This window comes from Podarcis vaucheri (assembly GCF_965113315.1).
Source record: "Podarcis vaucheri genome assembly, chromosome: 4".
Lineage (NCBI taxonomy): Eukaryota > Metazoa > Chordata > Lepidosauria > Squamata > Lacertidae > Podarcis > Podarcis vaucheri.
The window spans coordinates 49,393,926-49,538,104 of NC_138762.1; the positions used below are offsets into that span (position 1 = coordinate 49,393,926).

The window sequence follows — 144,179 nt, forward strand, 5'->3', positions numbered from 1 at the left end:
GTATGTTAAGGATGCTGAGAGCTGTTAGGACACCACCCTCACAGCGCTACAATTGCCAGTTTTCTGTGAAGAGGTATTGATTGTTAAAGCACTCTGAGAATTGTGGCTCAGTGAAGGGACCATATAACAGTGGTCCTAAAAGAATTACATTGGCTCCCATTTCTGAGCACAATTCAAATCGTTGGTGCTAGCCTTTAAAGCCCTAAATGGCTTCGGCCCTGTATACCTGAAGGAGCGTTTCCACCCACATCATACAGCCCAGACACTAAGATCCAGCTCCGAGGGCATTCTGGTGGTTCCCTCACTGAGAGAAATGAAGCTACAGGGAACCAGGCAGGGGGCCTTCTCTATAGTTGCACCCACTATGTGGAACACCTTCCCATCAGATATCAAAGAAATAAATAATTATATGACCTTCCACAGACATCTGAAGGCAGCCCTGTTCAAGGAAGTTTGTAGTGTGTGACGTGTTGTGTTTTTACAAATTTTTTTGTTGGGAGCTGCCCAGAGTACCTGGGGCAACCCAGTCAGATGGGTGGCATATAAATATGTTGTTGTTGTTGGTACATTAGGGAATAGGGCTCTCCTCAGCACCCTTAAAAAACTACAACTCCCAGAATTCTTTGGTGGAAGCCTAACTGTTTAAGGCTGTTTAAAACTGTTTAACTGCAACAGTAGCTAAATAATATGTGGGTGGATTTGCTGGTACAATGCCTTATTAACCATTCTTACTCTGCATAGTTATATAATAGCATGCAAAAACCATTTTTATTACTCTTCAACCATATTGTACTTTATAAATAATTAAATGTGCCCTCCTTGTAACCAATCAATGGGGTTTCACAATTGTCTGCACAATTTCCAATCTCGCTAGAGGTATATCTGCAAAATCCTGCTTCCAAGGGCATGCAAGCTCTACCTATATTTAGGCGACACTTTTCAAGAAAAAGTATCCATTTATGTTTAATATGTTTACGGATGACTGCTGGACCATATGTGATTGTTTTGGAATCCCTTGTACAGGGATTACAGTAGAGCTTTTTTGAAACTTTAGCTTCACTTCCTTCAAATAAATCAACATTTCAAGGCTCTGGTCTATTCTGCTGGGAACTGGATAAACGAAAATGACAAGGTCAGTAGGTATTTTAAGCATACACATCTAATTATACGAAAAACAGTATTAATGAAGACTGAAAGCAAAATTTATAAATATATTTCCCTGGAGAATTGCACATGGAGAAACTAATCTAGAAAAATAATAAGCCAAATCACTTCATTTGATATGAACCAGGATGTGATGCTGACATAGAATCATAGGGTTCGAAGGGACCTCAAGGGTCATCTAGACCAACCTGCTGCAAAGCAGGAATCTCAGCTAGATCATGAATAAGTATTGGATGAATGATCCAAAGCACTTTCACATTTATCAGAACTTTGTTATTTTGGAGCTATTCAGTTGCTTAATGTGTGCTTTATTCATTTAGATGTGGATATTCTATTCACAGGGCTTCATTACTTCTTCCAAGGAAACAGGAACAAATCCCATGCTGGGAGTCACTATTCACTGCAGAATGTACATAGAATTAGACTCACAGTATCTTGTAGCCTGAATAGCGGCAGGCACTTGTGGCAGGGGTTTTTCCGTAGTAGCCCCACAACTATAGAACTCAGTTTCTTCTGAGATTAGGCAAGCTTAATTACTAGTGAAGGACACCTGGCTTCAGGATCTGGTGATGATTGCAGATTTAGAGATCTAAATGTGGAAGGAGGGGTTTTTAATGGGGGGGGAGGTTTACAGGTAGGAGGGGAGAGTTAACTCATCCCCCCCACAGCTGTAGCATCCTGAAATCACCCTTGTGCCACAATTTGGCCTTCTTTTCAGCCTAATTTTCCCTGCAGGCCTCAGGGGAAACCTTTTGTATCTCCAGGCACCACATTGGTGACCCATGTGCTAGGCTATTGTTATTTCCTTCCCTTTTCTCATCCCTTCATCTTTCTTTTGTTTTTCTATTCCTGCTTTGCCAGAAGCAAAGATTTCTGAACTTGTTGATCTGCTATACTGGATTGGTAGGTATGTTTTTCTCTCTTTCAGACTTAATGCTAAAACACTAAAGATGCTTTTAAACTAGATGGGCCGGAGGAAATATCAGGAGGAGGTAATGTAAGACATGGCAACCAACCAACCAACCAACCAACCAACCAACCAACCAACCAACCAGGCAGTCAATCAACTGACCATCTTGGCTGTGAGTCCTGAGGGACCTGCCCTCTGCCTTGCAGGCCTTTTCCCACCTGGCTTGGGATGGCGGGGCTTTGACTGACTCCAGCTACAAAACCTGCACCTGTTGAAGAGGCCAGAGACCATCTTGGTTGTCTCTTAGTGCAGACCCAGCTCATCAAGCCTGAACTTCCACAGCCACGGGCCACCATGAACCACCATTGGCAGGTTGGGCAGGTATGTTCTGTGCTTATGATGATATGCTATTCTCTTCTTAATTATGCTGTTTTACATTTTATATCTGACATCCTTGAGTAATGTTTTCTTTTGAAACATTTAATATATTTTTTGCTGTTAACTAGGCTGCATTAGATGTGCATTCTGTAGTTGACCTCCTTTGTAATGTTTTATTTTGAAATCTTTAAGATAATAGTTTAGTTTCCTGTTAATTATGCTGCTTTGAATGCATACTTTGTAGTTAACTTTCTTCAGTAATGCTTTATTCTGGATTGTTTCATTGGATATTTTAATGTGCTGTAAAGCCCTTTGAGATATTTTTCTTAAAAATATAAAGTGGTATAGGAATGAAATAAATCATCACCACATTGCTTTATTATAGTTCTCATTCTTTATGCATATCAACACTTGATTCCTTTTTAGTTTACTCTTAGTGCTTTGCATTGCATTGGAGTGCTTGGATTGAATTTGTTTCTGTACTTCTGGAGTCATTTGGGCTACTAATTTTTATTATCTACTGTTTCTATATTATTTATCAATAAACTATTTAAATCATTTCAGTTATAATCTTTAGTCTATGGTCTTTCTACTTTAATATCTGGGGTGCAAATTTGAATGAAACTAGACCAATTATCTCCAGCTAAGATACCAGCGTGCTTACAGAAATGGTTACACTTTACATTTGAGACATTATCACCTCACTCCACAACTCAAGATTTCTGTTTTTGGGGGTCTGGGAGGGGAACAGTTGTGGCTGGGTGCCTTTCACTTCAGTGGTTGAACCAAATCTACTCTCAGTTGTGTTACAATATATACCAATGAATTGTAACAGAAGTCTTTACCGTTCAAAATACTGAAGTCGGTATCAGCTAATCAAAAACAAACACTGCCTTTGGCTATTTTATTAAGCTTTCCTTGTAAAATGTTACTCTAGCTAGCATGAGAGCTAAAGTTTACTCCATTTATTATAACATTCGTAGTAATACTGTGCAGTCAAGTGCAAATGATCTTCCGCCTTCTCAATTAACAGAGTATTAAGACTTCCCTGAAGAGCAATAAACTCCTTTAATATGACAGGGGTACAAGTTCATTTATGCGCTTCTTCCAAGGTGCATTTCCAAATCTGTGTGAAATTCCCTAAGCTCCTTATTGATTGTCAAGGCGAATCAAAGCAGCTATGTTTGCCTCCGTTGGTGTTTAAATCATATCCCATAGGAGATAAACTAGGAGGAACTTTGTAGATACACTTCTTTAAAAATATTGTTGTTGCATCATTTCAGAAATGCTGTCTTGAGTGGCCTGTGATGTATATCTGCTTCCCTCGCCACACATTTCTTCTCCTGTTCAGTATTTTACATAGCTACCCAACCAATGTGATGTGCCAAGAACAGAGTGTGCATGCTGGATCATCATATAAACAGATCATCATATAAACGGACCACATGGTCACTTAAAACTAAAGGCTGTGCACGCTCATATTGCCCCTGCAACTATGTGCTCCAGAGAGGTGTCTGCTTAGGAGGGGAAGGGAAAGAAAATTGCTCACTTGCAGGCAGAAACGGGTTCCAATTCAAGATTTCAGTAATATGATGTGCAGTGCTCCTATTCAGGGTTTCAGCAGGAGTGTTTCCCCAGAATTCTGCATTCCATTCACCCTCTTCCAGTTTTCCATTCTTGCCCACTTCCAACACTGAGCCAGCATTCCAAGGCCACTGAGCAGACTCTGTTCTCATTGGACTGTTTTGGGTTTTTCCCTAGCCCAAAAGGGTTTTTCCCTCGATTCCTTTCTTCTTCTTTTGGTTCTTGTGCAGACCTCAAGGTTTCCCCGAGTCTGCTGATGCCTCATTCTATTGTGTGGGTGATGCTGTTTTGGCTACATAAGGATCAATATGAGAGTTGTCACAACTTGTGACAATGTGTTTTTAAGTATAGGCAATGACCATTTTGTGTGTGTTCAGTATGTGCAAAAGCCAGAAGTGACTAGAGTGCAGGAAGAGCAAAAATGGTGTGATGACAGGATCTAGCAATCCCACGAGGCTTTGCAAGTTCAATCCCAGGAGGCCTTGCACCAACCTGTGAGGCCTATGCAGAGAAAGCGGTTTCAATGGTGTTCCCAATATACACATTTCTCTTAAATGCACAGTGCCTCAGAACATAATGGGGAGTTGCCTGTATGCAAAATTTGTGGCAAACTGTATCTTTATATGCTTGTACAATTTTTTCTCAGACCTGCTTTACAAGCGAATAGCTGAACTGGAGCCATGCATCTTGACCCCACTCTGGTAATCTACTGAATATCAATGGTGGTGCATACCTTAAAGAAACAACTGCAGTGTAAATGGATACACTTTGTGTCTCTGCATTCAGAGACACACAACTTTACTCAGTTGTTTTTTTCATTTGGATAAAGCGTCCTGGTCACGAAACTATTTTGTACAGCTCTGCTTCTCAAAATTGGGGCGCCTAGAATCTAGCTCAGTCAAACCATTTTATTTCAGTGATCACTTCTCTCACATTTTGCATATGGTGGTTTTGCAGAATAACTGCAAAAGTAGTACACTGCAAAACAGAAGGAAAGCATCATCTTCTAGCCCCGTATGATGATCACAAAGACTTGACCGTATGCATAGCAATGGTCACCTGAAGAACAAATGACACCTCTGACATCTACTTTTGGTGGATATGAAGCAGCAGCAGAATGATAAGAGGTCCACTCCAAATACTTTGAAGGGGAATCATGCTTGAATTAGAGGGCAGGAGCTGAACTTGTTGCAAATGGTGGCACAATTCATTTTGCTCACACTAATACAACTGCGCTCAGAAGCACAGACTAGTAAGATGAAGGTAGATTAGCTGGTTGATCGAATAATCATAGGGCTAAAAGAACACAGGCCAAGTTCTTACTCTGGGTGGACTCCATGTGATTACATGGGATGAGTTGGACTGCTTGTGAGTTCCTGATCTAGGAGGAATGGGATGCGGTATGGATTGTATGTATAGCCTATACCTGGGACTTATGCATGTGGCTACCACAAATATGCACAGCTGTAACTGAATAGAAATCGCTGATCTTCAAGCAAACACACACCATCAGGGGAACTTTTGAGCAAGCATTGTTAGCCTACTTACTGGCTGGACAATAAATAGATTAGAACTTCAAAGTCAATGCATTTTTGTCATTTATTCAAATTTTCTGTAGGAAGTAAACACTGAAAGAATTAAAAAAAAAACCCTCACACTGCAGTATGTACAGTTTTGTGACATCACATGAATAAATCATTTCCTAATAAAAATGAGAACAGTTAAATTAGTGAAACTCCACAACGAAAAGATTGCATAAACCCCAGAATTCTTGTGTGTGGTAACGAAACCAGTATTGCACATCTAGCAATACCAGAATAGAATTGCAGTGGTTTGAAATGGAATAACAAAACGTTAATGTTTGCTGTTGGGGGTGGGGAGGTGCTCTTTACGTTTTAAAAAATGAAAAGGAAAAAAAGATTGACTTTCCCCCCAGACCCTTTCATTTGAAGCACATTCTTTCACAAAGCTAAAATACCACAGCAGAAGTCATGTCCAGAAACAGAATACAATTGTGTTTGATAAACATCTGGCTTGACTTAAGACATATTTGCCATTGCAGAGATGCACAGGGTCTCCCATGCATTTTTCATGCAGCAGGTAATTACAATATTAAATAAAACATTTTCTATACATTCTTCCAGACTTGCAACTGTATACATACATGCAAAAAATTTTAAACCTATGTGATCATATTTACATTTAATATATGGAATATACATAACAAAAAGATTAAAATGTTTTTTTCCTTTGCATTAGATAGAATACAAAATATGTATTTTTTCATTAAAGAAACCACTATTTACATCACTTTTTAAAAAATCAATTTCAACATGTATGTGTAACAAGTCTATATATTTACATATGTATACATATACATATATATATAAAATATAACTTACCAGTTCACTCAACTAAAGTGTAGCAGAGATAAACTGGCAACATTTTGTTGTCATTAATGACTGCTCTATCACATTTCACTGATGTTTTGCTGGGGGAAACTTAAATCATTTATTTCAAAAAAATGTAAATTAAGCACTTTATAATCTATTTTTAAAAAATATATAGCTTAAGAAGTAAATACATGGCTGATTTCCCTTTCAAACTGTTGTGTTCTATCTTCAGAGATGAACTGCTCTTACAGAAATGGGTTTTCAGGGTAATCCTAAACATGCTCAGAGGTTTTACTGAATTCCATCAGATTTCCTTTCAGGTAAGCATGCATAGGATTCCAAATGTGCCACCCAATCCTACCCATGTCTATTTAGATGCAAGACCCACTGTGCTCAATTGGGTTTACTTCTAAGTGAGGAAAGGATTGCTGCTTTAAGTCATTTTCTCTAGTAAAATATAGTGCCCATGTTTTTCTGAAGTTCTAATTTGTGTTTGCCTTTACAAAATGAAACGAGAGAAATGTTCCGACACAGGTCCATATTTTTCCTCTTTCATACTATGTGGGAAGACAGCACAGGTTACAACTACAAAAGTTGCAGGCCCATGAATTTAAATCTGCCTCCACTCATGTAAAATGGGGACTGGGCCTCCACTTTGAACGAAAAGGGGTATGTGGTTGAGAAACCCAGAACTCACCCCCTCCCTTTAGTTTTTCCTCTTCTTCCTCTTCCAGGTAGACTGATGGATTAAAGTCCTGCTGAAAGAAGTCTTTGGAGAACTGCAAGGGGCTAAGTGTAGGTGTACCTGCATGTTGCCATCAGTCCCCTATTTTACACACAATTGGGGCAGATCAAAGTCTCAGGTTTAAGCACATAGCTATGCATCATAATGTATAAATTGATCCTGTGTCACATATTACACTGATGTATACCTGGCAGGTGTGTGCTTTGTATTTAGAACTATGTAACATGGTTACAAGCAAAGCATGGTCTTGCCCCATCTTGTTTCCTAAACTACATTTTACTGGTTAAGGCAGGTAATTACATATCTAAAATCTTTTTGAAATAATGTGTTCTACCCCGTTATTGAGATTTGTGGTGTCAATGAAATATATTACTGAGATGAAATGTACCAACTGAACTGCTGTCAGTATAAGGTTCACTATGGGGAAAATTAATCTGCAATGTGTATTTGTCTATAAATACAGGTAAGCTGAGCTCTTAAAATATTTGTGCAAATAACTCCCAAGAGGAATATGTAAACTGTTAACTATCAGAATTGTCATCTCTAGCATCTGTGATGAAAAGCCCACCATCCACTAGAGTTTCTGCCTAATTTAGAATATAGAAATGCAGTGTCTATGATTATACCAAGATAGTATAAGACAAAGGCAACTTATGGCCCACCAGATGTTGTCCCAATAGCATGGCGAACAGACAGGGGCGACAGGATCTGTAGCCCAATAACTCCTGGAGGGCCACAGGTTGTCGATCCCTGATATAAGGTAACAGTTGTTTGTCATGAAATTAAAGTACACCTGAAGGCGCCATTGGCAACAGGAATAGAATGACTAAATGGCGGGATACAACAGAGCTTCAGCCAATTTTTTCATGCCAATTTGCATTGGAATTTTCCTATAAAGACAAATTTGTATTTCCTCCAGGGCTATGAATCTACTTGGTCTGTCATTCACTCTCTTTCTCACACTCAATTTTTAAATATTATTATTAATTATATTATGTTAATAATAATAATAAAGCTGTGATACTTTGTAGACTAACAGCTGGAACAAATATTTCTAATACATTTCTCTACCAGGGCAAAGAGAAAAGGTGTTCAGCGACAAAATAAAGAAGTTTGAATTATATAACTTTAGAACTGATGCTGAGCTTATGATGGAAGGTAAAACAAGATCTGGTTGAAAATATTTATCTTCTTGTATGTAAAAGCTTTATCCAGTCAGCAATAATATATATGCTTTCACCATAATTAAAATCACTCATTGAGTTGAGATGTGCTGAACTTGTCTGATTTTTTTCCCCCAGGACATTGATAAAAAAAAATCCCCTCAAAATCAATGGAAGACTTCCAACACATTTGAACTGTGCTGCAATAAACTTTTTAGCTCAGAATAGTGTAATTTTTAAAAACATATAGTAAATTATACAGAAAAGTGAAGTAATCAAAACCCAACTTAACAAACAGTGCAATTCTATACATGCCACTTAGAAGTAGGTACCACAGAAATCAATGGGACTTATTCCCATGTGTGTATAAGGGTTTTTTGGGGGCAGGGGATTGGGCCCATTAGCCAAATTAGGCTTTGCAGCCATACCCACTCATCAACATGGCTCATGGGTGGGGGAATCCTGTTCTACAACCCTAGTGTATAGGATCACAGCTTAACTGATCTTCTGAGTTAGACTGCTACATGTTTAAAAGCACTGCAGTAGACACAGGTTTTACTGAAACTAAAATTCAGTACAAACTCAAAATATCCTACTTAGGTAAATTTTGTCCAAGAAGTTGGAGAGTGATAAACACAACTTTTAAAAACTGCCATTCCATTCTTTCAATTTACAATACTTCATCTCCCTTAATTCTGATTTATTAAATATTAATTAATTTACCACAAATGATCTTTTCACTGACCACTAATATCAATACATATGCCACCTTCTTACCAAAAAGCCCTTTAAACATGTCAGCATTTTCAGTACTTCAGTAGTGCTCATACCGTAAAGCAAGACTGAGCTGATGGGAAAATATACCAATGCGATGCGTTACCTATTCTTTTTTCTCTCTTAAACAAAACGCAAAATTGATTCTGGAAAATCCAAAGTTCACCAATGTGTTCCTTGACCAAGCATAAATGGGGAGAAAATGAAAGTGGGTGAGGGACTTATATTTTGCTACCAGGATTTTGCAAATCTAGCTTTATAAACTCATAGCCCAGGGTTTATATTTATTTCAGCTGAGTGTCTAGGGAAGGCATTCTCCAAATGCATTTCTATACATTTCTCCAGTTAACACTGAGGATGATTACTAATATGCTAGAGTAGACTAATGCCTTGGTCTTGGTGTTCCATTTACAAAAAAGAGGGTTCTTCACATTTCATACATGTATGAAAACACAAAATTATACTGCCCCAGTGCTTAAGAGTTTCAAAAAGGAAAATCTATCATGCGACAGGATGAAATGCTGCAAAACACTCTGCCAGCAGTGTCAGCTTTATGCATTGCATGTGTAATACTAGTAGTTCCAAATAAGTACCTTTTTATAATACATAACCCAGAATAATTGCTGCTACCTCTGTATTTTCCCCCTACACTGGCTCAGATATTTGTAAATAATTCCACCCATGTGGTTCAGCTTCCTGCCATGTTTTTAACTGGGACCTGCTGGTGAAGGGAATGGAATAAATCCTGAGGCGCCACTTTTGTCTATAACCAGGCCTTTAGCTATCTCTGGCCTTTTAGAATTGGGATGTCTTTTAATGTATCTACGTGGGGATTTTTGTTTGCAAGTTGCTTTGGGTTGCCCTAGGCATGATAAAGCGACTGACCAAATTCAAGAAATAATAATACAAAGTAATAATAATATTTTTTTAAAATAAGAATAAATCATATACATGACATCTAAGGTCCACAGGAAGATCATCTGCCATCATTTGTATGATTTGGAAACATATCAGGAAGCTGAACCACATGGTTTTAAACCTTTGCACAAACACCAGCAGTCAGTTTTCTTATGAATTTTGATGTAACTAACAACTTGTGATGATAGGTGCCTGGTGACAAATTTCCTGTAAAGCAAAAATAAAAATAAAAAATTGCTACATGTATTTTAAATATCAGCAGAAAAATTCATCAAACAAAACCATGTTTCAGTTATACCATGCTTTTCTCAAATCATGCTAGATTTATACAACACTTTTTTTAAAAAAAAAAGCAAAGATTTAAACCGGACTGTAAACACTTCTAATATGATTATAGTTTACTCTGGTTCTTTTTTAATTGTTAATACTTTGTCTAAGAGTCCGTATACATTTCCATTCACATTGTGTTGAAGGGACACTTTATTACTTGAATGACTACTGTAAGTATTTCTTACATTATGAAATGGCATTTTACATTCTGCAACAGGCGATAACTCTTTCTTAAATGTGACAACAGATGAATGTTCTGTAAATGACGTATCACTCCAAACATCTTTGCCATGTGCTTCCTGAATATTAATGGAATTCCCACCTTTCTGTAACATGTAATATAATATAGGATTAGTTTTGGTCAGTCTTGGGGAATCTCGCTCATGTTCATTTTTGTCCGTATCTGTGATGACCCATTTTATAGGCCCCCTTTCTCTAGGTACATGGCAAACACTAAACTGGTCACATTCAGGTTTTGATGAAACTGTGCCTCCCAAATGTTCAGTGAAGGGAGAACTGGCAGGACTCCTCATTGCAACTGAATACTGAAATGTTCGGTGATCCAAACAATTGGTTTGCTGTCCAGGATTCCCCATTAGCGTATGTACTGAAGGGACACTGAATTCAGTTTTGCTGTTATTTGTGAGGTTATTTTTTGTTCCTTTCTTTTTGCCATCAGTTACTGCTGAATTATTCCTATGCTGAGGCACGTCTTTTTCACAATTTTCCGACAGAAGCAGTTGTTTCAACACGTTAAATCCTTTGCTTTCTCTAGACCAACTCCTATTCTCACTTTCATTATTTGAACCGTGACCTGAAGGGTATTTTAATTCAACATCAGTTCTGCTAAATTTCAATTCTTTCTGGTTGAGTCCAGGACCATACAAGGCATCTGCAGAAGACTTATGATTGTTTGCAGCATCAGATATGTTACCTTTGTTACCTTTTAGCAATTTCAAATGACCTTCTGAAGGTTCAGGATGCAGCTTCCTCTTCTTTGGGACTGTGCTGGGGCTTTTTGATTCCACAAAAGTCTGTTCTGCATTTCTGTGGCTCCTGTCCAGTTCATCTGCAGAATAGCTATCTTGACTCTGCCTCAGCAATCGACTTAGTAGGCCATTCTTTGAAAAAGAAAAGCCTTGAGGTGAGAGAGGGTTGGGTTTAAATTCCTCTGATGCTGGAGAAGTAGCTGAATGTCTCTCTAATGAATGAGCTATTCCATGATATTTCTTGCTAACACTTTCCCTTACTTGCTGTGCATTTGGATTCTGAAGGGCATTTGATTCCTCAGAAGGTTCAGCTTTTATTTTTACAGTCAATATTTGTTCATTCAAAGCCTTTTCTGTCGGGTCTTGTAAACTCTCTTCTTTTGAATGCATCCTCTCCTTTGTTTCAGTCATACCTTTGTTGGAGGTTCCCAGAAGCAGTTGGAGGACAGTGCGTCTTTCAAGTAGATTCTGGATTTCTGAACTAGGAAATCTTTGTTCAGCTGGTAGAGGCTGACTACTGACAATTTTGTTTTCTTCAAGTGCACCTGATGCATTAGTAATCAGGGAGCTATTTAATCCATCTATCAATCCAACTGGTTTCTCTGGGTTTAGAGTCATCATTTGTTTGCCTGTCTGCCTTTGCTCATCTATTGACATGGAAGACTGCATCCCACATTGAGCCAAGTTTTGCAAAAGTTTGCTTGCACTAAAAGATGGATTTGTTTGTACAGTTTCATTTCGGCTCTGTTTAGTTCCTTGAATTTCTTTGTGTACTGTAAGATCTATCAAGTGTTTAGAAGCTGGATTAATTAGTCTTTCAGGCTGTATGATGCAAGTGTATGGTGGTGAATTATGTTTGACCAATAAAGGAGAATGGTGTGAAAGGTTGATGGGGGAATCCGCTTGTGTAGAATTTAGCAGAGGAGGAGTGTTTATTGGAGTAATTTGATTTGTACTAGAGCAATCTGTCATAGGAGTTCTGTTACCCATTGCTAAATTAAATTTTGTCACATCAGCTGAAACTAATGCACTCTCAGTTTCTGTGATTTTCTCAACATTGTCTTCATTTTTATGGCCAAGTAATAACTGAAGCAAAGTTACTTTCTGATGTGGATTGAGTTTTGCATTTTTAGAGGGACTTTTCTCTTCTACATTTTCTAGACAAGGAACTTTTGAATCCCAGTTGTGAAGTATGGATTGGGTTAAGTTGTCTAGAGAAGCTGGCTGCGCAGTATCTGGTTTATTTGTTTTCTGTTTGAAAGATAAGTCTATAGGAAGACAATTAGAATGAGAACTTTCATCATCACTGCTGTCATCTTCTGTAAAACTTGGATTGTTGTCAGAATACTCATCAACTGTAGTTGGTGTACTACTCTCCTCAAAAATACTGGACCTTTCATTCTGTTCATATCCTTTAGTCTGCTTAGTAGCACTGTGATTTTTAAGGAGATGTAAAAGTAAACTACTGTTGGTAGGTGGTTTCAAATGATTTTTTTCCATTGTTGTTTTGTAGCCTATGCTTTTAGGAGATGAATGAATTACCCCCATAGGACTCTGAAAATGTGTCATATTGCTTTTGTTGGTTATTGATTTGGTTGAAGATCTTACCTGACCATTAGGATGGCTTTCAATTCCTTTTGACAGTTTGAAATGGCCAACATCTTTCGGAGCACTTTCTTTTAATCTTGCCATAGCAGCAAGTCTCTCACTTGCAATTTGACTTGCATTTTGTGCTTTTATAGCATGTTCTCTGGAGTACTGCTGCAAGTGTGCTTCACTTGAAAGAAGCAAGGCTAGCTGACTACAAGCCACACTGGGTTTAGGAGATGTAGCAGGACTAGATCTTTTTTCCACCATGCTTGCAACAGCTTGTAATCTTGCAGCACATGACAGCGACTCACTCATCACCTTGGAACCACTTTGTCCAGTATGCGAAGATTCTATAAACCGATCTTTAACCAGATTAGCTGTTAGCTCAGGCAGACCAGTCTCCAGCTTTTCATCTTTTGCTTTTCTTTTCTTCAGGAGAGTCTTCAAGTGACTGGATGCAACACCATAGCACCTTAAGTCTTTCTCAACTTGCAGAGAATCGTGGCTAAGGGAATACCCTTGCTCCTTGAGGCTCTGCCTAATCTGTTGTGACAAAGCAACGCTCTGCAGCCTAGAGCTGAATGACTGAAGCAAAGAGGCCAGTAATGTGCTATCCTGTTTGCCTTTAGGCACATTTTCAACCATGCCAGCTAACAAAGCTTCTTTTTTCCCATTTAAATCCACAATAGAATCAGACAAGCGTCTTCTCTTTGCTGCATTCCAGTCTTCAGAAGACTGCAATAGCCTTGCCTTTTTGTGATGCAGCATGCCAGAACCTTGATATGTATGTGTGTTAGCAACTGAACCATCTCTCTGACAGCTGGGAGATGTATTTCCAGAAACCCTGAAGTTCTGATCTTCTGCACCAGGCCCAACAGGCTTTTTGTCAACCGCAGAACCCGAACCTCCTGCTGCTTGATGCATTAGTAATCCCTCTAGGTAAGTTAGAACAACGGAATCCTGGTGCATCTCAGAGACAAGCTCTTCTCCATGAGTCATGTTCAATACAAGTATCCACAAAGGCTCCCTTTTTATTCACTTTAAGGACTAACTTGTTATTGGTGAACTGAGACTCAGATTAATAAGCAAGTCTACTGTTGCCTACAAAATGTGATGCAGAACAGGTGCAGTAGTCCTTGATTGATTCTCTCATTAAGTTTTTGTGGAAAACTAAAAGTTCCATTTTTATGCATCTCTGCTGCGGTATGCACATGCATTTATGAAGATGATCCAGATTGACTTATTTAAAACATGGTTCCAGAGGAAACATATTCATATTCTTCTAGTAGATTTCTGCAGCTGAGGATTTCTTTTTTCAGTCTTTTCTCATCATATTGTACATGCTTAATTCCTATGAAGAAAAAAAGAAAAAAAATCAGCAAAAGTATTTTGAAGGTACCGAAATTGTATTCAAGCAAAAACAGAAGCGCATTACACAGCTCTGTAGTCTTTTGCTCAGCTAATTTTTCCTGAACAAACCAGCACCTTGTACTTTTGTTTCCCTATAAAGTGTTGCGTGAAAGCCCCTCCTCACACAAATGATAGATTACAGCAGGCATAGGCAAACTCGGCCCTCCTGATATTCTGAGACTACAGTTCCCATCATCCCTGACCATTTGTCCCGTTAGCTATGGATGATGGGAGTTGTAGCTCCAAAACATCTGGAGGGCCAAGTTTGCCTATGGCTGGATTACAGTTACTAGGATGTCCCAATACAGGCACTGAAAAGAATGGGGGAGGGCACCATGGGCTGCACAGAGTCAGGGACAAACTGAAGCACCATGGCTGTCCTATCCCCTGCCCCAACTTGAAGCCATGGAACGGTGGCAGAAAAAGGAAAGCAAGCACTTGATGTTGGTGTCTGCCTTCCTTAACAAATACGTAATTCAGATAGAGTTTACTGTGATACTGGTTATCATCATCATCTCAGAAAGAGGGACACCCCTCTCTCTTTGGCATTCACTACTATACATTGTATTGTGTGTCACCATTTGGAAATGATCATGAAAGAGAAGAAAACTGAGGCTTTTATGGAGCCAGCAAACTGCTAAATGTACCCTATCTTCCAGAATAACAGGCTAAAGATATATCGGCCTGGATAGAACAGCAAAGGATTTGGGCCACAGTCTAGAAAGGCTACTTTCCATCTATGACTATGTGCAGATTTTAATAACTTTTTTTTGTACAGCCAATCAATTGGCTAGATTTATCTGGAAAGGTGGGCTGCCTCTCCAGCCAAGTGAGTGGGCACATAAAAAAACCCAAAACTGACTGCTAACTTCCTCTGGACTTTTATGTGCAAATAAAGTTTGTTAAAAAGGGAAATGGTAAGCATTAAAAAATTCAAGATAAATATTTATTTCCTAACTTAAAAATGATGTAATATCTTTTCCATTTTTTATAAAGTTTAAAACAAGACTATTAACAAATCTCAGTCATAAGAGCCAGTGCCTAATGAATGAAGCATTAATCTAAAGAGCATGAGAATCAGCTAAAAATCAAAGAAAATAAACATCAAAATTAGTGTCAGTTATACAGTTATACCTGTGGCTGTGAATTATTTTAACCACGTTTAATAATAATAATAATAATAATAATAATAATAATAATAATAATAATAAAATTATTTATAATTTTAACACTGTTGTACAGTGAACTGAAACCAGCTGGTGAAGGGTGGGTGTTAATAATAAATAATATACAAACTCTGATAACAAAAAATACCGCCTCAAGGTAACTAAACTCTGGATACAATAGATATGAATGAAATATTTATGAAAAAATTAGAATCCAGCTATTTGAGTATAAACAAATGTGTAGCAATGTATCATCAAATTGCAGCCTTTGATCTTTGACTCTTTGCATTATCTGCCACTTTTATGTCAACTTCTAGTTACTCTGTTTAAGGCTCTCCTATCTTCATCTGCCCCAATTCTCCTTCTCAGGGCCTAATTTGATTTCTGCCTTCTGTAGTCCCCACCATAGTCAACACCAGCTGCTCCCTCTGCCTCAAACAGATGGTGGGTCAGTCCAGATGTGATACCAAAGCATGATTTGTTACAGGAACAAGCCCTGTGTTCATGTGCTGCTTTCCCCTCACATTTAGTAAGAACAGAATAAGGCTTAAAAATATGTTGTTTAGCTTTCAGAAATGAGATGGCTAGTTCCAAGTCCTAGTTTTAAAAAATTAGTAACAAAAACTCATTAAACCGACTTTTGTAGCGTTACTAGATTTTAATATGGAGAAATGTCATTGTTCTACAAAATAAATTTGTCACTGAATATAAGTGAACTTATGTGTCACTGAATCCGAAAGTGATTCATGTGTTATGAACTGAGGCTGGTATGTGTGCGTAACTGTTCACACAAATGATTTGCTTGCATGATGCGTATTCATAAGAGGTGACTCATGAAAGACATGGTGGGAACTTCCATGAGCAGCGAAAATGAGTATGTCAGCTTTTTAAAAGTTACACTTCAAATACAAGGAGTTGTATCTTTCCTCTCCCCAAATCTGCTCCAGGGAGTCCTCCAATGCATTGGAGCAGACTTTGAGGGTGCACAGGGGGCTGTAGGGGAAAAGAGAGCAAAAAGATCTGCTAGGCAAGTAAAGGTATGATGTGTGAGCGGAACAGCTTCTGCACATAGTCAAGCTGTTTCAAAACGAAGGAAATTATAAGGACATGTTTCTACAGAATTCTTTTATGAGTTAAGAGTTCTACTAAACAGTGAAAACCTTACCAATATTATACTAAATCCACTACAAAAATTGCCATACGAGTTAGTGATTTGTATGTGCGGTCTACTATTTTACATTTGCTAACATATCAAAAAGGGGGCGGGGATCAGTGATGGAGATCTGAATTCAGGACATCAAGAATTCACGGTAGTCTTGCAGCAGTTTCTCTGACCTCGTGTGGAGGATTTTTCATTATGTTTTGATAATACATAAAAGAGATATAAATAAAACTTGTAAGATTGTGATGTTTATGACATTAGAACAGCATAATTACCAGTCAATAACTAATATTTGGAAATTTGAAAGTGCTGAGATGATATGCTCCTAGAATATACAACTGTGGTAACACTACTGTCCTTGGAACAGTAAATAACTTCCACAGTATTTTCACACACCCCTTTGCCACCACAATATAGGTATCCTTGATGCATATCTGGTTCTCGATCAAGTGATCCTGAGATCTCATCCTCTGGGTTAGAACAGGGGACTGAACCTAAGGCAGATAAACCCTTCTGCCCTCTTTTTCAATTGGGAGACGACTAGGTTGCATAAGCACTATTTTTCTCACGTATCTCTGGATTGGGGGCAGTAATGCAGTACAGGAAGAAAAAGGTTATTTTGCTTAAACATTCACTCCAAGGACACACACTCTTAAGTAATTTATCAAATTTATGTTGATAAAATGTCAGCCATTTTGAGCAAAAGACATGATAGATAATCAGAAAGTTGTGGCCATAGCTCTTAGTAGAATGTTTTATATATGTCTTCATGAATGCTACGGAAAGAAAGTAATTGCAAAATAGCAAGAAAGGGCTATTTATCTTTGCTACTTGTTCTATTAATGATAGTTTTTGAAATGAATCTTACTACCTAAGTTTTGGAAATCAATACTGACACATCTGCAAATATCAGGTTTCCCATTCAAATCATTCTCCTAAGAATAAATATTGTACTCAGTATGAGAACTTCACAACCAATTAATTTGCAGCTTACATGACTAATAATAGTCTTATTAATTGGGGGGGGGTGCAGGCTCCCTATAATCCTAACTTTAGTAGAAGGCAGATTTTAGCCAATATTTGGAGTATGGAAGGAAGATGCTAGGCCAGTGAAAAATACAGGCTGAACCAGTAAATCCTGTTGGTTGCTAGTGATGCTATTAAGAGACCCAAGTACTGGGCCATTAAGAACAACTGACCGTGCAGATGCTGTCCTCCCTGCCAACGAAGTGGACAGCAACAGAAGAACTGAGAGAGGGAGGTTTCCAGTGGTAACAGGGGGTATGATGTCACCACAGGAAAAAAGATATCCTTTTAAAAAAGGTTTTGCAGCAGGTGTTTTGGGGAAGAAGAATGAAAGGCACTGGTTGGAGGAGGCTGCACGCAGAGCCTGGTCCCCTTCTGCTTTGGACCCAAACATGCCAAAGCTATGAGAGAAGCAACGAGAGACCCTCTTGCAGTGTGTTGTTCTGCACTTCCTCCACCAAAACTCAGGTTATAAATGTGTGTGCAAAGTAAACCACATTTCATAAAGACAGGGCAGTTTCTGCTGCACCTCATTCCCAAGGAACACAAATCCTTGTTAGGGGCCCAAGACCCCTGGAATCTTGTTACCGCTCAGCAGAGATTGGGGTGGCCTGTAACACTAGGAATAAAATGGGAAATTGTTTTTAACCATATTTCCTTCCATAACATGCTTAAATCAGACGTAGCTTAGGACTGCACATTCTAGCCAAAACCAACATTCAAAACAGGGTATGTGGATTTAGGCTAATTTAACTTGCCGTAACAACTGCTTTCTGCTGTTCAAGGCTGTTATGGTTCCCACATTTTGCACTTCAATGGAAGCAACTGGTGGGGGCGAGAATAGTAGCCAAGTGTTAAGTGTCACAGGGAATGATGTGAGGAACACATTACAGAGAGTTTATATGTGTACATATGAGGGAGAAAAACACTGTGTGAATTATTGAGAAATTAGCAGCCTGCTCTTCATATTAGGAAAATGTGACTATAAGATTAAGATTATGATTTAACGTTAGTATCAGTATAACATTCGAATTTCAACTTTAAGTCATCTCTATTCTTAATTATTTAATTATAATTGCATTATAATGTGTTGCATATGAGGCCTTCTTAGAAGTGGATCCCTTGCCTATGGAATCGGAGGCCTGCCTGGCGCTGACATTAACATCTTTTCAGCAACAGACAAAGCTTTTTCTGTTTTTCTAGGTATTTGGTTGTTAACATCTTTTGTGTTTGGGGGGACATTTTAGCTGGTTTGAAAAGTGAAGCTTTACTAAAACATACATAATTCATGACACCATAGAAATCTGTTTTGAAATATTGATGGAAAACATCTAGTTATTAAAATGGACCACTTTAAATTATATATGAATCAAAATTAATAATTTTTTAGAATTAGGAAATGTATTTTGACATTATTGTGTTTCAGTACATTCCAAAGTCTCAGTCGATGCTTGAACAAAGTTAATTACATGATCATTTAACTTCAGTACTAAATTATTAATAGAAGAGTAAAAATGTAGATAAGAATGCATAAATAAATGTATCAAACTCAGTTATAAAAATGAATTTGAGAGCTGGAGAAGACTTGATCACAAAGTATATGCGTGCACACACACACACACACACATTATTGACAAATAATGCACATTTTGCAAAATATTCTAAATCACTATAAATAATTGTACTTTTCTTAAAAATATTTTATGATTACTGGAAAAAGAACAAAATAACTGTTTTGAACTTTTAAATCCTATTGAACAATTATTAAAGTTGCAGTAAAATCCTATGGTTTGTTTACTGCTAAAATAGATTTGACATATGCATGGTACAAGTTCAAGGTCACTGATCAGGAAATAAGATTACAAATAGGACTGATGTAACAGTTGGCTTGTGATCAAAGCTTCAGGGATTTTAATACACTTACCAGAAAATACACTGCATTTCCTTATATAGTGTAGTTTTTAAGGTATTATAAACAAATCCATGTATTTATTTTCTGTAGCACAGCATTCAAAACACAACATCAAACCCAGAGAAAACTAGTCTATGTTAATGAAAGAAGTGTTATTTTCTGTCACAAGCTATTGTCTGAATAAAGTAGGTAATCTATTGATTCCTTCCAACCTACAGTTCTATTGTTAATCCAAAGCAGGCTGTGCATAAGTGCAAAGCAGTTTTGCGTGACCACAGGATGCTGCATGCCTATTATGACACAGCTCAGTGTTGAATAGGTTCCCCACCACCTTTTAAAACAAAGATCTTTGACATGGTTCCCTGGTGCCCATGAAGCCTCTGAGTTTTTGCACCAACTACCCTTAAGTCTTCCATTGGGTTCAGTCTGGGTTCCCTCCCTGTAAGGCCCAACCATTCCCTATAGGTCACCCATTGTCTATCCGTATTAACTCTCTTAATTGCAATTGCTTCAGTGGGGGGATAGACATAAAGGTGCTTTTCTTTCCAGCAAGTTTTTATATTTATCCCAAACTCTATACAAATCCTTCCTAACAATCTGTTTTGTAAAACCCTTATAAACTTTAGCTTTCCCATACCAAAGACATGCATGCCAGCCAATTTTTATATCATGGCCTTCCAAATATAAAATGTCTGCATTTTCAATTCAATCCATTCCTTTAGCCAACACAAGGAAGCTGCCTCGTTGAAAGTCTGGCAGGGCAAAGCCTCCTCTTTTATATCTGTCCAATTTTTATGTTTCATTTGTGGCTTTCCCCCCTGCCAGATAAATTTAGAAATATATTTTCCCCTTCTTTGAGGCTACTTAATTTACTTAAAAATGGGATAGATTGGAATAAGAACAGCAACTTAAGTAGAATTCCAGCCATCAAAATGAATGTATAACGTAACAGGGAAAGTTTCATCCTTCCCCAAATCTCCAACTCCTTAATTTCTTTCCAAAATTTTATATTTTGAAGTAAGTTGAGATTCCTCACTGTCAGCCAAGTCCTCACAATTATTTTTACTGCAGTACTGAAGATTACTAACCACCCCAACACACAAACAAACTCCAGGTTCTAGCTCACGAAGAGAAAATAAAGTTGGCATGGAATTCAGGTCCGTGTTGGGTGGAGGAACAAATTTTGATAATCTTTCCTGATCTCTCCTAAATTCAGCATGAAAGTGGTGAGACTTGTCAGTGAGTAAGAAATGTAGTCTCTTGATGTATTGGGAACAATAACTGAATCAAAGGCAGTACAGTGGTGCCCCGCAAGACGAACGCCTCGGAAGACGAAAAACTCGCTAAACGAAGGAGTTTTTCGTTTTCTTAGCCGCTTCACAAGACACATTTCCCTATGGGCTTGCTTCGCAAAACGAAGCTTGCCCCGCAAGCTCCGGGGATAGCGGGGAAGCGCAGCGCGTCTTCCCTGCTGCCCCTTCCCTTGCTTTAAAACAGGTCCGGGGACAGAGGGGAAGGCGCGCAGCGCTTCCCCTCTGTCCCCGGACGGTCTCCATAGGAACGCATTGATTGATTTTCAATGCATTCCTATGGGAAACCGTGCTTCGCAAGACGAAAAACTCGCAAGAAGAAAAAACTTGGGGAACGAATTAATTTTGTCTTGCGAGGCACCACTGTATTTGCCATCCACCACCTCATAATAGCCTTTCAACAAGGTTGATGGGAGGAGAGCAAAACACTGTCTCTTAATCTGCAGGGCATGTTCTGTAAATATCAAGTGGCAGTGTTTCCTACCCCACCTTTTTTTTCTGTTACCAGTGCTTCTCTCAGCTACTGACTCCAAGAAGAGAGGAACTGGCTGCCAAAGAAAGAATGATCTCTGCAGTTCCTGAACGCATACTTAGGCTGTTCTTGAAGTCAGCAAGAGGGAAGGAGTGGCACTACCTATACAGAAAATACTGAAGATAGCGGTGCTAGTGGAACTTGCTAGACATAGTGGAAAAAGCCACCACTTAGCACCACTGTTTTTTCCAACTACACTGGGATAGGTATCATTTATTTTAAAATATTTATAGGCCACTTTTTCTGAGTTAAACTATCAAGAAAGCTTAATGTAATAACAATTTAAAATTACAGCTTCCACAATAAAACGATGGAATAAGAAACACAAATGCAACTTCTACAAATCGCCCATAACATCAATAAAACAGCAATACTAAAATTCTAACGCTCCTACAATATAAAACACAATTCCAGCCAAGCCATTAGCTAAAAGAAGCACCTTAAAAATATCCATAATTGCATTGCCCTCATCAAGACAGGTGGCTGCATTTTGAGCCAGCTCAAACAATAGCAGCACACAGGAACAAAACAAACAAATACGCTTAAAGCTTTTGCAATTAAGGTTTCCCCCCAGGAAATATTTATTTTCCCCTCCTTGAAAAGCACTACTATTGACCAGAAAATTGAGCCACCACTTTATGCAGTCCTCCTTCGTAAGTATGATATGGCAAGATGTAAATACTATAAATACTCCCAATTTGCCATGAATTCATGATCTTTTAACTGTATTGCTACGTGAAAAACTGACAGAGCACAGGATTAATCATTAGGAGAAAAGAAAAATATGCCATTTGTCAGCAGGGAAAAATGAGCAGGGCTGGAGTGGCAGCAACACATTTCCAGAGATGGTGCTGCACTGCCCAGGATATGTAAAACAGTGATGAAGTCACGGGAGCTCCAGGTGGCACTACTGCCAACTTAGAGCTCCCCCAACCTTACCCCACTGCCACTCCATGCTCCATCATTTGCCGCTGCCGCTATTTACCCTATGCAATCTAAGTAGCAGTAAAAGACATACTTAAATGGGCCAAAAAAACCAATCTCCAAGTCACCAGTCAAGACATACAAATTTGAATTTGATACGTTGTTAAATCAGCAGCGTTACCTAGTTTGGGTTCCCACCTACATGTATTTTTAAATGACAAAAAGCATACACAAGTTGTGTGCATAAATTGCACTTAACTGTGTGCATGTAACTACAGAAATTTAAGTAATAATCAATCCTGAGAACACCTTCAATTTCCAGTGGTTGAATTAGATTTGGAGATCCATGACAAATGAAAAAAACAAAAACATCACTGCTGATGACCAGAGAGCTTTTGAATCATGCCAGTTGTAATACATAGGATTCTACTTCTGCTGCAGAGCTAACAAAGGGACTTCATAGGAGAATAGCATGCAGCTCTCCTTATGGACACAGCAGTAGTGAGATGTTACAGTTGTGGGGTGACGGCAGGCAATATCAACATACTTTGCTGATGCCTTGGCATGAGCTGCTGACTTAAGGGAAGCTTATCGAAAATAAAAAAAACAAGTTTGTGGCGTCTGGATTACCTGATTTTGTTTGCAGAGTTCATTTGATGATCCTCCTTTTGTTTCTTATTTCTGGACTTGGTTCAGATGGCTTAGCATGGACAATCTACCACTTTTCAGTTTATGTCTTTTTCCTTCTTGGAGGCTACTGATGTGTTCGTGCACTGTTTTAGTAGATGTACATATGCCCTCAAATACCTCAGTAATCTGTAAGAGAAGAAATAAAAAAAGATGTTGTAAATTATGCAGTTTAGAATTTTAAGCATATGCAGTGGTACCTCGTGTTACAGACGCTTCAGGTTACAGACTCCGCTAACCCAGAAATAGTACCTCAGGTTAACAACTTTGCTTCAGGATGAGAACAGAAATCGGGCTCTGGCAGCGGGAGGCCCCATTAGCTAAAGTGGTACCTCAGGTTAAGAACAGTTTCAGGTTAAGAACGGAGCTCCAGAACTAATTAAGTTCTTAACCAGAGGTACCACTGTAATCCTATTAAGCAATGATATACTGATACCAACTTCACTCTCACCCTGAACCTCAGAGGAATAGGACTGGTGCTCCAAGACAAATCATGGATTAATGGAATATAAATTGTAAGCTAACACAAAATGAGAGAAGATATAACTTTGATACTGCTTATATAATGTGGAAGTTAAGGCATGAGCACGTTCTGCTTTTTGGTGCATCATTGAATTTGTAAAGAGTAATAACCCTTGTTTTAAATGGATGGTTTTTTTAAATCTTAGAATGTTTCTTTATTTGGTATTTTCTTTCATTGCACGTCTATTTCCCGCCAGCAGAGGACCACTAGCTGGATATAGATAGGTGAGACTGTGAAGTATCTGCAGTCCAAAAAGAATGGACTGTAGGGCTCAGGGAATAGGGTATAGCATGCAGTGCAAGTCTAAATACAGAGTGTGCCTCCAAATATTGTGGGATTCCAAAATAAACCTAGGTTCACCAGCAGGGCTTTGGTAGGCAGCCAATAATCTGGAGTGTTGCTCTAGCAGTGGTCTGGAGTCCACCATGACCTGAAATAATCTCTACCTCCCCAAAGGAGCTCTGTTTCTGAGATGTATGCTCCAGCAGGGCTTTGGTATCTTTTGTAGCCTCTTGTACTGGTGTACTGGTAATGCCTGGCAATTGTTTTCTTTCTCTACTTTTTATTCCTGCAAAGCTGACATGAATCAAAACCTTATCTTAAAAATTCCTTAATTTGTTGCTGCTTGAACAGACAATCAAGGTATTAGTGGAATCTTTTAAGTTTTGCTTGGCATGCAAGTTAGGATAAACCACATTCTTACACTAATTACATATATATTGATGTGCTCTTCTTTAAAAGCTATTGCATAAAGTTACAAGGAAATTTCTTCATTATTCCATGTTACGTGGGAGGTATTGCAGAGGTACACAGAAGGTTTCAATTGGCACTTTCTGTATCAAGGTATCTTCAGCTGGAATGTTTATTGGAACATTGAATGGAATGTGTGCAGTTTGAGATTACTTGAACTTACAGACATACAACACTGGCAAAATAGAAATATTAAACCAGCAAAGAGCACTGGACACAGAAACAATTCTCATTAAGAATATATTTTCATTTTCTTAAAGTAATCTACGACCAGTTGAATATACAGAATTGGCATATATGTGGTAATATTCATGGAGTAGACCCTCTGAAATAAATGGACTTAATTACACTGATTTCCCAGGGTCTACTCTGAGAATGATAAGTCAATCACCCCAAATATTTCCAGAATTTTTAAAAGCAGTTATTTTTTAAAACGAAAGGAGCCAACCCTGCTCATGGCTGGCATGCTGTCTCTATTCCCCAAATGCTATATACTAATTAGCACTAATTGACAACCTGGTTTGCTTTCAGGAAAGCCAGGTCAAAGATTAAATAGGGATGGAGAAGAACTATTATGCGAGCCATAGTTTATAAATGTGACAAAGATCAATCCCCGAGACAAAAACGTGAGAAGTCTATAGTTCCTAACCACTATCTGGAAGAATAGTTCATTAATGATGTAAAATATTGTGCTTTCCCATCTAAATTCAAAACAGAATTTAAAAAGAATCAACCTACACCTTGTCTAAATAATTTAGAGAAAGATATAAATTACAGTAAAAGTAGTTGAAGTTGTAGGAAATCCTTCATTTTTACCCTATTGGAGGACATCCCTTTAAATTTAGTAAGAAGGAGAACTTTACCCAGTGCTAAATCAAGTGTCTGTAACTTTATCTGAGAGACCACTTCCCCCTATATTTAGGCTTTGAAATGATCCATCTCCTAAAAGAATCAAGGTCAGAATACTCAGTACTCAGCTTAAGCAGTCCAACGAAGATAAATGTTCTCTATTTTACTGTGCTTCCTTCAATGTCATCATGACTATACACTTTGTAACCCAGGTCCATTACCAGAGGATTATCTTATCTTTCTATTTCTGAAACATCAGCCTGTTTTCACTGGTTTAAACTTTGTTCTTTAACAAGAGACAGGTGCTTAAGGTTTATTTTTGGTGAATTCTAAGGTAATATTCAACCAACTTTTGGTCAGAGTAGACTCACTGAAATTAATGAACATGGCTAGGTTAGGCCCATTAATTTGAACAGGAACAGGTCTACTTCAGAAGGGCAGGGTATAAATAATAAAATTGTGTGAACTCTGCAAACACTCTGGACCTTTGTCTCTCAAGTGAAAATTGACTTGATTATCGAAGTCTGGAGTCTGAATATAACAATGGAAAAAGCTGGGGCCAAAACATCATATTTCTTTTGTAGTTTACATACAATTTAACCTTAAGGTTGTATCCAGTGGTGTCCCTTGCACTGAAAACTGGGCTCTGTAACCTGAACAAGAAGAGACGAGATGTTTATTCTCCCTTCCTCCTGGAGACAACCTACTATGCTGTTCTGAAGAGTCCATCAACGCTTGTTGTAGTAGACTTTGGAAGTATACAGGGGGCTGAATCCAGAGAAGATTCGAGATCTTAAAGAGTGAATCAGCTAATATTACTTTTTGACCACTCTGCTGATGGAAGCCTCATCTGAATCTAAGGCCTTTCCATCATTGTAAGAGATATCAATGAATGAAACCCTTGTTTATTTTTTATTTTTGTTCCACATTTTAACCAAAGGAAGGTTACCACCATAAGATATTAAACAGATTTAAAACACATCAAATACTGCAATACTAATGTCACAACAAGAACAAAGTACTATAAATTAGTAGTATAAATAATGGAATTCCTTCAGCAACTTTTCCAGCTCCACAACTAAGGGCTAAAAATGTGTTATGTAGCAAATCCAGTATCAGATTTCCTGATGTTCTTTCTTCTAACTTTTAAAGCAGCTGTGGGGGCTCCAATTTTCACTCAATCAGTGGCACTAAGGAAGGGGGGCATAACCTTCACCTCCATATTTTTCTCTCTAAATTACTACCCCCAAATCTGTTATTAAACCAGTAGTGGGGAAAAATACATGTATCTGTACTGTGCCTACATTTTCTCCACTGGTGAGCTAATAGCAGCTTCAGGAAGAGAGAGTTGATTTTGATAAGGAAAATCATGTGGGAGTTGGGAAGGGGGGGGGGAAATCATTCCTTTCCTTTTATGAACAAAATTAGAGCCCCTGTGATTGCTTTCAAATGGGGAATGGGAGAAATCACAAATTTGCTGTGTTACATCTGTTTCAGCCCTAAGACCTAGAGCAAACTGTGATGTTTTTAATATGGTCAAAGGTGAGAGAGAACCTTGGCTTGTATAAACCATGGGCTAGGCTAGCGGTCAGCAAACTATTTCAGCAGGGGGTCGGTCCACTGTCCCTCAGAACTTGTGAGGGGCCGGACTATTTTTTTTGGGGGGGGGGGAATGAATGAATTCCTATGCCCCACAAATAACCCAGAGATGCATTTTAAATAAAAGCACACATTCTACTCATGTAAAAACACCAGGCAGGCCCCACAAATAAGCCAGAGATGCATTCTAAATAAAAGGACACATTCTACTCATATAAAAACACACTGATTCTCAGACCGTCTGCAGGCCAGATTTAGAAGACGATTGGGCCAGAATCCAGCCCCTGCGCCTTAGTTTGCCTACCCATGGGCTAGGCTCTAATGCAACCCTTTACCATTGTCTAGACTAGACTGCTTAACATTGCTTTTCCAGAAGCTCAAAAACATCCACAGAATCAGTACAATAACAATTAACAAAACAGGCCAGTAACAAAACAAATCTATCCAGAGTTTATCAATATAGAAGTTTCATTCCCCCTCTGAAATTCTAACTTGCATGTAAACTTCAATATTTCCTCAGGCAACTGCTTTCTTCCTAGCTGTTGATATCTATACTCAATAAAAGGATACAGCAGTTAGTAATGTTAACAGGAGAGGCATCAACTGATGATAGGCTACCAGGTATTAGTCCCAGGTCATGAAAGCCTTTAAAAGTTAACTCCAGCATCTTGAATTGAACCTGAAACAGTGACTAGTGTAACTGGTACAGGTACACAGCAGCATTCCGGACCAGTTGAAACTTCAAGGTTCTCAAGACCAGTCTCATGTAGAATGTACTTTAACAGTGAAGCTTAGCACTTGAGTGTGGATCACTGTAGTGACAGGTAATCTATCCATAAGAGGTGGCAGCCTATGAACCAAGTACATATGGAAAAAAGTGACTCTGAGCAATAGCACTAACATTCTTTAAAGCTCCTCCAAGCTGCTTATCTGTTCAGTTCAGGATACCATCCTATTACAAGCAAGCAAATACTCTCTATGCTAGGAATTTCTCTAACTAATATTATCTCCATCTTTGTCAACCAGTCAATGTCTGTATTGGGTTTGAAATTGTTTTTAATTGTTTTTATACATGCAATTTTTAATATTTTTTTTACTGTATTGCAAAATTGCTTTGAGATGCTTCATAGGAAGCTATTTATAAATGAGATAAATAAATAGTTCAAAATATTCACACTAATCATGTTAATGGGACTCTCATTCTGTTCTAGCTTAATTTCTGACTTGCCAGGAAAGCACAAATGCTACCCATTCCTTAAGTCGTCCTAATCATGAAAAATGATGCAAGAGATACTTAGATTCAAATTTCCATTTTTTAAAAATATTTTTTTTAAATAAATGACTAGTATTGTTTCCAAGCCATCTGTTGTTGCCCTGTTGCCATAAGTGGAAATTTTGATCACATTACAAACTTGGTCCTTTTAAATAAATCTACAGTTGTTTAATGTGTATATCTCCAGCACCAAATCTGCTATTAGAGGGCATGATTCCAGTTTCCATGATCTTGCCCCTAACCTCAAAAGCAGTTGTACAGTTTAAAAATTCTCCTAAACTATCATAGTTCCACCAGTGGCATCTGTGTGTGGCCAAGACTGCTTTTATCAGCTAATTCACAGACTATTAAGAACATAACACAAGAACATTAGAAGTACAGTGGTGCCCCGCAAGACGAATGCCTCGCAAGACGAAAAACTCGCTAGACGAAAGGGTTTTGCGGTTTTTGAGCTGCTTTGCAAGACGAATTTCCCTATGGACTTGCTTCGCAAGACGAAAACGTCTTGCAAGTTTGTTTCCTTTTTCTTAACACCGTTAATACAGTTGCAACTTGACTTCGAGGAGCAACTCATAGAACGCGGTGTGGTAGCCTTTTTTGAGGTTTCGCAAGACGAATTTCCCTATGGGCTTGCTTCGCAAGACGAAAACGTCTTGCAAGTTTGTTTCCTTTTTCTTAACACCGTTAATACAGTTGCAACTTGACTTCGAGGAGCAACTCATAGAACGCGGTGTGGTAGCCTTTTTGAGGTTTTTGGGTGATTTTTGAAGCTTTTCCAAAACTTTTCCGACACCGTGCTTCTGCAAGACGAAAAATTCGCTAGACAAAAAAACTCGCGGAACAAATTAATTTCATCTTGCGAGGCACCACTGTACAAACTACCACGGAAGGTGCTGGACTTTGGACGCCCATCTGTCCTGGATGCTTCAGTTGAGACTCCTGCATTGCAGGGAGTTGTACTAAATGACCCTCAGGGTCCCTCCCAGTTTTACAGTTCTATGATTCTATGAAGAGCTTGCTGGATCAGGCCAATGGCTCATCTAACCCAGCATCCTGTTCTCACAGTGGCCAACCAGATGTCTGTGGGAAACTGAACCCAAGCACATAAACACTCTCTTCTACTGAATACAATTGTCTGCCTTCTTATACATATTAGATCTACCCTTACACAGCTGTGGTGGATCTCTGGCCTATAAGGCATTTAATAAACCTCCCGTGCAATACTTAGTCCTATTCACACAGTAAAGGAAAATTTAGGGAGGGTAAAGTGTGCAGAGAATACACATGCCAGTCCTGTTAACACGAACCTTTAATCACATGCAAAACATTATGACAATCATATATAATTTCATAGTATCGTAAGTTGTAGAGGTGGAGGGTACCACAAGGATCATCTAGTTCAACCCCCTGCAGTGCAGGAATCACAACTCATTTGTATTATACAGATATCTCGAAGTGACTTGCAAAATATCAAAATATACAGAATGGAATATTTAAAACAAAACACAATATTAAAGTAAACAGCATGTGGACCTAGTGGTGGGAGGAAAAAATCCTTAAATAAGAGACACGGGGGAATGATTAATGGACTTCAATGTCTGTACACTAATGCGCAAAGCATGGGAAATAAACAAGATGAGCTTGAGCTCTTGGTACAGCAAACTAAATATGACATAATAGGCATCACTGAAACCTGGTGGGATAAGTCCCACGATTGGAATGTAAAAATGGGGGGATACAATCTATTTCAGAGAAACAGACCAGACAAGAAAGGAGGAGGAGTGGCGTTATATGTCAGGGATGTGTATACCTGTGAAGAGATCCAAGATTTAGAACCTCAAAGCCAAAGTGAGAGCATTTGGGTCAAAATTAAGGGAGAGAAGAATAACAGAGACCTCATTGTGGGAGTTTACTATAGATCCCCAAGCCAAACGGAGGACATAGATGATGCCTTCCTGGAACAGATGGCCAAGCATGCAAAAGGAAGGGAGATAGTAGTAATGGGGGACTTCAATTACCCGGATATTTGTTGGACGTCAAACTCAGCCAAGAGCATAAGGTCAAACAGATTCCTCACTGGCCTTGCAGACAACTTCATTGTCCAGAAAGTGGGAGAAGCAACAAGAGGAACAGCCATTTTAGATCTGGTCCTAACCAATGTTGATGACCTGGTTAGTGGGGTAGATGTGGAAGGATCATTAGGCGCGAGTGATCATGCTCTTCTGAAGTTTACTATACAGCGGAAAGAAGCAGCCAAGCATACTAGGGCTCAATTTCTTGACTTTAAGAAAGCCGACTTCATAAAACTTAGGGAAGTGCTGGGTGAGATCCCATGGACAGCAATACTAAAAGGAAAGGGAGTTCATGATGGCTGGGAGTTTGTTAAGAGGGAGATAGTAAAAGCACAACGTCAGGCAATACCAATGAGACGGAAACATGGAAGGTGCCTAAAGACGCCAGGGTGGCTATCTAAAGAACTTTTAACTGAATTAAGATTAAAAAAGGATGTGTACAAAAAATGGAAAAGGGGGGAAACCACCAAAGAGGAATTCAAACAAATAGCCAGCACGTGTAGACACAAAGTCAGAAAAGCTAAAGCACAGAATGAACTCAGGCTTGCTAGAGAGGTTAAAAGCAACAGAAAAGGCTTTTATGGGTATGTTCGTAGCAAAAGGAAGAACAAAGAAACAGTGGGGTCACTCAGAGGAGAAGATGGTGAAATGCAAACAGGGGACACAGAAAGGGCTGAACTCCTCAATGCCTTCTTTGCCTCAGTCTTCTCCAATAAAGAAAACAATGCCCGACCTGAAGAATTTGGAGCAAATGATTCAGCAAAGGAAACACAGCCCAGAATAACTAAGGAGATAGTACAAGAATATTTGGCTAGTTTAGATGTATTCAAGTCTCCAGGGCCAGATGAACTGCATCCAAGAGTATTAAAAGAACTGGCAGATTTGATCTCAGAACCACTGGCAGTCATCTTTGAGAATTCCTGGAGAACAGGCGAAGTCCCGGCAGACTGGAGGAGGGCAAATGTTGTCCCTATTTTCAAAAAGGGGAAAAGAGAGGACCCAAATAATTACCGCCCAGTCAGTCTGACATCAATAGCAGGGAAGATTCTGGAGCAGATCATTAAGCAAACAGTCTGTGAGCACCTAGAAAGGAATGCTGTGATCACCAATAGTCAGCATGGATTTCTGAAAAATAAGACATGTCAGACTAACCTGATCTCGTTTTTTGACAGAATTACAAGCCTGGTAGATGAAGGGAACGCAGTGGATGTAGCCTACCTTGATTTCAGCAAGGCATTTGACAAGGTGCCTCATGATATTCTTGTAAAGAAGCTGGTAAAATGCGGTCTTGACTATGCTACCACTCAGTGGATTTGTAACTGGCTGACTGACCGAACCCAAAGGGTGTTCATCAATGGTTCCTCTTCATCCTGGAGAAGAGTGACTAGTGGGGTGCCACAGGGTTCTGTCTTGGGCCCGGTCTTATTCAACATCTTTATCAACGACTTGGATGATGGACTCAAGGGCATCCTGATCAAATTTGCAGATGACACCAAACTGGGAGGGGTGGCTAACACCCCAGAGGACAGGATCACACTTCAAAACGACCTTGACAGATTAGAGAACTGGGCAAAAACAAACAAGATGAATTTTAACAGGGAGAAATGTAAAGTATTGCACTTGGGCAAAAAAAATGAGAGGCACAAATACAAGATGGGGGACACCTGGCTTGAGAGCAGTACATGTGAAAAGGATCTCGGAGTCTTGGTTGACCACAAACTTGACATGAGCCAACAGTGTGACGCGGCAGCTAAAAAAGCCAATGCAATTCTGGGCTGCATCAATAGGAGTATAGCATCTAGATCAAGGGAAGTAATAGTGCCACTGTATTCTGCTCTGGTCAGACCACACCTGGAGTACTGTGTCCAGTTCTGGGCACCACAATTCAAGAAGGACACTGACAAACTGGAACGTGTCCAAAGGAGGGCAACCAAAATGGTCAAAGGCCTGGAAACAATGCCTTATGAGGAACGGCTAAGGGAGCTGGGCATGTTTAGCCTGGAGAAGAGGAGGTTAAGGGGTGATATGATAGCCATGTTCAAATATATAAAAGGATGTCACATAGAGGAGGGAGAAAGGTTGTTTTCTGCTGCTCCAGAGAAGCGGACACGGAGCAATGGATCCAAACTACAAGAAAGAAGATTCCACCTAAACATTAGGAAGAACTTCCTGACAGTAAGGGCTGTTCGACAGTGGAATTTGCTGCCAAGGAGTGTGGTGGAGTCTCCTACTTTGGAGGTCTTTAAGCAGAGGCTTGACAACCATATGTCAGGAGTGCTTTGATGGTGTTTCCTGCTTGGCAGGGGGTTGGACTCGATGTCCCTTGTGGTCTCTTCCAACTCTATGATTCTATGATTCTATGATAAAACAGTTCCTCTATCCCCTTCCAAAACAACAACACATCAGTCTGACCACTAAAGAACAATCTCCCCCAAAACAAACAAAAATACCACAAACTGCTGCAAATAAAACTAAGATACCTGGGAGAATGCAGACATCTTTGTCTGGTGCCCAAAACATGTCACAGTTGGTGTCCAATGAACCTCCCTGAGGAGGGCATTCCATAAAAAGGGGGCCACTAGTGAAAAGGCACGTCCTCCTGTTGCCACCATACAAACTGCTGCCAGAGGGGCACACAGAGAGGTTGCCACCAATGTTGAGCTTAGGGTCCAGGCAGGCTACTATGGAGAAAGCATTCCATAAGGCATCATATCCCTAGACATGTAAAACTTTATTGTCCAAGACTCAGAAATCAATTGGCAGTTGTATCAGAAATGGTTTGGTATATTCAGACCATGTGGTCCTTGTTTATAAACTAAATTCTAACCTAACCTAAATTAAGAACTGTAAAGGAAGTCACATGCATAACTCACTACAGTATTCCTGCCACATGTTTAGCACGACATAGACAACTGAGGCCAGTTCATCTGCATCCAGATAGAGCCACAGCTGGTCAACCAACCAAAACTGGTAGAAGGCATATCTGTAATATGGAGGCCACTTGTGTTCCAATGTCAAAGATGAATCAAAGCTTCACGAGTGCCACCCCATATAGAACAGGCTGCACACTACTTATCTGAACCAAGGCACTTACTGTCTCTATCTTGTCTGGATTGAGCTTCAATTTATTGGGCTCATCCAGCCCATTACCACAGCTAGACACTGGTTCAGAACATAATCTGCACTCCCAGTTTTGACAACTGCTCCAGAAGCATGCCACAGACAATATCAAAAGCTGCTGAGAGATCAAGGAGAATCAACACAGTTTCATTCCCACTGGTTCTATCCAAGGCTGTCTCAGGGCCATAACCAGGTCTGTATAAAATGGATCCCAAAAATGCTTGGGTCTCTTTTGTGACTGCCCACCCAAGAATCTTGCCCAGGAAGAGGTCAATATTTATTCAGTTCTTCTGGGTTCATGGGATGCTCTTTTTTTAGGAGTGGCTCATTTAGGAGGCCCACACACCCCTATGCCTACTTCGGTTAGGTTCATCATCTCCCTGGCCCAATCCTACCAGATTTAATAAGCCATAAGGAGCAAGGAGCAATTACAGTTTAAATGCAATTCTATGTGTGTCCTCAAGAGAGATGTGTTTTTCAAGAACCTAGAGTTCTGCCACAGTAATAGACACATTGACTTGCGTACTAATTACAAGGACAAAACAATATTATACTGTAGATGCAGTACAAAGCTTTAAATTTTATTACAAAATAAATAAATACTTTGTATATGCAGGCATTTATTTTTACAAAGGCTTGATAAATCCTACTCTTTATGAACCAACAGCTTAGCTTGATAAGTTCTATAGAATGAAAAATATCCAGACTAAGGTACGGAAAGTTAGTCTGTACACTTGAGGACAGACAAGGGGTGTTAGGGATCTGACAGATTGCAGTAGAGATCCAAGACAGGTCAAAAGTAGAGCTTGCAGCATAAGCATGTGCATACAGCCATGACCCCTACACACACACACACCAGATTTTTTGAGTACCTTAATAGGGCTCTTTATTTTATTATATATTTTTTAAAAAAGTTGTGTATATGTGTTAAGAGTGCAATGAAGCACTTATCCAAAATTAACTACAAAAAAACTGCATACTGATGGAAGAATACTAATTTGAAAAATTCCTGGAGGCTACAAGATCCATTGGAAGGTGTGTTTGATGGGTGAAAAGCAAAATAAATGGAAGGAACTAGGAAGTGGAAAGTATTTGGAAGTAAAATTAAGAGGTAAACTTCCTGCTGCATTCTTAAGATTGTATAACATTATGTACTACCAACCCACAGTAAATGGCCTCTTCCAAATCACTGTTTTTGGATATGCTTCCTAATAGAAAGAAATTAATGCCCCAAATCGTATTTTAAAATTATGACAAGAAGAAATACAGATATAAATATATCTTACTGACACAAGATTATCTCTAATCAAAATGTTCAAAATCTGTGATACTCCCAGTATTCCTATGGTCTGATAGAAATTAAGGTATGTTCCACAAATAAATAATGATTCCCTATAAAATATTATAGGAGGTTGTCAGGGGATGATTAGCTGCTTGTGCTTAAAATTGTGCCCCCTCAGAGTTTGTGCGGCTCCACAAACCTCTGTGTGTGACAGAGCTCCTCAGACATGTCTGCTCTAGTCACTAGTAGAGTCTGACAGTGGCTGCCTGCGGAAGCGTTTCCAGCAAAGAAGCTCCTTAACGGAAATGCGTCTCCTGGACTCACGACGTGGCAGCTTCCGGCGAAGTATGGGTCTCCCTACAGTTGCTTCTGACACCTCCCCGCTATTTTCGCTGGACGTGTCTCTCACCCCTTTCTCTCCCCTGCTGTTTCCTGCCTGAGCTGCTGCGTCTCTCTCAGCATTACTGAGATCCTCCTCCAGAGACCCCTCGCTCCCCCTGCTGGTCCCTGCTTTGGCTGCTGACTCTCTCCCAGTCTCTGGGAGCCCTACCAACTCCCTTTCCTCTGATGTCAGTTCCCTGACATCCACCTCCCCTCCAGGGCCCCCTTCCCCCCCGCCCCTACTCTCTCCTCTGGGCGGTGAGGAGCTGAAACCCCGAAAAGAATCCTCTTCATCTTCAGACGTCTCGAACATTTCCCTCCATCGGTCTTCGTTCCGGCTCGCTGAATCCTCCTCCGCCTCGGAATCAGAGAACCCCTCCAACTCTTCTTCTTCGTCGGTGGTGGCGAAGTATTCCCTCCGGAACCTCGCCACTGGCTGAGGTTTACGAGGGAATCTCTGATGAAAAGTTTCTATCAAAACCTCGTCATCTACATCCTCTGCCATGACCCAGGTGTTTTCCGACTCCGGCTCCCCTTCCCACATTACCAAATACTCTACTTGATCTCCCTTCCACCTGGAATCGAGAATCTCCGCTACATGGTAGCTGTGTTCTTTTTCCTCCATAGCTGGTCCCCTATTGACCCTCCCTTCTCTGTCCCCTTTATACGGTGACAGCAACGACCTGTGGAACACTGGGTGCAGCTTCATGTGGTTCGGTAACCGGAGTCTGAAAGCCACTGGGTTGACCTGCTGCGTGACTTCAAATGGGCCCAGCCTTTTGGGTCTTAACTTCTTACAACCCCCTTTGAATGGTAACCCTTGGGTGGACAGCCACACCTGGTCCCCCACCCTAATGCTTTCCCCTTCCCTTCTGGTTTTGTCTGCCTGCCTCTTATATTCCTCCTTCGCCCTGTTTAAATTAAGTTGGAGCTGGCGATGGATCGCTTCCATTTCTTCAACGAACTGTTCTGCAGCTGGAACGCTCCAGTTCTCCCCTTCCCCCCCTGGGAAGGCTCGGGGATAACACCCGTGATTAGCCAAAAAGGGGCTCATCCCCGTGGACACGTTCTCTGCATTGTTGTAGGCAAATTCTGCCAACGCCAGCTTCTCCACCCAATCATTCTCTCTGTCATTCACATAACACCTCAAATATTGCTGGAGGACACCATTAGCTCTTTCCGCCTGCCCGTTGGTTTCTGGATGACGGGCAGTTGAGAAATTCACCTCTACATGCAATAAGCTCATGAGCTTCCTCCAGAACCTGGAAGTAAATTGTTTCCCTCGGTCAGAAACCACCCTCAAGGGGGCGCCATGCAGCCTAAACACATTTTCCACAAACAATTTAGCGGTTTCTTCCGCTGTGACCGCATGTGAGCAGGCTATAAAGTGGGCCATCTTGGTTAACAGGTCTACCACAACCATGATGGCTGTTTTCCCTCTGGACCTTGGCAGATCAGTCATGAAATCTATTGCCACTGCCTCCCATGGCCTTTCCGGCGTGGGTAGTGGTTCTAATAAACCTGCCGGTGCCCGCCTCTCCCCCTTGGCTCGTTGGCATTGGTCACACCCTCTCACATACTCCCGCACATCTTCCCTGACCTTGGGCCACCAGAATTCCCTGGTAACCAGCCACATGGTTTTGTGTTGCCCAAAATGCCCTGCTGTGGGGCTATCGTGCAGTTGCTTGAGTACCTTTTCCCTCAATTCCCCTTCAGGTATATATAACGCTCCCTTGTAGTACAACGCCCCGTTTCTCTCCTCAAAACCCCCGGGTTTGTCTCCCTCCCTCCTGAGACCCCTGAGTTTGTCCTGGGCGTATTCATCCTGCACCGTTCCCTCTACCAGTTCCCTTTGCCCCACCAATGCCGCCCCACACACCCAGCGGTCCTCGGGAATGACATGAGTCTCTTCGGGTGCACCCTCCCCCTCCAAATATTCAGGTTTGCGTGAGAGAGCGTCCGCCCTAACGTTCTCTGGGCCTGGCACGTAACAAATCTCAAAGTTAAATTTGGAGAACTCCTGGGCCCATCTCAACTGCCGTTGGTTGAGCACTCGCGCAGTTCTCCAATACTCTAGATTCTTATGGTCCGTGCACACTTGCACCTTATGTTGTGCACCAATTAGCAGGTGCCTCCATCTCCGGAAAGCCTCATGAATCGCAAGAAGTTCCCGGTCGTACACCGTGTAGTTCCTCTCGGATTTGTTCAGCTTTCGCGAAAAGAAGGCACACGGTCACCACTCTGACTCCTCCTTCCCCGGCTGCAGAAGAAGCACCGCCCCTATGGCTCTGTCAGAAGCGTCTGTTTCGACCCTCAGCTTTTTTTGTAAATCCACATGCAGAAGTTGTTCATCAGAGGCGAAGGCCCTTTTCAGTTCCTCAAACGCTCGCTCCGCCTCCCCCGTCCAAACAAACTTCTTTTTACTGCTGAGACAGTCCGTGATGGGCGCCGTCAGGTGGGTGAAGTTTCGGATGAACTTACGATAAAAGTTTCCAAACCCTAGGAACCTCTGCACATCCTTCTTGGTTTTGGGTGTTTTCCATTCCAGCACTGCTTGAACCTTGCCGGGGTCCATGGCCAACCCCTTGTCTGACAAGCGGTACCCCAGGAATTCCACCTCCTTGGTATGAAACTGACACTTCTCCAGTTTCACCCACAGCCTGTTGGCTTGCAGCCTGCGCAACACTTCTCTGACGTCTCTCACATGTTGCTCCTCATTCTCCGAATACACCAACACGTCATCTAAGAAGGCCACGCAATTCTTGTAGAGCAAAGGCCCCAGTACGTGGTTCATGAAGGCTTGAAAACACGCGGAGCCTGTTTGTAATCCAAAAGGCATAACGAGGTATTCAAATGCCCCCAAAGGGGTGAACATGGTGGTCTTCCATTCATCCCCTTTCCTTATACGTATCAGGTTGTACGCCCCCCTTAGGTCCAGCTTTGTAAAAATCTTTCCTTTCCGCACCCTGGTCAAAATATCATCAATCCTGGGCATAGGAAAAGCCGCCGGCTCTGTCACTGCATTTAACTGCCGGAAATCACATACAAGTCTCGGCTTGTCCGTGTGCTTTTTATCCACAAAAAACACTGGGCTACCCCCCGCTGCCTTGGACTCTCTGATGAAGCCTCTCTTCAGGTTCTTGTCAATGAACTCTCGCAACTGCTGCATTTCCCTGTCTGACATGGCATACAACTTGCCTACAGGAAGCTGTGCTCCAGGGAGTAAATTGATCTGGCAATCAAAGGGCCTATGCGGGGGTAGTTGGTCAGCTTCCTTCTCGCTGAACACGTCGCTGAGATCAGCATACTGTGGTGGCACCTTCCCCTTCTCCATTACTCCAGTCCCTGCCAGGGTGGCTTGGGCCCCTGCTGACCCCTTTTCCCCCCTGCAGTGTTCTAAGCAATGTGCTGAACCGAAGGAAACCACTCTTTGATGCCAGCCCACCAGCGGATCATGTAGGGCTAGCCAGCTCATTCCCAAAATAATGGGAGTGCCTCCCAAGGTGGCCACATTAAACGCTATCAGTTCTGTGTGCCTTGCCACCCTCATTATCATTGGGACGGTCTGCAAGCTGACTCCTCCTCCCAACAGTTCCCTGCCATCGATCGTGGTCACCTGCAGGGGGTTGCTTAAAGGGATAGTCTGTATCTGGTGTTCAGCAGCAAACTCCTTGCTCATAAAATTGCAGGAGCTGCCTGAGTCCAACAGCGCCTTTATTTTTAGGGGGTGTCCATTTTGCAGCTCTAGCGACACTTCAATCACTAGAGCAGGTCGAGGAGCTTCTGGCACGGGCACTTTCACTGCTCTTTGGCCTGGCTGCAGTGCCCTGACGGTGGCAACCAGGCGTTGGCTTTTACCTGCTCTGTTTCTCCCTGCTCTCCCCCCTCAACAGCTCCCACCATCCCTTGCCATTCCTTCCTCTGGGGGCAGACTCTGGCAAAGTGGCCTGGCTGTTGGCAGAGATAGCATTTCCGGGCTCCTTTTCCCTCCTTCTTAGCCCCCTCACTGGGCTTTGAAACTGCGCGCGCGCGGGCTGTTCCGATTTCCATCGGCTCTGCCGGCGGGAAAGCTGGCTCCGGAATGTCTGGAATGCGGAACTCCTTCCAACGTTCCCCTCTCCCTTCCCGCCTCTCCAAGGCTCTTGCCTCCTGGCGCGCTCCAATGGTCAGCGCAGATTTGGTCAGCTGATCCATAGACACCGCCCTGGGGCTCCGGGACAGCTCGTCTTTCACAGCCGAAGAAAGACCTTCTTCAAATAGCATCTGAATGGGTGCCGCCGATAAATCCCACCCCAATCTGTGAATCAGCATGGTAAATTCAGTCCAGTACTCACGGACAGATCTGCTTCCCTGCTTGCAAGCCATTAGCTGTCTGCGCACCACCCCTTCCTCAATATCGCTGGAAAACATGATATCCATTGCACGAAAGAACTTCATAGTGTCCTTTAGGATATCGTTGTGCGTTGCCATCAGGGGTCGAACCCAGTCTCGCGCCCCCTTCTCAAGATGCCCAATTACGAAAGCAACTCGCGATTCCTCATCAGGGAACTCATCAAACTGCACATTAAGGGCATATTGCATCTCTGTCCTAAAGGCATGGTAATCCTTGGGGTCCCCCCCAAACTTCTGCACCAATCCTGGTACCTTTCTGGGGAACTGAGTGGTTCTCCCCTTTTTGTCTGCATCCTGAGCCCTTCTCTCCTCGAGCCTCGCCGTCTGCAGCGCAAGTTGGACCTCCAGAGCTTGATACCTTTCTTCCAAGCTTGGACCAGCTCCAACCCCTGCCTCTCCGGTTCCGGCTGGGTTGCTCATGATGCTTTCTCCTGCACAGGCAGCGTACAGAGACTGTCAGACTGCTGTCAGGGGATGATTAGCTGCTTGTGCTTAAAATTGTGCCCCCTCAGAGTTTGTGCGGCTCCACAAACCTCTGTGTGTGACAGAGCTCCTCAGACATGTCTGCTCTAGTCACTAGTAGAGTCTGACAGTGGCTGCCTGCGGAAGCGTTTCCAGCAAAGAAGCTCCTTAACGGAAATGCGTCTCCTGGACTCACGACGTGGCAGCTTCCGGCGAAGTATGGGTCTCCCTACAGTTGCTTCTGACACCTCCCCGCTATTTTCGCTGGACGTGTCTCTCACCCCTTTCTCTCCCCTGCTGTTTCCTGCCTGAGCTGCTGCGTCTCTCTCAGCATTACTGAGATCCTCCTCCAGAGACCCCTCGCTCCCCCTGCTGGTCCCTGCTTTGGCTGCTGACTCTCTCCCAGTCTCTGGGAGCCCTACCAACTCCCTTTCCTCTGATGTCAGTTCCCTGACAGAGGTAGTTGCCAACAACTGAAACACAAGTCAGAATATTCTTAGAGTTTTGAAGTGGATTTAATGACTTTTGCTCCTTTTGCTTTTTTCCCTAGCAGATTAAATTGTATTTAAAAGAAAGTTAAGCTCAGTCCAGTACAATTTTATTTGTATGTTTGGGCAATAAATAAATCCCCAAAAAACACAAACACCCAATAATTGGTTCAAAACAATGCAACACTTATAATGTCCAACAAAAAGTTATTCATTCATTTACTTATATTTATATGGGTACTGGGTAGCTCACAGAAAATTAAAATAATGAAATACAATATTAAAAATGCAATTTGAAACAGTAAAAGTAGCATAAATGTTCATTCTTTCTGGCAGATAATAAATATTGGCATGGTAACGATCTTCTAACTTACAAGTTTTGCTGCATTTACCTGGAAGTCCTATACACACTTATTTGAAAGCAAATCCCATTAAACTCAGCAAGGTTTTCTTCCAAGTGAACATGGATAGAACCATGCTGTTGGTTTTATTTTTGATAGCTTTGTCATTTTTCAAGTAACTACTCATTTATTTCTATTGCATGTATTGCTTTCAGTTGACAACTTGTGCACCACAGAAACAGAGATTTAAACAACAAATTTCATTACTTTGAAGTTGAGCATAATTTATTTGTTATTTATGTATAAGAAAACACATTATAATGGCTTGTCCACACTTCTGATACTTACATTGTTAATGGGTTTTTATAGTGAGTAATTTTTAGCTATTCACACGATTACAAATCAAATCTGATTCTAAACTCAAATATGCCCTTATTACAATAATCTGTACATCTATAAAACATTAGCTTGAATGCAGAAGGCCATATGGTACATCATAACAGATCTTTGCCTATAGCTGTCAGTAATCAATACTTCATTTTCATACATTGTATTCAAGCTAAACCTCTTAATATCCATGTCAGTTTTGCCATTTACTCCTAATATCTTAAATGTTCCTGAAAATCTTTAGAGATGGGATTGCATTTCCTTGTGAATCTTGGGTTCTCTATCAGATTGAAATGCATTACACAAGCTTGCCACCTGTCTCTCATCTTAACTGCCTGTGATTTTCTGTATTATCAGGTTTGAAATAATTTAAATGTTTTAACGGAGCCAAAAGCAAATATCCAAATAATTACAAACACAACTTCAGCAATGTCAACAATGGAGTACTCTACAGAGATCACTATGAAACAGTCTGAATCTTTATTAATAGAGTGCTGTGCACTTCCTGTCACACAGATAACTGAGATCAGCACAGGACTTAGGGGAAAAAAAATACAAATGTATTAACTGATGAGATTTATAGCTGACTCGTTGGAGGAATGGGCACTACAGCATTTTCTTTATAGAATTACAGGAAATTATGGCAAATTAAAGTTAAAACAAATTTTAATTTTCATCATCTACATTTTATATCTACCTAGAGAGAGCATATTTTAATAGGGAAAAACTCTTTAGCATATTAAAGCATGCAACATCTACCATTTGTGAGCATCTTTCCCTTAATTTCATTCTCTGAGCAGCACAGTGTGCAGTAGCAGTGCAGTGAAATGTTAACTTGATAACAAAACCATGTCCACAACCAAATATTTCTCCTATTCCTCTGCTTGTTCAGAACTTACAAAATTACTTGGCATTCCATCCATCTCTGCATGTTGCAAAACACTGACATACGTTTTTGTTAGCATTCCATTTATGTTACTCCTGGAATATACAGGGGAAAACGTGCCTCATTACAACTGGCTACATAGTTTACTGTAGTGAACAAAGATACACCCTCTCATACTTTTCCATTCCTTTATTTCATTCCTTTACCATATAGCCATGTGCCAAAGAAAGAGCTTAATGCTAAACATTCCTGGAGTGTGACAATAGGTAATACAATAAAACAGATTACAACCATACCTTTCTTTCACAGCAGTGGTGCCAAGCACAGGTACACTGTAGCAATCAATTTGTTCTGCAGACAGTAAGGCTTTCATAGAATACTAATGCAAAATCTCTTTTCTTTCTCCTTCGACTTTACTCCCCAATGCCTGGGTCCCAACCAATACCAGGAGGAGGGCGGAATGTCTTCTGCTGAGATAACCACAACTACTAATCAAGTATACGTGTACAAGGGCACAGGATTAAGCCTCCACCAAGCTTGACTCAGCCACTGAGAGTAGCTAAACACATGCACAGCAAGGTCAGAAAACACACACCTACTTGAGTGAACTAATTCATCATACTTTACTATTGATGGCTTTTTACCTCAGGGAATTAAAATTACTTCCTAGCGAGATATGAGGATTTGGGCACAGGAGCAGCCAACACTAATTCTCTTTTCACCAAAATGACAGGTGGCGAAGTGTGTTTTCTGTGCAGAATGGTTGACAGTTTTGAACCTAAAAAGTATTAGCAATTCCAGAAAAGCATAAATTAAATGAAAGTATGCTCCTAACGTTAGAACTGACGTTAACAGATTTCAGAAGAAATTTTTTTGAAGGAAGCAAAAACAGAACAAAACATGCCAACTGTCAATTGCCAATTGTTATAAATATTATCAATATTTAATATTGTTTAAAATTAGAAATGTCAAACGTTCTGTCATTCAGCCTGGTGTTTATCAGCATGGAACAAAGTTTAAAACACTTGTAAAATCATCACCTTTACAAGCATGTTTACTGTAAATAATTAGAAGCTGGGTTTTGCTTTTTTGTTTTTCTTTTGGCCTGCCAAAGTTGGGATAGTGTGCTTTGATTCTTCACAACAGTTGATATCACTTGAATATTTACACATTATGTAGATTCACCAAATCACTTATATGTAGCCTCTTTTCTGTTATCCATAAAGTTATAATAAACCACTAGATATGTATAATGCTGGCTATACATTTGTAAACTGGAATTTAACATGTTAAAATATTCAGCAGCAACTGGATACCTGGAATTTGTCAAAAGCTCTTATCAGAAACTGTAGTATTTCCTAGGCAGTAAGATTGAGAATCTGACTCATTATCAACAGAGCTTTATTACATGTGTGATCTGCATGCAGAAAAAAAGGGGGGGAAACCCTCATATCATTTGGCATTTCATCTCCTGTAAACTGGCAAAATACTTTTGAAGTATCAGTGCTTTCGGTGACAAAGGCAGGAACAAAATCAATACTGATCAGTTTGTCCTTGACATAATGACCGTGTCATCAGGCTATTGTCATGTGATATCATGTCATTTCCCCCACCTGGCTCACGACCTTGTCCTTTAAATGACCCAAAGCTTCCCTGAAGTAGCAGGAGGCCCCTCCCCGCTGTCTCAGCAAGGTCGAATGGGTCAGCATGTCCTCATCTATAATCCACCACCATTTGTCAGCAGGGAGGCTGGAGGAGGCAGGCTCGCTACAAGGGGAGAATGCCCAATTAGGCAGCTGTCACACAAAGCATAGGCTGCAAAATTATCCCCTGTCAAAAGATAGAGCAGCTGCGGGTGCCAATTACAGCAACCTTTCAACCCTTTAGGTACTGGAAACTACACAGAAGTAAATGAAGTACAATTAGTGGTAACAAATCGATGAATTAGGACAGTAAATTATAAATTATTAGCAGGTGAGCCTAGGTCTCACATACTATTAAGGGCATTCTACACCTCAGGCAAGGGCAAGAAGGTACAGATTTCACACTGCCTATCTGTTATCATTTTATACATTTTCTTGCTCTGAAACTCCATCATTTTCTTCAAATGTGCCTGCTGCTAGAAAAGAAGCAGAAAGTGGGGAGGGGAGGGAGGATAAAAGAGCTTGGACTATCAAATACTTAGTTTCAAATCACATACAGAGGTCCTATTCACCAAAACGCAAATTATCTATTACTGCATTGTACCACAAAAACAAACTATGATACACGTCAAAAAATGTTCAGTGTACTATGGCTTGGGATCCAAGGAACTTTGGGTTTTGCTTCTGGAACAGAAGTCCTCAAGTCCTCTCTTGTGTGGATTCTAACTGCCATCAAGTCCACCTTCTCAGGGGAGGACTGTGTGTCAGGAGCTGTCCTGTGCTCCTGACTTAAACATCATCACCTGCTCCTGGACAGACTGCTTCCAGGGAGGCAGTGCTCTTTATCAATCAAGGGCAAGGCATTCACAACCTATATAACTGTGTTATAAGAACTTGTTTGCTTGAGCTTGCTTTTTCCTCCTCCCTCCCATTCTTTTTCCCCTCGTGTGTCATGTCCTTTTAGATTGTGAGCCTGAGTGCAGGCACCATTTTAGTACAGGTTTTTGGAAGCTGCTGAGAACCTTTCTTTCTTTCTTTCTTTCTTTCTTTCTTTCTTTCTTTCTTTCTTTCTTTCTTTCTTGCCAAGGGGCAGGGGAGAAGTGTATTTAAGAAAGAAATAATGAACCCCTTGAAAAATTAAAGGAACTTTTAATAGCAGTTAGCAGTAAGGCATGAGGCCTGCTTTTCAAAGAATAAAGTCAACAATCCGTTGGTGTACCAAAACCTTTGAAAGCTCATCATTTCCACCAACCTATTAAAATCTCTTCAGTTAACTAGCACTTGTTAGTTGCCTTTTAAATTGGAGAGTGTACTGTTAACTCCGTTTTGTTTCGTATTCCAAGTATAGAAAAGCCTGCAGGCCCTCAGTCACGACTGGGGTAAAAAATATTCTTGTGAATGAATAAAAAGCAACTAAAACCTTAGGAACATCTTTAAGCCTACAGTTAAACAATTATACAGATAAATAAAAGTAGGTACCCAATCACCTCTACCAGCAGTAAACTATTTTAGTGGTTTGCTAGGCAAAAGCACTGCTGGGAGCTGCATGGCAATGCAGATGTGAGAGGATTTCTCATTCTTACCTTTAGGTACCAGGAGGAGGTGGTAGTGATGCAGAATACTACAACCAACATCATGGAAGTGTCCGGTTGCAGAGTGGATAGTTGTCCCTGCTGGTGTCAGCAATCTTGCCTTGCCCACACCAAACAAATCACAAATCACTCTATAATTGTGCATTTACACAGCGCTGGGTGTGGCATTACTCACAGCAAGAACTCCCCTCTCTCCAATATTGCCATGCATGGTGATTTCAACTAGTGAGCCATCTCACTAGCTGCCATGCCACAACCGTCATCTCCTACAATAGTATACATCTTCATTTAACAAGCTGCTTTCATAGTCTTCCTTACAACTCAATTCTCTTCTAATATTCACTTCTATGAGAGCCTCTCTGCCTTAAAGTCTCTAGTATATCACTCTAAATAAAGCACTACAATATGCAACCCAAGCATGAAATCTAACCGTTACAACTCTGACAACATTTCCCTATTAATTTTAAATCAGTCATAAAGTGTTATGCTAACCCATCCAGTGATACCCATTTCCAAGAAAATGAATATATATAGTTTCCTAGCCAAATGTATTTTAAAAGGAAGAAGATGTGGTGGTAAGGAAGAAATAAATCAAAAGAAAAGAAAAATAATGCAATATGGTATAATAGATAAAACGGTTGAGAATTGTATACTGGGCCTGTAATGGACCATCATACACATTCAGCTTTATTACACTTTCTGTAACACTTTGTTTCTTCTTACCCATCTGCCATGGATGTTGTGCACTTAAAAGTTAAGAGATGCAAACTACAGTTCTCTTCCTCGTTAAGCACCTTCTATCCCCTACCTTGATTTCTATATGACTCTTCCATTGTGATTTTCTCAGTACACAAAATATTGACTGAAATTTCTTCAAGCAACAATCTTCTCATATATGAAATGGCTGGACTTTGAACAGCAATAAAGTAAATCACAACTATCTCATAAGCAGCACAGTATTTTCCTTGTTCTATAGGATTCTAATAACCGTCCCTTGGAAAATTCTTTTGAATTTTCACAGTTCAGATGTAATGGGCCATGACAACTGGAGACTTTGCTGTAAATATGAGCAACATATCCAATATGGTTCTAAACACAGCTACTCAAGGTTTGACACGTCTTTGGAAGAACCGTATGTAAACTTAGAATGAAGGGGTTAACGTCTTTAGAATTCTTTCCCCATCATACTTCGGGAACTATCTCTTTAAATAATTTAAATCCTCTCCATCAACTACAAAGCTGTTTTGAAGCCATTTAGCTTTGTTCTTTACATGTGTTCTAATTAAGAAATGACCTTGACATCACACACACCAGAAATCCTGGATTATTTCCTACAGCAAAATCTAGGAAGGGAAAAAAAGGAAAGAAATAAAAGGGAGGGAGGGAATCGCACCCTGTATCTCTTTTAGTAAGGAACCGAGGAAGTTGTTGGTTGGCTGAATGCTGAAGCAGTTTCACTGCATCATTCCCCCCCCCCTGTTGTTGTTGTAGAATGTCACAGGGCGGGTTAGTGTGACCTTGAGCTGCATCAGCGGCACAGCAAGGGTCGAGATGCCTGCAGGCGCCCTTGTACTGGATTTGCAAGACAAAAACCTTCAAACTGGCTGAAGGACATCTTAAATCTCTTCAAAGGTTTTCTGAACTAATCTAGGCTGCTCTTAGCCGGATCTGTGCCAGGCTGAGAGGCAAAATTAAAAACAAGGTCTTTGACAGGATGTTGTCTCCTTTTAACCCTTCTCATGCAGAAGGCAGCATGTCTTGGGGATTCCAAAAATACAGTTTAATAAGCAATAGAGAAGCACACATTTGACATACAAAAGCAGCATTCTTTCATAAAAGATTATATAAGCAACCTTTTAACAAAAGGCTGGCTCTTCTATTAATACTGAATATGCAGCAGCTTCATTGCACAGCATTTAGTTTCCTCTTTCTTAAAACACAAATTGTGTCATTATTCCTCTGGGTTTCTTTCCATGGAATGCTACAATGGCAGACTTAGGTTATTGGTCAGAGGAACTGACAGTTCAGCATATTCCTTGTAAATTTGTTAGTCAGTTTGCCTGAAATGCCATGACTCTGTTGAACATTTGAGATATCAGAATGAAACTTGCTGTACAAGTCCAGGTCATGAAGTCTGAACACTAGCTCCATTTTCAAGGAGGATTGGGGGGGGGGGCACGATGACATCGACAAAGCAATTCACAGGTTGACAAAGCGTTGCTAGGCTTCATAGGTAATAATTCCTCTTTCTTTCTAATATCTAGTGAGTCTTGCCTTCTTGATTCCAGAAGAAAAACAGATATCTCCCATTGACACTTGCTGTCCAGTTAACAGTTTTACAGCAGAAGAGCAGAGAGTGAGGGTGTGTGTGTGTGTGTGTCTGTGTGTGTTTAGCATACGCTCCCATCCAACTCAACCCAACACAAGACACAGCTTGGATCACAATGCACAGCTTGAAGAAAAGCAGACTCTTTCTCCCAGCGCTCCTAATGCCTTTGCAAATATATTATTCCTATGGTAGTGTATATTACTTTCTCTATTGCCAGAATTAAAAGACATGGTTACCACTGGTGCCCTGTAACCATATTTAGGGATCCCTGCTGACATCTCCCTGAACAATTGCAATAATGCAATATATATATATATATATATATGCAGGTTTTGGTGTCTTCGGGTGTCTTCCCGTGTAAGAGTCAGGGTGTCTGTGCGACGTTTCGACGAGGTCTCACTCGTCATCTTCAGGCTGGTGCCTTCGGCTTCTTGTTACTGGAACAGAGCAGAATCTGGTGTTTGAGTTCCTATAAATACTGTTGAGGGGTGTGGTGTATAGCCTCCAACGTTCTGGGCAGAGAGGAAGTTCCTAGATTAGTGTGCCTTTTCTTCTTTTGTTCCTTAATTACTTGAGGGATATCTTGAGTGATTTCATGAGTGATATTCTGAATACCACTGGGTGGGTCATTAAGTGTAGATTAGTTGCTAAAGCTTTCGTGTCTTGACCTCTTGAGCTTGTGAAGAGTTTTTCTGAGAAGATGGCTGTGCTGCATTTAGTTGTGCTCTGGCTTGGCTTCGTGTATAGGGGCGAGCTGTGGTTTTGTGCCTTGTGCCAGCCAGATCTGTGTAGGGATTGCAGGGGGGTGCAGCATCCGGAGGTGCCACTATAGTTTGGCTACTGGATGGAGTCTGTAATATGTCTGTGGAGAGGGTCTGGGTTTGGGTCTGGTGTGGTTGATTGGTGACGGCGTTCTGTGTGCCTCTGGTTCTGGTGTCGGTTTTTGTGGGGAGGGCTAATTTCCAGATGTCTGGCAGGCGGGACGTGTCGTCACGCTTGTTCATGTTGTGAGGGTGTTTCTCTATCTCGATGGCTTCCATGATTATTCTCTTGTGGTGATGTTCCATGTTAAAGAGCAATTTGGAATCTGCAAAATTAATTTCGTGTCCTGTTTCTTTCATGTGTTGGAAAAGAGAGGAAGTTTTTTCTTCTTTTTTGACGGCATTCTTGTGTTCTGCGATACGTGCATTTATTCGTCTGTTTGTTTGTCCAATGTACGTGGCTGGGCAGACTTTGCAGGGTATTTCATAGACCCCTTGGTTTTCCAGCTGGATTTTGTCTTTTGGGTTTCTGAGGATATTGGCTATTTTTTGGTTGGTGCAGAAGGCTGTTTTGATATTGTGTTTATGGAGGATTTTGCTGATTTTGTCTGTAGTGCCCTTGATATAAGGAAGGAGGGCCATGCCATTGTTTTCTTCTGTGTCTTGGTTTTTGGGGGGTGTTTCTTTTTGGATTAGCTTCGTAACCCTGTTTTTCTGGTATCCATTGGCGATTAACACATTTGAGAGATTCTGTAACTCAGTTGTCAAGTGGTCTTTGTCAGCCAGGCGTTTGGTTCTGGAGATGAGAGTCTTGGCTACGGAGTTTATTTGTGCAGGGTGGTGGTGTGATTGTGCATGTAAGTAGCGGTTGGTGTGTGTTTTTTTCCGGTAGATAGTGTGTCCTAGGGAGCCATCAGGTTTTTTGTAGATTAGGACGTCAAGAAAGGGCAGTTGGTTGTTGTCTTCTATTTCCATAGTGAATTGTATTTTGGGGTGTAGGCTGTTGAGATGTGTGAGGAAGCTATCTAGTTTTTCTTTCCCGTGTGGCCAAATTACAAAGGTGTCGTCAACATATCTGAGCCAAAGTTTGGGTTTGTGTTCTGACTTGTCTAAAGCATTGGTTTCAAAGTGTTCCATGTACAAATTTGCGATGACCGGTGAGAGGGGTGATCCCATAGGTGCTCCTTCTATCTGTTTGTATCTTTGTCCATTGTGGATGAAGTACGTGTTGGTTAGGCAGTGGTTGGTCAGGTCCAGGATGTATTTGGGGGGGTTGTATTTGTTTTGAATGGCTGTCAAGGCTTCATTAATGGGCACTTGAGTGAAGAGAGATACAACATCGAAGCTCACAAGTAGGTCATCGGGATGTAGGTATTGCTTCTTTATTGTTTCAATGAACTGGAAGGAGTTAGTAACGTGTGAAGCAATGGATTCTGCATAGGGCTGAAGTTGCTTAGCGAGAAATTTAGCGAGATTTTGTAGAGGTGAGCCTATGGAGCTGACTATTGGTCTGAGTGGTGTTCCTTCTTTGTGTATCTTGGGGAGACCGTAGAGTTTGGGGCATCTGGAAGATTTTTCTCTGGGGATGATTCTTAGCTGGATTTCTTCACTGATAGGAGAGGCTTTTATTTTGGATTTGCTGCACCCCCCTGCAATCCCTACACAGATCTGGCTGGCACAAGGCACAAAACCACAGCTCGCCCCTATACACGAAGCCAAGCCAGAGCACAACTAAATGCAGCACAGCCATCTTCTCAGAAAAACTCTTCACAAGCTCAAGAGGTCAAGACACAAAAGCTTTAGCAACTAATCTACACTTAATGACCCACCCAGTGATATTCAGAATATCACTCATGAAATCACTCAAGATATCCCTCAAGTAATTAAGGAACAAAAGAAGAAAAGGCACACTAATCTAGGAACTTCCTCTCTGCCCAGAACGTTGGAGGCTATACACCACACCCCTCAACAGTATTTATAGGAACTCAAACACCAGATTCTGCTCTGTTCCAGTAACAAGAAGCCGAAAGCACCAGCCTGAAGATGACGAGTGAGACCTCGTCGAAACGTCGCACAGACACCCCGACTCTTACACGGGAAGACACCCGAAGACACCAAAACCTGCATTCCTGTACCCGTGAAAATCTACGAAAGCATATATATATATATATATATGCAGGTTTTGTCAGCTAAGAATCATCCCCAGAGAAAAATCATCCAGATGCCCCAAACTCTACGGTCTCCCCAAGATACACAAAGAAGGAACACCACTCAGACCGATAGTCAGCTCCATAGGCTCACCTCTACAAAATCTCGCTAAATTTCTCGCTAAGCAACTTCAGCCCTATGCAGAATCCATCGCTTCACACGTTACTAACTCCTTCCGGTTCATAGAAACAATAAAGAAACAATACCTACATCCCGATGACCTACTTGTGAGCTTCGATGTTGTATCTCTCTTCACTCAAGTGCCCATTAATGAAGCCTTGACAGCCATTCAAAACAAATACAACCCCCCCAAATACATCCTGGACCTGACCAACCACTGCCTAACCAACACGTACTTCATCCACAATGGACAAAGATACAAACAGATAGAAGGAGCACCCATGGGATCACCCCTCTCACCGGTCATCGCAAATTTGTACATGGAACACTTTGAAACCAATGCTTTAGACAAGTCAGAACACAAACCCAAACTTTGGCTCAGATATGTTGACGACACCTTTGTAATTTGGCCACACGGGAAAGAAAAACTAGATAGCTTCCTCACACATCTCAACAGCCTACACCCCAAAATACAATTCACTATGGAAATAGAAGACAACAACCAACTGCCCTTTCTTGACGTCCTAATCTACAAAAAACCTGATGGCTCCCTAGGACACACTATCTACCGGAAAAAAACACACACCAACCGCTACTTACATGCACAATCACACCACCACCCTGCACAAATAAACTCCGTAGCCAAGACTCTCATCTCCAGAACCAAACGCCTGGCTGACAAAGACCACTTGACAACTGAGTTACAGAATCTCTCAAATGTGTTAATCGCCAATGGATACCAGAAAAACAGGGTTACGAAGCTAATCCAAAAAGAAACACCCCCCAAAAACCAAGACACAGAAGAAAACAATGGCATGGCCCTCCTTCCTTATATCAAGGGCACTACAGACAAAATCAGCAAAATCCTCCATAAACACAATATCAAAACAGCCTTCTGCACCAACCAAAAAATAGCCAATATCCTCAGAAACCCAAAAGACAAAATCCAGCTGGAAAACCAAGGGGTCTATGAAATACCCTGCAAAGTCTGCCCAGCCACGTACATTGGACAAACAAACAGACGAATAAATGCACGTATCGCAGAACACAAGAATGCCGTCAAAAAAGAAGAAAAAACTTCCTCTCTTTTCCAACACATGAAAGAAACAGGACACGAAATTAATTTTGCAGATTCCAAATTGCTCTTTAACATGGAACATCACCACAAGAGAATAATCATGGAAGCCATCGAGATAGAGAAACACCCTCACAACATGAACAAGCGTGACAACACGTCCCGCCTGCCAGACATCTGGAAATTAGCCCTCCCCACAAAAACCGACACCAGAACCAGAGGCACACAGAACGCCGTCACCAATCAACCACACCAGACCCAAACCCAGACCCTCTCCACAGACATATTACAGACTCCATCCAGTAACCAAACTATAGTGGCACCTCCGGATGCTGCACCCCCCTGCAATCCCTACACAGATCTGGCTCAAAATCAGCAAAATCCTCCATAAACACAATATCAAAACAGCCTTCTGCACCAACCAAAAAATAGCCAATATCCTCAGAAACCCAAAAGACAAAATCCAGCTGGAAAACCAAGGGGTCTATGAAATACCCTGCAAAGTCTGCCCAGCCATGTACATTGGACAAACAAACAGACGAATAAATGCACGTATCGCAGAACACAAGAATGCCGTCAAAAAAGAAGAAAAAACTTCCTCTCTTTTCCAACACATGAAAGAAACAGGACACGAAATTAATTTTGCAGATTCCAAATTGCTCTTTAACATGGAACATCACCACAAGAGAATAATCATGGAAGCCATCGAGATAGAGAAACACCCTCACAACATGAACAAGCGTGACGACACGTCCCGCCTGCCAGACATCTGGAAATTAGCCCTCCCCACAAAAACCGACACCAGAACCAGAGGCACACAGAACGCCGTCACCAATCAACCACACCAGACCCAAACCCAGACCCTCTCCACAGACATATTACAGACTCCATCCAGTAACCAAACTATAGTGGCACCTCCGGATGCTGCACCCCCCTGCAATCCCTACACAGATCTGGCTGGCACAAGGCACAAAACCATAGCTCGCCCCTATACACGAAGCCAAGCCAGAGCACAACTAATTGCAGCACAGCCATCTTCTCAGAAAAACTCTTCACAAGCTCAAGAGGTCAAGACACGAGAGCTTTAGCAACTAATCTACACTTAATGACCCACCCAGTGATATTCAGAATATCACTCATGAAATCACCCAAGATATCCCTCAAGTAATTAAGGAACAAAAGAAGAAAAGGCACACTAATCTAGGAACTTCCTCTCTGCCCAGAACGTTGGAGGCTATACACCACACCCCTCAACAGTATTTATAGGAACTCAAACACCAGACTCTGCTCTGTTCCAGTAACAAGAAGCCGAAAGCACCAGCCTGAAGATGACGAGTGAGACCTCGTCGAAACGTCGCACAGACACCCCGACTCTTACACGGGAAGACACCCGAAGACACCAAAACCTGCATTCCTGTACCCGTGAAAATCTACGAAAGCATATATATATATATATATATATATATATATATATATATATATCTGTATGAAGGCTCAGAACAATGCTCTGTGTCACAGAGAAACATGATAACGTGATACCCATTTTTAAGGGGTGCTTGTGCAATGTCTCACTTGAAGATCCAGCTATCAGAATAAAGGTGAACATATTCAGGACATACTGACATATTTAATGCACACCCACTTCCCTTTTCAAGAGTGCTAGGAGTGACTGAGACATTTACAACACTGTGCTTTATTAGAATAGGCCTGATCCTACACATCTTAAAGAAAAGTGCACAGGACCCCTTGTCTAATGGGATTAGGCCTTATGTGAGCATGTAGGGCAATCAGAACTTCATCATGAAAAATATGTGACAGCTATCGAAGGAGATGGGGATATGTATGAAACACAAAGGCATATAATATGGTTTATTTTGTATGCTTTGTGAGGAGTAGACAAAGAGAACCCACTGCTAAGTACAGTTTATCACTTCCATCAGAGACCCTACTGATTTAGGTGTATTAGGAACAAAGTCTGATTCAAAACTACAAGCGGACATGCCATACTCCTATGCCTAAAGAACAGAAATGAACTGGCTTCTTGAAACAAATAAGCAATATTCCCAAGAGAAGCATCACATATATCCTTAAGATTGTTTCAGTGGTGGTGTGCTGGCTCACAATAAGCCAGACAGCTTATTCTGGGCCAGCACACAATGGGCAGAAAACAGCATTACAGAAGTTTCACGTCACAATGGACAATGAAATCATAACAAGGCCTTTTTAAAGCTCAAAACTACACTTTGCCCACTAAGGTCCAGAGACACCTCAGTACTCAGGAGTAGCAAGATACCTTTATCTCTTGTTATAAGGAGCTGCTGCATCACAGTGCTGGTGTCTACATCTCCCCATTTTTGTTTAGTGTTAGTTATATTTAAAAGCCTAGATTATAACTTGATTGACTCTTGGCATCAGTTCTTGTTCTTGTCATACCTCTGAAGGGGGAACAAGGGGCTGATCCAGACTTCTGCTTGTCCTGCACCTAGAAAGCATGGGTCCAAGTGGTTTTCCACTTGTGCTGTGTGCTTCCTGGGCACAGATATGAGCAATTTGCCTTTGCCCTGCTGCTTTCCCCTGGAAAACCCACTCTTTAAGAGGTAAATAGGAACAATCAGCCGATTGCCATTTGCTCTGATTCAGTGCTAAACATGGGTTTTCCCCAGGCGAAAAGGGTGGGACAGATGGAAGTATGAATGAGCCAAGACGAGGAAGCTGTAAAGGTATAGGCTGGGAGGGGGCCTCTAGGTGGTGTTGTAAGGAAAAGTTTAGTTTCTTGGACCATGGTCTCCGCACTTCACAGTGGTTGGCAGGAATGTGATTGCTAAGGGTCTCATGAACCTTATCAGGAGTACTTTAAACTAAATACTGAGGGGAGGGAGGCAATATTACAGATGGCAGTGGAACACCTGGTACCAGGGATAATAGCTTCTTTGATACATAGGAAATTGAGCGGGTGCTACAAAAACCTGCTAAAGGACAGGAAACTACAAGGAAGCACCTGGAGAGAATGACTTGAGGTCTAAGTTGTCTCTATACAAATGCACAGAGTATGAGAAACAAGCAAGATGAAGTTGAGCTCTTAATACATGATAGCCTAATAGGCATTACTGAAACCTAGTAGAATGAGACTCATGACTAGAAAGTATAAATTGAGGCGGATAACCTGTTCAAAATGAATAGACCAAACAGGAAGGGAGAAGGGTACACTTATGAAGAGATCTATGACCTGGACCATGGAAGACAGATTGAGAGTATATAGGTAAAAATTGTAGGGGAGAGGAAAAACTGTGACCTTACTGTGAGTGTCTGCTCTAGACCTCTAAGCTAGACTGAAGACTTGGGTGATACCTTCCTATAGCCAATTACTAAACATTCAAAAAGGAAAGATATAGTAGCCATGGGAAACGTCAACTACCCCAATATTTGTTGGAAATGTAAGGTACAACCTCCTCAATTCCCTCACTGACAATTTCGTTTCCCAGAAGGTAGAATCAGCAGCAAGGGGATCATCTATCTTAGACCTGGTCCTCAACAACAGGGAGGAACTGGTCAATGAAATGAAATGAAAGAACCTTGGAAGTGATCATATCCTCTTGGATTTCATGATACAGAGGAAAAGGAAAGCTGAGTGTAGCCGGACAAGCACTCTGAACTTTAAGAAGGCTGATTTCAAAAAGCTTAAGGAACTATTGAGGCCAAGATGCATGGCAGTGTCTTATGGGTGAAATAATGAAGGCACAAAAACAGGCAATTCCAACAAGAAAAAAAAGTGGGAGGCATATAAAGAAACAAGTTTGGTTGCATGTTGCTTATAGATGAGCTGAGATATGAAGAAGGGCATCCGGAGGGTAGGACCCAAATCACCTGATTCAAGTTACAAGAAAGGAGATTCCGACTAAACATCAGGAATACCATTCTGATGGTAAAAGTTGTTTGACAATGGAACAGACTCCCTTGAAAGATGGTGGACTCTCCTTATTTGGAGGTTTTTAAGCAGAGATTGGATGGCCATCCACCATGGATGCTTTAGTTGAGATTCCTGCATTGCAGGAGGTTGGACTAGATGACCCTCGGTGTCACTTCCAACTCATCTGACCATATTTAAAAAAATTCAGTGCAACGCTTTTTCACACCCATCTGCAGGCTCACCAAATCTTTCACAGAAAGACTTCCATAATGATGCTGCAGGGTCCCTGTCTTCCTCTGCAATGATCTAAAATTAGGTTGCAAACCTACCTAGGAGTACACTCCACAGAACATGAGACTTTCTTCTTAGTAGACATTTATATATGATTACACTGCTAGGCTATTACTATACATGGGTTGATAAGGTAATCATTTGCAGTTTAGAAAAAAAAGTTTATTGCTTTTAAACGCTGATATAACAATTGTATATGAATACTTCTATTCTGTGACGCGGGTGGCGCTGTGGGTAAAACCTCAGCGCCTAGGACTTGCCGATCGCATGGTCGGTGGTTCAAATCCCCGCGGCGGGGTGCGCTCCCATTGCTCGGTCCCAGCGCCTGCCAACCTAGCAGTTTGAAAGCACCCCCGGGTGCAAGTAGATAAATAGGGACCACTTACTAGCGGAAAGGTAAACGGCGTTTCCGTGTGCTGCTCTGGCTCACCAGAGCAGCTTCGTTACACTGGCCACGTGACCCGGAAGTTTCTGCGGACAGCGCTGGCTCCCGGCCTCTAGAGTGAGATGAGCGCACAACCCTAGAGTCTGTCAAGACTGGCCGGCCCGTACGGGCAGGAGTACCTTTACCTTACTTCTATTCTAACATACTTTTACTATTGAAATGAGATTAGTTTGTTATGCGTATGAATATCTCCAGTTAAAGATTCTGTGATATAAGGAATCAGCAAAAACTCCTTAGAACCTCTCTTATAAAGGACACACACACATTTCTAAACATTTCAGATCAGTTTATCTGTTCTTTTTTATTTACTGGATTATTTTCATCCCCTTTTAATTTCTGCAAAAAAATCACAAGGTGGGGTCCCCAGTTGTCTTGTCAGTGTTTGAAACTTAAAATGATAATAAAAATAATATATGATCCCTTAATTGCCTTGTTGCCATTACATTTACTGTACAACCTTAGCACATAGCTTCTACCTACACAACAAACACAAAATAAAGGCTTGCTGGGATAGACAGAATAGCCTGGCAGGTTACTGTACCAAGTGTATATTGGGATACAGCCAGTAAAAGAGGTCACAGCTGAAATGCCACTGCACTGCACTGCAGCAATCCTTGGTTGTCAAATCAACCCTTTGAGCATACATTAAACCACTTACAAGACTGATTGAACTGAATGAAAGCATGATCAGGTCTGTAAGTAATGCAGGGATCAGAAACAGCAAGAAGCCATCCTTACATACATTCCTAACTGTGTTACACAATGAGAGCACTATGATTCTGAATTAGTGTAGCAGTATGGATGACAGAGGGATGCAGGTGGCGCTGTGGGCTAAACCACTGAGCCTAGGGCTTGCTGATCAGAAGGTCAGCGGTTCAATTCCCTGCAACAGGGTGAGCTTCCATTGCTTGGTTCTTGCTCCTGCCAACCTAGCAGTTCGAAAGCACGTCAAAGTGCAAGTAGATAAATAGGTACCGCTCCGGTGGGAAGGTAAACGGCGTTTCCGTGCGCTGCTCTGGTTCGCCAGAAGCGGCTTAGTCATGCTGGCCTCATGACATGGAAGCTGTCTGCGGACAAATGCCGGCTCCCTTGGCCAATAAAGTGAGATGAGTGCCGCAACCCCAGAGTCCGCAACTGGACCTAATGGTCAAGGGTCCCTTTACCTTTGCGGATGACAGATATTCCCATTTTGTCAAGATTGCTTAGACTATTCTCTGTAAACAACAATAATAAAAATGGAATCCTCAATTTTAAAATATTTGTGTGTTAAGTTTAAATGAATAGCTTGTCAGAAAATACTACCAAGTTGAGCACCCTAACTCCCTCCAGGAGTTGTGAAGGTGCACCCATCTTTGTCTTTGTTGTGGGGATGGTCCTGTGGGAATGTAATAGGGTAAGGCCACAGTTCTAGACCTGTACCTAGTTTAGAAAGGAAAGGGTGTAATAAAAGGAGGTTCCAAGAAATAAATGTATATGTAACACAACCATTGTAGCATTTTCATTTTTGGAGCCTCAAGAATATAAACTGAAACTGCAATTAGTCAGATGTTGAATCCAAAATATTCCAAGAAGTATCACATTTGAAATCAATGAACATTTGTGCCAGTAAAAAGTGGTCTGTGAATTGCTAGTTTGTCTGTCTGTCTGTCTGTCTGTCTGTCTACCTACCTACCTACCGGAAAAGCCACTTACTATAGCTTTTGATTAATATGAAAGTAAGTAAAGACAGCTAGATAAAGTTCATCCAGGATACATTTGTGTATAAGCAGATTCAAGCTACTATAAACAAGAAAACATAAAGGTGACTTTGAATAGGTTTCGCAAAATTATACACAGGCATTGCCTGAAATCACAAGTAAATAGTTAAATCAAGCAGAACCGTGGCATGCAATGGCAATAAAAACCACAAATAAGGTACCAGAGAAAGTGAATGAAGGAGAAAGTTTAAATGAGATCAAGACAGGTGCTTAGATTAGTTTCTAAGTTAAAAGTGGACTCATAAGCTCTAAACAGGCTTTCTTTCTTCATAGCCATACCTTCATGAACAATGCATCAGGAAAGGAGAGGAATTAAACTGAAATGAAGCCAATAAGATTTCTGAAGAAAGATATAGGAACTTATATGAAAACTAGATTTTAGTAACTGAATCTAAAAAAAAATAGAAAAATTTAAAAATTGTCCAGTAGCACCTTAGAGACCAACAAAGTTTCTTTTGGGTATAAGTTTTTGTGTGTATGCACACTTCTTCAGATACACTGAAACAGAAGTCACCAGACCCTTATATATAGTAGAAGTGTGGGGTGGGGTTTTCCCAGAAGGGTAGTAGGAGAAAGCTTTTTCCTGTAGGACTAATTGCAGTCGTTAACAGTCATCAACAGATTTACCATACCCATTGAATCACCCATCTCCTACTACCCTTCTGAGAAAAACCCCACCCCACCCTCCCACTACACATAAGGGTCTGGTGAAGAAGTGTGCATGTGCATGGAAGCTTATACCCAGAACAAACGTACCGTATTTTTCACTCTATAAGACGCACTTTTTCCCCTCCAAAATTGAGGGGAAATGTGTGTGCGTCCTGTGGAGCGAATGCAGGCTCCTTGGCTTCAGCGATAGCAACGCTAAGCCTCCAAACCGCAGAGGGAGAGCTCCCTCCGCACTCCGGAGGCTACCCGTTGCTTTCGCTGAAGCCTGGAGAGCAGAGGGGTCGGTGCACACCGACCCCTCTCGCTCTCCAGGCTTCAGGGATAGCCGCGCGCAGCCCCTCCGGCAGGGAGAGGCTGCACGTGGCTATGGCTTCTTTAGCCCCGCTCAGCTTCTCCCGGGAGGAAGAGGTTGCGTGGGGCTAAAGAGGAAGCCAAAGCAGCCAGCGGGATCCATCCCGCTGGCTGCCTTGGCTTGTGCCATAGCCGTGCGCAACCCCTCCGGCAGGGAGAGGTTGCACGCATCCTGTACGCTGCTTTTTGGGGTTGGGTGGGAAATAAGATTATTTTTCTTGATTCCCCCCCCCCTAAAAACTGAGTGCGCCCTATGGCCCGGTGCACCCTATGGAGCGAAAAATACGGTAGTTGGTCTCTAAGGTGCTACTGGACATTTTTTTAAAATTATGCTATTTATTTCGACTGCATCAGACCAACACGGCTACCTACCTGAATCTTGAATCTAAAAGTGATTCCCCCCATTATTAATTTTTTTAAAATATATCTTGCCTTTCCTCCCAAAGAAGCCTAGGGAGCCATAAGAATGACTCCCCCACCATCCTATCATAAAAGCTGTAGGTCAATTCTGCAGTCTGCATTTCCAATATACTTAGCTTGTCACTCTGCTTCTGAGAACAGAGTAATCTTTGGAACACAGCCATTCTGTACTATAAAAGCATGTAGCCTGGAATCCCTGCTTGACAACCGTTCCCTATCTTTTTTAGTGCTGAGAGGAAGTGCTGCATTCCAGACAGTACATAGCTAACAGTTCTGGCTACAAACTCCCACAAGTACACCATTCCAGAAGCGCACTAGTTTTGATGTTCAAAAAGTGGTCAAAAGCTCTACAAGGATTTGGTTCCCCAATCAAGACAAACTGTTTAGTACCTGTTGCCAAAAGGATATGACTAAATGTCAGGCAAACAAAGTCTTTTAGAAATGGGTCTCCATTGGGGGGGGCACCCATTTTCTGGCACCTCCATTTTGTGGCCCTCTAGGCTCCTGCCCTCCATCATGACTAGGGAATAAGGCATGTCCCTTCTAAAACACAGTGTTCCTAATTAAATCCTGTTTAGCAAAAAGAGAAATGCACCAGCAATAACCATTGTTCTTGGCTCCCAGAAGGTGTCTACCATCTTCCCCAGACTTCCCAGAATTTCCAAACTGACCACTTGTAGTTAAAGCTATGGTTTTCCCAGTAGTGATGTATGGAAGTGAGAGCTGGACCATAAAGAAGGCTGATTGCCGAAGAATTGATGCTTTTGAATTATGGTGCTGGAGGAGACTCTTGAGAGTCCCATGGACTGCAAGAAGATCAAACCTATCCATTCTTAAGGAAATCAGCCCTAAGTGCTCACTGGAAGGACAGATCCTGAAGCAGAGGCTCCAATACTTTGGCCACCTCATGAGAAGAGAAGACTCCCTGGAAAAGACCCTGATGTTGGGAAAGATTGAGGGCACAAGGAGAAGGGGATGACAGAGGATGAGATGGTTGGACAGTGTTCTCAAAGCTACCAACATGAGTTTGACCAAGCTGCAGGAGGCAGTGGACAGAAGTGCCTGGTGTGCTCTGGTCCATGGGGTCACGAAGAGTCGGACACGACTAAACGACTAAACAACAACAACCACTTGTAAACCAAAACCCACTTGGATCCGATACTCTTTTATAAATGACTGTTGTGAGGCTGCATTTTACCCTCTTAAGCCCATCAGCATCTGATACCAGAGGATGCCAGCACCAAAGGCTGAGAGTAATTTTTGCAATGTTAATTTGGATTAAGTGTAGCATTAGGTAGACCAATATTCTGATATAGTGTTTAGTTTTGATTCTGAGCTCTATACCTGCTGCTTCTCTCCCTTCTTTTTTACATATACTTCTTTTGAATATACTGCTTAATTACGCTTCTGGGCTGTACTGGTTTCTGCACACTCTCAAGGGCTGGTGGCTTAGGCTGCTGGGACTACACTACTGTCTTCCATCCAAGCTCCACTAGGCACTCTGCTCAAACTTCTAATAGTTCTGCTAGCTGACTGGGGAGGGGGCCTTGCAGGGGTACTATGATGGCCATGACAGCAACTGGATTCCTCCACCAAGGCAACCGGAGGAGCCTGTGAGCCTCATCCAGCTGCCTAGAGCAATGGAGAAATGGTCTGGGGAGCACATGGGCAGGCTCCTAACCATTCCAAGCCAGAGGCGCCATTTTTGTACCCGTCTAGGCTCTTGGCAGGGCCAGCCTAACCAACTCCAAGGCATGCCCTTGGCTGCCAGTAAAGCAGCTTCAAACTAAAAGGATGTGTTCCCTAGGGCTAATCTAAGTCACTAAACAAGCAGTGTATTCTATGCTAACTGTTCCACATGTTAAAAACTAATTAACAAAAAAGAAGCAGATGATTTTCATGCGACACCAGGGCAGATTCTAAGAAACAAACCAGAATGAAAGAAAGTTTAAACAGACAGGGAACTGCAAAATTCTTGTAACTAGGACCCAACCATTTATTTTGCTATTTCAGGCTGGTTTTGAACTAATGTTTCCCAAGCAGCTCCATGACAAGCTACTTCTGTTACAGAGAAGAGTTTCAAAAGGTCATCTAACTTCATGTGCATCTCACCGCATACTGAGAGAAATAGTTATTTGATTCTGCAGTCTGAGAATTCCTCTATGAGAATAATTACTACAATATTATTCCTGTGATCTAATGAATTGATTTAGTTCAAATTAGTTTTTTGTTGTTTATGTATTAACAAAAAATCAAATACACTAAGGCTGCACTCCTTTGCCATTTACATGCTCCTGAGCCCACTGGGAGTTATTTAACAGTAAATATGTGTAGGATTGTGATGTACGCTTTAAAACAGGGGTCACCAATGCTTGTAAGCCAATGAGCACATTTGGAATTTTGAGAAAGTGCCATGGGAACCACTCACTATATGGCTGCCATGGGGTTATGGCGTTATGGGGCTGTAAATAAATTTAAACATCTGGATGTAATGATAAACTATGGTTAATCCAAAATAGAAGAATATGCTTCCAACATTCTCATAGTCACACTTGAGAAGGATTGGGGGAGAAGGGAATGCAAGGCCATTCTGTTGGTAATCACGCTGAAGCTTGCCCTTGTAATGTTAAACCATGGGTTACCAATATATTGAGCTGTATGGATATACAGTCATACCTCGGTATGAATATGCTTCAGGTTAAGCATTTTCGGGTTGTGCTCCGCAGCGACCCGGAAGTAATAGAACGCATTACTTCTGGGTTTCGCCGCTCGCGCATGCACAGACGCTCAAAATTACGCCATGCGCATGCGCGGAAGTGGCAAAATGCGACCCGCGCATGCGCAGTAGTGTGTTACGTTCGCTTCAGGGTGCGAACAGGGCTCCGGAACAGATCCTGTTTGCATCCAGAGGTACTACTGTATATTTATAAGATTTGGAATGCGTAAAATATTTTTTAATCCTTTGAAAGCACAATAAAAAATAAGTCCTACTTAACACAATGGAATTTACTCCTAGGTAAGTGTGGATAGGATTGTGGCCATGCTGTGGTTGTTGAAACAAGCCAAATCTATGGTTTGATCAAACTAATAACTGCAGCTCTTCCACACAATTCTATACTATAATTTAACATTACATCCAAACTGGATCATTCGCATTGAACTTTTTGCTCTATTCCACTTCTTTTTCTAGTACAGGCATTTTACATGTGTTCAATTTGGACATGACTGCATATATGTGCAGCGCTGGGAAATAATTAAATAAATCAACTTTTACCGCAACAAGGGCAAAAACAGCCCAAAGAGAGTGGGAAAACTGCAAAAATGGTACCAAAAGAACGGAGAAATGGCTAGAAATTCCAGGAGCCATTGCAACTGTGATCCCACAAGCCTTTGCCTGACCTTTGAGGCCTGTGGAGAGTTGGGAGTTTAAGAAAGGAGGTTTGGAGGGACATATTGTGGTGGAGTTTGGTGGATTTTTGTAATTATATTACATAATGTCATTGGTGTCCTAAAAAGGCTCGCACATAAATTACTGTTGATTTCCCAAATAAAGTATATGAAAACTATTCCCCATTTAAGTGAACAGAATAACTAGAAACAGAAAGCATTGACCCCTTTAAAATGAATTGAATTATCACATTTGTTGTTTACAGCTGGATTTACTCCTGCAATTTACAGACAAGCGAGCTACATGGTGTGCAGTTTGCCTGGAAAAATGATGCAGAACACCTACTATTGATATAACTTCCAACAGTTGGAAACTATTGGGAAGTCTGAATATTTGGTACCTACAGTGACACAAAGCAAACATGTCATTTTAAAAAGAGAGACAGATACTACATCAATTATTAAGTATTGAAAATATTAAATTTTATAGCAGTATTCAAGAAAGAAAGGAATTTTCTCAAGCATATTAAATATTTCACCTTAATTTTTCAGAAATCAGTTTCATTATTACAAAAAGCTATGTGATGGTAAAAGGATCGTTTTAAAGTGGCTCATTACAGTTGCTGCCAGAGTGGCTGGGGAAACCAGATGGGTGTGGTATAAATAATAATAAAATCATCAACAACATCATCATCTGCACCTCCAAAGGAAAGCTATTCAATAGGTGGAGCTCTGCTGCAGAGGTCCTTTCACATAACACCACTCCCTGAACTTCTCCTAGCAGTGGACCACACATGAAGCCTCTCCTGCAGATCTTAAGGTGTGGTCAGGATGGTATGGAAGGAAGAGTTCCTTCAAATATTAGTGACCCAAGTCCTTTAGGGTTTTTTCCTCACCAGACAATCCATGGAAATGAACTTGTTGCAAGCCCCCTAACCAACAGATCCCCTTGCCTATCTATAGCAAATTCCAGTTTGAGTTTGTTGTCCTGCCACATGCATTTGTATTTTAATGAACTAAGACAACCCCATGGCTGTCATGGAGGCTATGAAGTTCTGAGATGGATCTATAGTTATAGCCTTGATGTGGATACTGGAGTCTAGTTAGTTAGTTAGTTAGTTAGTTAGTTAGTGAATTTGTATACCACCCTTCATTCGAAGATCACAGAGCAGTTCACAACATAAAAGTACAAAATGAAACACAAAATACATAATAAAGCATAAACAAAAGCAAAATAAACCAATAATCCCCTTCCCACAGAAACATTTTAAAGGCCATAGAATGTTAATCAGCCAAATGCCCAGGTGAGCCTCCCTGGGGAAAGCATTCCACAAACAGGGAGTCACCATGACCGCCATGTGTGGACTCTTCAAGACAAACTCTGCCGGGTAAGCTGTCAGGCAGTGGGGCAGGCAGGACATCAGCAGCATCCCTATTATGTCTCTTGGATCCAAAATCTTCAAAACCAGTATCAGAGCTAATGGCCTCCTTACCAGAGTGATATAAATTTTATAGACAGCAGTGACATACACACCCTACCCTCTCAAACTGTGCTGGTGATACTGTACTATCTAACCAGGAAAGCGAAGTCAGGAATGCGATTTACACATGAGCATGACACTTGAACAGTTGAAGCAATAGCAAGTGTGAGACAACAACGCTGGGACACCTTTTGCTGTTTCAAATAATGTGATCATGTCAGTCTGTTTTCAGGGAAAGTGGAGATCAAGTGTAAGTATGTGTGTGTGTATCGTTTCCACAGGTCAATTTCATATTGATTGTAGTAAAATATCAGTTGGTGATCTGATATCTAATTCCCAATAGCTTTCCAGCAATAGGTGCTCTCAGTGATTTAAACAGCATTTCTACAGGCACAAAACCTATGATACTTTTACAAATTTGCGACTATTTCTCAACATATCTTAGACGACAGACTCACAGAGTTGGAAGGGACCACAAGGGTCATCCAGTCCAACCCCCTCCAATGCAGGAACCTTTTGCCCAACCCACGGGGGGCTCCAACCCATGATCCTGAGATTACGAGTCTCATGCTCTACCAACTGAGCTATTAACTCCATATGTAATTCCACCACAACCCCTTTTAATTCAGTGAAGGTTATTACTCTATTATCAGAAAAATAAAGAAAAGATGACACAATCTTAGTATATGTCAACATGTATACTCTGAGTTCAGGTCCAGAGAAAGAAACACACAATATTGCATGTCAGTGCTATGGTGCATAGGGAAATCACTTGCAGTGGCACAGTATGTGCATGGCATTTCCATTTATTTTGTAGCCTCTGCCCAGATTACTATCTAGGCAAAGTCTCCTTCCCAACTAAGAAATTTTAGGGAGGCAATCTTAATTACAATCTGCTGGAAAAATTATTTCTTGTATGTCTCTTTATTATTCATAAAAAAGCCATGCGCGTCATGCTTGTGAACATTGTTGTCTGTTCACATAGCTTACTGAATGCACATAAATTGTGGGGGCTGAGTCTGCCGTCATAATTCTACATTCTTTTTATGTACAGTATACACACTTAGGTTGCATTAACTGCCATTCTGAATACCATTAAGTAGGGAATGGAACAAATGAAGTAATTTACCATAGGGATGGCTGAAGTGGTGCCCCCCCCAGATGTTGCTGGACTCCAGCTCCCATCAGCCCCAGCCAACATGGCCCAAGTCCAGGGATGGGTGTTCTCTAGATTTGCTGGACTACAACATGTTGGCTACTCCAGGCCTGTCACGTATACTGTTGCTAGTTTGCAACTACAGCAATACACACACAAAAGAATCTTGTTTTATGTATTGCTGTAGTTGCAAAGTAACGCTTCAGCAGAAAAAATAATGCAAGTTCTTTTAAGCTACACACTGAAAATTAGACAGCCTTTCAAACAGCTTGTCAAAGAGTTTGGAACTGCTGTTTCAAGGCAGATTAAACAAGTCCCTGTAAAGAATTTTAGCTGACGTCCAAGTCATTTTAATGCATTACTTTAAAAATTGCTGATTACTCTACTTTTGTCACTGCTTACTTATATGGCAATGTAAACATGCCATCTTATGAAGTATATCTGTGCCTTTTGAGGGAATGCATTAAGAATTTAAACACATTGCTAAAATAAATATTCTTAAAGACTACACTTAAAGTAGTTTCATAGTATTTTAAAATTAAACGCCAAACATTTATGGTGTTTTTTTCAAAGTCTGAAGTTTTGAAGTTTAAACCAGCCATGTATTAACTGGCATACTGTGACAGATATAACTATGCATGTGAAGACTGCACATCTCACTTGACCTCTTATGTCCTGAACTATTAGGGTCTTCAAAACATCCAATTTATCAATCACAACTGAACTGCAGAATTTCAACACCCTCCATCTCTGTGCAGCGAATTACCATACTGGTCCTGCTTTAACGCTAATAATTTCCAGTTCAGTAACTCTTCTGAATTGTTTCTGGTCCGGTCGTTTATATCTAACTGGTACAAAGCATATCTATTTCTTCATTGTAGTTTTCTGCAAATGTTAAGTTTAATTGCAGGGGTGAACAGAAAGACTTGAGTTTCTTGCAAGATCCTAGGATACAGAGAGGTTGAAGTAAAAACAAAGAAATCTTTAAAATCAAACAGATTAATGTAGCACAAGCTTTTGTAAGCTGGAGTCCACTTTATTAGATGCATCTTATTTCTATTAGTTTTCAAAGTGACATACAGTCGTACCTCGGGTTATGAACTTAATTCATTCCGGAGGTCCGTTCTTAGCCCTAAACCGTTCTTAAAACAAAACAAAACAAAAACCCCGAAACCGTTCTTATCCTCAGGTGCGCTTTCGCTAATGGGGCCTGCCACCACCACCGCCGCGCAATTTCCATTCTCATCCTGGGGCAAAGTTTGCAACCTTAGGTACTACTTCCGGGTTAGGTACCACTGTGCAATTTTTTGCAAGATGCCATTATTCTATGAGCTTTGCTTTCTTCATAGTTTTGTGTGGTGGAAAACTTGTAAATGGTGGAGGGAATATGATAACTTTTTTGATGTGTCTGTTATAGGGAGATTTACTGAAAACAAGTGTTACTGATGAATTCAGCTGTTTTGTCATGCCTTTTTGTCATAAACCATTCTTGAGTATGGATAAGATACAAATAAAGTGACTTGCCTTTATCTACCAGTGCAATTTTCAAATCTTGCTACAAATTTTTGTTGTGAAGTCACTTTTGAAGTTTTCAGGTCAATCCTGCTTACTCAGAAGATATATGTACCCATATATCTAAAAAAACAAGCCTGCCTTCTTCCCTATAGACCCTCCCTGGTACAGAGATAAGCAGAGGGGAACCTCTTAGTACTTCCTTTGCTCTCTGTTTAATAGGGCTTTTTCCTAGATCAGTATATAAGGTTGCTATTTCTGCTGAATTATTTTCTACAGAAATTAAACTATACAAATTTTATTTCTCTCCTCTTATTCCATCTCTTTTTCCAGCTAATGAATGGAAATCCTTGAAACCCTATCATTTACATAAAAATACTTGAACTAGTTGAGCCTCACAGAGTATGCCATAACATTCCAAGATTACTGTCACAGCATGTTTTAGTGGTCAGGGAAGTGGTCATACAAGGGCTGAGCTGGAATTATAAAGCACTGGAGACATAAGATGCTTAAGAGACAAGGAGTAGCGCACTGGACTACCAACACTTCCTGCCCTGAATCTATCACTTTCCTGTATCCTAAACGATGACTGAATGGTATTTATGTAACAACATTAAACACATTTAAAGCTTCCTAGATTCTCTAACTAAGGTTAACTAATCAACTACCTTCAAACCCTGAGAATAATGTTGGTTAAACTATAACTTAATTCATTTATTCATAATACTGTGCTACTTTTCAATCTCTTGGTTTTCAGAATGACATACAATAGATCAAAACAATAAATTTATTAACAAAACACAAACAAGCACGAGCCACTACAACATATGCGAAAATTAGGGACTAACACACTTTAAAAGTTTGACAGAATAAAAACCAACAAACTTTCAACTGTTTGCCCAGAAGTGTTAAGAGGGCAGGTCGGGAAGATTTCCCATAGAAGGGCATTCTACAACAAGCAATCAGCTGTTAAGGCATTGTAACTTCTACAGTAGTATATACGACTTCAACCACTGGGTTGGGATCCACAGGTAGAATGCGAGGCCACATCAGGTAAGTCGTAGCTAAGCTGTTGCTACCATGTTGCATTCCAGCTAATCCTGACCAGCCCAAAGGAGTACTACATGCAGTGTTCTAGTCTAAGACACATTCCTCTGAATATATACTTGTTTTATACATGTGGCAGGAGAAAGGGATGAACCTTTTTCAATAAGATACATAGTTCTGGTGAATCACATGTGCCATGTTCCCATAGCTATGCCTGTAGTGTGGGTTATCTATATGGACACTACTCACTTTCTAGTCTATTTCTATGGATTTCTAGAGGTCTCCCGGAATGGAAGTATGCTGGGAACTAGAATGCAGAAGGGTCAGCTGTGTTGCGGTAGTTTGGTTGCCTAGCGGTTGCCATCATGTGGCATCCCACATCTTGCTTTCAGAGAAGGCTCAATTTGTGCTGCTTCTCTTTGGTTATCTCAGAGCCTCCCCTTGCAGAGATGAGAGAGAGAAAAATGATGTCAAGAATCTGGTGGCTGCAGGAGATGAGAGTTGGAAGGAGCAGGGGTGCCACATTAACCTGACCCTGCTCCTGGCAAGTGAAATAGGACTCGGTCAGGGAGAAAGTTCAGGAGGATGGAGATTGATTCATGGTCTCATTCTCCAGTTGCAAAATTCATAATGCTTCAAGTGTCCCTGCTTCCATTTCCCCCTCTCTGCTTTACATACACCCACCTCCCATTTTAGGACCTCTCTTCAGGCGGCATGCCCACTTCATCAAGCCAAACAATGGCACTTTTCAGCTTGTGTTCTGGTGAGCTACAAGGGGGAAAAGCTGTGCTGAATGAACTCTATGTGTGGCAGAGTAGATTTGGGGGACATGGAGAAGGGTGGAGAAGGAATTGTAGCGGTTTGTGTTCCGAACATGTACAGAGTAGCCAGGAATATCTTCTGGGTAGTCAACAATAGCAGCTGAAAGAAAGTAGAACGTGACAGAAATAAAAGATTGAACATATGAAAAGAGAAGATAGAAGTCGGGGGAGAGAAAAAGACAGCTGGTGACAGAGGATTGTGAAAGAGGATGGAGTGGCAACAGATAAAGGAGTAAGAATATTCAAGAAAGAAGGCAGAAGGGAAGCGGAGAGAAGGTGAGAAGAGAAAACAAAGGTAAGGCAGGTGATATGGGAACAAACAGTGTCATAAAAAGGTGCTGCCAGAAATAAAAGTGGCAAAAGTAAGAGGAGATGCAGAAAACTGAACCTTCTTGGGTGCTTTTTTTGGTAGGAAAATGCAAACATAATGCTAATGATGACTTGCCCTTTTGCTCAACAACAAAGACAGCCTTCAACGAAGAATAAGAAACCCGGAAAGCAAAAACAGGACACAACTGGTAAAAGGGTCCAAAAGCTTCACCAATAATAGACGAGCATTATTAAAATTGTCACTTAATTATACATACGTGTTCAGAAACAGGAGCCGTTACTCCCATTACTTCAAGTATTAGTTGTAAAGGTATTGAACCTACCACCTTGTAAATTCCAAGACAGATAAATTTTACACAGAATCTAAAAACACCATTTGTTCCTACTTATTATCCTTGGACCTCTAGCCCTGCTATTAGGTGAAGAAAACCTTGTCTTCACCTAATGTTTGATTAATAATCTGTAGTTATTAGCATGGTTTTGTTGTCTTGACTTCTATTTTAGCAAGAGAAGTTGTGTCAAATGAATATAATTAGTGTATCTTCATTGCCCCTGGCCTCTGCTTTTCTTAGCCTTGTTTCACTTTCTTCTGCTTGTCTTGTCTAATTTATATAAATGGTCAGTTCCTAACGTAGGCCCCTGTCTAGGGTCAATATACTAAAACAGGTGGCAAATCAACAAAGTTGACAATGGACACTCACATACATATATGTTACTATAAAGCTACTTAGCATAGATATGCAATTATGCAAAACAAAACCTCAGTAAGATGTTCTCCTTACCAACTGCAATCATCTTGCATTCAAAAAAGTCATAAATATGGGACAACTTAAGAAAAACTATTTGCTGACCCCAGGGAAAAGAATACAATAAAACAACTGAGAATAGTAAATGTTTTCTCTTTATCAGCAAAGTATGGGGGTGGTTTCCCCCCTTCTTTTCTTCCTTTTGCAAAGTCAGCTTTTTCATCACATTTGTAGTTTCAGTTATGGCAGAAGGTGTCTGTGTGGCCTAATTCCTCTTAATAAGAATGCATATGGTAATTTGATAGCAGATTTAAGTACAGAGTCTATCAGGATTACTGAAGAAAATAGCCACATGCTCGAATCTCATCCCTGGAATAGTATGATAGCACTCTAAGAATTGAAAAATTAATCCATCTACAATGAATAGAAGGAAAAGGTAATCAGTGGCTCAACATACTAGTCCCATCAACTGCAATACACACCCCTTCTCATTCCCTGATTATAGTCTTCTACCACTTTGTAAATTCATACAAGAGCAGTTGTGCTGTCTGACACAGTGGCATTTATAAATTAGGATGGCAATCCTGTGTATATAATTATGTTTATGTAATTGCCAAAGATTTCACTGTGTCTTCCCCTTCATAACTACAGTTGCATTTGCATGTCATGTCATGAGAAGCCAAACCATGGCTTAGAGTAAATGTGCTGGCTTCCAAGGAAGAGATGATAGCTGCCTTTTAGGTCAGCCTAGCCCAGCTTGGCTTAGCATGTTGTTCAAATGCAGGTTTGTGATAAAGGTATATCTTCTTATTAGGGTTACAGCTCACAAACCCAGGTTTGGACAACACACTAAGCCAAACCTTGGTTTATCTGCTATCCTGTGCTATCCTAAAAATCCCAGCGAGGGGGAAAGCAGGCGAAAGCTTGATTCAGGGTGTGGACAGGAACCATCCTGAGTTAGTCCTTGTTCTCTAACCATGCTTGGAATCAGAGGCCTTGAATCCTCCTGCTGCTGCGAGACAAAGATCAGGTTCTGATTTTTCCCTTCCATGTCCCTTACTAAAAGATCTGATGGGAAGTAAGAAACAGACCGCTGGTAAATCATTCCCTGGTTAGAAACCAGGGTTCCTGTCCCTCAACTGTTACCTGGAGGCAGCCATTCCATCAGAAGCATATGCTTTATCAAAAGATCACCTGTATCAGGCACCTCCTACCCCTGATCTATGCCAGTTGGTCATTATCAGAACAACTGTGCAAGAATTGGTACCTGAATCTGACTGATTAGACTGTGACCCTGCAGGAAGGGACTGTCTTATTTTTATTGACTGCATGTAAACTACTATGGAAACCTTTCTGGTTGTAGAGCAGGGTAAAAAATGCTCTTAATTAATTAAAAAAGTTCATCTTTGGTAGCCAACATATTCAGACAGTTATGATGTGCCATACAAGTTTGCCTAGGAACTATGACAGAAAAAGGGGGAAAACTTCTTATATACTGCATCAAAAGGCATTCATTTAGTGGATAAAGAGTTAAAAATTGTATCTTGGGTTCTTGTTGTTTTAGCATGAAAATAGACTCAGTGGTCTAAAAGAATGTTAAAGAATACAAATACATTCTTTAATAAATAAAAAAAGTCATAGCACTGAGGTGAAAAAAATGTATTATGTGCACTACCAAACATTTCTGTCTAAATAAAAGCATTACCAAACCATTTTAGGCAGTAAAATTTAACTGTAGCTGACCTTATGTATTAAGTAAACAAACCTTTCTAGCCAGTGTGCTTCCCTCTGAACTCTGCAAGATAATAAGCAATACCTTAATTACATTCATTTACATGACTTTGAAATTGTTCCAGACTGAAGTCAATGCCTACAAGGTCATAGCTTATGGAGAAGTAAGGGAGACACAGAAAGATAATTAGGGGCAATTTATACAATACAGCTGTGGAAGTGTCTTCTTCAAAATTATTATGAACAAATAAAAAAAGGTCTACATTTTTCATCTTAGATAGAAAATAAACATGTTAATAGCAAAATTATATAATAGATTTTCCTTTCTTGAAATGAGAAGTGCTAGAAATTAGAATTTTTAATACCCAACGACCAATGCAGCAGTCTGAATATTTTATGCGAATATGATAATAGTGCAGGCTAGAAGGCATGCTTTAAAAACAAGGTTACTGGACGTCAGATCTGCTGAACACACAGTGCACAATCAAGTTCATTAGTATATTAGTTTAGTATACTGAGTAAGAAAAGTGTGCTAAATCCTAAAGCTAAGCAGACCACTTCAGACAAATTCAGGACCAGTTTGAGTCAAGGTGGGATTCCTCCAAATTGCTTAAGAGATTTGGAGATTCAGGTTTTTTAAAAAATGCTGCAGACAGTAGGTCTTCAAAATTTCTAACATTTCCCCCCAAGCTTGCCATATAAGATAAACTCCAAAATGGGGAAAGAGTTATTTTGTGGACACCATGTCTAATTGTGGGAATAACTGTACCAGAGCATTCTGTCACAGTGCTTTGAGACAGGGATGTTGAAGTAAGGGATCACCTTGTTCTTTATCTGATCAATGCACATTCCTGAGAAAAACCACAATATTCATGTGATTCAGCTCTTTAGTTCTGTTGATACGTATGAATTCCTCAGCAGAACATTAACAAGCTACTACTCTGTACTGTAACGTACGGTACTTAAGGGATATCTGCTACAAAATATCATAACCTACTGCATCTGCTAACGGGCAACTCGTTAGACTATCATGTAAGCGTCTCTTAAAGTATTTATCTTCAAGCATTAGCTATAAAACCAAATAAATTTCCCTCCAGATTGTCAAAGAAGGCTGAAGCAGGTTCACACTGATATGCCCAATTCAAATTTCATGGCCAAATCATGGCTTGCATGTTGGGAAGATAGTGCAGGTTTGTACGCTTCTTCCTTCATTCTCAGCTACCTCTTCCACTTTCCAGTTCACAGCATCTCTAATATTTGCTGCTGCACTAACGCCATTGGAAACACTAAGTATGGAATAAAGTTTACTCAACACCATGCAACTCCACTAGGTTACAATTATCCCAGAAATGCTTTCTTCCTTGCACCTACTCACGTGATGCATGAAACGCTTCTGCTATCCGCCTTCTATCACTTATCTTCCCCGTCCCATTCTATCACTTATCTTCCCCGTCCCATTTTTAAAGGAAGTATTGCTTGCTGTTTCTGCACACAAATATGGATTTGATGTATAAAGCAGAGTTGCTGTGCTATCAGTTGTCGGAAGCAGCAAATATTGAAATTAAGGCTGTCATATTCATCAATTAATTGGGTGAATTAATTGATTAAAATTATTGAACTCTGTTAATTGGGCATTGCCCTTATGTCATTCTTCTGGAGTTTCTGGTTTTCTGTCCAACCACAATTAACATCTTTTAAAAAATAAATAAATAAATAAATGCCAAACTCTTGTAATCTGTTACATGAAATGAATTCAGCTTCAGTTCTAAATTAGATAAATAAAATTTATAGCAGAAAAATCAACATTCCCAGAATTCCTATTCCTCATTCCATCAAATTCCATAAGTATTTTCAAGCAATTTGCCTGGAATATGCACCACTTGTAGTTCCAGTAATCTCTGAGTTCTGTAAAGCATCCTATTGCCTCCATGCCTTTTGTACCATTTTACAATCATTATTTTCCCGTAAAACTGTGTAAAGTCTTAGGCATAAAAACACTACAGCCAGCCTTTCTTTTTTTAAATATGTGGGACAGTCCTCAGAACGTTTGAAATATGGGTATCAGGTGGCCTTTACTGCACCAAAATACCTAATTCTGCATAAGCCACCTCACTATTTACTAGTTCTTTCACATCCAATATGGTCACACAGGTCCTTTCATTAATGACTCTTTTAACTATACTTGGATCTTGTTTTACTGATTGGTATCCAGTAAAATTCAACACCACAGACCAATTACTGTATCAACAATGTCATCATTGTTCCCATGTAGAAGTATACAGTACAGTGGTACCTCGCAAGACGAATGCCTCACAAGACAAAAAACTCGCTAGACGAAAGGTTTTTCCGTTTGCGATTTGCCTCGCAAGACGAATTTCCCTATGGGCTTGCTTCGCAAGACGAAAACGTCTTGCGACTTTGTTAAACCGTTAAAACCGTGCTTCGCAAGACGAAAAATTCGCTAGACGGCAAAACTTGCGGAACGAATTAATTTCGTCTTGCGAGGCACCACTGTATGTAGATAGTCCTGCTTTCAATTAGGCATTTCAGCTTTTCCCTTTCAGTTCAATATGGTTTTAATTCTTCTTTGCTTAATAATTCCCTTATATATGTTTATCATTATATTTTATTAATTTCCATTTATAAAAATAAATAATATGAAAATAAAAACAGCAATCAAAAGTAATCCATTCCAGTATTTTCAATTAATCAAAAATGTGATTCATGTTATTGGCTTCTCTTTAGTACACCATAGTTTTCCAGAATGTTCAAATAAGACACAGTATAGTTACTGCTACCTGCAAATCAGTTAAAAATTTATAAATCTGAACACTACCAAGGCATCTAGAAAGGTAGCCAAGTTACCACAGTTTCATCACTTTGGTTGCACTTTCAAAAGTTGTGTGTGGGAGTTAATTCCATCAGTGTTACAATGGTTGAAAAGGTGTTTGTGATAAAACTCTCACTACTTTCCCCACTGTTCTCTGACAGGGCTCCTGCAGTTTGAAAAGCTGATTTACCTCCCTCTTCCTAATCTAGGCTTCTAATTAGCCACTCATCTGGCTCCCCTTTAGCAAATAAAAATTACCTCAAGGCGGCCAGACATCCTGCTGTCACAGTGATACAGCTGTGCATGCAACCACAAGAATGCTAAACTAGGATTGTACACCAAAGCAACTGCATACTTTGTGGTATCCTCTATTGCACCTTAAATACATATACATATTTTAAGGGACAGGAACAGAAAAAGGGACAGGTGTACTGGCTCTATAGCAGAACCCTGTGTGAACAGAGAAAAATCACCATCAGTGAACACTATGGTACCTGAGAGCTGGAATTCTCTTTTCAGGAACTAAAAAAGATCAAAAAATATCTCTCTAAACTGGATAAATGTGCAAAAAAATAAATATGGCAAATTTGGTTCAATGTAAATAAACATGACGCATGCTGGGATAAAACAATACTAACTTCATATGTACACAGGTGGGGTCTGAACTGTTAGAAACTAAAGAGGAAATAAATTGAGGTCATGAAGGATAGCTCAATGAAAATGTCATCAGTGTGCAGCAGCTGTAAAAACAGCAAATTCTGTGATAGGGATCTTTAAGGAAGGGGTGAAACTAAAATTTCTAGTGTCATGGTGCCCTTATAAAAATAGATGGTTCATCTACACTTGGAATACTGTGTTCTGTTCTGGTCTTTCAATATCAAAAAGATATGTTTGAGCTAGAAAAGACACAAAAAAATGAAATATGAATAATTCGAGGACTGGGACACTTTCATTACAAGGAAACACTACAATGCCCAGGGCTCTTACAGTTTAGGGGCAAATACAACTAATACCAAAATTCAGAGTCATGCAGTAAAATTGATTGGCAGTAGATTTAGGGTACACACACAAAGAAGTGCCTTTTCAAATAATACATACTCCATTTATAGAATTCACTGCCATAAGATGTCACAAGATGGTCACTGGCTGAGATGGCTTGCAGATTCATTGAGCAGAGGTCTACTAATGGCTATGAGTCATGATGGAAGCTCCAGATTCATAGGTGATATGCCACTGAGTATCATTTGCCATGAAACAAGAAAGACAGAGGGCTATTGCCTTTATGTCCTGCTTATGGTTCCTAGAAGTATATCTCCTAGGTCACTCTGAATGAAGAGCAAAATGATGGACTAGATGAAGTTTTGATCTGATTCAGCATGACTATTCTCATGTGGGAGTGTCCCTCAACACCAGAGTGTTTTAAAAACTTATAAAACTCATATCAACCAGCTGATCAAATAAAAGTTACAGGCCTAGCTGAAATACATAAATATTTTTACAACATACTTTTTCCGTTTTAAAGAACTAGCATGACACTGACATCAGGAATCAATATTTACAGGACCACCTTAAAATGGATATCTGTTTATAATATCTGTTTGTTGCTATCATTGAAGCTCTGGAACAACACACAAATGCAGCCAGAGAATATTGCATAATTTGACCTTTGGTTGATTTTAATTAGGATGAACACCCTTAGCTGTGCAGAATCCTTGAACATTATAAAAAAAAAAATCACATTTATTACCCCAGTAGTGTATTAATAGTCTTGCAGTAGAAAAGATGTTATTTTCTCAAGTCTACAAGTCATATAAGTGATAAGGTATGCAGTGACTTGTTGCACTGCTTATTTTATTTTAAGCTCATAAGAATCCATCTGACACAGTAGTTAAGCAGCTGGTACACTGAGATCACAGAGTATCTTGCTCTTTGGTAGCTTTTTGTTGCACCCTCATTTCTATCAGTATCTACCTTCTGTCACTTCATAATTCCTGAGGCAAGTAGACTGTTTAGTACAGGGGTAGGCAACCCAAGGTCCGCGGACCAGATGTGGCCCAAGCGCCTTCTCAATGCGGCCCACAGAAGGTCCAGGAATCAGCGTGTTTTTACATGAGTAGAATGTGCTCTTTTATTTAAAATGCATCTCTGGGTTATTTGTGGGGCATAGGAATTCGTTCATTTCCCCCCAAAAAATATAGTCCAGCCCACCGCATGGTCTGAGGGACGGTGGACCGACCCACGGCTGAAAAAGGTTGCTGACCCCTGGTTTAGTATGATGTTACTGAAGATGGTAACATAATAAATAGGATTGAATTAAAGATAAAAGTCAGACAGCATACAACCTTTTACAAATATCCACCCACCCTTTATAAATAATAAAGATGGCACCATGAGTCATTCACTAAGCTAAAATTACCAGAAATAGTATGTGTAATTAGTTGGAAGATTTAAATCTCCACCTAGTCTATATACGGACCTGAAAAATGTGGCCCTAGATCAACCAACCCATTGGAAAATATATAAAATAGGGAAGGACTAGCAAACAGCAGTGTTAATGTATAGGGGAAAGCAGAAGGGATGAAACTTTGAGTGTGCACACAACATGTACACGTACACACACACACACACACTTCTTTCCAGGCACACTTTCATACCAGTGCACATGCCCTCATGTCCACTCACATGTATGCACACACAAAGGGACAGGAACATGACAGCATGTATAGAACAGATTCTTTGTTTGGTCTGTATACCCAGGTGAGTTCTTTTTTATTCATTCTCTGGATCCCTATCTCTCTGTGGCCTTTTGCACATAATGCTAAGTCACATAATGATAAGAGGACCCAAATAATTATTGCCCAGTCAGTCTGACATCAATACCAGGGAAGATTCTGGAGTAGATCATTAAGCAAACAGTCTGTGAGCACCTAGAAAGGAATGCTGTGATCACCAATAGTCAGCATGGATTTCTGAAAAATAAGTCATGTCAGACTAACCTGATCTGGTAGATGAAGGGAATGCAGTGGATGTAGCCTACCTTGATTTCAGCAAGGCACTCGACAAGGTGCCCCATCTTGTAAAGAAGCTGGTAAAATGCGGTCTTGACTATGCTACCACTCAGTGGATTTGTAACTGGCTGACTGACCGAACCCAAAGGGTGCTCATCAATGGTTCCTCTTCATCCTGGAGAAGAGTGACTAGTGGGGTGCCACAGGGTTCTGTCTTGGGCCCGGTCTTATTCAACATCTTTATCAACGACTTGGATGATGGACTCAAGGGCATCCTGATCAAATTTGCAGATGGCACCAAACTGGGAGGGGTGGCTAACACCCCAGAGGACAGGATCACACTTCAAAATGACCTTGACAGATTAGAGAACTGGGCCAAAACAAACAAGATGAACTTTAACAGGGAGAAATGTAAGGTATTGCACTTGGGCCAAAAAAATGAGACGCACAAATACTCTACTCTAGCCCTATCACCAGTTTCCCCATTTCTCAGCATCCCCATTCCCTTTGATATTTCTCCATACATGCCTCTGTTGCACAGTTAACCTCTTCCATCACCACCTAAGAGGAAGTGCTTTCAAGATGCTACTAGGCCTGGGCAATATATCAGTATATCAATATATCACACCAGGACTGGTATGAGGGGCAGACCGCAATGATGGCTTCACTCAGTGGTATATCGCAGGTGGAACCGCCTCCTCCTGAGTCCCTCTGCTACCAGTGCCCAGTGCACTGAAGGAAAAATAAGCTGGAGCTGGGTGCTGGAGACAGAGGGACTCAGGAGTGGGGGCAGTTTCACCAGTGAAATCACCATCACAGTCAGCCCCTCATACCGCAGCAGACGGAGAAACAAGCTGCACCAGCAAGGCACCGATACAGCTTGTTCCTCCCTCGCTTCTTTAAACTGCTTGGCTGAAAAGTGCACCACTGCCCTTTCCTCAGCCAAGCAGTTTTACAGAGCCCCCAACCTGCCACCGGCAAGTGATATACTGCCATACCACAACATTTAGCTGGTGGTATACTACGATGTCGTAAAGCACTTATCACCCACCCCACGATACTAGACGTGTAGGCAATTTGCTAAAGCACCTGTTGCAGCAGCAGAATGAAGCATCTTGAAGGCACTTCTTGAAGGCATTTCAGTTCAATGGCAATGCTTTAAGAACTGAAAAGGGGACGCAGCGATAGGCAAGTAGGTGGGCAAGCAGCATATGCACTCTAGTCTTACAAGCTCATCCTGGCAGCTCAAAGCGAGCGTTTGCATACTAACGTAGGACATTTTCCTTTGGAGGCATCCAAAGAGGGTGGGTTGTTTATGTTTTTGGAAAGCTTAGAGTGCTACCTTCACAACAAAGCATTTTAAATAGTTCAGAAAAATCAATATTCATGTGCATGCATGCAGACGCTAAGAAACTTATTTCCGTATTAAGAAAAGCCCTTAAAAATTTTCTACAAAACAGCACAAGTTCAAAATGAGAAGGCTTTCCACTAATATCTATCTTGCCACTGAGAGAACAGGATTGTGGACTAGATGGGACACTGCTCTTATGTTCTTAGAATTTTAGCAAATATACCTACAGCAGATCTGTTCTCTTTACACCACCTGCTCTGGTGGTTGAGAAGTGTGGTTCTTATTCTACCTGCATATCCACAGTTAGCCTCAGCACAAAACAGTTGACAGTTAAAGAACTACTAAGAAAGTGCAACATTCTTTAACTGACATTTACGGCACTGGCCTTGGACTTCTAATCTTTAGCAGACAGGCACACAAATCAATCCATCAGCTCATAAAGGTGTGCTTTCTTAACCTCTAAAACAGATGGGATTGGCTAGAAATGTCTAGCATGTCAAACTGTTAATCACTATTGCCCTTTCCACAAAATAACTCACTTAAGTTGAGGCATGGTTGCACTGTAACCGACATTAGTCTGTGGGAAACCCATTTAACTGTCACATACTCCTGCCACTCCTGCTCTCCCTTAATTAAGCCTAATGCCTTATAATTTGACCTTTTGTGCCAACCTATTAACCCTATCTAGTACAAGTTCAAATATGTTAAACTAAAAATTTGCTGCAAAATATTAAATGCCAACCAAGCTGCAGAAAACAGAAGTGTTATGTTTGTCTACTCAAGTATGATAGGTCTCCTCCATACACGACCCCCCCCCATAAAAATTCTAGAAGAGTGGTAAATGGCACTGATGCAAGAGTTGCATTCTTAAACTAAAGACACAACACAACTTAATAGAATGTACTGTTGTTTAAACTACTTCAATATGCTTCTTTCAACAATATCCCTGCCCTGCGGAACTTAGCTGGAAAGTTGCCTATCAATTTGGAAGTGAAATGAAGCCACTCAAAAACAAGTTAGTGGTTTCTCCATACTTGTGGGACTTCCTGGGTTCACAGAAGCAGATAAATTTGTAAATTAAAAGAAAAAAAAGCATTTTAATACACACACACACACACAATGGTCCTATGAACTTTCAGGACCTACACATGTTGAAGCCATAGAAATCATGTGCTCTTTAGCGCTATATAGCACAGGGAGATGAGGTTTCAAAAGGGTGGGAAAGAAAAAGCTGTGTGAATTCCAACACACAGCTAGAAACCTGAATTGGACTATTCCAGTTATAGGCAGTGATACACTGCAACATTTTGTTGCAGACCCTCACTTACAATTAATATCCTTCTTCCACCAGTTGTCAAACCTTATATAATATCAGCATACGTTAATGAAAATGATTACAGCAGCACTATTGTGTTATAAAAGTTTTAATTTCCCTGTTATGGTTCACCAATACTAATAACATTGTTCCTTAACAGGACAATATATTTTATTCCATATCAGGGAGATCATTTGCAAATTTAGGAGATAGTATAATCAAGAGAGACTCTTGAGAGTCCCATGGACTGCAAGAAGATCAAACATATCCATTCTTAAGGAAATCAGTGCTCACTGGAAGAACAGATCCTGAAGCTGAGGCTGCAATACTTTGACCACATGAAAAGAGAAGACTCCCTGGAAAAGACCCTGATGTTGGGAAAGATTGAGGGCACAAGGAGAAGGGGACGACAGAGGATGAGATGGTTGGACAGTGTTCTCAAAGCTACCAACATGTGTCTGACCAAACTACAGGAGGCAGTGGAAGACAGGAGTGCCTGGCATGCTCTGTTCCATGGGGTCACGGAGTGTCGGACATGACTAACCAACAACAAATAAGAGAGAGAGAGAGAGAGAGAGAGAGAGAGAGAGAGATTGCTATCGAGGCTTCTTTCAAATATAAGACAAATAGTCGTCCTGAGTCACTCTAGCTGACAACTGAAAATTATTAGTTTTATCAAACTCTGACCAACTTCACAAGTTAAAAACGTAACAATTTTTTTTTGCACTAACCAGTGATGTTTTCAGAAACATTTGAGTCAGAAAACTTCTCAGTGCCATAAATCTACCAGGACCTGATTCAGCCTGTTTATTTGGTTTATATTTAGAAAAAGTATGCAATGTTAATTTTACTTGATGTATAAATAACTCAAAAGTTTATTTGAGATGTCTGAACCACATGACAATATGAAAGCATTTATTGGAGTTTTAAAAGAAAAAAAAATATTTTCCAATAGCTAAAAGTGAACTAATCATTTGACTAGGATTGAATATTCTACAAAGCACACGTCAGTGTCAATTAATACACCTATCAGCCTGGTTTTGTTTTGTTTTTTTCCTTGCAGTGTATTAAATGGAAGAGTATTACTTTTGGCTTTGATTTTATTTATGACTGCTCGGGTGAATTTATGACTTGATTTTTGCTTGCTTTACTTATTTTTGGTTTTAATTTAAACCTTCCTTTTGTTTACAAATAACTATACTGTCTGTGTGTCTGTGATATTGAAACCAGATAGATACACAGTAGTTTATAATTTTGAAAATGTATCATTTGGCTGTTATTGGACCTATTCATTATGTTACTAATTTTATGTATTTTTAGAATGTTTTCTATGGGAAATGTTCTGTCCCACGTGATGCCAACATAAAGTATTTTAAACACTAAACAATAAATTGTTCTAAATACAATCTTATGCAATGCATATTAACCATTCCAGTTATTGCTATGCAGACTTCACACAAAACAAGAGTGTTGAGTAGTCATTTGACTAAAATATTTTTCTTGGAACTACTTTAAGTATGAAGGCCTTCTTTTTACAGTCTTCCTTTCATGCCATCCCAAATGCAACCTAAATATTCCTCAAGAATTCTGAACTTATTATATATAAGAGTCAGACTATAAAAGTATGCATAAATGTTCCTTTTTTTTAATCCAGGGAAAGCTAATAATTTTAAGTTCCAATGGAAAAAGCTAAAGCATGCACTTAATTTTCCCACTAAAATGAATGGGACTTTAAACTGTGTTTTATATAAAATGTATATAAACATAGGTAAGATTTACATTATTACTAGCCCACAGCTTTCCAAACTTTTCATGCTGGTGACACACTTTTTAGACATGCATCATTTCGCTACACAGTAGTACAGTTTTACTAGCAAACCTGAGATTAAACTACATCCCTTTACAGCATTTGTGCAACACACCTACTGACTGAAGCCGATACACTAACTTGTCATGACACACAGTTTGGAAAGCTCTGTACTAGCCTAATAAGAAACTACTAAATGTGGTCATGCTATAGCTACAGCTAGGCACTTTGATTTTAGTGGAAGAATTGTGGGTGTTGAAATCATTTTCAGTGTGGTGTAGTGGTTAGAGTGTCAGACTAGGACCTGGGAGACCAGGGTTCAACACCCCCCTCACACAGAGACACAGTCATGAAGCTCAGTGGTGACCTTGGGCCAGACGCTGATTTTTTCTCTCTAACCTACTTCACAGAGTTTTTGTGGGGATTAAATTAGGGAGGGAAGAACCATGTATGCCATGTTGATCTCCTTGGATAAAAAGGTGGAATATAAATGCAACAAAAACTAAATATACTCAGGCACTGTTTAAAACTCCCATTGTTCTAGGTGCATTTTGTGACAGGGAATTTCATTAATGCGAGCAGTCTGAGCTCTGGGAGCAGTACTGTGCCTAAGATTTCAGATTAAAACTGCAGAGTAGAAGGAAAATAGGACCTTTTTCTGCCTCCCCACTTCCAGCTACTCTCTGAAGACTGGAGAAGAGACCCTCTTAAGAATATCAGGCGGGCAGGCAGAGGAAGGACTAGACCATTTGAAAAATGAACATAATATTTTAGCAGCAGTTCATTCACACTGTTCTGAAGGGTTCCCCATCTGTTGGATGTTTTATGAGCCACCACATATATATTAAGTTATTTTCATCTAATGTTTTATTTGTCATTTACCTATAACATGATATGGATTGGCTGAATCTGTATTTCTGTAAATTTGGCCTATGTAACAAAATAAAGAAAGATGTAACACAGGCAACCATTAAAAAAATTCAGATTTGCACTCATCACAAGGTCCTTTTGCCTGAAAAACGTGGGATTATGTTAGCTGCTGTAGAATGCTGTCCTTCCCCATATCTCAATAGTGCAACGTACTTGATCCCGCCCGATCACCACAAAGCTTTCCTTGTGAGAGTCAGCACTGAAATTTCTCCTCAAAGATGAGACCCACATGTAGTTCCTAGCTACAGAATTACAACCCCAAAGAGGAACTCCAGTGCTTGATTATGTTCATGCTAGCCAGTGCCACATGGCCAGAGCACACCATCCAAATAGATGCTCCAAAATTATGGACTTATTTCCAGTTTGAGATTTCATATTCTGAGTCAGACTATCTTCCAGATAAAGAAGAACAATTTTGTTTCAATTGCGATGTTGGTACAGGTGGCTTTAATCTATAACACTGGGGGAATTTTTTGCAGTTCACACTTTAGTTCCGCTATAAAATGATTTTTATTCAATATTTGCCCTCAGGATAATGATCTGTAACTAATTTTCTTTTCTTTATAAATTCATCTTGCTATTGGAAAAAAGAATCCAGATTTTTAAAAAATGTTGGGCAAATTTACTGCAGTTTTAAGCAAAGGCGGACACGGACTTAAGTAGAAGAACTCCCCTTCAGGAGTCTCAAAGCGGCTAACATTCTCCTCTCCCTTCCTCCCCCACAACAAACACTCTGTGAGGTGAGTGGGGCTGAGAGACTTCAAGGAAGTGTGACTAGCCCAAGGTCACCCAGCAGCTGCATGTGGAGGAGCGGAGACACGAACCCGGTTTCCCAGATTACATGACTACCGCTCTTAACCACTACACCACACTGGCTACACCATAATGCAACTACAGGATCCGTCTTTCCACTTTTGAAATTCTGACGTTGAAGGGGGTGGGATAAGCACATGCATTTTGCAGAATTGATTTAAGGCAAGCATGTATTTAATCAAAATAAAGAGGAAATACACAATTTTTTAAAAAGCTAAGTGCATATTAGGTTGATCTACCTCTTCCAATTAGGCAATGTCTTCTTTGGAGGAAAGTGCAGCGTATAGCTCGAATAAAATAAATAGGAAAATAAAATACAATATCGATGTGCCTTTTTATACACACTGCTGCTGTCGTAAACAGCTTGTTTTAAATTCTTCAAAAGAAAAAAAATCATTTGCTAGTTGTAATCTGCAACTGTTAGTTAATATTTTACATATTAACATGTGACCAAGAAAGTTGTATTTTGAGCATGCATGCAATTAAGTGTGCACACGCGTTGATTTTATTAAAAACATGAACAAAAGTGCAAATTACATACATATACTTTAAAAATGACTTGGAAGAAAGAACACAAGAAGATTCTTGATAAGACAATGGGTCTATCTAATCTGTTACTAACAGACAGATGCCTCAGGCAGGTACACAAATTTGGCATGAAAGCCTTCCTGGGTGATATTCAGAAATATAGTCTCAGAATGTGGATGTTCCATTTAGATATCATGACTATCAGCCATAGATAAACATAATCTCTATTAATGAGAATAATCCTTTTTTGAAGCAAAAAAGCACAAAACTGCACCAGTCTCGGTCTCTAAAACAAAAATTATGTAACAAGTAAATATTGTGTAAATAGTTTTAAATGGTCCTTAAAAGATGGTTTATTGACTAGATATATGTTGTACTAAAAGGACATTCCTGTTTTCATAGCTCAGTCTGCCTCCATTTACTATATAAAACTAGAAAATAATAATAATACTAAGCATTCATTTACAAAGTGCTTTACACAAGTTCTTTCAATAATCCTAACAACAATCCTCTAGAGCAGGAAATGGGGAGATAATGGCTTGCCTAAAAACTAACAGTACAATCCTATGCATGTCTACTCAGAAAGAAGACCCACTGAGTGTATGTGAAGGCAGTATTAAGAAGCCAATTGTTTGCCCTAAAACAGGGGTCAGCAGGGGGCCGGTCCACTGTCCCTCAGACCTTGTGGGGGTCCGGACTATATTGGGGGGGGGGATATGAATGAATTCCTATGCCCCACAAATAACCCAGAGATGAATTTTAAATAAAAGGACACATTCTGCTCATGTAAAAACATGCTGATTCCCGGACCATCCGCGGGCCAAATTTAGAAGGCGATTGGGCCGGGCCTTAGTTTGCCTATCCATGCCCTAAAAGAAGCAAGAGTGAGAAGTGTCTTCTTTTGCCTTCTACCATTCTCTGTTCTCATGACAGGAGACATTGGAAATGATTTTCAAATACCACGGTTTATAAACTTTCTTGGTTCTGGGAATCCTTATTGTATACTGCAGAGGAAACCCTGAACATCTGCCACAGACCTTTTGCTTGTTGAAAAAGATTCTGACAAATGTCCCAGGGCATTGGTTTTGCCTTTGGTGCCTCATTATTATTCCACGCGAACTAAAAGCACCTTCTACAACATCGAAAAGTACCATTGGCTGCATGTCACAAGAAAACAATAATTGGCACGTTTTAGGAAGATCTGTCTGGTATTATACAGGTCTCACGAGCCTCAGCAAGGAAAGCCTAATAAGCTTCCAAAGAAATTCATCATTCATCAAAACAATTTATAACTGCTGCTCTACAACTAAAAAGGTATACAGAACCAATGTCATAGGAAACCTCTATAAGGCCTTGACATTTTCACTAGCATACAGTAGTGGAAGCCTAAGGCATGACCACCAGGCAGGATACAAAAGGAGCTTATGTAACATCAAGTAGTCTTTCATTTTTATTTTCATAACTATCTGTATTTGTTGAAAAAAGACAGTTTTTTGCACATTTTTTTTTACAAAACACATCCTAGCACTTCCTTTATCGCAGATCTGAATGCCATTTTCGGTGCCTAAGAAGTGGTATAAAAATCAGTAAATAAGATAACCAATCAAAGAGCCAACACAGAAGTAAAATGCATATTTGCATTTAAGATTCATTAAAAATATGTACATTACATCACATGAGGGGAGGGGAAGGAGCACAGTAGACAAGGAGGCAGAATTTAACCCTTCCCTTCCTTTTTTTAAAAGCTGGTGTTTGCTGGGGGAGGGGGGATCCCTCATTGGGAGGAAATCCTCCATTAATGCCAATGTAAATAGCTTCAAAGGAGAGATTTTCCTTGAAAATCCAGCAGGGGAATAAAGAATTATATTCCCCTTTCCATGCTTTTATGATCACCATAATGATTATCTTCTCCAGCTGATGCAATGTCTAATTTAAACAAACAAACAAACAACTCAAACAAATGAAAATAAAATGCCACATCTACGGTAGTTTAGACCAGTAACCTGTCACAGTTCTCATACTTCACCTTAAAACTGAGTTTGAAAAACAAGATACAAGAAAGGAGTTAGAATTTTTCTCCAGCATTTCCCCCCCAGAATAAATGCAATACATACAAATACCCAGGTTCAAAACACATGTAGTATTTCCAGACCCAGGACTAATCATCACACTAAAGTGCGAATGTTTTCTAACCTCTATGTAACAGGCACCATAGATTAATAAACTTTTAATTTATAACTCTCTCAAAGATCCCATGGGCCTTCAAGGGGATTTTCAAAGCTCAAAACACAAAGAAGACACCAGAACACAGAAAACTTGCACATGCCCAGTAAAAATTAATACATGAATTAAACTGTAGTATCCTAATGGATACATTATGGCTATGCCAAGTGCTCTTGCTGCATTTTTTTAAAGTTTAGTCTATAAGACTTTGCACTTTCTCCATCATGCTTCATTCTCCCGAAAATTATAGCCTCTTGAGATTTTATATTATTTAATGAGATTTATTCACTTTATCAATAATAATCATAGTGTGCACAACAGCATTCATTCAAATTTCAACAACTTGGATATGGTTTGTGAAGGGGGGACCTTGTAGTCAAATTTAACTTCTGGTTAAGTAAATTAGCAGATGAAATTTAACAAGCTGAATTATGTGTAAAATGCTACCATTTCACTGTTTAATTGTTTTGCTGATGTTTTCTTTAAATTGTCTTCCGGTGAATAAGGAGGAACAGAATAATGACCAAGATAATGGAGGGCACAAGACTTCTGTCCAAAACAATTGTGAGAAATCTTGAACCTCTTTAGTGGTCAGATGTGGAGATCAAATGCAACCAGAGAAGACAGATTACAGGATACAGTGCAGCCTGCAACTTATCTCCATGCAACAGTAGCATATCACGCAACCATCACACCTTCCATTTCAATCTATTATCAATTTGCAATGAGGAATTTACTCAAACAACAACAAACTATGATCTTTCTTTTACTGAAGAAAGGGGGGAGCCAAGCAAACTTATTAAACTTATACTTTACATTTGAATTTAGCTGTTTGTACCACGTGAGCAGTCAACCACTTACAAGCATTTGCAGACATTAAAAATAGTCATCAGCATTCTCCCTTCAAACATCTTTATATTCAGTGCTCTAACACTTACATCAGAAACTTTTTTTGCCTTGAACCTTAGTGATGTGTCACATATAAGTTTAAATAAAGATCCACTCAGTTCGGCCACTAGAAGAGTCTTTATTTTACAGGCTAAAGAAGAATATTGACCTCCAGAAAGTAACCTTTTATTTCTGAAATTCAGCATGTTGAATTGGTACTCTTTTCCTAATGAATTATATGATTTATCCGTACAATTCTGCATGCAGACATGACTTACTAATCTGTTTCAATGCCAATTGAATAAAGCATCTCAGCAATTAGTTATCACGGAACCAGTTAGTTATGACTTAAGACACACAAAATAGATTTTCAGAAACTTCATCTTGCCAAATAAAACATACACTAGAGTACACCTGAAAATACGACGGGGTTTTAAAAGAAGAAGCCCATGTATCAAGGATTCACAATCATGTCAAACAGGGATACATTTAATAAAAAAAAACAATTAAAGTCTCTTAATACCACTTCTACAGACCTTACCGTCACAGAACAAAATTTCTGCTCAAATACGCAAACTATTTGCAATGACAGCCCAACTTGTTTCCAAGTCCATTTTCCAATTTCTCAAATCACAACAAAGAAGAAAACACTTTAAAATATTTATACTTCCTAGGGTGAGAAAAGTAATCAGAAGGATATAGAGTGCGACCGAATGTGGTGGTGCTTGCCATACAGACGAAAAGGGAAGGACAATATGCGGGGGGAAAGGGATGGAGGAGCGTAGCATGATGGAACTAAATAATGAGAAAGCACCTTTTCTGGAGGATGGGGATGGAGTGGGAGTTTGTATGTGACACAGAAGAGGGGGTGGAGGGGGGAACCTACCCAGCCGGTGTGCGTGTGTGCGTGCGTGCGTGGCGATGGAGAGGAAGTGAATAAATAACCAAGTGAATAAATAACAGGAGGTGAGCGCAGACGGAAAGGAGGCATGGCCTTGTCTAGTGCGGTTGTGCAGGCAATTAAGAAGAGGTGGAAGCTTAGCAAGGGAAGGAAAGAGACTTTGGAGCGAGGGAGGGAGAGGGAAGGAAGGCGGACGCTCGAGCCACACGCCAGGTTTTCCTCTTCCCTTCCACATCCCGCAGAGGAGCTGCTGCTGCTGCTGATGGAACTGCAGCTCCTGCGCACAAGACTTCGTGGCTCCCTGAATAATTCAGGGAGGGGGGAGGAGGAGGGGGGGAGAGAGAGAAAGGTCCGTCTCTCAGAAAGAATGCAAACCAAGAAAAGAGGGTCAGCACTAGGAAACTACCCACTCCGCTTGCCCTGCCTTCCCACCCACCTTTAATTGCCGGTCAAACTTTATTTGTCTAAAATGCTTCGCGAGGAGGGAGACGGGCTGCCACCGGAAATAATCTCTCGCTCCTGGGAGACCCGAAGTCGAGCCCGGGTATTGTTCCCTGGTCGCCCGAGCCCCATCCGTCCCTCCCTCCCTCTCTCCGGGCGCTCGCTGGTTCTGTCAGGTTGCCAACGCAGCGCCTCCGCTCCCCTCCGGCTCTCCATCGAGCCCCCAGCCGCCGCCGCCACCGCGGCCATTTCCCATTGCTCGCCTCCCCTCTCTCCAGCGGCAGAGGCGGAAAAAGCGCCGGCCTCCGTGGCCCTCGCCAACTCACCTCGCCGGCCCCTTGCGCGGCGACCGCCGCTCCCAGCCGCCTTTCTCCCGGGAAGCTGCTCCTGCTCTCCGTCTGCCTTGGCTCGCCTCTCGCCCTCCTGGCCGTCGGAGGGAGAGCTCCGAGCGCGCGCGCGCGCCGCTGCCGCCGCCTCCTCCGCCTCCTCCAAATGCCACCTCTGACAAGCGGGCGCGAACTCCGGCGCTGAGTTCTAGCGCGTAGAGCTCCGGCGAGCGGCGCCTGAACGGGGAGGGGAAGAAGCAACTCGCGAAGGCGACGCCGCCGCCTCAGACGCCCGCCCGCCCAGCACGCAGATACACAAAGCTCCCCGGGGACGCCGTCCTCTCCGGAGCAAGAGCTCGGCGCCCGCGCTGGCAGCAGCGCCTCCGCTCTTTCTCGCTGGTTCGGGGCTCTGCTGCAATGCCTGTGAGGCTGACTTTCAAAGCCTCACCCGCAGCCCGAGATCCTCCCTCCCCTCCCTTCCCCTCCTCCCTTTCCACCCTGTCAGCCCGTCCCTCCCCTCCCTCCCTCTCCCCTCCTCGCCATTCATCGCTTGAGCCAAGTTTCTCCGGTTTAACCTCTTTCTCTCCCGGCAGCTACAGCCAAGCAGATGTGCGAGGCAGGCTCGCCGAGGAGTTTGCCTGGAAGCATCTCTGCAACTGGAGAAAGACGAGGCTTGAAAATAAAGTTGATGTTTGACTGTAAGGACAATAGATAGACAGGCCAGCTTTGCTTGCTTGCATTTTTACAGGGCACGCATGCGATATATATATATATATATATATATATATTACAGTATTGTACACTGTTCTGAGCGGGCGAGGGGGGAGGGGGCAGATCTTAAATCAAGGATATTCAAATCCTGTTCTGAGCGCTGTAAAGCCCCAAAGGAGGAAAGCTTTGCATAATTGCACCATATAAGCAAAAATAAGTCCTGGTGTTTTGCATTGCGGTTTTTTTCCTGGAATAGTTAATGCACACCTTCGATGTGTTGGGTTCAGTGTTCATTTGCGGACTCCAACCATGAGTGTGTGGAGGGTAATAGGACTCCAGTCAACAAATTTAAACGCATTTTAAATTATGCTGAATTTCATTATTTAATATCTGTTATGTGTATGTCTTGTTTGAAGCCTTTCAAGTCCACCTCTAAGCTTTCAAATGGGAAACACACGCCCCAGCTAATAACGTGAGGTCAAGAAGGACATGGAGTTGTCTGATATCCTATTTTGAAATATTCTTTCAAGGTTTTCTGTCAAGGGTGCCCTAGTATTACAGAGTCTGGACCCAGGTCTTGGTGTGGTGTGTAAGTCCATCAGGATGGGTGAGGAAACTTAAATGGGAGAGAGTCAGAATATGAAGAAAACTTCATATCACATAAGTTTGGCAGGTGTGACTTGTTGAGGAGTAAGCACCAGAACTGAACTTGGAAGTGCCTCCAACTACAGCTGAACAAACTAGGAAATTATTGTATCTTTGTCCAGACCTGATTACTAACAAATAGCAATAGATTTGGTTGAATTGTAATATTTCCTAGAACTTTCAAAAGAAAAGACCATACCTAAATATGCTCTCAGCTATTGAAATAAAAATGTGGCCCAGATCCATTTTTAAATGTGTCAAGTAGTTGTTTTCAACTGTTTTTACTATTTTATTCTTTGATGGTTTCTCTACTTTACAATCAGGTGATGTATAAATTTTATGAAATAAATGAGATCCAGAGGTGCATGTGTATTGGGTCTGAGTGCACCTCATAGTTTCCATCTATTACAGCACTTTCCAGCTGTTCAGCTTTCTCAAGAACTTCTGGAAAGTAAACTAACAGATAACTTCTATTATGTATGTATACACCTTTATTCAATCACATCCCTAGATCAGACAGTGATAGAGTGATGTATAGCTGCGCAAGTTTGTTCTTGCTTTTTGTTTACGGAACAATTATTTGGGTTAATTAATTGTGGCAGTGAGAGAGGGTGATGGGTGAAGGATCCAGCCTTGAGGATCTCTGAGTCCTTATTACTACCAACTCAATATGCCTTGGCAAATGTAACACCAGTACTGTAATACTGATATCCCTTGCTAGTAAATAACAGCCAGTGGGACTCCTCTGGAGTAAATAGTTTCAAACATAATACTCATTGAAACAATGATTTAATAACTCTCCCAAGAATGACGGCACAGTCTGATTAGTAAGGATGGCTAGACGTGTTTGAGATCATTTGAGGTAAAGGGCCAATTCAGACACTCATAAAGGTTCCTCTCCCTCTTCTAAAGCCCTGAAACCAGAAGCATTGTGGGGTGAAGATGTGATATTTCACTTAGCACAACTGCTGTATAGTGGAATCGGTCCATGGGAAATAAAGTTCTGTGGAAGAATATGTGTTGTCCCTAAATGAATTTAGAATTAGGTTCAAGATAATTTTACGAAAGGGCAAGAAAGACTGTTATGTATGTTCTACAGATTAAAACTGAACCTATTTAAATCAGTAGCTAGAGTAGAACGTTATAAATTCATTTGTGTGTTGTAAGATAGCAAAGGAAGGAGCCAGAGAGAAGCCAGGGGGTGGAGGGAGAAAAAATAATTACATCCATGACAGAATTAATTTACAGTTTTACTGTTATTGCAGTATTTAAGAGGTCGAGAAGGGCAGGTTGCGATTTAGTTAAGGGAGCTCTGTTTCATTTGTCAAACAGAATGAAGTGTTTTGTATAAAGTATTGTAACATGATGTAGTGACCTTAATGCATTGACACTGAGTTCATATACAATGTAACTTATCGTAGATGTCATCTTCATTAAGTACAATAAGAATAGCATGTGAAGTAAAAAAAAAAAGTAAATAGAAATCATTGGAGTTTCAGATAAACGTACTGAGAGGTAAGTAATAAAATGTGAACATTTGTAAATTGTATAGAAACTGTGTGCCACTGTATATAAAACTGATCCTAAACAGACCACGACAGATGCAAGTGGTGGCTCCACGTACCATGTTTCTTCTCTTGCCACAGTTCTTTGCTTTTCCTCCCAACAGACTCTCAGCATTCTGTGACCCCTAAGCATGTTCAGTCCTTATTGCTTTGTTTTGTGACAGAACAGCAAGTGGAAGAATGATTGGAATGGAATTTTGTGCTGTGTTAGAATGAGTGACAGACAAAGACTATCTGTTAGAAAATGACAGTGGAGTGGTGGAAGGGTGTGGCTGTCAAAGGAACAGAGAAGAGGGGAGTAAGGCGAGATGAATGATGAAACCATACATGAAAGAGTTAACACAATTATTAAGAAGTTACGTTAGGCTAGGATATTAACCAGCTGCATTCCACTGCTGTTTATGTGTAGTTTCTCAGACTAGCTTCACGCCATACATATTGGAGTCCTTAGTTTCTAATTCATCTCTATCTAAGGTGTGAACAACTTTGCATAGGATAAAGCTATCCCACCCATAAATGTCCCCTAGTATGTACACAAATAGAAAAGAATGGAAGACATGCTAATGCAAACAGCCGGGGGGGGGGGAGAGAGAGTGGTGAAACACACCAAAGAAAACCTAAGGTGGTAATGTGAGCACACCCAAATACGCATAGGCTCATTGGGCTCAGATGGAACAATCAAAGGATGCAATGGAAAAAGAAATGAATGAAAATATCAGCAAGTGGAGAAAGAGTTGGACAATGCAAATGGCTATCATTTCAGACCAGGAGGCTGCGTTTATTTTATTCCTCTGGATGTTTGCAGACATCTTTAGAGACCTTGCTGTTGTGCAGCAGAGAAAGGCCTTTGCCACCAAGAGATCTGCATCTAACATGGTTGAGAGCTCATTCTTATTTCCAAAGAGACAGTCACTGAGAATGAGGATTGGGAGTCACAAGGAGAAATTGCTAATTGTGTTCGTGCAAACTGATTGGAAAGAGGGAAAGAAAAAGATTGTCCCAGAAGAACCCAACTATGCTCGTGATAATGGAGTCTGAAGGTTCTGTTTGACCCAGGTGGTGGGGTGTTCAAAGGATCCCTGCAAATGGAATATGACCCAGTAGACCTTCTTGCCATTGTTCCAACCACAACTGAGGGCATCGTTTTCCTATGATGGGTTAATGCATGTCATAATTGCAATTCACAAAATTGTCCTTTGCTGTCATGGGATACCACATTTTGACAACTCGCCGGGGGGGCGGGCGGATGAAGCAAGTGACAGAAGGGTAAGTGGGGAAATGATTGACAGTGGGAGAGTGAGATTGAATGCTGGGTGGAGTTAGAGTGAGTGACAGGTAGAGGCTATTGGTTGGAAAAGGCAGTTGGGCTGCTTGGCACAGGGAGAATGAGATGAGACAGCTAATGGAAGTATCTGTAAAAGAGTGAGCATAGAAAAGAGTTACTTAGGATAGGATATTGGAGCCATGCATATTTTGTATTTGATGACTACTTGTTCTGGATATTATATTCCTTAATTAAATACATGTTCATGTTTTCACTGTGTTCTGGTCTGGATGGATTCTAAGGTAAATATATCTAAGGCCATGTTGGATGCACTCAATAATAGAAGCGAAGAATTTTACTGCTCCATGTAAGTCAGTATGTGGTGTATGCCCCCCATCACCACAACATTTCTGTTGTTGTACTGCTACAAACCTGGGCTATGCTGATATCTACCTTGTGTTTCTCAGTGGCCCCATTTTGGCTGCAATCCACAGCTATGAAAATTGAAAAGCAACGCTAGAATGAATAGCAAACTAATCCATAGTACATTGTTGCTAATTCTACAATTTAAGTGCTTAAATATAATGGTTGATGGTATCAATATTACTGAACAATTAGCATATTCTTTAACTTCTGGTTTGAAGCATGTTTGCAGTAATAGTATTATTAAGGAAGTCACTCTACCATGGTTATATGTAGAATATTCTTATATTTGCTTCCCCTCCGTCCCCGTCTGCATGTCCTAATATGCTTCTGAAAGACACTGTCCTCTTTTAGCTGGATAGCTGTTCTAAAAATATACTTCTCACTATTCAGAATCAGAGAGTTCTGCATTATTAACACATAGATCAGACAGCCATGATCTGAAGTCGTATAAGCAATAAGAAAAAGATCTGAATGCAGGAGTTTTTTCATTATGCGATCCTGGAAGCTACCCTATAATGCTACAAAGAGGGTTTCATATGCAGTACTTGCAGCATCTTGCTGACTTGGTTCATGTCTTTGGAGTTTACATAACACTGTCTGTTCTCCTTTCCCTTCCATATTACTCTGTGTCTTCCCCAGGTTTGGTCAGCTACATAAGAGTGCAGAAAGAGTTTAGATTAATTGCACCCCCTTCCAAGTGGCCAAAGCAACACAAGAAAAATGCTTGCCTATAAAGAACAAACAAACCAGAACAGTGGTTACAACACAACAAAGTTTAAAGAAGTGTATGCAGTGGAATGCATACTGTAGAATGCAAATGAGCATTGTGATCACTGTTGACCCACAAATGGGACTGGCATTAAAGTGGGTAAATTCAGATTGGAAAAAGTTCAAAGATTATCTACAGAAATACTGTAAAATTAATGAATGTTAGAATGATGTTGGATAGAAACTAAGTGGTCTTTTGCTGTAATGCTATAAGGGAATATGAGAAAATGGTTATTAACAGGTAAAAATTTAATGTTATAATATTTAAAAATTGAAGATTAAGATGAATGAAGAGGGGAGGGATTTGCTGAATTAACAATTTGAACTGGAATACAGAAAAGGAAGGCGTGAGGAGGTTCAGGAAATAAGCAAATGAAAAATATGTGATGGAAAGACTGAATTGTTTTTTAACTGTTTTTATTTTGTATTTTGTATTTTTTCTTTTTCTTTTTGTAATTTCTTGAAAATTTTAATAAATATCTTATAAAATAAATAAATAAAGTGGGTAAGTTCAATTTTATTGTGTTTCGTTTTCAGGTTACGAAGGAGACACACTAGATGTGGCTCCTCCTAAGATTTCCGAACTGGTCCTTTGGTCAAATGCAGAGTCCCACTGTAGACAAGGGAGGAACACAGACAAAAGGACCAAGATATTTTTTTTTAGGACCAATCCCTTGTCTTCCTCTAGATTAATATGTTTAAAAGTTAGTACCAACTCTATGTTACAATGATGTCTGCACATGAGACATAAAGCCTCGCAGTCTTAACCCCACAATATGGGAATCCCTTGCAGTGCGGGTGGCACTGTGGTCTAAACCACTAAGCCTCTTGGCTTAGTTCGAATCCGTGTGACAGGGTGAGCTCCCATTGCTCTGTCCCAGCTTCTGCCAACCTAGCATACCAATGCAAGTAAATAAATAGGTACCACTGTGGTGGGAAGGTAAACGATGTTTCTGTGCGCTCTGGCACTCATCACGGTCCTCCATGCTCCAGAAGCGGTTTATGCTGGCCACATGACCCAGAAAGCTGTCTGCAGACAAATGCCGGCTTCCTCAGCCTGAAAAGCGAGATGAGCGCTGCACCCCATAGTCGCCTTTGACTGGACTTAACAGTTCAGGGGTCCTTTACCTTTGCCTGACCCAGCAGGCTTACCTTATGTTCTTAAATTTTTATTATTCAGGTGCCAATAATAGCCATATTCATTATCATTCTCACCAGTGATACCTCATCTATAAAACAAAATCTTATAGTTTCCCCTCTGCACAGCTGGTGAAGAAATGTGAGTTTGCAAGCATTTTATAATGATGCACACATACAGTGAGACAGATGTACAGTGTACGTGTTGTACCTTGGAAGCCGATTCAATACACATTATTTCTGTCAAAGAATCCTTCCCCCTCACAGTTACAATTTCCAGCAACCCTTAAAAATGATAGTGCCCAGAATTCTTTGAAGGAAATAATGTGCTTTAAATGTATTTTAAATTCTTGAGGTTTTAAATTCTGGGGTTTTGATTTGTTTTAAATGTTGTATAGTGTGTATGTTATTGTTGTAACCCTCTTTGAGATCAACATGATAAAAAGTGTGATGCACATTTTTAAACTAAAATGATGTGTGCACAGCCTAAGCCATGTAGAGAGAAAACATTTTTCTACATTGCTTTTACACAGTCTCATAATCTAAGAAGTGCCTGGGTCAGTCACTGTCATGAAGATTTCCATGCTGATATATGGTGGGAATACTTTAATGAAAGCTTTCCTAATGCTTAGCATGTTTGGTGGCCTTCTGGGTCAATTTGACCAGAGGGTTTGTGTTAAATCAAAATGTTATTGCATTGGAAATAAAGCTTTGTCACGATTATAAATCTGATTAAAGGCTGGAGGGTCAGTATAGCAGTCTGACTCACCAAACACCAACTAACAACTGTCATCACAGGGTGTCTGTTCCCACTACAGTAGATATGTAAGGGTTTCTGTCGGCCTTTCCATGATACCAAACAGCTGTCTTTGCAAAAGTGATTTATCTTTGAAAACTCTTTGATAAGACTACAGCAAATGAAGAGAAGCTGCTGTAGGATATAAGCAGGATCCAAATTCAATTTTGTATAGATTGCAGCTTTCACTCTGAGATGTAATGAAGACAGACGTATTGCACTTGAGGAAGAAAAAAAGCCCCCAATAAACATTCATCAAGGCGTAGGGTCTTGCAGTACAGATAGTCCTTTCACAAAGAATACAAATTTGCCCTGTAAAAAAGGCACTGCTTCCCAAATGCCATGTTTATAGACCTCACTAGCAAGGCATAAGTATAGTGAAACTTTTCCCCCCTGATTCTTTCTTAATAATTGTGGTTTTCTGCAACAAACGTACATTTGCTTCTCAAACATTTCCCATCCAGATTTTATTTCAGAAAAATTTGGCTGTGGACTTAAGATCTCCAGGCCGACAACATACAGACAAACGGACATGGGGAATCAAAACCGGGGAAGGGAGGGGGAATCTTAGAATCCAAAAGCTTTGTAACCAACTTTTTGAACTTTTCTATATTTTCTATTTTATATTCTTTATAACTTTGATATTATATGTTTCTGTTTTTTCTTTTTTTAGAAAGGGGGAACTCGTGGAAGGAATGAGAGCTGATCTTGGGGGGAAAATTTTGTTCTATTATAAGACGAGGAGTGACGTTAAGATGGTGTAAATTTAAATTGGTCTATGAGTAAAATATATTAGGTTTAAATTGGGGATGAGAACTTGTGGAACCAACTTAGGGAAAGGGGAATACAGTCGGGAGGGGAAGGAGGAAGTCCCAGAAAGAAGGTTATGAAAAAAAGGGTCTAAACTAGTCTCTCTTTTTCTTTCTTTTCTTCTTCTTTCTTATTTTCTTATTCTGTTATTATTGGAAATTTTAATAAATATGATTATATATAAAAAAAAAGATTTTATTTCTGTAGGATGAAATTCTGTTTCTCTGCTACACAAACCATAGTATTTGTACCTGTGAAAATGCTGTGATCAAATAGTGCCACTGATGTCTTTGGTGATGGAAGTCAAGGACCTGCACCATTATTTTGAATTTTTTATTATGCGACATCATGGGTACTGCCATCCTTATTTATACAGGTACGTTGTCAAGGAACCATGACCAACTGCAGCTCCCTGTTGAATGCCCAGTTTGTGTGCTATCAATATAGGCATTTGTACAATTATTTATTTATTACATTTGTATATTGTCCTGTTCTTTGAATGCCCTCCTGCCTAGCACGCATGCCCCGGGCACCAGCAACTGACGCTATGCTGCTGGTCAGATCAGCAGGAAAATAGGTAAGGGTTTGAGCTCTGACATCACCAAGCAACAGGTCCCATGAAACACCTCAAACTTCTCTTCAAGCCCTTAAATAAATGATGTTTAACGGCATGCAGTATTTCTTGCAATTCAGAAGTGGATGCTGGTTTACCCCCTGCTTCACCTTTGGTGGCTTTTTAAATATTTTGCCTAGACAGCCAAAATACCTAACACTGACTGTCATTCTGGGTAGTGCCTATGAACAAAACCCCCACTGTTAAGTAGCTGTTTTGCACAGTCACAAGATTTGCATTTTGACATTCAGTCACAATAGCTGGCTGCATTATATGATTATTTGGAGGTTGCATTGCCTATCCCACAAGGAAAACATGATGTACTGCCTCACTGAAATCAACGAGAACTTTGCCAGTTATTCCATAGGATGCCTTAAGTTTAGTTGGCACATAACATTGAATGAAATATAAATGAGAAATGGCTTTCAATTAACAGCAATACCTCATTCTCTTTCCACTGTTATTTCACTAGATCTCAGTGTTCTTCTTGACTATAATCCTACATTGGCTCTAATATTTATTCAAAAACTACCTGCAGTAGTAGCCTTCCACTAATGTACTTACATCTGTATCTCCATGGGGTTTCATGTTGCTTGCCTTGTCATTCAGCATGCCTAAGCTACCTTTATGCAAGATTACGCATTGCTATGAAATTGGTTTCATTTACGTGTTGACTCACCAACCCATCTATCATTTCAACCAGCTATTTCCAACAGCGCTATTACCACATAGACTCACTGGGAAGTATGAAAGCACAGATGATTGTAAATTTTCTGCAGTTAAAAATAGACAAAACAGAGTTGTTTATAACTGGCTCTTTTCACCATCTCAGTCTCTTAACTGACTCATCCTTAAAATCCAGTCTAGGTTCACACTGTAAAGCCCATTTTGTGGATAGTCGGGTTTACCTTGCTTCCTCCTTATGTAGTTCTTGTCCACCAATCAAAATCTCTTATAAATAAATAACTGGAAATGATTCTGAAATCTGCCTTTCCTCTTGTCATTCATGTCCCATTCTCATTTTATGATTGCAACAGGTAGCCTGTTAAATTGCCAATTGATCGGATTACCAATCTCTCTTTGTAGTCAAAGATGTTTATTTACTAGGAAATAATAGTGTATTTCAATGTTATATAGAGATGTGAAGAAAACAGGGAACAAATGTGTTTTCTACTCCTTCTCTGCATTTATTGCATCATGTAAACAGAGAATAGAAGTTTTTGCATTTCTCCATGTGTGATCTTAGAGGCACACATATATCATGGCACATACTGTACCATATCTGCAAACTATATTGCCATGGATTGATTGATTGATTGATTGATCAATCTATCATCGATCTATCTGTCATCTGTCATCTATATCTATCATCTATCTATCTATCTATCTATCTATCTATCTATCTATCTATCATCTATCTATCTATCTATCTATCTATCTATCTATCTATCTATCATCTATCATCTATCTATCTATCTATCATCTATCTATCTATAAACCTATAAACATTGAACAATTTGAGTGATTGTCTACAAAATGTTGCCTGTAAATGGTGACAGTCAAAAGGTCCCCTGGCTGGGGTGACTCATGCAGCTAGTACAAAACTTTCTGTAGCTCCAACAGACACGACAGACCACCATTTCAGAGCAATGCTAATAGCTGTTCTTTGCTTGTGTAGAAGTCAAAGAACTGGGCTTTTACACAGGAATTACAGTATCGTCAGTCTATAGAAATGCAATTTGTCCCTGTTTTACAGGATATTACATGGCTTTCTATCACAAATGAATAACTAATCTTCATCAGTTAGAGCACAAAGTAAACGTAAGCTGTTTCCAGCTTTGCTACTGTATTAATAATCTTTCAACAAGAGTTCAGCTCTTCTACCTTCTGGGAGGGTATTATTAACAGACATGCGGTACCACTTAGTGTCACCCAGCGGTCACAATAAGGGTGCCTGAAGGCTCTAGTGTGCCCACCAGTACCTTCTATGGCACCGGTGAAAGGTATCAGTAAATATCTCTTCAAAAAGCCCACAACCCACAAGAAATAATTTGTTCTTTCTGCTTAGTTCCTGTTTGCAGTTCTCCTATACTGAACACACACATCCTTAAACAAGTCCACATTTTATTGGATGCTGGGATTGGGCACACACCCTCTAATCTGTTTTGAACAGAGGAGAGGTGCAAAGAGTTTCTCTCTGTGAATGAATGTGGCCGAGGCTGATATAGGTGTCTTTCCCCTTATTGATGGGGTGCCTTATGGGAGGCATGCCACCATGATGTGGTCATCCTGTACCTTTTTCTGCTCTTTTATATAATCCAATACTTCCACAGCATCCATTTTGTGTATTGCCATACAGCATGGCAGCCATTTTGTGGCTGGCATCAATGACACTGACTCATATTCTACCTATATGCTCCTGCTGGCCCCCAAAGGTTGATATTCAAAGTCCTAATCGTAAGCAATAGCTGGCATGCAGTGCAATTCTATGCATGAAGTAAAGTTCATTGTGTTCAGGTGGATTTTTGTGTATTCAACAACCAACTCCGCAATGAGCCATCAACAGGCTGGCTACGTGGGGAAGGTAGCTGGTGTTATTTCTAGCCCTTGCTAAATTCATGAATTTTTGAGTTTGCACAAATTCCAATGTTTTACTGATTCTAGAGGTTTGGGAGGGCTTGCAAAAACGCAGTAACTCTGTTGCTGATTTAAACCTGCATTATACTGCTTAGATTAGAAAGATCATGCCTGTCCTTTTCAATATGAAACATGTACATGGGAATGCAGCACTATCCAGAGAAATAAATGGATTGGTTTTGCCCATCTTTCTGATCCAAGCTGGATATGGCCATGGGAATTCAATAGCAATTTTGTCTTTAAGATGTTGCCACAAACTTTCTGATGATCAAAGACATGGGCTGAGATCTGAGACCAGACAGCAATAGAGACTACTTTACAACATTTTTGCATTTGAAGTGTTGGAGTAAGAGTACTGCTACTGTTTGTTTGAACAAGGAAATGTATGAAAGATAAGATCTCGAATTAAAATAACAGAGAGTTAACTAATGCCTTGTATGAAATATATTTTCACAGTAAAGATTATGTGTTAAGTTCTTTGAAAAATCCATTTTAATACCTGAGATTTTTGAAACAGTAAAACAATTCTTTATTTCTTTACTAGAAATTTTAATGTTCTCACCAGCAAAATGCTTCCTTCAAAACCTTTGGATGCTGTCTTTTTCCTCTTTTTGGTAGATAAACATACAGCAAAAATCCCATTGTCATTCAAGGTCATCTTCACTAGTATAACCTGTTTACATTCTAAATATGGCTAAAATCCAGCATTTTCTTAATTGACCTCAGTGGGAGAGTTATATATTACAATATCTCATTGTAATCCAGAGGATTTAAGCCTGAGCTAGACATGGTTCTTGATCTTATTTGGAGAATACTCTGCTTTTCAGTCAGCCGTACTCCTAGAGCAGTTTACAGATAAAATTCCAGTGTTTAATTAAACACATTTAAAACTGATAGATCTAAAAGGCTTGAGCAAATAAAATGTTCTTCACCTAGTGGTGAAAGAAAGAGGAAACTCCCTGGGCATAAGTTTCAAAGAGAGGGAGCCACAACGGAAAAGGCCAAGTCATTAGGGGAGGTGTACAATTGCAGCCTAAAATAAATGATCCCACACCTCCTCCTCTCTTCCCTGGAAACAGGCAGCCTCACCTACATGCTGAGATAATATATGATGGGGCGTATGAAGGTGTGTGAGTTGGCCCAACCCATTACTGACTTGTTCATAGGCCACACCACCAACCACATGTGTGAAGGAGCTCTATTCAAACAGTGTGGCATATGTGTAGCATTCCTCCACATGAACTGGGGACATTGGGTCACTGGAAAACCTCCATGCATGTAGAGGCCCTTCACGTTGGGTGAGGACTGGTATGGCCACTGTACACATTGGCAATGGCAGCAGAGCTAGCTCACACAGGCTGACAATCTCCCTCACATGTTCTTTCACATTCACATTGTTTTTGCACCCCAGCTGCTCCACTTAGCAGGAAAGCCACCCACAGCCAATTGCCCAGGGGGAGTGACCTTGTCGCTCCCCCTTTTTCATGCCACCCACTTCAGGGCTGCGTCACCAGGGTTGGTCTGTCAGTAGTGACCCCCTATCAACAGCAGCCCACTGGAAACTAGCTGCAGTTATGGCCATGTTCTCGTTCTTCACAGACAGGGTTCCTTCAAGTGGCTGTTGTTTTCCAGGTACAGCAGGAAAGGATGTGAGAGGCTGAGGTTGTTATCCATCTCTAGGCTTGCCATACCTCAGGAAAAAGGGGAAGGGGGATTTTGCTGAATCTGCAAAATGTCAGGGGAAACCCGGATGTATGGCAACATGATGGAAAACAGCTCCAAAAGCTTAAGATCACTATTCTGGGAGGAGGTTTCTCTAAAAAAGCTCAACAATTTCGATTTGTTCTCAAAAAACCCACAAAGCTCAGTAAAGACTAGAATGCAGTGTTTACACAGATGATATTAAATTAGATCCACTGAACCTCTATTGCTTGGTTATCCAGGTTTTTAGCACAACTTATATTTGATGGTCAGAGAAAGGAATAACATTTTAAATATTAATAAAGTAACTAAAACATGCTATTTAAAATTGAACATATTAAGCAACAAACATACTGCACAAAGATTGACAGGCAATCAGTCAAGCATTAATAATGAATGCTTATGCACATTAAAAGGTCCTACATCAGTTCCAAATAGCAAAACCCAGAGGGATTTCACCAAACCATATCAAGACAATAAAAGCCCACCCCCCTGCATGTGCATGAACAAATAATTTCAAACTGGTTTTAGGCTTAAGTGGTTCTCCTCAAAATCAGGTATAAAAATGTTAACTAGCAGTGTTAAGCAATATTTCGCTATGTATGGTTTGTTTGTCAATTCTGAAAGGTGTTTTAACATATTGAGATAAAGCAGAACATAGAAACACCAATATTTTTTTTAAGGAAAAAAACCTGAAAGGTTTACTTACCCCTAGGATATTACCATACTTGGCAGCACAGGGTACAATTCCACTTATAATGATAGAACTGAATAGTCATCACTTTTAATGGATCAAATCTACGCAGTCCATCAGCAGTGCTGTTAAATCTAATCAGAAGTTGGGTTGTAAAATTAATGGCCCTGTATTCTCTTTAAAAAGGGAGTATTTTAATAAATTTGGATCAGCACCGTATTTTGCCTCTCCCCCAGCATCGGTGATGGTAAATTTCAATAGCGTTTGAGGGCTCAGTTTAAGCAAACATCCAATAGAGTGACTAACAGGATGATTGTATCAGAAAAAGTAGTGTCTCTGTGTTATATATTAATCAGGTTTATAGTCCAACAAAATGAGTGAATATTAAACTTAATCTCTTAAAATATTATCAGCCAAAGTAAAATAAAAAAGCCAGGTCCTGAAAATAATTAGTATAACGAATTCTCTGGCTAAAAAAATTGTGGCATATCATTTGCACGATGGACTTCAACTTGGGCAAATGGAACTTGCACTTCGTCTCCTTCTTCTTGCAGTCTGCTGTGCTCCACCAGAATTTGCTCCAGTAGGTTGTGGAACTTTCTGGAGCAGATCGAGGGGAAGGGACACACAGGGACTGAAGTGGGAGAAGGCAAAGTGCTGTCATATCCATCAGTGTGACGTTGGAACTCACCCTAAATTTTAAGCCTCAGGAAATACTTTTAGAGCAGTATAAAAGGCAGAAACACTAAGAAGATAATGTTGTTTATAAACCGTGCAAGAGCAATGATCTTGGGTTAAAACCATAAATGTATGGCTATGGGTAACTAAGGGGAAAGTGCTTGAATATATTTGAAAAGAGATTAAAAGTCCCTTCTCCTGCTAGAATTTTCAGAGGGCTTCTTGAAGAGTAGCTGTCCTTAGATGGATTCTGTCACATTACAGCCACTCTTTCAGATCCTCATGGATGAGTCTATTTCAAGGCAGCTCATTTTAATTCTTTACTTTGCTAATGAACTAGAACTGCACAAGGTACTTGTAATGACGTGTTAGGTTTCGTAAACAACAACACCCCCCCCCACTCAGGCTGACTTAGGGTTCAATTGCTAATGTGGGAATCTATTTGTGTGTCCATTAAAAAGAAAAGCAGGTATTTCTTTAGCATTGAGAGTCAGGTGGCCAGGCCTTGAATGACTTCTGTGGTATGATGGATAATTATAAGAGAATATAATATTGATGAAAATTAAAATAAGAAAACAAAAATAAATAGTGTGCTAGATAGACTAAGTGGTAGATGCATGATGGGGTGGTGGGAAGTCGTTAGAAACTCAAGAAGAACGTATTGTGATGTGAAATAAAAAATATCACCATTTTCTTTTCTTTCTTCTGGATAATCCTTTTGTTTGTTATTTCTTTTTAATCTCAATAAAGCATTAAAAAGAGAGTCAGGTGGCCAGTGTGCAAAAAAAGAGATAGGTAAAGGTAAAGGGAGCCCTGACCATTAGGTCCAGTTGTGGCCGACTCTGGGGTTGTGGTGCTCATCCTTCTTTACTGGCCGAGGGAGCCCGTGTACAGTTTCCGGGTCATGTGGCTAGCATGACTTCAGCCGCTTCTGGCGAATCAGAGCAGCGCATGGAAACGCCGTTTACCTTCCCGCCAGAGCGGTACCTATTTATCTACTTGCACTTTGATGTGCTTTCAAACTGCTAGGTTGGCAGGAGCAGGGACCGAGCAACAGGAGCTCACCCCTTCGCGGGCATTCAAGCCACTGACCTTCTGATTGGCAAGCCCTAGGCTCTGTGGTTTAACCCACAGTACCACCCACATCCCTAAAAAAGAGATAGTATACAACAAATCATTATATAGAATACTTCCACTTTTCCACAAATATCACTAGTGTAATTTTATTTGTACGTTTCTGGGACAGAACCTATGCGTTTTTACCTATGTATGCCACAATGTACATTGACACTGTTCTAGAAATATTTTCCCCCATTAAAAGTACTGGTTATTTTAATAAATGAAGTGAAAACTTGCTGATAGGCACAGCAGATATAGTAAGTCTTATGCAGAATTTGGAATTTGCTAAAATTCCAAGTCATGCCAAACTCTCCGAGTCCCATTTCAGTAAAGCCCTTCAATTTCCAAAGGGATGATTTGTGAGCCGTAAAGGGCACAATTCTGGCTCGCTGCCACGCTTGTGGAGGGTGGGGAACTTGAACATTGAGCTGCGTTTGATTTCCATGCAGTTGCAGCCCAAGCTGAGTAGGCGGATCTGCGGGGGAATTTCATATTATCAGACAGATTTCCAAGGGATGAGATGAGATGAGACAAGAGGAAAGGTGTAGGCAAGTTGGCCTTCTATTTCCAGCAACCAGCAGAACCACCATGCTGATTGCTGTAATCTGCTCAGCTCCCAGCATGCAATCTGATACTATAAGTACAACCTAGCACTTTTGTCCCTCCAGGTTGCAGACTGACTCTCAGGGTTGCTGGGCTGCAGCCCTGTGTGCTGGTTCTCGTAGGGAAGTAGGTTAGGAGATAGGGGGCATGGCTTAATGACACGGAGGGCTCTTGCCTTGTCACACCAACCTAGCATGCATTAACATTGTTGATAGGGCTTTTGAAGGAATTGTGTGCATTCAGGACAAGCAATGTGTCTGCATGTGTTTGGAGCCTCTGCAGACTGTTTGAAATACTATTGGAGTGTGCAACCCACAAGAGTCACATTGGGTTTCTTTTTTCCCTTCTCTCGTGGACTCACATGTGCACAGACAGCACTCATACATGTTCATATACACACTGCTGAGAGGTTTAGGATCTTTGGCATCCCTGTCTGCTATCTGCCTTCAAATCACCTTACTGTTGTGTGGATGGAGCCTACTTGAGTATCCTGTACTTAGCAACTAAATTTGCATGTGTTAATCTTTTAGGTCAGATGTGGGTGAATTCAGGATATGCCCAGATGACTTTCTGCAGGGAGCTGAAATCTGGCTTGTTCCAGGGTCATCAAAGCTCACCATAGAGAGTCTTATGCCATATTAGTTATGTTAATCTTATACATATGCCATGATGACCATGTCATAAGTTCAGATTCACACACACATTCTCACACAAGTACTAGCCAGTGGACTTACTTTGTAGGGACATGCAGCAACCACAAAATGCCCCTTGTCTCTGTAGTGTTTGGAAGCAACCTATTTCACAAATGCTGTGTCCTATGCAGGCATGAGTCAAACCAGTTAAACCTAAAATTCTGTTTTCACACCCACTACCTATAATTGGAAATCGAAAAAATGGCTATAAACTTTCCACCTTTAAACAGAAGTGGATGGAATTTGCAGACAAAAGAGCTCCTCCAGAGTGGATCAAGCCTACCAAACCATAGGCAAATCCATTCAGGGATTTTTGTGCAGGGAACCTTTAAAGCTTATTGAAAAAGAAGAAAGATTTTCTCACACATTTTATAATAAAAAGAGGAAATAAATCACATGAAAAAGCCTACAACAGAAGTGAAAGAGAAAGAAAGTAAAATGATCTGATGAACTTGTCCTAAAAGTTTGCAAACTCATAACCCAACTAATGTAAACTGGGGGGTGGGGTGGAGTATATACCAGAATGAAAACCAATTGATTAAGAGCTTATTTTTAATTTTTGTTAGGAGACAAAGTGATTGGGAAGGCTGCCAGTGTTCCACTGCTCTGCTGGCTGGAGCTGGGAGTAGAACAATAACCATGTGAAAAACACACTCTTTATTTCATGGGTAGGCAAACTAAGACGTGGGGGCCAGATTCAGTTCAATTGCTTCCAAATCCGGCCCGCGGATGGTCCAGGAATCAGCATGTTTTTACATGAGTAGAATGTGTCCTTTTATTTAAAATGCATCTCTGGGTTATTTGTGGGGCCTGCCTGGTGTTTTTACATAAGTATAATGTGTGCTTTTATTTAAAATGCATCTCTGGGTTATTTGTGGGGCATAGGAATTCATTCTTTTTTCTTCTTCAAAATATAGTCCTGCCCCCCACAAGGTCTGAGGGACAGTGGACCGGCCCCCTGCTGAAAACGTTTGCTGTCCCCTGCTTATTTGCTCTAACATTCTCCCCAAATTACTGTGATTGGCGTGCTCTTGGAAAATAATTTACTATGATTAAAACCTAGACCTCCCTGCCAAAACAAACAATTCCCCCATCATTTCTCCACCCCTTTTTCATCTCCACCTCCTCCTCACTCAAGCTCAAGGTGTTTCCCTCAGCAGCTTGATTTCACTTTTTAAAAAAATGAAGTGGTCACTTTATTTTAAATGGCAAAAAGCAGCATTCACAGAGCAAACTCAGGACTTGAGGGAGTGCCTGATCTGACAAGACAAATTGTTGATGGCACAATATGAATCGGGAATGTGACAACTTCGCCTGAATCACCTCTACCTGAATCATTTTTCAGGATATGCACATAATCAGTGTACACACCTAGTAAATAATCAGCTGGTAGGGGCAGAATTTTGCCTTATATATTTAGATAATTTCAGTAAGAGGTCCATAGGTATTGCTATTTTTATTTATGTTTCAGGAAATTCCAGATGAACACTTGGAGTGTGCATCAATGGCTAATGGTTAACCAGCATATATTGCTAAATAGTTGCAATCTTTTTACGAAATGAACATTTCAAGTTCAGAAATGTATTTAATGAGGCTACACAAAAGATATAAAATCTGTCTCTTTATTACTGCCAATACATTCCCCCCCCCTCAGTGTTTTACTGTTATTTTGATTCCTTGCAATTCCCAAAGTTGACTCTCTACCAGCCTCTCACTATGTGAATAATTATCACATCTTCGTTTTAGAACTTGGCCTCGCACCCTTTAGCCTGTTAATTATCTTCTGACAAGACAACCTAGTCTCTTTCCGCTGACATTCATTTCACTCTTAATTCTAACTGCCCCTTTTTCTGTTCTTGCATTGAACAAATTCACAACCATTGTTGTTGTTTGTTTCTAGCAACCAACCTACAACTGACTTTTCCCTTTTCAGTGTATTGCTGTGTTTAGGCCGACAAGACTATGTTATACAAAAGAGAGAAAAAACACGAAAGGAAAAACTGAATGCAGCTTGCAATGCAAATTTATTGCATCTCACATCTGTTTGGGTTTATTAAAAAAAATCAGGATGGTTTATGCAAGCAAGTTAAAATTAGCTTGTCAGCTGATGCAAAGACTGAAGTGGACTGTGGGCTATGAAAAAATGGGTTAAATTTCTTTGTCTTTGTGTGTCACAAGACTCTTCATTGTTGCTTTTATGATCACATGTGATTATCCATGTACAACCTGAAGTTTCAGTCCTGCATCTACTTACCTGGAGTAAGCAGTACCCAAATCTGTGGGACTTACCTCTGAATAATGTATATTATTCGGCAGAAATAATAATTTTTTAAAGGATCGTTATAAAAGCAAGCAGTGTCTTCCAGTTCTCACTACCAAACTGCACTGCTAGAGGTTTCTGTTTCTAATTGACTTCTGGTGTTGTGTAGGGCACCACTGAAATTTTAAAGTCCAAAGTCTGCCACTGCTGACCAGCATACATTTTAATGCTGTGTTATGTTTTTCTCCAGTTTTTATTGATTTGACATGGTTGTAGTTTTCTCTGTGTGTGGTTGTAACAGCAACATATAAATGTTTAAGCAAATGAAGAAATAAAATGGCTGCTATGAGAACCAGGCCTTTGTTGAAGCAGCAATCAGCTGTGTATTGTATTAAAACACCCAAAAGCTCATAGCTCAATAGGACTCAATAAAAAAACAGTGTTGCAAAGTGTGTGGTTGGTAACATGACCCCAAAGTGCTGCTTTCAAGTTGTGAAATTGCCATTATGTTATGGCCGTAATGGCTTCGCATTAAAAACGTTCTTGCTCACCAAACTGCTTCTGACAGCTAGCAACATTTTGGATCCTTCAATAAATGTAATTGAAAATGTGTTGGGTAACTAAAATACTCCCCCCAGAAGTGAGTGGCTTCAATTATATTTATTAAAAAGATTCAGAATTGCTTTTCTCCCATGCAGTGTAATTATAAACGACAGAGAACAATCTGCTATAAATGTAGAGCAGCTTTGTAGGCTGTTATGACAACCCAAAGGAAAGGAACTTGCAGGTGGGGGGAAATACCCTCCGTTCCCTTGAAAATTTTCTTTACTATTTTTAAAATGTCAGTAAATTTCTATGAATATAAATGCTTTCCATTTTCACATCTATTTAATGCTGAGCAAGTAAAATCTGCTAAACATGTTTGTCGCAATGCACTGCACAAATTGTCCTCTTTGGATTTGGTCCTATTCTCCCCCACCCCATTCCAAACGCCTATTGAATTCAACTGCTTTAGAGAAATGTGTATTTTTATGCAAGAGTAGTGCACGATCAGCGGCTTTTTCCATTGCCCGAGAGATGATTAAAAAGTAGATAGATTTGAATAATAAAATAAAAGGACTGTGCTAAGCTTCTGAGGTTATACCTCAACAGATGACAGGACCTCTTTTTTTGTAACAAGTGAGATGGTTGGCTTCTTTGGTAAAAATTTCTGCTTGCGCTGTATTCATGCCATGCTTTTGCTGAGGGAAGAAAGAACAAGCGAGAAAGCACAGAACATACTATATGCATCACTGGAACTTATTGCTTTATCTTTATTGCATTAGAGTAAATGACCTTTTTTCCCTGCTGCCAAGTCAGTCATCATATTTTAGTTCTGCCCTGAATCCCTTGTCAGGAGCTGAGATCTGAATCTGCAGAAAATAACAAGAACAACCTCGGTAAATGCCTCGCTTTCAATTAGCATACTCAAAATATCACACTGTTCCTTCCTCACAGTTTTGTAAATTCACTTTTACAAGCAACTGGCAGCTTTACAAGTGCTTGAACAAGTTAATTAATCCTTTCTATGGGAGAACCCTAGCCACATAGTAGAGTCAGGGTTTTTCCCCCCGGCTGGAACTCATCGGAACACAGGACACCATTGCCATTCTAAGAGAACAAGGGAGCTGTTCATGGTGAGCTTGGAACCTCTTTTTCTAGAAAAATAGCACTGAGTATAGTTGCCCACATAACCCTGCCGTATATGGCTACTTGCAGGATCAGTCCACCCACATCACCCTCACTATGCAACAGACAAAGCAACATCTTGGATGTACATTGCGAACCCATATAAAATTTAATCACATGTGCCAGGAGAATCTCAGCAGTGGTCACCTCATAGCTTTAGTAAAATAAAATATAATAATAATAATAATAATAATAATAATAATAATAATAATAATAATAATTGCTTTGAGGGAGGGCTGTAGTTCAGTGATAGAGCATCTGCTTTGCATATAGAATGTTCCAGATCCATTCCCAGCATTTCCAGGTAGAGCTGGGAATGTTTCCAGCCTGAAACCCTGACAAGCCACTACCAGTCAGTGTAGCACAGGGCAGCCCCACCCCCCACAAAAAGGCACCCTGTGTCCATTTCCCCCCATTCTCCACTGCAATGTTTAGGGCAGGGCACAGGGCAGCGCATAGACTGAGGTAGCTATACAAGAAAACCATTGATATTCCTTAGACACTATTTTGAAAAGTGCTGCTATAGCGTGTTTGTGAAACCAGGCATACAACAATTCTGACAACAATCAGAATTCTGAGAACATCAGAGGAAACATTTAAACTTCTTCCACTGGTGCACTGATCCAACTGTACACATCACGTCAATGTCAACTGCACCCAGGTTGGTTCACTACAGGTGTGTTTGCTATACAAGTGGACTGGTGCAGCATGTGGATTTCCAGCCTAACAATTTAAAGTAACCCTGCACTGGAGAAAGGACAGAAGTAGTAGAAATAGTTGTAGCTTTGCTCGTTTTTAAAATCAGTATTTAAATTTTGGCTGGGCCTTTTCAAGGCATGGTTCAAGCATTTGTTCTCCTCCCTCTTGTCACTCTTTATGCGTAATTCACCATATGTGCTTAGGGAAGAATTAATTGAGGACTAATTACTAATATTCTCACCAGTTGCAGTTTCACTCCCCATATGGGACAGCTGCATATTCCTGCACTGCAGGGGGGATGGACTAGACGATTCTCAGCATCCCTTCCAACTCTACAATTCTCTGATTCTCTGATTCACCACCTTCCCAAACCCACAGGAAAAGAGAAGATATAGCTGAATCTTTGAGTCCTGTTTTGTCCAATTTGCTTTTAAAAAAACCAGTGTGCTCTTCTGAAGAAGCCTCCCATTTATGGATCTAGTGCTCAGGGTAATTCTTGTGTAAATATACAGAACATAGGCTTGCATTCAAGAAGCTTTGGAAAACGTTGCCATATCCATTCCTGTTGCAGCTTGTGGCTTCAGTGGGGATGAACTTGAAAAGCACAACAAGCAGAAAAGAAGGCTACTCTTGGACTTGAATCTGCCATTCTGGTTTTGTAGCAACACAGCTTGTAGCTTTGACTTTTGCTAAGCAAAAAGGAAACCCTTTGTATATTTTTCAAAGACGGAAGCAGTCTGGAAAGGAAGCCTCTTCTGACCTTGCTCTTCAGAGCCAAGAGTGCACGACTGTAGGTGTGGGAAGATAACTTCATAGGAACACGGGGCCTCTGGGGAATTGCAGAGATCATGTTATTTACTTTGATCTGTAACCCCTCAGAGCGAAAACTCTGCCAAATGTGCCCCAGAGAAGGTGAGGGCAGCTGCTGACCTAGTGCAAAGATTCCATTAGAAAGTAAAATTTCCATCTCTAATTCAGTCCACCACTTAAGGTATAACTACACAGCAGTCCTCAAAGCATCCCCAGTCCTTGCCAAAGGCTGGCCCACACAGGAAACAGAAAAACCCATAAGACCTTTATGAAGCATGTGACCTATGTCACAGGACAAGGTCTTGGCATGGAAGGAGTAGGGGGGTGGCTATTTCCCCCATGTTCCATTTCAATCTAATTCTTGCACTTCTTGTTTTCCACTCGCGTATCAAGCTCAGGTCAAGCAACTTGCCATAGCATTCTGCCTGCTATTCCTCAGTACAATTTTGCCCACAGTGCTCTAACATCAGAGGGGCGAACTGAATTGAAAAGATAGGATGAATCTGTGGTAGCAGTTAGCATTTCATTTAATAGATGATTTCAGAATGAAGAACTTTCAGAGCTGATTGCGGCATTTGCGAAGTGGAGTATTTGCAGGGCAGCTGCAATTCAGACCACAAGCACCTGCCCTTTCCTATGGTGGCATAATGCACCTTGGAACTTCCTGGAAAGTGTCAGGTAGCTGGAGCCTTTGCTGTGGCCTGGAGCAGAGTGGAGCTTGCATTTTAATAAGGGAAGCAGTGGGACCAGAAAGGAAAGCAAGGCAACAGACGCGGGAGAGAACAGCAGCATGTTACTGTATCTAGGACCCGGTTTCTGGCTTTCCTCCTCTTTCAGAATGGCCCTCTCATTTTTCAGTAGAGTCTTAGCTTAGCTTGCCATGTGCTGCCTGCTGCCCTGGCTGATATGAAAAAGCCTGGGATAAGGCATATGTAGGATGCTGAGAGAAAAGTTGAGCATAGTAAGTTGTGCATTCTGGCCAAGCTGTACCCGAGATGAAAATGATCTATCTATATTGGTTGGCTATCAAAGCTTTGTTCACTATAACCTGGCTATTCTGAAGCAGTCTGTTGGTGCATTTGCTGGTTAGACAAAAGAAGCCAGAATCTGCATGAGTTTTGAAATGTTAACTTGGCTGCTCTTAAGAACATAAAAAGAGCCAGGTGAATCAGGCCAATGGTCCACCTAGTCCAGCGTCCTGTTCTCACAGGATGGTATCAGATTTCCACTCCTGATTTAAAACAAATCGCTCTTGCTATCTTGGGATCCTGTCAAGCACAACACCCTGGCCAGGCAGTGTAGAGAAAGCTTGTTATTTGGAGTGTGTGTGTTTCTTTGGGGCTGTTTTTGAGCTAGTTTCCCTTTTAACATTTAAATGCACGTAGGCACTGGTTTTCTTTAAAAGGAGGGTCTTTTCTTCTTCTTTTTACATTACATTACATTACAGTTCTGTGTCTTGAATTTTCCAAGCTATGCATAGTCCACATCATTGGGGTCAGACTTGATGCACAAATAATGTTGGAGGTTCTTCCTGTAAGGGTATTTTATGGCATTCCAGCACCTGGAAAAGCTATCACGGTAGTGGCATACTGGGCTATTTATACATCTAAAGCACATTTAAGCCCTGCCCCCCAATCCTGGGAACTGTAGTTTGTTAAGGGTGCTGAGAATTGTAGCTCTGCACTGAGTAAACTACAATTCTTAGAATCCATCTAAACCCAGTCTAGTTTATTTCTTTCCCCGAGCCAATATTTCACTGTAAATCAGTTTCCATTTATCTCATTTCAGCTTTTACAGTCTTGGACCACTGCAGCTCTTTTCATCCAGGCTTCTTTCTTCTGGATGTAACTACCGGTAATCAACTGCATTAGCCAGTTTTACCTATCTGCATTACTGTATTTCCACTTCTCTGCCTAACTTCTTAACCAAACCAAAGTTGTGTTAAGGTTCTGTTTTCTATTATTTGCTAAATTTCTTTTCTGTCATCCATACATTTTTTGTTTCTTTCTCTTTTAAAGTTTTGATTTCCTGGGCTGGTTTTTCTAAACTTCCTGTGACCTTTAGAACTTCCTGGTGAGAACAGCTTCTAAAACAATCAAAAAGCAAAACGGCAATGTGGTTGAAACTGTCATCCCTTCACATACATCTTATAATTAAAGGAACCACAGCTGCCTTTTGCCTCGCATCTGTGGTGCCAAGGAGCTACAGGTGCAGTGGTCTGCTTGGCACTGCCCCTTTCATAGCTTGGCAACTGAGACAAACCACTAATTGTGCTTTGGATTGACTGGGCAAAATTCATTGTTATCCAAATTTAGCATGTCCCCATGTAATTTCGAGTTATGAATGAAAATAAAGTCATGTTTCCTTAAAACTCTAACAGTGAGAGCATTTGGAATACTTTCCAAATATAATATAGAAAAAAACTTTATTAATCTGCTTTCAGCCATGTATTTAACTCTTCGCCCATTTGCTTAGATTGATTTCAAGTTTACATTCTGGAGGTTGTGCTATATATCAGGGTCTCTCACCCACCCCAACCAAGCAGCATTATTTCACAAGCATTAATGAAATGCATTATAATTTCTGGTATGTTACCATAGTAGTTATTTGAATATGCTTTCTGTATTTTCTAAGCTTCCATGAGAGAACCAAGGATGGAAACTCTCTCCACTGCGTGGGCAAATGATCTAAACAAGCCATTTGTGGCTTATCTGCAAATTGTCAGATCTGCACAAAGAACACAGCCAGCAAGCCTTCAGACAGTGAACTTTGAACCTTGGCTGGACCTTGCACTAGTCAGCACAGTAACAGGAAAGCCAGCAGACAGATTTTGAACGGAGGTTAGAAGGCTGCTGTAGGGTTATGAGCAGAGTAACAGCTGCACTTTGCTACATGAACTTTGTACTTAGACACAGGGGTACTTAATCTCTATGACAGAGCTCTTTGTTTCATTACTTATTAACATTCCCTTCCCGAGTAAAGTTCTTTTGGTAATGAACCTTTTTTGAAAGCATGATTTACACAGATGAACAGATATGGACTATTAAAAATAGCGTGAGCAGCTTTACCAGTTTAAATATTATACCTCTGCATGAACCTTGTGGACTTTACTGTTCAAAACCCCTTAAGGCATCCTTTTTGGTAACCATTGCAATGATAATGATCTTTTATGACATGCTATTTTCATGGAAAGATTCATACAATATTTGTAGTCTATCTTCAAAAGGATGGCGAATCGTTCAATAGAATGTTGTCATTCTTTACCTCCTGCATTTTCTTTTGTTTTTTAATTAAGAAAGGGGGAAACCAAGAGAATAATTCCTCGTTGATTTCTGGGCTCAATTTAAGAATTCCTCTTGTGTTGCACTTGGTAAAAGACTGTGTATACTCATCATTTCCCACATGGTATGTTCAAGAGGAATGCCATATGGGGGAGTACAGTGGTACCTCAGGTTACAAACACCTCGGGTTACAAATACTTCGGGTTACAGACTCCGCTATCCCAGAAGTAGTACCTCGAGTTAAGAACTTTTCCTCAGGATGAGAACAGAAATTGCACAGCACCGGCAACAGGAGACCCCATTAGCTAAAGTGGTACCTCAGGTTAAGAATGGTTTCAGGTTAAGAACAGACCTCTGGAATGGATTAAGTTCTTAACCTGAGGTACCACTGTAGTTTGCTAAGTTGAACCATGGCATACAGTGTATATAAAATCAGCAGATTCAAATGTGAAAACATTAAAAGCAAAGATAAAACTGGGTATTTATTTAGACTTTTTTTTTAAAAAAAAGTCTGAATGGGCTCACATTTATCTGCAACAAATGATTATGACCAAACAGTATGTAGGAGGAATAGCACCTTAGGAATCAGTGATTTAAAATGTAACGAGAACAAAATAAGAAGGCTATAAACATTACAATATGTATGGTTATTACCTGGAAAGTCTTCAATGAAGAAAATGAATTCCAGATACAGTGTTTTGTCTCCGTCCCACTCCAGAATGCTCTCTTCCCAGAAACCATTCTTCATTGAAAGAAGTAGTTTGTCATCTTTCTCTCCTCCCTCTATGCTGAAAGCCAAAATCAATTTGTGTTTGTTATTTATCTGAACAGGTGGGAAAATTAGGAAAAGACACCAGTTGGCTGTAGAGAAGGTTTAAAGGCTGGAAAGCAGATTTGCTGAAAGTGGAGAGGATATATAACAATGGGTGGGATCCCAAGTTGTATAAGCAGAACTCCAGTCATGCAAAAGCGCTTTCCCCACCCTGCTTCCTTAATGCAATCCCTTGTGCTCCCTGGAAAGTCACTCTGACGGTCAGAGGATGCTCTGGAATGATATAAGATGTGGCAATGGGTGATGCAGATTCTACCTGGGAAACAGGTATAGTAGATTGTTCATTTGGTACTATCAGGGACAGAAATCTGGTTCTTTTATTTGGCTTGATTTGTCTACGTGCCAGGCCTTAGTCATTGATATATGTCATAAAAGGCCCATAATTTGTACCTAATGCTATGATTTGATTAATGTTCAATACTGGCATAATGCCGACATATTTGCAATCAGTTCAGTGGCTCAGTTCAAACACATTGCTAAACCATGGATGAGCTTGGTCAAGCCTTGGGTTCAAGCTTTCTCTTCTCTCCTCCACAAAAAACTGAAGTTTGCATATTACAACTAAAGAAAAGCAGAAGCAGAATGGTTTCTGACCAAGGGAACAAGGCTGGACAAGCCTTGTGTTCACATGCTCCCCCTTCCATTTCCTTCCTCAGAGCAGCCATGAGGAGGAGACTAGAAACACCCACTTCCTCCTTGAAACTAACCACCATTTATTATGTCCAAAACAGGTACTGTGATTAGTTAAAAAACTATGGGTTTTTAAAACATGGCAAGATCAAAAACCATGGCTTGATATTTGATTATTTTTTTCCAATCATTCACAGTTTAAATTAACCACAGATTGTCTGGTGCAGATAGAACAATAAACAATAAAGTCAAGCGGAGGATGGCCACACCTGGAAAGGAGAGCACTGCTTCCTGAGACCTGTTATTTCAGGGCTGGGGACCCTGTGGCCCTCCAGCTGTTGTTGGGCTCCAAATGCCATCAACCCCAGTAAGCATGGCTAATGTTCAGGGATAATTGGAACTGTAGAACTGTAGTTTAACATCTGGGGGGGGGGTCAGAAATTCCATACCCCTAAGATAATTGCTGAAACTGAAAACTGAACCGGCACAGTATTCTGCATGTAAAAGATGTGCTCTCTGAGTGAGCTTTGTTCCAAACACACACACAGAGAGACACCCTTTGACTCCACTTATTAATGCATTTAAATAACTTGGCACTTGCCTTTGACCGATGTCCTGTGTGAATGATGGTAACAGCGGATACTTACAAAGGGTTAGAAGTGCATTGTATAGCCCAGCTGAGGATGTCACATCACAGTATGTGTCATAAGGAAAGCATACTATGTGAAAAAGGCCTTTGCCACTTCACTGGCAGGCTGAGTGATCAAACACTGTGCATTTAATTATTAGCTAAATGCAAGGCTGAGGATTTCAAATTAAACAAAAGAAGCCATAGGAAGTGTGAGAAGTTGTGACCCTGAAAGTCACTTCTTAGCTCTGTATTCAAAAAGTGGCCTGCTCATAACTTTCTAAATGGCAAAATTATGTTTACATACAAATTGCAGCTTAATTAGTAGAATAGCTGTACACTTCATTTAGTGCCAAAGGAGCAAAGGGTATGGTTAGTAATACAGATTGGAAATTGACAATAAAGCCTCCTAGTTGTGTAGGACAACCAATGAATATCACTCTCATATTCTTAGATATTAATTTGTCCATGAAAGACAAGGATGAATATATTTTTAAGAAAGGTTATTATATTCATACCTGCACACCTTTACAGAGTAAAAAGGATGCAACGTATTTTATTATAATTATTTATTATTACATAGCATCATAGTTATGCATAGCTGGATCCTTCTAGATGCAAAATATGTCTTCTGCATATTAAAGGTTATTTCAACTTCTCACTGAACAAAAATGGGCCTCCAAACTCTATTTGCAAATGATGAATTAAAGGAATGAGAGATTGAAACAACTGAAAAAAGAATGGTGAGGGTTGTGATTATCATTTATTACAACACTAAATGGACTCTTTCAAATGCACGTTCAGAACAGTGCTAGCAGCTATTTTCTTTACACATGGTTCTCTAGGTTCATTTCATATTATTCCATTAAGAAATGGTTCAATCCATATTATTCCATTTTATTTAATTGTCCTCAGCAGTACAGAGTACTGGCATCTTTTTCTTTTTAAGCTGTCCATGGCAGCAATTATGTTGCCACACATGGGACTTATAAGAGACATATAAGAGTACTGGCTCCTTCTCCTTCTCCTCCTCCTTCTCCTCTTTCTCCCAAAAAAGACTGCCAACACCACACCAAGACGTAACACATGTACACTGCTACTGATTTAAAACAACAACATACATCTGCTACAAGGACCCTATAAACTAAATTCAAATAGAAGATAATTGAGAGAAGAGAGAAAAGGAAGAAGAAGGACAAAGTAACTGGACACATTAAGCTGTTTCCTCTGGAAGTTTATCATTGTATACCAGTGAGTCTCTAAGGCCACATGACTGCCTTTTTGCTGCTACAGGCTAACAAGACTGCTCTTCTGGAATTAACAAATATAGCCATTCATGCATATGTTTTATTCAGCATCAATCCAATTCATATAATCCCGATAAAATGCTGCTTAAAAGCTTTTTAGCATTGGCAGTGTAACTATTTTTAGATCCATTAAACATGATTCAAATTACAAGAAAGGAGATTCCAACTAAACATGAGGAAGAACTTTCTGACAGTAAGAGCTATTTGATAGTGGAACGGACTCCCTTGGAAGGTGGTGGACTCTCCTTCCTTGGAGGTTTTCAAAGAGAGGTTGGCTGGCCATCTGTCTGGGGCCCCTTCCAACGCTACAGTTCTGTGGTTCTGTGAAAGTGCAGGCATGTTGATCATGCCATTTCCACGCTTGTGAATAGCGCATTATAATCACAATGTTAACATTTGAGCATTGTTCTTTCTCTTCACATCCTATTGCCTGTACCAGGCAAAGATATCACAATTCATAATGCTTCTGATGTTGTAGACTGAAATTACAATGGGACGTCAAGGGAATTAGCTCAGCTTGAAGGAAAAGGAATGAAATCCCACCCCCATCCCCTTTCCTTTTTGTGGATAACATGAAGAGGAGAGTCACAGTTTACATCTTAGTGGTTTCAGTAAATTAGAAAAGTCAAACATAACAAGAAGCAATGCAAAATAAAATTCAGCATGCAGAATTTGGCTTCATTGTTACTTAACAGTTATGTCACTGAGAGACCATTTCAAGTCTGTGGCTGCCGAAATCGCAGCCCAACTGATGCACAAGCCATGCATAATGTATTACATAACACTATATATTAAGTCAGCTCTAGAGTGTTAATATGTCATGAAAGTTAATTCAGATATCATACATTATGCAAAAGAGAAAGAGATGTGAAAATAGACCTCCCCCCCCCCCGCTATTTTCAAGAGGTGTCAAGCAAGCTATTTCAATGTCTTCCCTTAGGGTCTGACCTAGTAGGATGCAGAAACACTGGTCCGATGCTCTTTGGAATAAAGAAACCTTGCTCAGATCTTGACATTCATACACAGCAAAAGAAGGGCTAAATAATTGCTGAGATCAGAGCACACACTGCCCAGCAAATACGGATTTAACATAGTTTAAATACTGTAATGAAGTTCTCTCAAACACCAGACCAAATGGTAGTCAGCAGGCCTGCATTGAGCGAGTGAAACTGAGATATCAGGCAGCTGATTTTGGGTGCCATGTTATTGTTACTGCCAGGGTGGGGGGGGTGTTTGTGGGCTTTTCATTTTCAGATACCTAAAAAACTCGACTCACCTTGGGTGCTAAGCACCATGACTCTCTCTGTCTCTCTCTCTCTCTCTGTGTGCAGAGGGATGTCATTTGTTGTTTTGTCTTGAACAGCAAAGCCAAAATTTCTTGGGCTAGCCCTGCATTTAAACAGTGCCGCTTCAGAATGCAGGTTGGGATTTAGACAATGTCTCACTAACAACAGTAACAACAATAACAACCCAACATATGGTAAGCTACCGTAACATACCAGGGAGGAAGCTGTTTGTTTGTTTCATAATATTTATAGACCACTTGATCGTAAAACAAGACCTCAAAGGTAGCCTCTAAGTCTTCTCACTGACACCTAGTTTCTTATGTGTTATAAGAAATTAAATATTTTTGCTGCAATGTTGAAATACCTACGGTGAGCTTGCACCTGTTGTCTGGAGTGGTAACTTCTAGCCACAGATTTTCCACCTCGGTTGCTGTTGCTTGTGGTAAGAAGTAGGCCAGAGGGAAATGGATTTTTGAAGACGTATGTTGAACCTTGCCTTTCTGGACATGAGGCAGCCTGTTGCCATCCTCCATACAAAGTAATTGGCTAACCCACAGCAAAAACTATGCAGAAGATAAGCTGGGAAAACATCTCACCAGTAAAAGTTAATTACTTCATTCCATAACTATACACTGATCAATGCCAAATTTATGTTTTATACGTTCTGTGGTAACTCTTGGCTCCTTGTAAAACATGTGGTTTAGAATGTAATACATCTTTCATTCTTGTTGCCATGGCCCAAAACAAAGCAGAGCTTAATTCATCTCCATTACAGCCCTACTGGACCCAATGATCTTACAACATGAAATGCCATTTGGCTGTATAGGTACAAGCATTTGCTTAGCCTCAAAACACAAAGCCAAAAATAAAAATAAAACTGGTATATGTGGTTTTGTATCAGTGACAAGGATCAGGCTTACAAGAGAGATGTATTTGAACAAGTGCACCTCAGTGCTTATCAGAATCCTAATGAAGGTTTCTGCCTTTTTTTAAAAAAATAAAAGCTCTTGACTTCCATTGCCTTGACTACTGCACGAATGGCAAGACACAGACAAATCATTATGAAGAAGCAGCAGAGCAGAACTTACCAGCAGAGAAAGGGAAGCTATAATTAATCTCATTCGTCTGATAGGCAGGTCACTTTTATTATCCTCCACATATTATATATCAAGCCTACATCTGTTCTCACTGGCTAAAGGGGCAGTAAAGATGTAAACCTTCCAAAATCTGCAATCTTAAAACTGGCAGAGCCAACCTCTGTGTTTCCTTCCTGTGTTTTCTGCACAGCACCCTCTCCCCAATATGGCATTTTCCTTATATGGCAAGCTTGAGGATAAATTGTTGAATTTTTTTGGAAACATGCTATCTGCATAGTTGTTTTTTAGATGTCCAAATCTCCACATCTCTCCAAATCATGCCAGAGGTTCCTCATTTGCTTCACGGTGATTCAGAAAGACCAAACTTTGGTTTAGAAAAGCCACGAACCTTTCCAAATCAGCCCAGACCAACTCAGAATTTGTCAAAATCTGATGCACACCCCCAGTAAATCATATATAGAGTGAAGCGAAAGAATGAATTAAGTAAACAAGAAACATTGCTGATTACTGGGTGGTCTGAGAAAATGACTCATAATTCAGAGTCTAGCTTTGGAATGAGAAATGGAGAAGTATTGTAGGATTTTGTTCCAAGGATCAAATTTCTTTCACCCCAAGCCATCGCCCTGGCAGGGATCTTTGTTTTGGCATGGGAGAAAAGCTGGCACCTCTCCTTCACCTCTAGTTCAAGTCCTCTGATTGAGTGCTTGCACCACACAGCTGCTTAAATCAGATTCTTACCAGCTATGCGGATTAGTCCAATTAAAGCAGCTTGAGCCACACAATTTATAGTCAGAGGCTGACATTTATCAAGGTGCTCCACTTTTCACACACACACACACACCCTCTCAATGTTTACTGGTGCTCTCCAGTTCAATGGAAGTTGACAGAGAAGGTGCTCTGGTAGTCTAGAATAGCCTCATTGCACCTATTAATTACTGTGTAAGCCTTGACAGCAAGGAATCCTGGGTTGTTGCCCATACCCACATTCATTTGCAAGTCACCAATATTCTTCTCTTCCACATGAAACAGGCAGCATGCTAACATGAAATGCATACATGCTATGTAACAGGAAAAAACTGAACTGGATATGATCACTATGTAATTAATCTCTGCCTGAGTTCTCTATTGTCAGCTTTACAATCAGTCTGGTATTTGTGCCAGGTGACACAGGAGTTGAAAAGCAAAGCAGTTATTCAAACAAGTGAGGGGAACAGGCAGGGAGAGGTGTGGATTTAGAATTCACATTGATAGAATTGATAGGATTCAGTATACATTTCATTCAGTATATTTCATTCAGATGTTAGATGCAGATTGTACAAGATCATGGGAAAGTAATAAGTGCATTCTGCATCCATCATGAAATCTGTAGTGTCTCCATAAACTTCTCTTTTTCCTCAGCTATAACCCCCTACATTCTGGGAAGCACCAATCCAGCTTGTGTAGCACACATTGCCATTGTCGACAGCTGACGTTACAAAGTCAGGGCTGATTGCTGCCAGCCACATCTCTATCCTCAAGAAGTGGTCTCCATCTGCAAATATGATGCATCTGGAAAAAGACATTTCTGAAAACAGCTGTCAATTAGACACATGGGTGATGAATTCCAATCATAGAACTGTAGAGTTGGAATGAACCCCAGGAATCACAGCTAGAGAATCCCTGACAGGTGGCCCCCCAACCTGGACAATAATGACCCATCTGGGAACCTCAAGTGAAGCAGCTTAGGGTCTCTGTTTTTGAGTGGTGTTCAGTTGCATGCTGATAACTTCTGTTTGGGCAATTAAAGTTGACTGGGAATTCTTCTGCAAGTAACCCACATCCCCAAAAGATTAGATAAGGAAAGTGACATTGTCTAACTCCTTTGCCCTGCTTTATCCTTGGGGGCTCAAAAAGCCCATCAGTCGCAGGTACCTCTGTGTTTTTCACAAGCTCCAATGAGTCCTTCACTGCAGTGGCGTAGCGTGGGGGGTGCAGGGGGGGCGGCCACACCGGGCGCAACATCTGGGCGTTAGGGTTAGGGGGCGCAAATCCATGGGTTAGGGGGCGCAAATTACTTGCCTTGCCCCGGGTGCTGACAACCCACACTACGCCACTGCTTCACTGCCATTGTGTTCACCTTGCCTGGATGCAGCTTCAGTTTATTCTTCATCCACTTGACCACAGCTGCCATGTACGAGTTCCTAGCAAAGGTTGCTGCTCCCACATAGGTTAAGAATATATATCTATATCTATCTATCTATCTATCTATCTATCTATCTATCTATCTAGTCATTTTACATTACTAGCGAGACTTTACCTGCAGCCTCTAGATAATCTGTCCCCCATCTCTGAAGACCAGCACAGAAAAGCTGAAGGGGGAGCTGAATAGTCTCATAGTACCACTTTCTGTATTAATTCTAACAAAGGATTCTTCATTCTGGTTCACCTCTATTTCAAAAAACCAATTGTCATCACAAAAGAGGTCTAGTAACATCACAAGGGTAGGACAGCAGGTTTTTTGTTTTGTTTCAGTACGCCCTATAAGTGACTTCTATGAAACTATCTTAGTAAAGTATACTGTTTATAGTCGGTGGGGAGTTGCTCCTTTGATTACGCAAACAGTGTCATATGAGACACATGTATTGGAGCATGCAGTGCTGAGTCCAGCTGAAACCAACATCCTTGGAATATATTGGAGACCTTTGGATCAGCTATCTAGTACTTTTTGCATTTTTAGCTCCTGAATGGCAGAGCGAAAGGATTTCACCAGAACTTTAACTACCAGACACTGATTCAGCCTGTGAGTTTCCCCAACCTTTGACCACCAAGGGAATTATAGGCCAAATAGCTAGATCAGCAAAGGAGCTTAGATGGAGTGGTACAGAATAGATTGTGTAATAAGGCCAAACTCCAGAACTAATACCAGGTCAGATGCTTCTACAACTGACTACATTGCCTCTTCCACACCATGACCATTCATAGTCCGCCCCCCCCCCTTGAAGTTTCATGAACACCAGCCTGGTAGAGGCTGGACCAACAGTAAGCATCTTATTCACACAGAAAGCCAAATATAAACAGAAAACAATTTATAAATCAAATTTACTGTTACAATATAAAGAAATGTTTGCTTTTAATCTGATGTTAAAATTTTATTAAGTTTGTTTGTCTTCATTTTAGTAAACCACTTTGAGGGCCATTCTGTTTGAAAACTGGTTTATGTTTTTAAAAAGTAAATACACAGACTTTGCAAAGCTGAAGTGACATGCAAGTGCTGTTCAGTAACCTCCATGTGGGACCATAACATTCTCTGTCCAGTGCTAGTGCCCTCTTTGAAATAAATGAAAGCTAATTTGTTAGTAACAGTCCTGTGGCAGCTGCAAAACAAATAAACTTCAGTCTTGGTAGACCACAGAACATAATTAGCACCAAACAAGCTTCAGCCATCCATTTTGCTGAAGGGTGAAGGATTTTGTGGGAACAAGCATTTAAAGTTTCAAATCAAAATGGGTGGTGTTGGGGACTTGCCAGTGATTTCCAGTAGTAAATGTGCTTCGGCAAATGACTAATCATACGAAGATGACCCAATACTCTTTTGCATCTTTGGAAGTGGCAAGTACATTAATTCCCTGATTAATGCTCCTTAAGAATGCCCACTTTTAATTTTGTCTAAACTGTAATGCTTTTGCTTTGTCTTTTGCAGGGGAATGTAAAACAAGTATATTTTACAGCCAGTATGTGACTGTTACGTGGCATGAAATCGTAAGTCCAAATTTAAGATTCCTCAATTAAAATTTTAATAATTCAAAAATTAGAGTTTAATGTATTGTATCGCATGGACCCAGTTCTTCATTTTTTCTCTGGCAATCACTTGTAGCTAAGTAAGATTGTTTTCCATGAATACGGTCTTAATGGTGTGTCCGTAAATGACTGTGGAGGCCAATTCTGAATCCACACGTCCTTCCACAGTGGGGACATAGGTTTCTGGGTGGGAGTTGATCATGGTGAGGATTTGCCAAACATGTCTTCCTTTTATCTTGTTTCATCCTGAGTTTGTGATTCTTCAATATCCAAGACGCCTTTGGTAGAGGCTATTCTCTAATTGGAGAGCTTGCTTGTTTCCAAATTATCCATGTTTATACGTTATTGTTTTTTTAGATTTTAGAGTGTCTTTAAACCTCTTTTGTTGTCCGCCGGCAATTCTCTTTCCATTCTTAAGTTGGAAATAGAGTAGTTGCTTTGAAAGATGATAATCAGGCATTTGAACAACACGACCAGTCCAGCAAAGTTGATATGAAGAATCATTGCTTTGACATTGGTGATCTTTGCTTCTTCCAGTACACTGACATTAGTTCACCTGTCTTCCCAAGTGATATGTAAATTTTTTTTGGAGACACCGTTGATGGAATCTTTCAAGGAGATGGAGGTGGACATGCTGCTTACAAGAGGTGGAACAGACGCTCTGGAATGAAAAGGATTTTGTACTGCTAGCTTCAAATATACAAACCAAACATAGGCAGAGACAGTTTAAATACTTCTATAAGCATCACTCCAGTGGCCCACATCAGATCAGCTAGGAGGGACAGCCCAACACCTCAGGAGATTTTGCCTTCAGCTTGCTCAATCCATTTCTGTGTGTTTCTCTACCAGTGCCAAACATGTTCCTTTTGTTCTCTGCACATAAATCTAGCTTGCATCATTCTAGCTGGAGGCTGATGTAGGAAAGGTGTGCCACATTCTCCAAACTTCCGATAGTTTCCCCGACATTCAGAACATTGCAGAGATATATTGGGGACAAGAACCCATATTTTTACAGCCAGATCTCATAAAGAGTTTTTTACTAGCCATTAAAGAATATCAACTCTGCATTATCTTGCCTGACAAATGGTATGGTTAGACCAGTGTACAACCTTTAAACTTTAAAACTGCTAAATAAAAAAGGAATTTAAAAAATATCCATTTTGAGGTGAAACTGACTGTGTCTACCATCAACATTTAACTAAGATTGACAAAACTAAGTCTTGACAGTGGCTCTGAGCCTTTCTTAACACACCTTCGCTAAGTCCAAAGCCTTCTGATTTTGTGCATGGCACAACTTTTGCAGAATTTACAATGGGGGCAAATTACTTTTACTCTGGGATAAAGTACTTCCCAGCAGTGCCAGAAATAGCCAACAGTTCCTACAGATTCTAATTAATCATTTCTAATGACGGATTGTAAGTAGATTTGTGGTTCCCTCAAACTCAGTGTTACATCAGCCAAAGGCAAAACATAATGGGCACAGCCTACAGAAAAATAAACATGCTTACTTACTGTTGAAATCAGAGTGAGATAAGTTCTTAAATGTGTGCTTGTTCCATTGGTTTTAGCAGAAATTAAATAGACTTTGTACTTTTGCTGTAGTCTGTGTATTTGATCCTTCGCGGTAAATATGTATCCAATAAATGTGTATTCAGTCTATTGTCTCTATATGCTTTGTAATAAAGATGTCTGGTAGGCTTGGGGTTCTCTGTATCATGCCTGTTCACCTTGAATCAGTAATTCCTTGCAGCCATAGAGCTCCCAGTTCCCTTCAATGGAGAAGGACATTTTGAGGGCATCAAGCCAATGCTATGAACCAAAACAATCTAGTAGGCCTTGTGAAACTGTGAAACACTGGGAATTGTGAGAAATCCAGTGACAGAACTGCCATTTCATTGGTTAAAACTAAACTGGTCAACATGGTCTATTGAGGTTGAATATTGTTTCACAAAAAGTAAAGAGCTGTGTGTCTCATTTTCATAGGGAGATTTTTTAGGTTTTTGTGAAAAAAATTCAAAGCCCTCTGTATTCAGACATCTGACTTCATTGCCTCTGAAGCACCGTAGATGCACAGCCCTTCCTCACACCTCCCTTTCTCTCTCCCATTGCACACTGGCTTCCGCATGGAGATCCTGGTTTACATTCAGCCAGAATTCTAAAGGATCTGATCAGCTGTTAAAAGATGTTAATATCAGGAGAAGCTCTAATTCAAAGATTGAAGAAATGCAGTACAAATTCTAACCTTTTTCTTTTTCTTGCATTTGTGCCAACAGGTTGTTGAAAAGTTTTTCTTTCTTTTTTCTTTTGCTGTAGGCAAGGTTCTCAAGCTGCCCTTGATTTTGGGCTACTAGCCATAAACAGACAAAAGAAACCAGCAATGCATAGCAGGAAACATCATAGCTACACCATTAAGAGCAGAATTATCAAATAATAGCATAGTTTATGACTGAAAAACAGAAATAACCTGAGCTTAATTAGTGTTTTTGCTAAACCTACAAATTCAGATACTTGACTGGGGCCTATTATTATTAAATTTATGACAACATTTCTTTCATTATTCTCAGCAGACCATCTTTCAGTTCTGTGATGTCTTTACACATGGCTTTCAAAAGAAATGATGCAATCTGCCATTCAACACAGCTTGTAATGGGAAGAAATGAAATTTAAAAAAATATATGCTTGAAATCACTTGATTAAACAACAATAACACACACACACCTTATAGCTTTCTGCTTCATATGCTCCTTTGTTGTAATTTTTTAACGTGCGTCAGGCAAAATAATTAGACAGATGGACAAGCTTCCAGGCTCAACTCAGACTAGGTCCCACCATTCACAGAAAAAGTGGAGGCCGCTTAAGGAAAAAAACACCTGAAGAGTTTAACACTTGCTTGTAATTGATGCTCCCTTGTGAGGCCCCCAAACCTCCTCACTTGCTGGCTTCACAGAAGGTAGAGCATGAGAATCTTAATCTCAGGGTCATGGGCCCCAGGTTGGGCTAAAGATTCCTGCATCAGGGAAGGGGGTTGGACTGCATGATCTTCATGTTCCCTTCCAACTCTACAGTTCTATGATTCTATTTACTGCTGAATATCTATATCGATTTCCACAGCTGCTGAGGCCTCAGTGGACTGGACGTAGGGAGAAATAGACCTCTTTTGCACTACTTTAGTTTTCTCCATCCTCATCGTTTTGCTCTCTTTCATTCTCTCTAGGCTAGCAACCCATGGGTAATTCCCCCCACTATCCATGCCTTTGGTACTGTCATGTATGCCCATAGAACTCTTACAGGGGGGCAGACCTTGGCCCAGTCAGAATCCTCCCCTGCTTACAAACATATGGATGGAACCAGATGCAGGTGTGGAGGCTGGAGCTACAAGCCCTCACTGCATCTACCTCTGATTCTATGAATGTGCAATGATGGTTGCGTTTACCCCTTTATTCAGTTACTTGAAGCTGGAAGTATGGTCGTTCTGCTTTGAAAAATATTCTGTTTGAGTTAGTTCATGCCATGTGCATGAAAGTTCTGTCTGTGGTGTCTGTTTCACCCGTGCAAGTTATCATTTCATGATGCAGGCATCAGAGGTCACATCTATATATGTGAATGCATCCTTACTCTAGAGTAGCTGTAATCCCTTTGAAAGTACCATCTTTTGTGAGACTCACCCTGAAGTAAGCAGACTAGACCACCAATCAATATTGTTTTTCTAAGAGCTTAAATATTGTTTTATTTTAAAATATTTGGAACTTGTTTTGTTGTAAGCTGCATTGAGCATATTTATATGGGAAAGCAGCATACAAATTTTAATAATAATAATAATAATAATAAGGCTTGAATACAGCTACAGCCCCTCTCAAACTGTGTAAAAACAACGGCTGTTCAGTCTATATTTGTGCCTCACACTTATTTTTCCAGCTACTTTTTAACAGGGAGGAAATATGCTGGCAATATTTGCATGTGAAGTTAATGTTCTAGTCTAGCTATATATATTTTATACAAAAATCATTATGGAAAGTAATGTTATTCACTAATAAATCATGTCCTCAGTTGGCATCGTTAACACAGCTATGTGTTGACCATTCATCTTTTATCACTCTGACACAGAAATTAGTAATAAAGCTTTAAAAATTATAACAAGGGTACACTAGGGAAGTACTTCAAAGAAAACAGCACCAAATGTCTAAGAGCATTTGTGATGCAAAGTAAGATGGCTCTGGTAATAGCTGAAATTCTCTGCTGCATCCGAAGCCATTGATGAAACTGTAATGTGGGTAACAGAGAAATAGGGATGCCATTAAGGTTCTAAATAGATGGTCTCAGTAATTGCCCTTCTCTGCCACTGTGGACAATTTTAGATATGTTCAATGCTATTAAAAAGAAATGCAATAAACGTCCTGCAATCTGTGGGTAGGCTGTTGTCCTTGTTACACTGAAAGTACAGTGGTCTGTTCAACTGAGCCATTCCCAAAGTTTAGACTTCACTGGTAGCTGGTCACCAGGGCTGACTGAGGACATTTTGCCACTAGAGGCAAAACAAAAAGTACTCCTTCCTGCCTCTTTTGCTGTGCACACACTGCCATGTGTCTGCCCATTGTCCCCTTCTTTGCTTCATGCCCGCCACCCATGTACCCACCACCCATGGTCACCAGGTGCATGCACACAGCAGCAGTTGCTCAGTGGAGAGAGAGGTCGTGAAGGTCAACAAGCACAGGGCGTGTTCCACACAGCAGAGGTCAAATTTACCATGCCTCCCAACTCTCAGGAACCTGCCACTCTGAGGCAACTGCCTCACCTTGTCTCATAGGTGGGCTGGCCCTGCTGGTCACCCAACACTCTCTGCTTCCTTACTGCCACTAAATAGGCCTAGTTGGAACAGAAGAAAGGTTTCTCATCCTAAAACAAACTTTCTCTTATGCAGTTGTCTCTAAACGATTACACCAAGTTGTCTCTTGGTTGGTGGTACTAAACTGGTGCATTAAACTGGCGATACAGCATGAAATATCACCATTTACAGAATCAGGATCAAAACTGCAGTTCAGGGCCAGCAATGGCTCCTTTACAGAAGTTAAAAAAGGAAGTAAAGACCACGATGAGCTGTTGTCCAAGCAGAAGAATGGAAACAGAAAACCAACATAAGCAAGAAGCTGAGTTAACCTTCAGTATATTTCAATAGCCATGCTTCTTTAAAAAAAAAAAGGTAGGAAAGATAAGACATGCATGCTTGAGGCTGAAGAAAAGACTGTTTGTACCAAGCACATTGGAGGAATTGTTCAAGAACAGTTCAGCCATGTCAAAATATGACCCTGTAAAGCTGCCAAGGGTCACACAGTCCTCTAATCATCTGCTGAGTTAGTGCTAGACATAGAGGTTGAAGCCACTGGTGAGTTGCTTTAACTTAATGCACCTTGCTGTTTTACAAGACTTTGCAGAAAGTTTTATCCTCCCAGCTCAAGAAGAAGGAAGCTGTCCAGTGGGAGTTAGATAAGCGTTTTTCCATGGGCTCAATCAGACATTTGATAACTCCGCCAGAGTCAGCACAAATCGGATGCATTGTGGCATCCTCAAAGCACGTGCTATGTGATATATTTTGGTCTGCTGTTCTCATGTAGAATGGATACACACATATACGCATGTGCTAAAATATCTGGATTTCTTTGTATCTTTGGTCTGAAAACAATAATCTTAAATCCATACACAAAAAGGCATCTCCAGTAAACACAAACTATATAAAGATAATGTAGTCTGATACAATATTTTATGGAAATGTGATGTTGAAATGCTGGGACTTGTTTCTCAGTAAATAAATGTATAGGAGGGATTTAAGCTGTAAATTTGTCACTAGTTCTTTCACTGAACATATCTTGGCTGTGAGTCCTGAACGACTGGCTCCCTGCCTTGCAGGACTTTTCCCACCTGGCCTGGGAGGGTGGGGCCTCATTGATTCCAGCTCCAAAAGCTGAGGCTGCTGAACACTCTTGGCTGGGACATTGCTTAAGGGGGTTATTGTGGTTATCTATATTATTTTTTATGTTTATTTTAGCTCTTATTTTGATTTATGTGGAAATTGTTCAATTTGGTTGTGCACTTTTTGATGTTTTATTTATTGCTCGACTACTTTTGTTATGTTTGTAATTATGTATCACCCCCCATATTGTAAGCTGCCTTGAGCATGGTTTTAAATATGGAAAGGTGGCATACAAATAAAATGTACATGTGTAGGCTTAAGATCGTATAATTGTTTCTCTGTTGTAAAAATGACTACTAGCCACGATGGCTATGTTCTACTTTCACTGTTGAAGGCATTCCAGCTCTGCATACCAGTTGCTGGGAATCACAAGAAGGGAGAGTACTATTGTTCTCAGGTCCTGCTTTTGAACTTCCTATAAGCTCCTGGTCTAGATGAGCCTTTGGTCTGATCCAGGAGAGCCCTCATGTTCTTAAAAAAAGTAAAAAAGGACGTTTCTCCCGCTGTCCCATTTGTTGGCAGTAGCTTGTAGCTTTAAGACCAAACTGATCCAATGATGGCCAACTAAATATCTGAAACACAATCATATCAAGTCATATCTAATCTTGCTATTGATTTAAAAAGCAAGCAATTTAAAGTGCACCATAATAGTACAGCTTAGGCATAAGGGAGGTGCTGTTTGAGAAAACTTTGGGCAGAAACAAAAAAAGAACACACACATTTTAAGGTTGCTTCCCCCCCTTTGTTTTTTTAGGGTAAAATGATGGAAGAAGGCAAACATGTTCACCCATTCAGGAGAACTAGGAAGCATTGTCCTTATTTTGATTTGTCTTTGTGGCGTCATCATGTAGCCAGGCATGATTTGCTGTACAGCATCGTAACACCACCACAATCACTGTGACACTCCCAGAAAGAGTAAAGAATGGTGCAGCAGCTGATCGGGTAGAAAAACTGGCAGGGAACAAGGAGTGCACAGATGGGCTTCAAACAATATTTCAATCACCCTAAAAGGCCTTTATCACCCCCTAAATGAGGAAAGATGAATTTCATTGTGCTTGATTTTTCTGTGGGTTTTTTTTTTTTTTTTTTTTTTTTGCTGTTGCAACCGGGACCCTATGCCTAATTTTCAGATGCACCCACTGCTTTTTCTCTGGGGGGACGCCGGCATATACATACCCCTCAACATTTTGTGAATCTACGTTTGGCATCATTGAGGGGCAATATTTCAATACAATTAGGAAAATGAGAGTACCCCTAAACATTTTTTTTAGAGGTGGATGCACCTCTGAATGTCCTCTAAGAGTCCAAAATGTAAAAACAAAGGGAGAAATGCAGACAACTAAGCCAATTCCAGATGTAATCCCCTGTCTCTTATCTGGGAACATCGCCTGGACAGGCCATGATTTAGATCAGAATTCATCCTGGTCCCAAGATACAATTAACAAATGTTTATGCAGCAGGAAAGGATTTCAGAATCACATCTCCTAGGACAATAATTATACAGGTGCATCCTGAGAAGCAAACTACAGAAAAAGAAAGCATGAAGGCATTGATTAAATACTTGATGGGATTCAAGTCCTCCCTTTCAAACCATTCCAGTTGTTTGCCAGGCCTGTTGGTGTTAATGCATAGTGCTGACAAGGAGTGACTTTCAAATATCTTCTCAATGTCTCAATAATTTTATAATTTAGCCAACACTTTGTTAATTAAACAATGGGGAGTGGGGGAACCAGCATCTACATCCAATAATATTTTGAAAGCATAGTGTGCTCAAAAACTGTTACTTAAGCATTCTGGATACTCTCAAAACTATTGCACAGCTGTTATTTAAATTTGAAAAAATAAGTAAAATTTTTTAGCAAGAAGGAGTTTTCTCTTAAAAGAGAACCACAGTTGTAAATAGTTCTATTCATGCATTGCATAAATGGGAAGTTTATTTATTTAATTCAAAAGGCAGACTTTTGAATTAACAGTATGCAAGATTTTTTAAAAACCCCACAAGCTCCAGTTTCCTTACCTTATCACCCCTACCCTTAATAGTATGAACAACAGATTAAAATAAGAAATGAATGATATTGGAGATGTAATATATAGTATAATAAAATATTGGACCTGAAATTTGTAGCTCAAGATGCTTCTGCATTTTTTAAGAATATTGTATAGGAACAATAACTGGAAATCCATTAACTATCACTTAGAAGGTGTGTTCTGGATTTTACCTCAACACGTATGGGCTAAAACTGTCAGGTGGGACAGTAGCCCACATGCAAGTCCCACCCGCAATGTCACAGTATGCATCAGCCTGCCTGCTTACTCCCCAACCCTCCCTTGTGCTGAGTGGAGAAGGTTTTCAGGAGGGTATACTTACATTTGCTTGAACATGGGTAGAACACTTTGCAGAATCAGGGAACCTTCTTTATCACACAGAGTTACATTTGTGTGTTTGGGTATATACCTATATTCTGCTACCAAAGTTGAACTGCTAGGTAAAGCTACCTAATTTGACCTCTGCTGACATTTTAAACTAGCACACCAACTAAAGTTAATCAGCACCTTTCTCTCTGTTCCTACCTAACAAGGAACCTGTCTGTTTTGTGAAAGGATGGAGGAAGACCAACAGATGGTTATTGTATTTCCAAAGACGGGAAATGGCCAAAGGCCTTGGTGCAGCCCAATATTAAATCCCACCTTAAGACTCTTCAGAAGTCATAAAAAGCCAGACTATTCTGTCCCACCTGCTTCTTTGTTCACTTTTGTAGCCTGATGAAGAGCTCTGGAGAACTCAAAGCCTGCATACATTTATTATATGTACTGTAGATTTTGTTTCCTGGATTTGCTTTCATTATGTTCTTTTTGTTCCTGTCCACATTTATGCTGTTTCTTTACAGAAAACATTTAGGTGGGAGGTAGGGAAATGTATTCCCCCCAAAAATAATAATAATACAGGTTTAAAAGGGAAAAGGGAAAGAGAAGTGTCACTAGTGGCGTAGCGTGGGTTGTCAGCACCCAGGGCAAGGCAAGTAATTTGTGCCCCCTAACCCCTAACCTGCCGCCGCTGCCAGCTTCTTCTTGCTGCTGCCTGGTCTAGTCTGGTGTGGTTCTCTCCCGCGCTGAGCGCTGCGCTGGGCGGCTGCTGCACTGTCCCTGCCCCAGATAGTCCCTCGCTCTCTCTCCACACCGCACGCCTGGCACCCACCCCCTCCGCAGTGGGCGGCGACCCAGCGGCTCGGATCGGATTCGCACAGCCAGCACTGCAGTGAGAGAGAGTGAGTGAGCCAGGTAGGGGCAGAGAGCTGCGAGTGCGAGCGCCCCCCCCCAGATGTTGCGCCTGGTGCGGCCGGCACCCCCTGCACCCCCCACGCTACGCCACTGAGTGACACAAGACCCTCTTGTTTGTATTATCTGTCTATCTGACCTCCTTCTGTTGGAATCTGAGAAAACCACCTACCAAAATTGATGCTATTTTAAACTACCCATCTTATCTGACAAGATTCCCCTCCCCTTTAGGAACTGTTCATTGCTGCTCTGAAGGAAAATAAGAACTTCACACAATTATTCTTCATGACTCTCTTGAGTGTGCTTATGGCAATAAGCCCAGCCTGTTTTTATACAGAAAAGATATTCCAAGCTACTTTAAGCTCTCACATTTAACCCCTTAAAAAGCTACTGTATCTATTTCAGCACTACAGCGCTGTGGGGTTTGTTTTTTCCATATACAGACATAGCAAGATGTTAGCAAATCAACAGGTGGAACCAAGGCAATAGGGCAAAACGTTTAAAAGTGATAACAAGCTCAGCTAAGCAGGTCATGGACCCACACAAGATATTGTAATGATATGTATTTAATACAGCCTACTCCTTTTTCATAAAGATGTTTGGGGTCACCCAACCCAGGCCAGCCTAAGACCAAATGTTGCCCCAGCTGAGAAGCATTTTTGGTGGCTCTCCGAGCAAACAGGGGACTTGCTGGCAAAGCAGCATTACCAAAGCAGGACTGAGGGTCAGTCCAAGGTCAGAGCGCAAGCAAGCAGAGTCCAAAACAAAGGCTCCGGCGAGAAGCAAAGTCACAGCAGTTCAAAGTCAGGGACCAAGCTATCGGAGCTCAAAAGGGTCAGGCAAGAGACAAGGTTACAGCAGTCCACAGCCAGATTTGGCATAGACAGGCAACCCAGTAGCAGGCAGGACACAGAGCTGGTTTAGCAGCTCTTCCAGCTCAGCACTGGGGGTTTAAGCTGGTGCTGATGGAACCACACCACAGCCTGACTCCTATTAACTCCCCTTTTTCCAGAGGTCTCCTTAGAGGCGGGTCTTATTTCCAAGGAGACTGTTGCTCCTGAAGAGCCATTGCCTGTATCCATGCACTTGCTCAGAATCAGGTTTCCATCCAGTGTTTATGGCACCTCCTACTTTCCTTTTGGCTTGGAACTCATTTGGCTTCAATGTGTTGAGGCTAAACTCATCTTGGGTGTGGATGGCCCCTCCTCAGCCTCACTGCAGGATCCCAGCTCCTTGCAACCAGAGGTAGCCTGACCCAGGACTTGGCCAAGGACCTCCTCTGAGGGGACCATCCGCAGCTGGGACATGGCCTCCTCCTTTAATAAGGATTCCTCCATCTGAGACATGACACATACATCATTCTTCCGCTTTTAAAATATCATATAGTAAGCTAAGTTCTCTAACTCCTGGTCCTCCTGTAGCCAAAACAGCACCACACAAACATACATAAGAAAGAGATGTAATCAGGCTCAGGCAAAACGTCAAGGTTTACAGTACTAAAAAAATATTGAGGTAGGGAGCTCAATAGCCATGGCATGCTGTGACTCACAGTTGGACAGGTGAGGGGATCTGGAAATCTGGAGGGAAGGGTCAGTGGAATGGGATCTGCATTCTGCTCTCTACACTACAACATTGTTTGCAGATCCTATGTCATTAAAGCTTTAATTCACGATTTGCATGCATGATTTACTGCAGTCAGATAAGACAATAACTTTGAATGCATGAACCTGACTTTTCCCTAAGGCATATGCCTTACTTTTAAGAGGCATGCATAATTCACCATATGTTAAACATAAATAATTTCACTGCTTAATATTTGGCTTCATACAAATAAATCAGAACAACAAATAAAATTCTTCCTCTTGAATGTATGTGTTCATGAGGACTAGAACATAAGGCAGAAATGTGCTCTTTGAGGCACCTAATGCCTTTGAGTTAGAGGAAATTACCACACACTGTGTTAAATAATGCCTTTTATCAACATGTAAATAACTTTTCTTGGTAAGCAATCATGAAAGGTTCTTCAAGAGAAAATTAATATATCTGATTTGTTTATATCTTCATCTAATTTAGAGCAAGAGGAATTGGCACTGAAAAGAGATATGAAATGTGTCACTAATATTTACCACGCTATGTACTTGAGTGTATATATAAATGTTTATAAATAGTTACATGCTCAGTATCTGTGATGAGCTAAATCAGATAAGCTATTTAATATACAATCCTATACGGTATGTTGCAAGCAATCCCAGTCATCTCCCTTTTTCTGTCAGCTGTAGCTTTGGTGGGAAATTAAAAGTTAATTTTGTCTTTGTCCTTTTGTCTTTCTCCTTATCAGTATTGCCTCCAAGGCATGCTAAAGTATGCTGAAAGTGACCTTCAGTTTACTAATATCATCCTGACACAAGTGATTTAGTCTCCATTCCTCTAATGTTCAGCATTAAACAGAAGAAACAGTCACTCACCAACAGCCCGTTGATTTCATTGTGTTCACAAATACACCCTTGCCTCCAAACACACAAGGGATCTGTACCTATTTTAAGAACAACACAACAGACTGTGTGAGATTTAGCCTATATTGGGCATGTATTAACTCATTGTAACAGTAGTAGTAGTAGTAGTAGTATTGGTATTAGCATTATATCTTGTATTAATTTATTTCTCATAAATCTCAAAGCAATTTGCAACCAAATGAGAAAAATACATAAAAGCAGGTTTTAAAACAGTAGAAATGAAATATTGTCACATTTTTCGTAAGCACAAAGGCACACACATTGCTCTGTTGTGATTTAAGTAGTTGTCTGGCTTTTGCCGAATGGTTCCTAGCAAAATGTTGTGGATATCCCATAATTCCTTGTATTGAATAAAGAAACAAGTAAGATGATTCCCCTGAAAAATGTATCCAATTCAACTGTTTTTTTATTTGGAGAAGATACATGTGATGCCTATAATACCTTGCACTATTAAAAGTTATTGTAGGATGGTAGCTTGAACAGTGATAGAAGCACAATTCTGAATTCACTTCTGTTCATGAATGCAGTCAGTAGTCTTAGACTTGTTATTATCTCTCTGCCTGCAGTGGCTGGATGACTACCTATCACGGATGCTGTAGAAGTGGATTTCCTGTATTGAGTTTGAATATATTACCTTTAAGGTCTCTTCCAACTCACTGATACCATCCCCAGTATGTGGAGGATAACAATGCATTGTGAATGCAGTTTGAACATTAGAAAGTACTAAAGAGATTTCCTATTGTTGCCTAAATGTTGGTTCCTTCCCTCCTGGGTAACAAAATCAGCCTTAATGCTCAATTCTGTGAAGAACTGTGACTTTTACAGGAGCACCGGCCCTTCTGTCAGTACATAAGTGGGAAAACAGGCATATCTCCTGAAATAAATCCTGCATGGATCTGTTGAAGTCAATGACTCCTTTGCATATGACATTGGTATGTAGCATGGTTGGCAACCTGATGATGGGTGTGATTTTTAGAGATGTTCCAAGTATGAATACTTGCAAGGAAGAATATGAAGTGAGCCCTGGCAAAGGTTTTGTGGGATATGAACAAAGAAGGAAAGAATAAATGAGAAAGCAAGACTGGAGGCAGGTGAAAACTAAAAGAGATAAAGATTGTCCATGATTCTAGATGTAAACACTCAATTAATCATTAGAAAGGCAATTTCAAGAGAGAGAACAGACTTTCCCAGGCTACATGCCCTGAAAAATAATCCTTCCATGATGAGCACTTTCCATTTGCTACCATCTTTTCGTCTGACGTTGAGGCCACAGCAGCAGTTGTCAGCGGGACTTAAGTGCACATAAATGTGCACTGGATTGTGGCCAGTGAATCTTTGTTAGCTTCTCATGTGCCAGTGAGGAATGGCAATCAATTTCAATCCAATCAGCAATTACCTGTGCCAACCATCACTCAACGTTGTCAGACTGTGATTCCCCTGGCACTCATGCTTTGATTAGTCAGCTTGCCTAGGTAATCTGCATGACAGGAGTTGAAAGGAGGAAGAATTGGAAATAATAATAATAATGTTCCCTTTTAGTGCATTGAAGAAGAAGCTGTTCAAGAACAATCCCTTCTTGTATGAACAACAGCACAGAGTGCCTTCTGGGCAGCCAGGGTCAATGACAACTTGGGTTATCATTCCTTCGTCCTCTAGGTCAGTAGATTTGAGTCTGGGCTTATCCAGTTTCTGAAATTTTTCTTCATATGACAACACTGCTATCAAAGGTCTTGCAGAGTTCATATATATCAGAGCTTCCCAATGCAATGTTTTCTTGTTCTCAAAATGCACGTAATTCATTACTGAATGCATTCAGCTAAAGCACCATCTCTTTTCAGAGCGGGACTCAGCTGGCTCCCGACCAATTCTGAACTAACTTGGAAAAGCAATTTTTAAAATCTGTAGTAAATCTGCCTCCCCAGGGAATTAATGTGTTAACTAACCTTAATAAATGAATACAGGTTAATTTATCCAGGAAAATCTGCATAAACCCAGCATATGATTAAACTGGGGAATAGTGAATATGCTCTCTGATTGTTCCACTTTTTACCAGTTGTCAACCCTGAAAGATTTGTGGAAGTATTAAAATGCATTAAAATACATATTATATAATACAATGAGGTAGCTAATCATGGACCGTAACAGGTATTATAAAGGTAAAAAGAAAATAAGCAGTTGTGCGCTTAGGCATAAGAACAAAGGGAAGCCTTCTGATCTGGCCAATGTTCCATTTGTCCAGCATTCTGTTCTCACAGCAGCCAACCAAATGTGTGGGGGAAGCATGCAAGCTGAGCACAACAGCACTTACCTGTGAATTCCTGCAATTGGTACTCATACTGCCTCTGACAGTGGAGGAAGAACTTAGCCATGGGGGCAATTTTAGATTCTGGACTTAATGGCCTTACAGTCAGTCACTCCCACCCCACTTTAGATGTGTTTTACTTCACTTATGTCAGCCATCAGTCGATTCCCGTCCTTATTCTGCACTTCACAGCTACTAAATTCTTCTACTACTACTGCTGCTACTACTACTAATGCAAAATTTTATTTTAAAAAAATGCAAGCTACAGTTTCCATACTATATCACCCTATTCATAATAATAATAATATAATAATTAATACAGTGGTACCTCTGGTTACGAACGCTTCAGGTTACGAGCTCCGCTAACCCGGAAGTAGCTGCTCCTGGTTGTGAACTTTGCCCCAGGATGCGAACGGAAATTGCACACTGGAGGCGCGCACACAGCGGGAGGTCCCATTAGCGAAAGCGAGCCTCAGGATAAGAATGATTTCAGCTTAAGAACGGACCTCTGGAACGAATTAAGTTCGTAACCAGAGGTACCATTGTATCCTGCCATTCTGGGCGGATCCCAACAGAATATTAAAACCACGATAAAACAACAAACATTAAAAAAAATTCTAAATAGGGCTGCCTTCAGATGTCTTCTAAAAGTCAAATAGTTGTTTATTTCCTTGACGTCTGATGGGAGGGTGTTCTCTGAGAGGCAACTCTGATTTTTTTAAAAAGAAAAAATTAATTTTATGGAGCAATCTGAAAAAGTAAGCAGGAGAGAACCGAAAGAGGACATACCACTGTTTCCAATGCTCTGTTGGGCTCATGCAGCCAAATCAGAAGTGATAATGGAGTGGAACTTGCCCGTTTTTATTTCTCCTCCTCCTCCTCCTTCCTCTGTCAAAAACATTATCCTTCCCATTGTCTTCCAGTGAGAGGGGAACATATGTACAGTATTTCATATGCTTCAGCATGTTTTAGATTGCTTTCCCGGATCCCCCCCCCACAAATCCCCCACACACACCAGAACACTTTCCTCTCGCCTCGGACAGAGCTCTGATTCTGGTCTGGCAAGAGCAACCAAATGTTTCTGTGGCAGTAAGTAAGGGCCCTTGGGGGGGGGTGTCAGATCTTCCTCTTCAAGGGCACAGTTCTCTCTCCGCTTTCAGAAAGGGAGATCTGCAATATCTTCTGGCCCCTGGCGGTGCCTTCCTAAGGACCAGAGGATTGCAACTTGAAATGCATAATAGCACCGTCATGACTGTAGGTATAAAATGATTCTTTCTGATGCCCTGATGAGAAAGTATATTTACTTGGCAGTAAGAACCATCTTTTTGTAGGAAGGAATAATATGTATTTGTAAGTAAAAATGATAAAATGTCCAGTGAAGATCTGTGACTGTATACATAACTTCCGTGGTGGTGGGTGACCATAGCGTTACAAGTGTGGCACTAAATTGCAGCTACGTGGGGTTAGAGTGCTTAGAGGCACTCTTCTTATTACTTCGCATAAGGAGTCCTGCAATTTAAAATAACTATTAGGGCCAAGCCATCCATCACAGGAAGCACTGCACTTCCCTTTTGATGGGGCTAAAGTTTCCAACCAACCATACAAACGCGGAAAATATTGTTGGAGTCCACCTTGCCCATGTAAAGAAGAAGAAAAGGGAAGAAAAGCATCTAGGAGCTTTGCTTTCTGATCACAGGCAGGAAATCAATAGGGGGGAAACAAGGTTGTGTCTCCCCTCACACACACACACTCATTTGGTGTATAGGTGAGGATACAATCAGGAGGTATTTATTACACAGCTCCAGCTAAGGGCCTTTTGAGCTTTGCAGAGATTTTAACCTGAGACTCCTCCGTATTTATCCTACATCTCCACTAAAACATTTTGTGGAATTAATCAATGGGAAGCTTTTCTCTAAGTTTAAGGGTGCATTCAGATGTGGGGAAATACTGTGTTAGTTTTCCTGATTATAATGCTAGTGCTTCTGTCCCATTTCCTAATGTTCCTTTCATGCTGCACTTCCTGCTGCATTATGAGACTGTGGCTTTTTGATCAATATACTGGCATTTCATGCTAAATTTCACTCACACCGGCGGTGTGACACAACAATGAACACCCGTGCACAATGTCACTCTTCTACTACGCTTTCCACACATGCATGATTCACTCATGGTAACAGCAGGAAAGAACTGCATGCTGATATACTGTCTCACATTTTGTCACTTTTGCTATTTTCAGTGTTGCAAGTGATTTTTTTTTTCCTGGAAGCAGTTACAACAGAAATGAAGTTATGTGAAACGAACTAGTGGAAGCATTGAAATTCTACTTTATTCCACTAGAGCCACTGTCATGGGAATATGTGGTGTGGATGGTGGCAACCCTCTCACCAACTCACCAGCTTATTGGTTTGCCCAGAAGACCATTGCAGTCACCTATCTGTCCTGCAGGATTCACAAGGGATGCTTGGCACATGCAGCTGAAAGGAAGGCCAGGACCACCAAGCTAGACAAAGGCCACCTTTTTAATTTAAGGGACTTGCAACACGTGATGTGTTAGTGCAAAAGTGTGACTTCCAACCAAGGTCTGTGAACATACTCATTTTACCCTGCTCCCGCGATGACGTTACAATGCCGTGGGCACACAACCTCTAAAACTGACTCTGATATTCATGTTTTAGGCTTATTACCCCCTTGGGGCAAATGAGGTAGTCCCAAATTGACAATCCATTTAAAATAACTGTCACTGCTGCCGTTTCGTTCCAAAATCATAATACTTGATTTCAGAGCTGAGATAGTTCAGTTCCCTTTTAAGCCATTAACCTCCTCAAAGACACTGACTCTGCTTCAAAATGACAATTTTCACAGTGGTTTAGATGATTGAATCTGTTCCAATCCACTCTTGCACCATCATGGATCAGGGCAAGCATATAAACAGGGATGGTTGGCTCTGTGTCCCTCCAGAAGTTGTTGGGTTACAAGTTCTATCATTCCTGACCATTGGTTTTGCTGGCTGGTGCTGTTGGGAACTGGAGTCCAACAACATCTGGTGAGCCACAAGTTTCCCAGCCCTGCCTTAGGACCACAGAAGAAATGCCCTCCTGTCAGTTAAAGGCCAATCTAGTTCATTATTCTGCTTACTACAGGAACCAAATAGATGCCTCTGAGTAGTTTACAAGAATGCATATTCACTGCATAGTAAGCCTGCAACTTAAATCCATGTACCGTAAATTACAGGCTTACTGTAGTCAGAATTGTACTGTCATTGAACACTGAGGCTGTATTAAACTGGTGCAATAGGTAGTCATTGGTAGGCCCATGGTCTCTGCATTAATTTAATTCTCTTCAAAGCAATAGTTTCCATCACCAGTTCTTGATTTACAAGGCAATCCTATTCACTTTACTCAGTTCTGCTGGTTTGGTGGATTTGTTCCCTATGTTAATCTGCAACTGCCACCTAAATCCTCTTGATGTTTACTCAGAACTAAGCCCTATTATGTTCAGTGGGATTTCCTCCCCTTGTAACTTTGCATAGGATTTTGACCATAAATTAATTACATATGGCCTCGTTTGCTCTATGGTTTACCATGACTTCAGGGATTGCTCCCATTTCACTCCTCTCCTACCAAGAGCATGAGGAACAAACTGCAATCCCTGGATCAGTATCATATCTGAGCTGTGGATCATGGCTTTTTCCTCTCTAGCAAACCATGATCAGGAATACAAGGACAAAACTTGGCTTCATATCACGGTTTGTGTTTCAGTCCAAATAAACAATAGTTCCCAGTTCTGACCTAACAGTAAGGCGGGGTCATAGTTTGTTGTTCACACTCATGGAAAGTGAAATTTGAGTGGCGTTACGAAGAATTACAAATATGGTTCTCCTTCTATGGAACCTACGGGGTGGGGGTGATGTAGATTTGTGGTTATATGTGGATTTTACCCCACCAATATTTGGGTTTGGCTTTGCTCAGGACTGAAACGCAGCTTTCCATTGGGGTAATGGGAGTGCCTGATCATAGAATCATAGAGTTGGAAGAGACCACAAGGGCCATCAAGTCCAACCCCCTGCCAAGCAAGAAACACCATCAGAGCACTCCTGACATATGGTTGTCAAGCCTCTGCTTATAGACCTCCAAAGCAGGAGACTCCACCACACTCCTTCGCAGCAAATTCCACTGTCGAACAGCTCTTACTGTCAGGAAGTTCTTCCTAATGTTTAGGTGGAATCTTCTTTCTTGTAGTTTGGATCCATTGCTCCGTGTCCGCTTCTCTGGAGCAGCAGAAAACAACCTTTCTCCCTCCTCTATGTGACATCCTTTTATATATTTGAACATGGCTATCATATCACCCCTTAACCTCCTCTTCTCCAGGCTAAACATGCCCAGCTCCCTTAGCCGTTCCTCATAAGGCATCGTTTCCAGGCCTTTGACCATTTTGGTTGCCCTCCTCTGGACACGTTCCAGTTTGTCAGTGTCCTTCTTGAACTGTGGTGCCCAGAACTGGACACAGTACTCCAGGTGAGGTCTGACCAGAGCAGAATACAGTGGCACTATTACTTCCCTTGATCTAGATGCTATACTCCTATTGATGCAGCCCAGAATTGCATTGGCATTTTTAGCTGCCACGTCACACTGTTGGCTCATGTCAAGTTTGTGGTCAACCAAGACTCCTAGATCCTTTTCACATGTACTGCTCTCAAGCCAGGTGTCCCCCATCTTGTATTTGTGCCTCTCGTTTTTTTTTTGCCCAAGTGCAATACTTTACATTTCTCCCTGTTAAAATTCATCTTGTTTGTTTTTGCCCAGTTCTCTAATCTGTCAAGGTCGTTTTGAAGTGTGATCCTGTCCTCTGGGGTGTTACCACCCCTCCCAGTTTGGTGTCATCTGCAAATTTGATCAGGATGCCCTTGAGTCTATCATCCAGGTCGTTGATAAAGATGTTGAATAAGACAGAACCCTGTGGCACCCCACTAGTCACTCTTCTCCAGGATGAAGAGGAACCATTGATGAGCACCATTTGGGTTCGGTCAGTCAGCCAGTTACAAAACCACTGAGTGGTAGCATAGTCAAGACCACATTTTACCAGCTTCTTTACAAGAATAGACAGATCACCTCATTTGTCCCCTGAGAAATCTCTATCTGGGACAAGAAGCTACAGTTAGAACTGGATATGGAACAACTGATTGGTTCAAAATTGGGAAAGGCGTACGACAAGGCTGTATATTGTCTCCCTGCTTATTTAACTTATATGCAGAATTCATGATGCAAAAGGCTGGGCTGGATGAATCCCAAGCCGGAATTAAGATTGCTGGAAGAAATATCAACAACCTCAGATATGCAGATGACACAACCTTGATGGCAGAAAATGAGGAGGAATTAAAGAACCTTTTATTGAGGGTGAAAGAGGAGAGCGCAAAATATGGTCTGAAGCTCAACATCAAAAAAACAAAGATCATGGCCACTGGTTCCATCACCTCCTGGCAAATAGAAGGGGAAGAAATGGAGGCAGTGAGAGATTTTACTTTCTTGGTCTCCATGATCACTGCAGATGGTGAAAGCAGTCACGATATTAAAAGACAGACGCCTGTTTCTTGGGAGAAAAGCAATGACAAACCTAGACAGAATCTTAAAAAGCAGAGACATCACCTTGCCAACAAAGGTCCGTACAGTTAAAGCTATGGTTTTCCCAGTAGTGATGTATGGAAGTGAGAGCTGGACCATAAAGAAGGCTGATCGCCGAAGAAGTGATGGTTTTGAATTATGGTGCTGGAGGAGACTCTTGAGAGTCCCATGGACTGCAAGAAGATCAAACGTATCCATTCTTAAGGAAATCAGTCCTGAGTGCTCACTGGAAGGACAGATCATGAAGCTGGGGCTCCAATACTTTGGCCACCTCATGAGAAGAGAAGACTCCCTGGAAA

General features: G+C 40.7%; 1 protein-coding gene and 2 long non-coding RNA genes across 3 annotated transcripts; 1 reads left to right on the plus strand and 2 right to left on the minus strand.

Moving 5' to 3' along the window:
• Positions 1–9,690: 9,690 nt before the first annotated feature.
• Positions 9,691–89,430, minus strand: NRIP1 (nuclear receptor interacting protein 1). The gene is made up of 3 exons (XM_082220721.1): positions 89,013–89,430; positions 23,011–23,196; positions 9,691–14,289 (listed from the first exon to the last, which is right to left on the minus strand). The coding sequence occupies exon 3, from the start codon at positions 13,935–13,937 to the stop codon at positions 10,428–10,430; it is 3,510 nt and encodes a 1,169-aa protein (XP_082076847.1). The 5' UTR covers positions 13,938–14,289; positions 23,011–23,196; positions 89,013–89,430; the 3' UTR covers positions 9,691–10,427.
• Positions 89,431–90,647: 1,217 nt separating this feature from the next.
• On the plus strand, positions 90,648–93,469 carry LOC309531367. The gene is made up of 2 exons (XR_014219259.1): positions 90,648–90,845; positions 92,038–93,469. It is a non-coding gene; the product is annotated as an uncharacterized lncRNA (long non-coding RNA).
• A 15,955-nt stretch (positions 93,470–109,424) lies between these two features.
• LOC309531360 lies at positions 109,425–135,972 on the minus strand. Its single transcript, XR_014219248.1, has 3 exons — positions 135,913–135,972; positions 115,304–115,437; positions 109,425–109,543 (listed from the first exon to the last, which is right to left on the minus strand). It is a non-coding gene; the product is annotated as an uncharacterized lncRNA (long non-coding RNA).
• Between the last annotated feature and the right edge of the window lie 8,207 nt (positions 135,973–144,179).

What these genes read in the sequence shown, in the direction of transcription:
- NRIP1 (XM_082220721.1), bottom strand. Translation starts at nt 13,937, where the DNA reads ATGACTCATGGAGAAGAGCTTGTCTCTGAGATGCACCAGGATTCCGTT.